A 144,179-nucleotide genomic window follows, 5' to 3' on the forward strand; every position below is an offset into this window, starting at 1 on the left:
ATACGTGTCAGGAAAAAAAGATGGTAAAAAATGATAGTTCCTGATGGATGGTATAATTCGTACACCTGGAAAATCCAAGAGAAAAAACTGAAAATCCACCCCTCCTAGGCTATATTGCCTCTAATGACTTTAATTCACTTCATTTTTTTAATGTTTATTTATTTTGACGGGGTGGGGCAGAGAGAGGGAGAGAGAGAATCCCAAGCAGGCTCCGCAGGGTCAGTGCAAAGCCCAACATGGGGCTCGAACTCAAGAAACTGTGAGATCATAACCTGAGCCGACATCAAGAGTCAGACGCTTAGTCGACTGAGCCACCCAGGATCCCCTCTACTACGTCCTGATGAAGGTGTTCATGATTATGGGAATCTGAAAATCCTTGGTTTTCAGGAAAAATAGATCTCTGAAGCCAGGCACAAAGGATAAACCACAATGCCTTATTCAGGGTCCTATCCTGAGCCTTAAGTCCCTGTTGCCCCCTAGAGGCAACAACCTTTTCCTATGTCTTGTTATTCTTCACGTGATGGTCCGTATTTAGAGGAGTGGGTTCATGCGCACATGCGTAAAAGGTGTCTTCTTGAGTTCCTTTTTTGCAGGCAAAAGAAAATGGTTGGGACTAAAAGAGTCACAATCCAGGAGAAAACGGATGTGACTGAAAGTTCCAGGCGCCAGAAGACGGACACAGAAGACAGCAGCAATGTGAATGAACTAGCTCTGGAGATAGTTAAGCGTGCCATTGCTGCTGCTATTAAGTTTGTGGAAGGTAGTAATCCTGTTTGGCTATTTGGAGGAATGTCTCATTCTACAATGGCACACTACCAGGCAACTGACAGACTCTCCCCTTTATTTCGCAGAAACTAAAAACCCCATCAAGAACATCCAGTGGCTCACCCATGGTGAATTCACAGCAGAGAAAGGCCGTAGACAAATTGAGAAGTTTGTTTTGGTAAGTTAGTTGACCACTCCAGGTTGGCATACGAGGGCAAAGAACAATGAAAAGGAGTGTTTTATGAAAAGTTTGAAATCCAGGACCCCTAGATGATCTCAAAGGTCGCTAAATACATAAACACTGTCCCCATCTGGGTTCCAAAACCAACATGGGATAGTCTTTGAAGGTGAAAGGCACAATCGTATTGCCCTGTTTTTATCGTCCTAACCTTACATTTCCGACCAGGAAAGCCTGATACTCCCAGTTAAGCAATTTTCCCACGCTGGTGCTCTAAATGGGGGCCTAGTGACCTAAGGAGGGAGCTGCTCTTCCAAAACAGGAGTTCTCCGTCACCAACCTTAGAAATCGCCTCGTTAACAAAGGGGCTGCCGATGGAACTTTTAGATTTAGTTTGGGAACATACTGCCCGCACGCTGTGATGTACCTGCCTGTGAATTCCTTTTTCTTTTCCGCCTGTGCCTGGCTCTGAACCGTTCGTGTGGCTTATCCTGGCAGCTTTGGAGAGAAGGCCCTGGGCCGCTTTGCCTAACTGGCAGGGTGGAATAAAAAATGGCTTGAAATCCCTACTCACTGTATTTCCTCAGAAGAGAGACGAGTCGAAATAGATGGAGGCAAGCTCCCCAGCCCTCGGAGAAGACTCCCCACTGTCTCTGTTCCTCTGGCCGGCTCCATCTAAGCCTACAGCCCCAAGGGCAGTTTCCTAGGCCCCAGGAAGGCCTGGTCAGGTGGAAACGAGGTGGCTCCACACCCTCTTATGTCCCAGCAGGCATAACTCACCCTTCCAATGACAAGGGGTATTTAGAGCACAGTGATGATGTGTGGTGCAAAGTACTACTTACTCTTGGACCTTCTTGCTCTGGAGAATGTCTCCATTTGGAGTTGGGCGAAAGCCTCCGCCTACTGCACCCGGGGTTTGTGAATCGGGCTGGAATGGGACACAGAACAGGCAGAGACACTTCCCCCCACAATGCCGCCGGTTATTCTGAGTAAAAGGCAAACACAGTCCTGATAATGGCCTAGAGAGCTTGATGGGATCTGAGTCCCCTTCTCCCTCCCAACTTATTGCTCAGACTCATCACCTATGACCTACTGTCCTTTCACCTTTCTCACTCCAGCCACACCCGTCTCCTTCCCGTTCAACTGCCACGCATGCTCCCACCTCAGGGCCTTTGCACTTGCAGTGCTCTCTGCCCGGAACCCTCTCCCCTGCGACCTATTCTCATGGTTCATGCCTTACCTCTCTTCGCTCACTCTGAGGACGACCTGAGGACTAGTAGAAGAGCTCTTCCGCAGCTAAATATATAAAGAAAAAGCCATATGAAGAAGGGTAGCAGGGACAGAGGCAAAGTCGGGAACTAAACCCACAAATGGGAGGGACAGCACAGGCGTGCAGGTCCTCCCTGGCCTGGGGGGGGTGAGGGGGGGCGGTTCAAGCCCCACATTGGGCACCACTATCCACCCTGGAGATCTGCACCAGGAAGATGAGGCCCCATAACATCCGGCCTTGAAAATCAGCAGGGTTTAATCCCAGGAGCTTTGAAAATCAATGGGGCTGCTTAACTGTGGGAGAGCCAGACTGTTGTAGGAAACCAAGACTCTGCTCTTAAAGGGCCCATACACAATCACCCTAAGACCAAGCACAGAGGTGGTGATTTGAGTGGTGCCTGGGCTAGAGGTGAACCTTTATCGACTAATTCTAGGGTTATGTGCCAGAGGGGTGGGGATCTGTAGGAACCTCCTCCGGGAATGAAAGTATGGGCGGGTACCAGTTCTGCCACTCTCTATCTACCTTGCTAGCACTGCTGACCCCACCCTGGCATTGCCCTGCAGACAGGCCCTGGCAGCCGCCCCTCTAAAGCAGCTCCTGCCCCACCACAAGTGGCAGGCAGCCTCACGCGGGGCCAGCATCCCCCCAAAGCAATTACCACCCTGCCCCACCAGGTGGGGAGCACTGGCCAAGATCGGTGTCCCCTCCAAAGCAACTCGTGCCCCGGGGAGGGGGCGCCTAGCCCCATCCACTAGCACACCCACAATAGTCACCAGGCATTGCAGCCAGCAGGGCCGAGGGCCAGCCCGCTCACCAGCGCCTCCACAGCAGTCACAGCTGAGTCACAATAGGACCGTGCACACAGCCCACACGTGGGACACCCCCCTGGAGTGTCTCTCGTTCTGGTGACGAGGGGCGATTACTGGGCCCCACAGGGCCCTTCTACATAAGGCCACTACTTTCAAGAGCAGGAGACGGAGCTGACGTACCTAATACATAGAGACGAACACACGGAATCAGACAAAATGAGGAGACGGAGGAATATGTTCCAAACAAAAGAACAAGACGAAAGCACAGAAAAAGACCTCAAATAAAACAGAGATAAGCAATTTACCTGATAAAGAGTTCACAGTAATGGTCATAAAGGTGCTCACAAGAGTTGGGAGAAGAACGAATGAACTCCGTGAGAACTTCAACGCAGAGATAGAAAATAGTTTTTTAAAATTGAAGCTTAATGGGGCGCCTGGGTGGCTCAGTCAGTTAAGCGTCCCGCTCTTGATTTCGGCTCAGGTCATGATCTCACGGTTTGTGGGATCAAGCCCCGTGTCCGGTTCTGTGCGGACAGCACGGAGCCTGCTTGGAATTTTCTCTCTCTCTCTGCCCCTCCCCTGCTCATGCTCTCTCTCTCAATATAAACAAACTTAAAAAAAATCAGAGCTGAAGAATACAATAACTGAAATAAAAAATACACAAGACGGGATCAACAGCAGATGAGGAGACGCAGAAAAACAAATCAGTGATCTGGAAGCCAGGGTAGTGGAAATCATCCAAGCTGAACAGCAAAACCAAAAAGGAATTCTTAAGAAATGAGGGTAGGATAAGGTACCACTGGAACAACATCAGGCATCCTAACATTTGCATTATAGGGGTCCCAGAAAAAAAAGGAGAGAAAGGGGCAGAAAACCTATTTGAAGACATAATTGCTAAAAACTTCCCTAGCCTGGGGAAAGAAACAGACATCCAGGTCCAGGGGGCAGAGAGACGGAGACCTCCAGATAAGAGGAACCGAAGGAGGTCTACATCAACACACATAATAATTAAAATGGCAAAAATTAAAGATAAAGACAGAATCTTAAAAGCAGCAAGAGAATACAAATAGTTACGTATAAGAGAACCCCCAGAAGGCGATCGATCGATCGGCTGCTTTTTCAGCAGAGTTTGGAGGCCAGAAGGGAGCGGCACAATACATTCAAAGTGCTGAAAGGAAAAACCTACAACCAAGAATACTCTACCCAGCAAGGTCATCATTCAGAATTGAAGGAGAGATAAAGAGCTCCTAGATAAAAGTTAAAAGAGTTCATCACCACTAAACCAGCCTCACAAAAAATGTTAGAGGGACTTGTTCAAGTAGAAAAGAAAAGGCTATAACTAGAAGTGAGAAAATTAAGAAAGAAAAAATTTCACTGGTAAAAGCAAACATATAGTAAAGGTAGGAGACCAGTCACTTATAAAGCTAGTATGAAGGTTAAAAGACAAAAGTAGTAAGATCAATAATAACTACAATAATTAGTTAAGGTGGTACACAAAAAGATGTAAAATATGATGTCTACATAAAATAGGAGGGAGTAAAAACGTAAGCGCTTTTAGAATGTGTTCAAAATTAAGTGACCGTCAACTTAAAATATGCCGACATATATATATATATATATATATATATATATATATATATCATGTGTCGTATATAAACCTAATGGTAACCACAATCCAAGAACCTATGCTAGACACATGAAAGATCCAGGAATCCAAACCGAACACTAAAGAAAGTCATCAAATCACAAGGGAAGAGAGCAAGAGAAGGAACAGAGAAGAACTACAAGAACAACCAGAAAACAATTAACAAAATAATAAGTACATGCCCAGCAGTACTCTCACAGTAAACAGATTAAATGTTTCAATCGTAAGACACAGGGTGACCGAATGGATAAAAAACCAAAACCCACCTATATGCTGCCTATAAGAGACTCACTTTCAGACCTCAAGACACATACAGGCTGAAAGGGAATGAATGGGAAAAGAGATTCCAAACACATGGGGGAGGGGGAGGAAAACTGGGGTAGCAATACTTATGCCAGATAAAGTAGTCTTTAAAACACAGCCTATAACAAGAGACAAAGAAGGACATTACATAATGATAAAGGGATCGATCGAAAACAAGAAGATATAACACTTGTAAATATCTATGCACCCAACACAGAAACACCTAAATGTGTAAAGAAAATACTCACAAATATAAAGGGAGAAATTGACAGTAAGACACCACAGAAAATACGGAAACAGTGACTTTGAATGACGCATTAGACCAGATGGACTTAACAGAACATTCCATCCAAAAACAGAACACACATTCTTTTCAAATGGACATGGAACATTCTCCAGGACAGATCACATGTTAGGCCAGAAAACAAGTCTCAATAAACTTAAGAAGACTGAAATCATATCAAGCATCTTTTCTTACCACAATGGCATGAAAATAGAAACCAGTTATGAGAAGAAAACTAGAAAAAAACCACAAACACCTGGAGGCTAAACGTGATACTAAACAACCAGTGGGTGAACAAAGAACTCAAAAAGAGGAAATAAAAATATACCTTGAGACAGATAGAAATGGAAACACAACAGCACAAAATTTATGCAATGCAGCAGAAGCAGTTCTAAGAGGGAGGTTTACAGTGATACAGGCCCAACTCGAGAAACAAGAAAATCTCAAATAAACAATTTAATCTTACACCTAAAGGAATGAGAAAAAGAACAAAGCCCCAAATTAGTAGAAGAAAGGAAATAATAACTATCAGAGAGAAAAATGAAACAGAAACTGAAAAGAAAACATTAGAAGAGGTCAATGAAACTAAGAGCTGGTTCTTTGAAAAGATAAAATTGGAAAACTTTTAGCAAGACTCATCAAGAAAAAACGAGAGAGGACTGGAATGAAGAATATGATCAATGAGGGGCGCCTGGGTGGCGCAGTCGGTTAAGCGTCCGACTTCAGCCAGGTCACGATCTCGCGGTCCGGGAGTTCGAGCCCTGCGTCGGGCTCTGGGCTGATGGCTCGGAGCCTGGAGCCTGTTTCCGATTCTGTGTCTCCCTCTCTCTCTGCCCCTCCCCCGTTCATGCTCTGTCTCTCTCTGTCCCAAAAATAAATAAACGTTGAAAAAAAAAAATTAAAAAAAAAAATAATTTAAAAAGAATATGATCAATGAAAGTTACAAATGACACCACAGAAATACAAATGATTATAAGACACTACTGTGAAAAATTATTTCTTGCAAACATTTTAAACAACCTAGAAAAAATGGATAAATTCCTAGAAACAATCTTCCAAGACTGGAATCAGGAAGAAATGGGGGCGCCTGGGTGGCTCAGTCAGTTAAGCAACCAACCTCGGCTCAGGTCATGATCTCACGGCTCATGGATTTGAGCCCTGTGTCAGGCTCCGTGCTGACAGTGTGGGGCCTGCTTGGGATTCTCTCTCTCTCCCTCCCTCTCTGCCCTCCCCGACTCTTGCTTTCTTTCTCTCAAGATAAATAAATAAGTAAACTTAATTTTTTATTTATTTATTTATTTATTTTTTAAATTTTTTTTTTCAACGTTTATTTATTTTTGGGACAGAGAGAGACAGAGCATGAACGGGGGAGGGGCAGAGAGAGAGGGATACACAGAATCGGAAGCAGGTTCCAGGCTCTGAGCCATCAGCCCAGAGCCCGACGCGGGGCTCGAACTCATGGACCGCGAGATCGTGACCTGGCTGAAGTCGGACGCTTAACCGACTGCGCCACCCAGGCGCCCCAACTTAATTTTTTTTAAGGAAGAAGAAATGGAAAATCTGAAAAACAAATTGCTAATGATGAAATCGAATCAGTACTCAAAAAATTCCCAACAAACAAAAGTCTGGGACTAGATGGCTTCACATGTGAATTTCACCAAACATTTCAAAGAGTTGATACCTATCCTCCTCAAACTATTCCAAAACATTAAAGAAGGAAGGCTTCCAAATCACTAAGACCAGCATAACCCTTATACCAAAACCAGACAGACACTACACAAAAGAAAATTCCAGGTCAATATCCCTGATGAACATAGATGAAAACATCCTCAACGATATATTAATAAACTGAATTCAACAATGCCTTAAAAGGATCATATACCATGATCAAGTAGGATTTATTCCAGGGATGCAGGGATAATTTAATATCCACAAATTAATCAATGTTATACACCGTGTTAACAAAATAAAGGATAAAAATCATATGACCACCTCAGTAAATGCAGAAAAAGCATTTGACACAATTCAACATCCAAATATGAGAAAAAAGCTCAACAAAGTGGGCACAGAGGAAACATACCAGCACATAAGAGAGGCCAGATATGACAAACCCAGAGCTAACATCATGCTTAAGAATGAAAGGCTGAAAGCTTTCCCTCTAAGATCAGGAACAAGACTAGAATGTCTACTCTTGCCCCTTAAAAGAAATTTTTTTAATGTTTATTTGTTTTTTGAGAGAGAGTGTGAGTGAGGGAAGTGCAAAGCGAGAGGGACACACAGAATCTGAAGCAGGCTCCAGGCTCTGAGCTGTCAGCACGGAGCCCGACACAGGGCTTGAACTCATGAGCTGTGAGATCATGACCTGAGTCGATGTCAGCCGCTTAACCGACTGAGCCACCCAGGTGCCCCATCACTTTTTTTTTTAAATGCTCATTTTAAAATTTATTTTTGAGAGAAAAAGTGAGAGAGCAGGGGAGAGGCAGAGAGGGGGAGGAGGCGGAGAAAGAGAATCCCAAGCAGGCTCTGCGCTCACAGCACAGATGTGGGGCTCAAACTCATGAACCATGATATCATTACCTGAGCTGAAATCAAGAGTTGGATGCTTAACTGACTGAGCCACCCAGACACCCCTTAAATGCTTACTTTTGAAAGAGAGAGAGTGTAACCAGGTAGGGGCAGAGAGAGAGAGAAGGGGACAGAGGATCCAAAGTGGGCTCTGTGCTGACAGCAGCAAGCCCAATGCGGGGCTCGAACTCGCGAACCACGAGATCGTGACCTAAGCAGAAGTCGGACACTTGACCGACTGAGCCACCCAGGTGCCCCTACTCTCGCCACTTTTATTCAACATATAGTGCAAGGCCTAGCTGCAGCAATGTTACAAGAAAAAGAAATAAAAGGCATCAAAATTAGTAAAGAAGAAGTAAAACTGTCATGATTTACAGGTGACATGATACTATATATAGAAAACCCTAAAAACTCCACCAAAAAGCTACTAGAATTAATAAATGAATTCAGTGAAATTGCAGGATACAAAATATATAGCAATCTGTCTATACACTAAAACAAACTATCAGAAAGAGAAACTGAAAAAGCAATCCCACATATAATTGCATCAAAAAGAATAAAATAAATTTAACCAGGGGGTTGAAAGACATATACTCTGAAAACTAGAAGACAATGATGAAAGAAACTGAAGATGACAACTACATGGAAAAATATACCATGCTCATGGATTGGAAGAATTAATATTGCTAAAATGTCCACCCTACTGGGGTGCCGGGGGTGGCTTAGTCGGTTACGCATCAGACTTCAGCTCAGGTCATGATCTCGTGGTTCATGGGTTCGAGCCTCGCATCGGGCTCTGCGCCGGTGGTGCAGAGCCTGATTGGGGTTCTCTCTCTCTCTCTCTCTCTCTCTCTCCCTCTCTCTCTGCCTCTCCCACACTTACACACACACTCTCTCTAAATAAGTAAACTTAAAAAAAAGTCCATACTACCCAAAGCAATCTATAGAATTCAATACAATCCCAATAAAAATACCAATGGCATTTTTAATATTTTAGAACAAATAATCCTAACATTTACACGGAACAACATAAAACCCCGATTCGTTACAGTAATCTTGGGAAAGAAGACCAAAGCAGGAAGTATTATGCTCCCAGATTTCAAACTATACTACGAAGCTACAGTAGTCAAAACAGTATGGTACTGGCACAAAAACAGACAGATCAGTGGAACAGAACAGAGTCCAGAAATAAACCTACACTTAGATGGTCAATGAATCTACGCCAAAGGAGGCAAGAATGTCCGTCCAATGGGGAAAAGACAGTCTCTTTAATAAAAGGTGTTGGGAAAAGTGGACAGCGACCTGCAAAAGAAGGAAACTGGACCCCTTTCTAACACCAGACATGAAAATAAAGTCAAAATGGATTAAAGACCTAAATGTGAGACCTGAAGCCATAAAACCCCCAGAAGAAAGCACAGGAAATAAACTCTTGGACATCAGCCTCAGCAATATTTTTCCGGGTCTGTCTCCTCAAGCAAGGGGAACAAAACCAAAGATAAACAATTGCAACTACATCAAACTAAAAAACTTTCACGCAGTGAAGGAAGCCAGCAAAATGAAAGGCAACCTACTGAACGCGAGAAGATATTTTACACATGATATGTCTGATAAAGGGTTACTATCCAAAATATATAAAGAACTCCTGTAACTCCATACCAAAACGAGAATCGACTTAAAAAACGGGCAGAGGGCCTGAATGGAAATTTTCCAAAGAAGACATACAGATGGCCAAGAGACACATGAAAAGATGCTCAACATCACTGATCGGGGAAATGCAAATCATAACCACAGTGAGATGCCACCTCACACCAGTCAGCGTGGCTGGTATCACAAAAACAAGAAATAACAAATGTTGGTGAGAATGACGAGAAAGAAGAACCCCCGGGCCCTGTTGGCGGGCATGTAAGTTGGGGCAGCCATTATGGAAAACAGGACGGAGGTTCCTCAAACAATTTAAAATAGAAATACTCCAGTTCTGCTTATGTATCCGAAGAGAACAAAAGCACTAACGTGAAAAGGTACACGCATCCTCTGTTCATGGCAGCATTCTTTACCACAGCCGAGATGTGGAAGCAACTTAAGTGCCCATCAATAGATGAGTGGATAACAAAGATGTGGTATGTATATACAATGGAATATTATTCAGCCATAAATAAAACTGAAATCTTGCCACCTGCGACAACATGGATGGACTGAGAGAGTATTATGCTAGATGAAGTAAGTCAAAGACAAATAACAGATGATTTCAGAGGGGAGAGGGGTATGATTTGGGTGAAACAGGCGAAAGGGATTAAGAGGGACAAGTTTCCAGTTATCAAATAAACTAGTCACGGGGAAGAAAAGCATGGCAGAGAAAACACAGTCATTGATATTGTAGTAGCTTTGGATGGGGACAGACCCACCGTGATCATTTTATAATGTATATAAATGTTCAATTACCATGTTTTATGGCTGAAACTAATATAATACTGAATGGCAACTATAGTTCAATTTAAAAAAGATCCCACCTGCTCACCGAGGCCTTTCCTGGCCATCTCATCGAAAATTACAACCCTTTCTCCTTCTCTGATTTACTTTTCCGCTTAGCATTCAGCTCTACCTAAGACACTAGATTTTACTTATTCACTCTTTGCTTTTCTTCTACCTCTGGATCATATGGTCCATGAAGGAGAGGCTTTTGTCCCTTTCTCTGCCTTCAGCCCCTAGAAAGGTCAGGTACGCAGAGATGTTGCCTACATGAACAGATTTCTTCTCTCCATACCATTATTTGTTCACAGATGAAGAGCTTACCTACTTTGTAGGACTGTTACGAAGATAAGACAATTAGAAAGTAGAAGGTGATGGGGCGCCTGGGTGGCCCCGTCGGTTGAACATCCGACTGGCTCAGGTCACGATCTCATGATTCGTGAGTTGGAGACCTGTGTCTCTGTCTCCCCCTCTCTCTGCCCCTCCCCTACTTGCACTCGCTCTCAAAAATAAATAAACATTAAAAAATGCTTTTTAAATTAAAAAAGGAAAAGTAGAAGGTGACTAAAAAGCTGAAAGCCCTATATAGCGACTGACATAAAATCACCTTGTTCCCAACCCTGCTAATGAAATGAGTCCTACAAGTAGAGTCTCCCGTCTAAGTGTCAGATATTTCTTTTTTGTTAATGTTTATTTATTTTTGAGAGAGAGAGAGAGAGAGAGAGAGAGAGAGAGAGAGAGAGACAGACCACGAGCAGAGAGGGGCCGAGAGACAGGGGTGGGGGACACAAAATCCAAAGCAGGCTCCAGGCTCTGAGCTGTCAGCACAGAACCCGACGTGGGGCTCGAACCCATGAACCGCAAGATCATGACCTCAGCTGAAGTTGGATGCTTAACCGACTGGAGCCACCCAGGCGCCCCTAAGTGTCAGCTATTTCTGATGAAGAGCTTTCTCAAGCTTACTGCACATTTCCCAGAATCCACCAGACACCAGGGGATGGCAAATTAGTAGTTACCGTTTGCTGCGCGTTACCACATGCCAAGCACTGCTAAGCACGTCACATGCACGCTCTCATCTAATCCCCACAACAAACCTGTATGTAGGTACATCAATGTGCCCATTTTGCAGATGAGAAACCCTGAGGCTCAGAGAGGTTGGACAATTTGCCCAAGGTTTTTCTGATTAAGCAGCAAACTAAAGTTCTGGATCACAGGTCTGGTACAGTTTTGCTAACAGATAGTAAGAACAGTTCTTTTTGATGACAGAAATAATGCAGAGTTTTACTATGAGTGAAAAATGCAAATTCAAGGGATTTTAAGGTACTGCAACGTGAATAAGAATGGTTAAACCTGGTATCCGAAGTCTTGTGTGATTTGGGGAGGGAACAGGTATACTCCTACATTGCCAATGAGCACAAGTAGTTTATTCTTTGAAGAAACACAATCTGGAAACAGGAATATTACAAATAAGTTCTTTCTAAGAGAAAAGTTGGAAAAAAATAAAAACCATTAAAAAAAAAAAACAAATAAGAGTTGGAAAATCCCCAATGCCTAACGTACAGTTACAAATTATTGTTATAATAGAAATAAGACGTCATTATAAAAAAGCCCCAGTGAGCAAAAGGACAGAGTAGAAAATGAAGGTTCCCCTTCCGCCCCCACAATACCCAGTTCTACTCCCTCAGAGGTCACTTACCGTTGATAACAGTTTTGTGCATATACTTCCAGGTGCCTGTTGATTTTGAGTGTCCAATAATATGTAATTGGCTAAGCCATCCATGGTAGAGTAGCACAACGACATATTGTTCCCTGGAAGCGAGTATATGAAGCAACATTATGTAAAAATTACAAAATACCAGGACAACACACACTCACTGGAGCTACACAAAATCAGCTGTCTGAACACTGATAAAAATGGGAAGAGATTGGCCTGATGGAGATAGCTGAATTTAATGTGTCTAAGGCTGGGGTGCCTGGGAGGCTCAGTCGGTTGAGCATCCGACTTCGGCTCAGGTCATGACCTCACAGTTTGTGAGTTCGAGCCCCGCGTCGGGCTCTGTGCTGACAGCTTGGAGCCTGGAGCCTGCTTTGGATTCTGTCTATCTGTCTGTCTGTCTGTCTGTCTCTCTCTCTCTCTCTCTCTCTCTCGCTGCCCCTCCCCCGCTCACTCTGTGTCTCTTTCTCTCAAAAAAAAAAATTAAAAAAAAATTTAATGCGTTTAAGGCTGCCTGAGTTCACAAAAGGAAAAAGAAAAGAAAACAAGACCAACCACTGCGACGCCACACGGGGGGGAAGAAAATCTTAGAATTGAGACGTCTGGTCGGGTGGAGAGAGCACTGGGCCGGCCGCTTGGGAGCCCCGGGTCCCAGCCCCAGCTGTTATGGGCCGTCCCTTGCCGTTTCTAGGCCCCAATATGCTCATCTGCAAAGGGGCCTCCTTAAATGAGGTCTAGGGACCTTCCGATGGTCCAAAGTCTTTGTGTGCCAGAGGAAACATTAGGGCTGAAGAAATAGAATAACATAGAATAACATAGAAAGGTTGGAAAGAAAGGCATTGCTCCAGTGGGGCCACAAAGGGTGACCTGTCGGGCCCCTTCATTAAGAGGAACGATAATCTGTGTAAAACACAGTCCCTGACCTCAAGGAATCTGGTGCCTGGTGCTCTTGTGTGGCTGACTGAAACAATCGGTTGGGTGTAAGTCTGAAATAAAGTAAGCCGACCCCCCCAGCCTGCTTTTTTTTTTTTTTAAAGGAGCACCAGAAATCTTTTTGCCATCAGCCTCCTACTGTCCCTCCTCACATCACTGAGACTGTTAAACTATCTCACTCCCTTCCTTCTGTGGACCTTCATCTTAATTCAGGATCTTTTTTTAAATTTTTTTTAATTTTGATTTGGAAGCTTCCTGTGCCCCAATAGCCAAGCCAAGGGGACTCAGTTGAATTGAACTTGTCGAATACCAATAGCATTCGAGGCCCCGTACAGCGAAGCAGGGCTGCGTTATGACTTCTGTGGGCCCGAGGCACTAGGAAGATGCATGCTTGGGGACAGAAACATCTTGGAGGGGGGAGACAGGGATCTGAGGGGTCGGATGATCCTCGTGCCTGACCCGTTCCTCTTCTGAACTCACTTTCTATACCACCGATGGCTGCCGTGAGGCGAGTCTGCTTTTCAGAAACAGCTTGTGAAATCAGCCTCATTACATTTTGTTTTTCTTTTTGAGAGACAGAGAGACTGAGGGCCGGGGAGGGGCCGAGGGAGAGGGAGAGAGAGAATCCTAAGAGACTCCATGCCTAGCGTGGAGCCTGATTCGGGGTTCGATCTCACGACCCTAAGATCACGGCCTGAGCCCAAATCAAGAGTAGGAGGCTTAACCGACTGAGCCACCCAGGCGCCTTGCGGCCTCATTACCCTCTAGTCATACCTTTACGCGGAGTGGGCAGAACACATGTTCGAACCACTTTCTAATTATTCTCCAAGGAGCCAAACTGGCCTCCCAAGCCAGGGTCTGGACGGTCAGTGCGCACGCCGTGTGTGGCAGGCACGTACACCTACGCATCTGAGCATGTGCCTCTCTGTGTTCCAGAGCCCGCTCTTAGGCGATGTTGCGTTATTGACTCATTTCGTGTCCGCTTCCCCTTTTCCCTCCTCCCGTGTGGAGTTGACTCCGGTGTGAATCTTAACAATGTTAAGAACGGATGACAGAAGCGGGGCTGTGACCCCTCCTGTTGTGCGCTGCCTTTGCCTAGAGGACTTGCATAGAAGCGTGCTTTTCGTTCTGAGTGCTCTTTTTCCCGTGAAACAGACTTGGGAGTATCAAGAACGCTGGGTGCACCACACACAGTTCATAGAGAGGAAAGACGTGGTTCACAGCTACTACTACCTCTACTGCGTACGCTGGAGCATCCCGACCGCTATGAGACCCATGCTACAAGTCTCCGCCTCTGCCTACTTCACCGTCAAGATCACCAAAAACAAACCTCCAGTAAGCTCTTCCTTTTCTGCCCTGTTCACGTCGATGAGACTCCAATGAGAACGGAGACCTCTCTTGTCAAGGTCATCGATGACCTCTTTTTTTTTTCTTTTCGGTACACCTTAATGGTTTTACAAACTAGTTCTCAACGGTTCCTTCTGTCCTCATCTTGCTTGGCCAATCTGTAGCACTTGCCCTGGCTGCGCACTCCCTTCTTCAGGAAGTGTTCCATTTGGCTGCTAAAACACCATACTATCCTGGCCTTGCGCCCGCCTCACCGACCATTCCTTCTCAGTCTCTCCTGGCCTCGAGCCTCTCCTCTAGACTCATTTCCTTGGGGATCTTATGGTCTCCGGGCTCCAAATGCCACCTTTAGCTTACGATTCCCAAATTTATATCTCCAGCCCAGACCTCTGCCACTGCTTAATACACATCTCACTTCTTGTATCCCAAACTGAACTTGCCATTTACCCTTCCCAACCTGACCTACCTGCAGACATCTCATCTCGGTTCACGGCCCACATCCTTGGCATCACCTTTGACTTTCGCATCCCTGATGCAACACACTAGGAAGTCCTGTTGGCCCTATCTTCAGAAACAGGTCCTGAATCCAACAATTTCTTACCACTCCACTTTTACCACCTTGGTGCAAGACCCCATCGACTCTTACCAAGAGTATTTCAATGGCCTTCTAACTGGCCTCTCTGCTTCCACCCTTGCCCTCGTCGTGTATCTTTTCAACCCAGCGGCCGCCAGCGTGAGCCTTGTGAGATGAATTTATGTCACTCCTCTGTTTACAATGTGTTTCTCAAACTTCCAAGCACATGCAAATTAATGGGGGATCTTGTCGAAAGAAGGTTCCGATTCAGCAGGTCTGGGGTAGGGCCGGAGATTACTAACAAGATCCTAGGCGGTGCTGATGCCACAGGTCCACAGAGCACAATTTGAGTATTGAGGGCCTACAAGGCCTTGCGTGACCTAGTCCCTTGTTATTTCTGCTTTTTTCCCTCTCCTCCTTCTCCTCCTCCTCCTCCCTCACTCCCCGCTAGCTACTGTGATCTTGCTATTCTTTAACAATCCAGGTATAGTCCCGCCTCTGCGCCTCTGCATTTGCTGTTCCCTCTGACTGGACCGCTCTCCCCTTGGTATGTGCATATCCTGCTCTCACCTCCTAGACCACACTTTGTAACACTTTATTACCTTCTGATAGTCTACGTAATTTATTATCTTGTTACGGCCTGCTCCCCCTACCAGAATGTGAGTTCCACAAAGGCAGGAATGTTTGTCTTGCTGTAAAACGAGGCCTGGCAAACAGTAGGCACTCAGTAAATACTTGAAGGAATGACTGCCTGTAGCCACCATGTAGACGATGAATATGAAATATTGATAGCTAGTGTGAAAGGAGTTAAAATAACACCCATGAATCTAGGGCTCGGGTCATCAGAGGAGCAGGGCTGGTACCAAGCATAATGCCCGGAACACAGCACACATAAAAATGTGATTTCTCCCCTTGTCTTCCATCCTTTCACAGAAATTATCTGAGGCTTCGTCTGACTCTCAAGCTTTATATACGGCTACACAGTGAGCCAACTATGTCTTATGTTTATCCTAGCCTAGTACAAACTTACCTATTTGAACCTGCAGTAATGTAAAAAGGTAAAGTAGGTGGAGCTCTCCCTTCCCCTGGTCATATATCCTGCCATCAGCTGTCTTGCTAAGTGGCAAGGTTGGAGATTGGAAAGGAAGGCTGGTGGAGGTAAGTAAGACCATGATCAGTGCCCATGCACTGAGTGCTTAGGAGAAGGGCTCTTGATTAGAATTCCAAGTATAATTTTGGAAGGGAGAATGGGTGGGGGCCACTGAGACAATTTTACACCCTACATTTTTATGTGGCTTTAAAAACGTTTTCAAACTTGTTTACCTATATTACTTCGTTCTTACTCTATTCCTAAGAGGGAAATACGGCCAACTGAGTAAAGTGGAGCATGTAGAGAAGGTAAATGACTATTCATGAAGAACACAAGCCTGTCCTGACTTGTTTTCAATTTTTATGGAGATTCTTTAGGTTATTTGTTGCCAAAAAGATCTTTTGGGGAACAGAGATTTGAAGTGACAAAGAACTGATAGACATCCCGATAAGGAGGGTAAATTCTAGAAACTTAAGAGTATACATATATGGACAAGGGTAGGGATGGAAGGAATTATGAGTTGGTATGATTGGTCTAGGCTAACAGTTGCCCTTTTCTCTCTTAGGATATGCCCATTGAGGTCTCTTACGTCTTTGAGGGCCATTCGTTAGTTCACAGGTAACGAACAGTTGGAGGCTTTTTTTTTTTTCTCATAATCTCTACCCCCAACGAGGCTAGAACTCAACATCTCGAGATCAAGAGTCGCATGCTCTACTGACTGAGCCACCTAGGCGCCCCTAGAGACTTACTTTTAAAAAGGTGGTGGGAAAAGGTCATCACACCCCAGGAACTTAGCAGGCTCATAGCCACAGATAATTCACGTAATGGTTACTTTTCTTCTTTGAACCACCTACCCCATTACGATGGGCTAAAAGTAGGATTCTGCCCTTGTTCTAGAAAAACTTTTTTAATGGCTTGGTTTTCAGCAATTAGAAACTGGAGGACTAGTTGCTGAAGTAGGGTGGGAACAAAGTGGGTCATGTCTGTTGTTTCTATGGGAAACTTCACAATCACATGGAAGTAAGTCCTATATAATAATCTTTTATTTGTACAGGACCTCTTTTAAAGAATCTTTCCATATCAACTCAATGCTTTTATTGATTGGGTCTATGGAATAGAGACAACCTTCATTCCCCACCCCCAAAAGACTTTTTGCTTACTAGGAATGTAACAGAATAAACAGGGAATCCCTGTCTCAATGTTTTGTTTTATTTTAAAAGGTTTTAGTATGTTTGTTTTTCTTCCTCTGCAGACCAGGAATGACTCGCTTTCGAGAAAAATGGCTGAGGGACATTACTGAGGCCAAAAGTATTTTAATGGAGTCAATTGCCTTCTAATTCAATGGTGTCTAATTCCTATAGAATGTTTTAGGATTGGATTTCTAATCACAATGTATTAAAAATACAATACTGCACATCAAACCACAGAATGTTTATTGAATAATAAACTTTTGGCAAACAATCCAACTGTATTTTTTTTTTTGCATTCATTCATTTTCCATTTGGCAACTTCCATCACATTAGCAGAGTAACCAGTAAGTTGTTTTCCATTTTCTAAATGGTTTTTCCCATCACTACCTGTATCACTTAGTCTTAACAGGTATAGAAGCCAAGTTTAGAGATTTGTAAAATTCACCTGTCAGACTAAACGGAGATGGACACTTGGCTGCTTGTTCCCCCATATGAGCCCAATTCTCTAGTGCACACATACCTCTTTATGGGCATAACTGGGGAAAAGAAAAGTGGTGGTAGTTCTACAGCTCATAATATTTCCCTACTCACAGACCCCTTCCTTCACTTAAGTGAGTAAGTTAAATAATACATTCGGAAACTCTGAAACCGGGCATGCCGCCTACCGCAATACAGCATCACAACTGTGACGGTAACAGGGTGGCCTGAGGACAGGAGGCAATAAAACAGGGAATGTTCGATAGCCACCCTTACTTTGTCTTCTTCCCAGCCTAACACCAGATCATCACTTGTTCTTACCATCCCTATGAGGCTGTCTTACCTGGCTGTAAAGTTTTAAAACACCAAAGACAAGATAGCATTACAGGTGATTACTTACAAGTACGTCAGAATACGTATTTACGTAGATAAGCACTGGAAGGGAACACAGAATACTAAAGGCAATTGATGTGGTAAGACTGTGGGTAATATTTTTCTTCTTTTTTTAACTCTTACATTTGTGCAACAGATACAAAAGGAGGGAAGATCTGATCAGAACAACAGGCAAGGAGGTGGAAAACTAGATAAGTCTCCCTGAAGAATAAAACATAAATTTCAAACACAACACCCCTCCTATTTGATTTATGGCTCAGATGACTAAGCACAGTTTGAAGCAGTAACTCTCATGAGCTCAAAATAAAATACTTTTAGCCCTTTTCTTCTCCCCTCCTTTTCCCCAAAGAATACGCTACTGAAGCTGTTCTTTGGTAGATCTTTCCTGAACAAACCCCTGGTGAAAGAAATGAAAAGTTCTGAAATACATAAATATATTTTTTTCATTTAGTCAACAAGCATTTGTTGACTATCTAGTCTGTGGAGGAGACAGGAGAATCCAATAAAAATCTACAATAATCCTAGATCAGAGCTGTTGCATTTAAGCTACCTTGCCTACTGAAAATAAGAGTGACAACTCATTCAGTCTCTAGGAACCAGTAATAAAAAATAATGTTCTTAGAGAACAAAATTCTTGAGTTGGGATTATAAATTTCGGTTTTATTACACAGGAAGTAAATGGATTAACAACTCATAAATTTGGAAACTTAGTTTCCTTTTGTCTTTTGGAAGTAAGAGATTTACTAGGTTAGGCAGCGGCAACAACGATAAACAGAAATCACTTCAGATTCAGGGGTCATAAATGTTGCTACACGCCAAATGGTTCAGCTGTGGGTTAAAGGTAGACACTTTCCTAGAATATATGTTAGATAGTAAAACTTTTCATCTATACTTTGAAATACGACTGCCTTATTTTAAAACTTTGGAAAAAAACACTTTCAACTATTACAAGGAGAAAGGGCATTTTATAAGCTCAGAGTTAGAACTTCCCCATCCCCCAGGTAATTTAGATTTATCCTAGACACATAACAACACAGCTCAAAACAAACTTAACAAAAACAGCCAAAACTTCCCTTGTCCCCTTTCCCCTTCACTCTTGTGACCTAACAACTCAAACTGAACAAAATAACGGAAGAAAAAGATCGTGAACTAGTCCCAGAATTTTCCATTTCTCCCAAACTTAAAAGTCAACAGTAGCCATAAAAAGTGATAAAGTGAGGAGTTCTATACAAAGTTAAACTGAATGACAGATGTAAAAAATAAACTGAAAGGTTTAACAATGTTTAAAATAAAATATGCTTATTACACAAAGGACAGACTTAAAATACGTTTACTATCATTTTAGCTTCATCCTTACGAAACAACGATGTTAAAAACAATACTTCATTAAATTTTTTCCTATGAAACTCCTAACTGCAGTGGACTCCCATTCATTTCCAGTATTCAAATAATGACCTAAGCACAACTTAGATGGAAATAATGTACTCACACTGGCACAACAGTAGACTTCCTAACATTTTATACTCGGAAGAACCATTTTTAAGTAAACCTTTAAGAATTTAAAACACTAATGTTCACGTCTTCAACTCAGTACGTCTGTGGGTTAGTTTGCTTTTTGGCTTGTTTGTTGGATTTGGGGATAGAGAGGTAGGGACTGAAAACAAAATACATTATTTCCAGGGCGGACTATGTATTATACAGGTCAATTTTCAAATTCCAGGTTTCCTCTTTTCAGCAATGCCTTCATCTTATTAACACAAGTGGCCTCCCGTATGTTTCTATCAAGACCATTTATAACACATTCAACAGAGAGAAGTGATTAATTTCCCACAAGTTCAGCTGCAGTGGGGGTAGGGGTAAGGGTGGAGGGTGGGCACGATGTAGAGCTAAGAGTAGCACTGGCCCATGGTGTGAGAGTTAAGTTTCTTGTCTTATTGACACTTCCTCTCAATGCCACCTCCCCGAATACAGTATGATCTCATTCGTAATTTGGATTTTTAAACCAGAAAGTTATTACGGTCAATCCAAAAATAACCTAAAGATCTTGCTAAAATTATATCAATAAGCAGCTTTTTATTGAAGGACTAAAAGAATTAAATAGAAGGCACAGTAGCACTGTAAAGCTTTTTCATTTTTCAGATCATAATAATCTTTTTGTATGTATATGTGGAACCCAGACTTTTTTTTGTTGTTAAAAATGTCTGCTGAACAATCAGAAAATCCTTATTTGTCATCTTTCCCTTTAGTTTTTCGGTATACCATCTCTCGAAAACTGGCCAGAATCTTGTTTTCTCTCTTTCGCCTCTCTTCTTGGTTAAAGGACGCCAGGGCTCTCTTCTCATCAGCACTATAGATCTGGTTCTCTTTCCGCAGTCGCACGGCCTCCATTCGGCGATGCCTGGAGATAATTTTATTTTTGGCTTAATTTCTCAGTAATTATTCTTATAGTACTTCCCCACTAATCCTGTCTTAATACAGAGAGGCCTAGTTAAAAAACTGACCGACAGAAATTGTTTTGGTCATGGGTCGGATTTTCAAAAGATCATTCATTTTATCTGCCGATGTGTCCTTTGATTCATTTGTAGTATTCAAATAATGATCTGATGCTCTGTCAACATCACGAAGGTTATCAACTTCAAATACTAAGGGCGTAAAAACAACCAAAACTAGCAAACTATTAAACTTCCTATGTGATATGTGGAATTTACCTTTGGGGAACTGACAGTAAGACAGAAGAAAGATTTAACTTGTCATCGATCAGGTGGAACTTCCTCAGGGTTCTAATTTATCACACAATCAAAAGAACCAGGTCTAATACTACAATAGAATTTGAGGAATTTCGTGAGTGGATTTAATAACTTCCTTAGAATCCAGCAGCAGCTCAAAGAAAAGAAGGGATTTAGCACAAGGGCCAAATAAGGAACATGGGGGGCCGGGGCTGAGGGAAACTATTGTATCATTTTCAAAAGGTCTCCTTGCTTAGAGAGAAAACTTCAAGAAACTCTTTTATGTATATGTAAACCAACCCTACACAATCGGTTTGGGATCAGGCTTGAGCTATGTCTAGAAAAATAGAGAAAACTGAGTAAGGAAAAGGGGAGAACCATTTCAGGTTAGTGTGAAGGTGGGGGAGCAGCAGGATGGAAAGACAAGGAGATGACAATGTATTCAAGGTCGCTCAGGGTACAATGAGTTTATTTGGAACACAAAGTGCTATGTGAACAATGCTATAAAACATCTATGTACCCGTCTCCTAGTACATGGGAAAGATGTTCTCTTGGGTATCTAGGAATAGAGTTGTTAGGTCATAAAATATATGAATGTTCAACTTCCCAAGATGATAGGAGACTTTTCCAAAGTGGTGGTACCAATTTATATTACCACTAGCAATATTTAAGAGATCCTGTAGATCCACATCTTCTCCAATGCTTGGTATTGTTAGAACTTTGAACTTTTGTCTATCAAATAGATGTAAAATGGTATTTCGGTATGTTCTTGATGTCTGTTTCCAATGATAATGAACATCTTTTTATGTATGTGTAAGCCATATATTTTTCTTCTTCTAACAAATGCTTGTTTGTGTCATTTTCCCATTTTTCTTTTGGGTTGTTTATAGGTATTTAAATATTCTCAATACTATCAGTTGTAAGATCTTGTCCCAGCTTGAAACTTGTCTTTTTCCTTAAGTGGTGTCTTTTGATGAACAAAAGTTGTTACTTTTAACCTAGGCAAATTTATCACTATTTTATTTTATGTTTAAGAAACACTTTCCCACCCCAAGATCTATTAGATATCTACTCATATTTTATACTAAGAGTGTTAAAAGTTGTTTTGACATTTAAGTCCTTTAGCTGCACTTTTTAAAAAGTTTATTTATTTATTTTTGAGAGAGAGAGAGAGAGAGAGAGAGAGAGAGGGAGAGAGAAAGAGAGAGAGACAGACATAGGGAGGGAGGGTAAGAGAGAACCCAAGCATGCTCCATGCTGTCAGCACAAAGCTGACACGGGGCTACATCCTGCAAACTGTGAGATCATGACCTGAGCTGAAAGCAAGAGTCGGACGCTCAGCAAACTGAGCCACCCAGGTGCCCCTGCACTGATTTTTAAATATGGTGATGCAGGGTTCTACTTTCATCTTTTTCCAAACGGATAACCATTTTTCTCCTGCTCCATTTACTGACAGTTCTTTCTTTCCCCAATGATTTGACATACCATCTCTTTCATATAACTTAAGTTCCACACATGTATGGCTCTGCCTCTGGGCTCTGTATTTTATTCCACTGAACAATTCATTTGTTCCCCTGTGCTTTCTAAAGTTCTGTAAATTTCTTAAGTCCTCATATCTGGGATGGCACATCTTATCTTCCTGTTCTGCTTCTTCAAAGGTGACTGGGCTATTCTCAGCCCTCTAGTCTAACTTATAAAACATTAAGTTTCACATAAAACTCTGTTGTGATTTTGACTAGAACTGTACTGAATCTACAGATCAGTTTGGGAAGAACTGACAACTTTATATAATACCTTCCTCTTTAATGTCTCTTAATAATGTTTTATAGTTTTCTCTATAGATGTCTTAGACATCTTTTGTTAACATTTATTCCTAAATCCTTAATATTCTCTGATACTATTATAATGTTGGTTTCTTTTTATTTAATTACATTCTCTAATTGTTTCCTGGTACATAGAAATGCAATTCATTTTTATGTATTAACCTTACATTGAACCATTTATTAAACCCTCCTATTATTTAGAACCATCTGGATTCTTAAGGATTTTCTATGGAAAAAAAAGTCATATCATTCACAAAAAATGACAGTTATATCCTCCTTTCCAATGCTTATGACTCATTTCTTTCTGTCATACTGTGCTAGTCCTCAGAATTCCAAGATTCTGGAGTAGCTTCAGGTGTTCTGCAAATATTTGCCTCCAACTTTATTTTAAAATATTTAACTATTTTTAAAAGTTTATAAAGTTTTTAAAAATCCAAAATTCAGGTTGATCTTGGTACTGATGCCCTGTTAGTTCACTCTAATCATTCTTCTTCGTACTTTGCTTTTTCTTCCATAATTTTATTTTCATTTCCCTATGCTGAACCTGATGTCTGTCATAATCGTTTTCTGCTCTTCATTCTCAGAGTCCACAGAGAATTAGAGACTCCACATCCTCTGACTCTACAGAGAACTAGAGGCAAACTCAGAAAACAGGAAACACTGTCTCACGAAAATGATTTCCTCCTACCAGAATGCCACATTCTTCATGGAGCAGTGTTAAGTGACTGAATTAATTATATCCTCTAGAAAACAAAACTATCTGTACCAAAATACAAACTAGGAAAGGACACTGGAAAGACTGATTCTTTGAAGTTGGAGAGAGAGCTGATTTTGAGGCTGAGTTGCACACATAGTTGCAACTTTAGACAACCATGTTTATACCAATAAACCAGTAAAACCAGTACTATATAAACCAAATAAAACCAGTATTAAACCAAAACGGTTTATGTAAACCAAATAAAACCAGTATTAAACCAAAATGTATACTCTACTTTTCATTAGGAATGATCACTTAATGAAAATCAATTACCAAAATACAATTATGATAGTGAGAAAGGAAAAGATCTAACCATGGAAACTGACCTCGATGCCAATAACTTACCTGCTACCACTCATTACATAACCCGAGCATTCGAATGATGCAATTTCTTCACTTGTCAAGCCAATTTCACCTCTTCTTGGGATACGTTTCCCAGCTTTTACGTATTCAGCCATAGCTGCACCCTCACCAGGCAACAGTGCATGGCCATAGCTACAAAGTAATTCAGAATTCAGAAAAGTTCATTATAAAAAACTCATCATCTAAAGAGAGCACAAAAACATCTCTCAGAAAACAGCACAAAAATAACAGTTGCTGGGCAGCAGCAGGCTGGGAAGCCCAATGTGAATTACTTTAATTAGTGAACATTGCACTCTGATCTACATAACTAACCCAGAAATAAAGACATGCTTTGGAAGAACAAAAGAACTGAAATGAGTGAGTACAGATTCATGGTTTACAATTATGGATCAATTTATGTCTATAAGCACTGCCTTTACAGCTCCTGCCCCCAGCTAATTCCTTTTCCCTTCTTTCCCTTTGAAGAAAAAAAAAAGAAATATCTCAAATTAACATACTTTTTAGGCTTATAGCCAGTAATAATGCTATCCAGTAACTATTATCTATTAACTTTTATTTGAGGGGACTTTAAAAACTACCATCCCGGAGAGAGCCAAAGCATAAGAGACTCTTAAAAACTGAGAACAAACTGAGGGTTGATGGGGGGTGGGAGGGAGGGGAGGGTGGGTGATGGGTATTGAGGAGGGCACCTGTTGGGATGAGCACTGGGTGTTGTATGCAAACCAGTTTGACAATAAATTTGATATATTAAAAAAATAATAAAATAAAATAAAAACTACCATCCCTTCATTCAATTCATTGACTGCATCTTAAATACACAATTAAACTCAAAGCTTAGAATACAAAAATAATTTCTGTTCTTGTGGAATTTACATCCCAACAAGGACATAACTGCAATACAAGGTAGAACACATGAAACAACACACAAAAGAAACAGAAAATACTTTGAGGACGAAAGGGTTAAAGAAGGGTAGGAATCACATCTACTTGTGGAGGGAAGGTACTGGGAATCAGCACATGATCCCTCCTTTTGAAAGGGGTTTTAAAAGATGGTAAGGATTTTGACAGGAAGAAATTGGAAGTAGTAAAGAAACTAGGGCTGGGAAAAAAAGGGAAGGCATGTTGGGGGAAGCACAAGGTAAACAAGGCATGACGTGGGAAAGTGCACAGTAAATGAAGGAAGTTTTAGTTCCGCTCACTTGGAACCTGGGGTGTAAATAAAGGAGTAGAGGGTGATAGGGTTGGAAAGGTAAGTTAGGGCCATACTTTGATGAAGGGACTTTAGTTATTTTAAGTACACAGTTACTTACTTCAAAGGTTTATCATCCTGAGAGGCAAGTGTTTTCGGAGCCTCTGGGCCAATTAAGTCTGAGGGTTCTTCAGGCTCTGCAGGAAAAGATGTTCAGAAACAGATTCACATTTTGACTAATCAGTTAATTTAATGTTTTTTTTGTTTTTTGTTTTTTTTTTTTTTTGGAGAGAGAGAGAACGCATGCGTGCATGAGCAGGGAAGGGGTAGAAAGACAGGGAGAGAATCTTAATCATGTTGGGCATGGAGCAGCCCAACACAGGGCTCGATCTCACGACTGACTGACATGGGATTCGATCTCACAAATGTGAGATCACGACTGAGCCATCCAGGCACCCCATGTTAATTTAATGTTTTTTATCTGTTCTGAGTCAAAGTCTACCAGAAGAACCTACTTGATCGATCCTTCCAGGGATTCTCCAGAAACTCTTCTTGGGAATCTTTAGAGCTTGAATCACTGGAATCTTTTCTATTCTTCTTAGACTTCTTTTTCTTATATTTCTTCCTGTAATGATTATAATTTTATACAAATACAATTAATAGCCCCACATTAAAGGGAATCTCATTTTTTAAGGCAATGAAAGACTGATAAAAATATTTAAATTTTCAGCTCATTAAAATTTTTAGAGAATTTTAATTAAAAAATCTTAACTTATTTAACCAAATCATGTTTCACTATAAAAAAGATCCCTCAAGGGAACAATGAAATACAGTTCTCATGTTGTAGAAAGATAACAAAGCGGTTTAAAAACCAGCTCTTACCAATTTGAGCATCAATAATTTGAAGTGTAATGGATTAAAATACGTCAGATATGTCTGAATCCTTGGGTTCATAATGATACTAAAAAAGTCCAAATCATTAATTTGAAAATTCATAAAACAAAAAAAGTTTTTTAAAAAAGTAATTATCTTGCCTTTACTATACAAACTGTACTTCAGGGCAACCAAATAGTTGATGAGGGTTGATTTCTCTTATAAAATTATTCTACCTAAGAAAGCCAGAATTATACTATCACCACTTTGCAATCCCTAATGAAATAAGGGATCTAGGCAATGACCATCCATGGCTATTAGGACAAAAATAGACAATCAGACATTATCTGCCTCCTGATGAAGTATGCACCACCTATGAAGTATGTGTGCCAAAGACTCAAATCTGAACCTTATCAAGTCTCTAGACCTTACTATCAAAATATATGAAATACAGAGGACAGAGAACATGTTACAAAGCACACAATTAAAAATATAATCAGGGGTGTCTGGCTGGCTCAGTCAATGGAGCATGTGACTCTTGATCTCAGGGTCATGAGTTTGAGCCCCACACTGGCTATAGAAATTACTTAAAAATAAAGTCTTTAAAAATAAGAAGAATTTTAAAAAACAGAATCAGGGGCACCTGGGTGGCTCAGTTGGTCAAGTGTCCAACTCTTGATCTCGGCTCAAGTCATGATCTCATGGTTTGTGAGATCAAGCCCCATGTCAGGCTCCATCCAAACTGAGCTTGGAGCCTGCTTGGGATTCTCTTGCTCCCTCCCAGGCTTGTGTTTGTGCTCTCTCTCTCAAAATAAATACTTAAAAGTACAATCAGCAAAACCCATACTATAGGAAACTCTACAGGTAAATGATTTGGTTTTTTAAAAAGTAAACGGCAAGAACAAAAATGGAAGGGGAATCAATTGATTTAAAGAGATATAAGAGACATATCAATAATCACAATTTATGGGCATCATGCATTTATTTATTTATCTTCTATTTTTTCTATTTTATATTTGAGAGAAAGAGAGAGAGAGTGAGAGTGAGTGCATGAGCGGGGGAGCAGCAGAGAGACAGAGACAGAATCTGAAGCAGGTTCCAGGCTCTGAGCTGTCAACACAGAGCCTGACGCGGGGCTTAACCCACCAGCTATGAGATCATGACCTGAGCCGAAGGTGGATGCTTAACCAACTGAGCCACCCAGGTGCCCCTATGGGCATTATTTAGACCCGGATTTGAATACACTGTAATAAAAATCTGCTGAGAATTGAGGAATTATTGCTAAATTTCTTAGGCATGATAACAGCTCTGTAGTTATGATTTTCTCTATCTTTTAGAGAAACATGCTAGATTATGGACAAAATGACACCTGGGATTGGTTCTGAAATAATGGGGGGTGGGCAGTGGAGACTGCCAAAGAGTTGAAATTGTTCAGCTAGGTGATGATTATACAGGGTATCATTATACTATTTTATTTATCATTATTTACTTATAACTTTATGTAATTTTATATATATTTTAACTTCTCCATGATAAAAATTGAAGAGAAAAACTGACGATCTGTGTTTCTTCTTCTTTTCCTTTTTCTTGGCTTTCTTTCCTCTTCTTTTTGTATCTTCATCTGCAAATTAAAGCATATTTTAATTAAAAACAAAAACTTAACTCTAAAACCCTAGTAATTTTGATTAAATATCCTATTGCTGCCCTATTTGCTGTTACAGAGAAATTTATCAATTCAAAAATTTATTGCTACTGATCAAAATATGTGCTAGGCACCAGGGATACAGGAATTAAAGTCATACTAAGCCTTCAGTGATAGAGGTGTTATTATTAACTTCACTGTGTGAGATAACAGTAGGGTGATAAGTAGGAAAATGTCATTTTTTAGAGATGTACACAGAAATCTTTAGGGTGGCAGTATGATATTTCTACTTTACTTTGAATATCTCAACAAAAAAGATGATATTTAAAGCAAATGTCAAAATACTAATCCCACGAACCGTGAGGTCATGACTTGAGCCGAAGTCAGAAGCTTAACCGACTGAGCCACCCGGGTGTCCCATCAGTTTTTTTTTTTTAACATTTATTTATTTTTTGAGAGAGAAAAAGTGCAAGCAGAGGAGGGGCAGAGAGAGGAGGACAGAAGATCCAAAGCAGGCTCCGTACTGACAGCAGAGAGCCCAATGTGGGGCCCAAACTCACAAACCGCGAGATCATGACCTGAGCCAAAGTTGGACACTCAACCGACTGAGCCTCCCAGATGCCCCAAGCTAGTTCTTTTTAAAGTCAGTTTTATTACAAAAGCACTGCATGCCCGCTGTTGAAGTGAGGAAGGCACGCCGCATGCAGGGAGAGACTGGCATCACAGGCAGATGGACTTCTGTACCAAGTAACAGAAGCGAGAGAAAGAACACGGACTACTGAGGAGACGGAAAGCACGTCTCAGGCTACAGAGGACGCTGCAAGAGTGACAGGGCACGTGTGATTAGACAGGGAGCCAGCAGGGTCCAAACTTTACCCTGAAGGCCACAGAGAGCCACTGAAGGATTGTAAGCAGGGGACAGACACGCTCACACTTGTGCTCTAAGAAAGTTCGCTCTTCCAGCAGCAAGGAAGAACAGTGACAACGGGGGCCAGGAAACCCAGGTGACATCAGAGGAAAAGACACCTTCATGTCATGTGTCCCCAGAGGTGGCACCCTCTGCCAATCATCAGCCAGGAGAGGACACAAAAAGGTGGCTTTTTGAGAGGCACCACCCCACAGGGGGTGTCTTCCATAAACCAGCTGCTGGCCCGAAAGGGTCCTTTATGATGTGCCTTTTTATTTATTTATTTATTTTTAATTTTTTTAATGTTTATTTATTTTTGAGAGACAGAGAGAGAGAGAGATGGAGTGTGAGCGGAGGAGGGGCAGAGAGAGAAGGAGACACGGAATCTGAAGCAGGCTCCGGGCTCCGAGCTATTAGCGCAGAGCCGGACGCGGGGCTCGAACTCACGAACTGCGAGATCATGACCTGGGCCGAAGTCAGACACTTAACCGACTGAGCCCCCCAGGCGCCCCTATGATGTGCCTTTTTGAAAATGGCACCGAGGTGCCCACCGAGTGTGAGGATGACACACAAGGGCCGCTCCTCGGGGCCGATGCGGCCCTATGGCTTGCTCGCTGCCACACGTCTCCCAGCCCAACCTCGCCCCGGTTCGCTGCCACACGCCTTGTGCAGCCACACACAGCCAGTTGGGAGCCATGCTGCTCAGGCTTGAATCCCAGCTGTGCGACCCTGAGTGCAGTGCTTACCAGCTGCTCTGGGCCCCGCGTCCCCGGCTCTAGGACACATTCTACAGTTACCCCGCGGGGCAAGCAGCGACAACGAACACCGAGCGCTAGGCAGGGTGCCTGGCACGGAGGCAGCGAGTGTTCCACAACTCTTGGCTGCCGTTATTGCGTTTAAGAACCTTCTTCGGAAATAAATTCTAAGTAGAATGAGTCGTGAAGCCAGGCTTGCAGAGCGATGCCGGCCTTCTTACCACTGGAGTCCGTTTCAGAGTCAGAGTCACTGTCGCTGTCAGAATACTTCTTGTGTTTTCTTTTAGATGATTTTTTCTTTCTCTTTTTCTTGGACCTTTCTTTTGAATGACTAGACTTCCTCTTCTTCTTCTTCTTCTTTTCTTCTATATAAAACACGGACATAAAATTAACTTCTAAATATTATGATTATCAATTTTATTGTATTTGAAATACTGATAAAGAACAAATGATAGGCCATTTGAGTAAAAGCGAAGTATATTCAGCTATTTATAAACACTTTTTTCAACTTCTCAATTAAAAAGCTCTGTATTTTAAAAATACCTTCTGAAGTAGAAGCTGAAGTAGTGCTTTTCTTTGGCTCATCATCCTCTACTGGTGTGTGTTCATCAGAGCTGAATTTAAAGAAGATGGTTATAAGAATCAGAAAAGTGATAAAATGAGGAATATAAAAATATGGAATTAAAAATTTTGGGGGCGCCTGGGTGGCTCAGTCCATTAAGCGTCTGACTGTTGGTTTCGGTTCAGGTCATGATCTCACAGTTCATGAGTTTGAGTCTGCATCGGGCTCTGTGCTAACAACAGGGAGCCTGTTTGAGATTCTCTCTCTCTCCCTCTCTGCCCCTATCCTGCTCACTCTCTATCTCTCTCTCTGTCAAAATAAGAAATAAAAAAAATTTTTCAGTAATGACACTGATTGTCCAAGAACCATTAAAAGCAAACACTGAAATAACTTGGTAAGGGTATAGTTTGAGGGTCTATCACATTCAAAATAATATAATAATCACTTACATTTGCATAATGCTTTAGAGTTTACAAAACACTATTCAAACTGAAAGCAATATGTACGATTTATATTTTCAGAAGAAATCACAGGGCAAATGTATGGAACCATAAGGAAAGATGGAAAAAACTAGAGACAGGAAGGCTAAAGGAAGACTTCATGATTTTAATCTCAGTGTATAAAGGACATATGGTAGAACAGCAACCGTTCTGTCTCCCCAGAGCAATTAGAACCTAACACACTACAAGACACAGAGATTTAATTCTATTGTAGATAATTCTGAAAATGAATATATTAAAATTCTATAATAGTTTAGAAGAGAAGTTTTCATACCATATAATCTTTTTAAAAAAGTTTTATTTGGGGCGCCTGGGTGGCTCAGTCAGTTAAGCGTCCGAGTTCAGCTCAGGTCATGATCTCACACTCCGTGAGTTTGAGGCCCACATCGGGCTCTGTGCTGACAGCTCAGAGCCTGGAGCCTGCTTGGGATTCTGTGTCTCCCTCTCTCTCTGCCCCTCCCTTGCTCATGCTCTGTCTCTCTCTGCCTCAAAAATAAATAAAAAACATTAAAAAAAATTTTTTTTAAAGTTTATTTATTTTGAGAGAGTGACAGACATATAAAGAGAGAGCATGAGAGCATGGGAGGGGCAGAGAGAGAGAGAGAGAGAGAGAGAGAGAGAGAGAGAGAGGATCCCAAGCAGGCTCCACACTGTCAGTGCAGAGCCTGACTTGGGGCTCAATCCCACGAACTGTGAGATCATGACCTGAGCCAAACTCAAGAGTCATATGCTTAACCAAATGAGCTACCCAGGTGCCCTTATCATATAATCTTTTAATCTGAAGATCACATCTGGAATAATTTAGGTATTGCCTGGAAATTATTTTTAGGGTTCTTTCCAACTCATTCTTTCAGTTCAGATTCTTTGACCATTTTCCAAGGTATCTATAAGAACAAGTTTCAGATAATAATGCTATCACTGTCACAGAATACAAGTTTACCTGTCAAGCACATTGTTTCAACTCAAAGTAGACACAGATAGAGGAGAGGGAAGAAGAACCTCATGAACAGCACCAAAGGGGAAAAAAATAAGGAAAAAAATAATTAGGCCTTCAGATATTGTATTTTTTAATTTTATTTTTATTTTTGAGAGAGAGAGAGAGAGAGAGAGAGAGCGAGCACACATGCAAGCAGGGAAGGGGCAGAGAGAGGGGAACAGAGGATATGAAGTGGGCTCTGTGCTGACAGCAGCGAGCCCAACAAGGGGGTTGAACTCACGAACTGTGAGAGCATGATCTGAGCCAAAGTCAGACACTCAACCAACTGAGCCACCTAGGTGCTCCCAGGTACTATTTAATACAAGAAAACTAACTAGGGGCACCTGGCTGGCTCAGCTGGTTGAGCATGAGAGTTGTGATCTCGCCATTGTAAGTTTGAGCCCCATGCTGGGTGTAAACATTTTTTTTTAAATTTTTTTAAACACTTATTCATTTTTGAGAGACACAGAGACAAAGCATGAGTGGGGGAGGGGCAGAGTGAGAGGGAGAAACAGAATCTGAAACAGGCTCCAGGCTCTGAGCTGTCAGCACAGAGCCTGACGTGGGGCTTGAACTCATGAACCACGAGATCATGACCGGAGCCGAAGTCAGATGCTTAACCGACTGAGCCACCCAGGTGCCCCTGGGTGTAAACATTTCTTAAAAATAAAATATTGGGGGGAGCCTAGGTGGCTTAGTCAGTTAAGCGTCTGAATTTGGCTTGGGTCATGACCACACGGTTCACGAGTTCAAGCCCTACATCAGGCTGTCTGCTGTCAGCATAGGGCCTGCTTTGTTGGATCCTCTGTCCCCTCTCTCTCTGTCCCTCTTCCTCCTCAAAAATAAACATTAAACAAAAACCTTGGGGGGCGCTTGGGTAGCTTAGTCAGTTGGGTGTCTGATTCTTGATCTCGGCTCAGGTCACAATCTCACGATTTATGGGTCTGAGCCCTACATCAGGTTCCTTGCTGGTAGCGTGGAGTCTGCTTGGGTTTCTGTCTCTCCCTCTCTGCCCCTCTCCTGCTCTTTCTCACTCTATCAAAATAAATAAACTTCATTTTTTTAAAGTTTATTCACTTGTTTGAGAGAGATAGACACAGCATAAGCGGGGAGGGGCAGAAGGGGGAAAGAGAGAATCTCAAGCAGACTCTGCTGTCAGTGCAGAGCCTGATGCGGGGCTCGAACTCATGAACCATGAGATCATGACTTGAGCTGAAACCCAGAGTCTGACACTTCACCGACTGAGCTACCCAGGTGCCCCACGCCTATTGATAGCAGCTCAGGTCCTGATTTCACAGTTGTGAGATCAAGCCCCCTGTCAGGCTCTGCGCTGGCAGCACGGAGCCTGCTTGGGATTCTTTCTCTCTCTCTGCCACCCCTCAAAATAAATTAAAAAACATTAAAAAAAAAAAAGAGGGATGCCTGGGTGGCTCAGTTGGTTAAGTGTCCAACTCTTGATTTTGGCTCAGGCCATGATCTCATGGTTTGTGGGTTCAAGCCCTGCATCAGGCTCTGTGCTGAGGGCATGGAGTCTGCCTGGGATTTTCTCTCTCTGCCCCTCTGCCCCCCTCTCTCTCAAAATAAATAAACATTAAAAAATGTTAATACATTAAAAAAAAGAAAAGATGAATCCAAAGAGACTTACACCAAGACACGTTATAGTCAGTGTCAACAGTTCGAGATAAAGAGAGAATCTTAAAAGTAGCAAAAGGAAAACAACCAGTTATATACCAAAGAACCATAAGAACCGGAAGCCCATAAGGTGGTTTCAGTAGAAACTTTATAGATCAGAAGAGAATGGCATGATATATTCAAAGTGCTGAAAGGAAAAAACTTACAGCCAAGATTACTCTACTCAGCAAGGTTCTTGCTTAGAAGTGAAGGAAAAATAAGGAGTTTCCCAGACAAGCAAAAGCTAAAGGAGCTCATCAATACCAAACCAGCCTTACAAGAAATGTTAATGGGACTTCTTTAAGTAGAACAGAAAATCATAACTAGAAGTAAGAAAATTATGAAAGGAAAAATCTCATTGGTAAAGGTAAACATATATTAAAGGTAGAGGATCAACCACCTACATAGCTAGTATGAAGGTTAAAAGACAAAAGTAGTAAAATCAGCTAGACCTACAATAATTAGTCAATGGAAACAAAATAATGAGATGTAAAATATGATATCAAAACAAAAATTTGCGGGGGGATGTAGTTCTTTTAGAATGCATTTGAACTTAAGTGGGCATCAACTTAAAATAGATTACTATATACCTAAGACATTATATATGAACCTCATGGTAACCACCGACCAAATACCTAAAACAGATACACAACCAATGAAAGAATACAAACATAACACTAAGGAAAGTCACCAAATCTCAAGGGAAGAGATCATGAGAAAAAGAAAGGAAGAGAGCAAGAGAAGAAAGGAACAGAGAAGAGCTACAAAAATAATCAGGAAAAAGTCAACAAAATGGCAATAAGTCCATACCTATCAATAATTACATTAAATGTAAATTTATTAAATGCTCCAATTAAAACACATAGGGTGGCTGAATAGATTTAAAAAAACAGGAGATGCTGCCTACAAGAGACTCACTTCAGAGACATACAGACTGAAAGTGAAGGGATGGAAAAAGATATTCCACACAAATGACAACAACAACAAGCTGGGGTAGCAATAGTTATATCAGACAAAATAGACTGGAAAACAAATTCTATAAAAAGAGACAAAGAAGGACATTACATAATGATAAAGGGATCGATCCAACAAGAAGACATAAAACTTGTAAATATCCATGCACCCAACATAGAAGCACCTAAATACATAAACCAAGTATTAATGGACGTGAAGGGAGAAACTGACAGTAATAGAATAATAGTAGGGGACCTTGACACCCCGCTTACATCACTGGATAAATCATTCAGACAGAAAATCAATAAGGAAACAGTGGCCTTGAATAACACATTAGACTACATGGACTTAACATATATATACAGAAACATATATATCCAAAAACAGCAGAAAACAGATTCTTTTCAAGTACACATGGAACAGTCTCCAGGATTGATCCCATGTTAGGCCACAAGACAAATCTTGATAATTTTAAAAAGACTGAAATCATATCAAGCATCTTTTTGGAACACAACAGTATGAAATTAGAAATCAATTATAAGAAGAAAGCTGGAGGGGTACCAGGGTGGTTCCGTCGGTTAAATGTCCGACTTCAGCTTAGATCATGATCTTGCAGTTCATGAGTTTGAGCCCCACATCGGGCAATCTGTTGTCAGCGCAGAGCCTGTTTCAGATCCTCTGTTCCCCTCCGTCTGCCCCTCCTCTTGCTTGCGCACTCTCTCTCTCTCTCTCTCAAAAATAAATACACTTAAAAAAAAAGGCTGGAAATACACAAACACATAAAGGCAAAACAACTTGGAATTAAACAACCAATGGATCAATGAAGAAATCAAAGAGGAAATTAAAAATGGAAACTCAACAGTACAAAATCTATGGGATGCAGCAAAAGGAGTTCTAAGAGAGAAGGTTATAGTGATACAGGCCCAACTCAAGAACCAAGAAAAATATCAAATAAACAATGTAATCTTACACCTAAAGGAACTAGAAAAAGAACAAAGCCCAAGGTTAGTAGAAGGAAGGAAATAATAAAGGTCAGTCGGTTAAGCATCTGACTCTTGATTTTGGCTCAGGTCATGATCTCATGATTTAGGATATTGAGCCCTGTCACAGTGCCTGCTTGGGATTCTCTCTCTCTGCCTCTCCTCCAAGTGAAAGCACACACGTGTGTGCGCATGCTCTCTCTCTCTCTCTCTCTCTCAAAATAAATAAATAAGCATTTTTTAAAAAAAGATCAGAGTAAAAATAAATGAAACACAGACACCCCCCCAAAAAACAATAGAAAATACCACTGAAACTAAAAGTTGGTTCTTTGAAAAGATAAAATTGATAAAACCTTTAGCCAGACTCAGGATGAAGAAAAGGGAGTGCCCATATAAATAAAATAAGAAATGAAAGAGGATAAGTTACAACCAATACTACAGAAATACAAAAATAATCATGACACTACTAAGAACAATTACATGCCGACAAATGGAACAAACTAGAAGAAACAGATAAATTTCTAGAAATATAACAATTGTCCAAATGAGGAAGATTACAATACAGACTGATTACTACTAATGAAATTGAATCATTAATAAAAAAACTTTCAACAAAAGAAACTCCAGGACCAAATGGCTTCACAGGTAAATTCTACCAGTTATTTAATGAGATAATACCTATCTTTCTTAATTCTAAAAAACTGAAGAACAAACTCACTCACTCACCGACTTACTACAAGGCCAGCATTACCTGATACCAAAGCCAAAGACACCACAAACAAAAAAAATTAGAAGCCAATATCACTGATGCACGTATATATAGATGCAAAAGTCTGCAACAAAATATTAGGAAACCAAATTTTATACTACATTAAAAAGATCATACACCACACTCAAGTAGGAATTATTCCAGAATTGCAAGGATAATTCAATATCCAGAAATCAATGTGGATATACCACATTAACAAAATAAAGGATAAAAATCATATGATCATTTCAATAGATGCTGAAACACCATCTGACAAAATTCAACATCCAAATAAGATACAAACTCTCAGCAAAGTGGATATAGAGAAAAAATACCTCAAATTAAGAAAGGCCAGATACGACAAACCCACAGCTAACCTCATACTCGACAGTGAAAAAGCTGAAAGCTTCACCCTAAGATCAAGAGCAAGACAAGGATGCCTACTCCCACCACTTTTATTCAACATAATACTGGAAGTCCTGGCCAGAAGACAAGAAAAAGAAATAAAAGGCATCCAAACTGGTAAAGAAGAAGTAAAACTGTCACTATTTGCAAAAGACATATTACATACAGAAAACTCTAAAGACTCCACCATCCATGTTGTTTGTCAATTGTACCTCAAAAAAAATTTCTTTGTGGGCACTTGGGTGGCTCAGTGGGTTAAGCATCCAATTCTTGATTTTGGCTCAGGTCCTGAACTCACAGTTAAAGGAGTTTGAGCCCCATGGTGGGCTCTGCACTGACAGCACAGAGTCTGCTTGGGATTCTCTCTCTCTCTCTCTCTCTCTCTCTCTCTGCCCCCCCCCCCCAATAAATAAACATTAAAAAAAATCCCTCTTAGGGCACCTGGGTGACTCAGTAAGTTTAGTGTACAACTCTTGATTTCGGCTCAGGTCATGAGCTCCTGGTTGGTGAGTTCGAGCCCCACATCAGGCTCTGCATATCCAGTGCAGAGCCTGCTTGGGGTTCTTTCTCTCCCTCTCTCTGCCCATCCGCTGCTCACTCTCTCTTTAAAAAAATAAATAAATACACTGAGGGAGAAGCAGGGGGACCAGGATTTTCTTCATCCTTCAAACACAGCTGTATTGAGGTCAGATCACTTGGAACACCCAGGAAATCAATCTGTGGAGTGGCAGAAGGCTCTCCACGGGTGGAGAGAGACAGCTTGGCAGGATCAAGGTGCGTGTATGTGAATTGGGGGAGACAAAATGGCACAGGCATGGAGGGGAGGGAACCCCTTCTGTGGAGAGACAAAAGGGAGAGAAAGAGAGAGGGGCTGTGAAACCTCTCCGGACCATGGACTCGGGAATGAGAAATACGGCGAGTGCCAGTTTCTATTCTGCAAACAGGCTTAGGAGCTGAAACTCAGAGGTTTCAAAAGTGCCCGACTTTTTCCGGAGTGAAGCCGGAGCCGTGTGCACGCACCTGGAGGGGAAGGAGCCGGCCCCGAAGTGCTGTAGTCATCCCAGGGGCGCACCGGGAGAGAACAGTCCCCTTCCTCGAGTACCGTGAGAAGAGGGTTTATTGCCTCCCTAAGAGCAAAAGACCCGGCAGGCGCCAGCCAAAGGCGTTTTACTGGCAGGGCTGAATGGCACTACACCGGAACAGGGACCGTGTGGCGCGGGATTCTTCAAGACATCGGGTTTTGAACCGCAGCCGAGCGCCTAGGAGGAGCGGGAGACTGTGGAGCAGGACAAGCTGACCGCCCGCGCTGCTCTGTGAGGGCTGCCTGAACAGCGTGGTCCAAGACACCGGGTCTAGGGAGGAGAGACTGGGGTGTCACCATTTTTCTCCCCGACACCAACACGGTGGGGCTTCAGGGAGCAGCACAACGGCCCCCAGGGGAGGCGAGACCCGCTTACACCAAACCCCACCCCTCTGTGTCTGGTGACTGCTTATCTACTGGAGGAACACTGACACTGGGTGAACCAGAGGGCCTCTCTTCCAGGCCATCATAGCCACTGGTCCCAGGCACCAACAAAACGACTGTTTTTTTGTCTGTTTTTGTCTGTTTGTTCTTTTCTTCTCTTTTTTTCCTTCTACCCTCTCCTTTTTTTCTTTTGGAATCAGGCTCATAGTTTCTGATTTGTTTTTGGTCAATTCTTATTTTATACACACACACACACACACACACACACACACACACACACACACTTTTTTGTTTTGTTTGTTTAATCCGGCATTTTCACTCTATTCTTTCTACACCTTTTCTATCTCTTCTTTAATTTCCTTTCTCTTTCTCAGGATTTAGCCTTATAGTTTTTTTCCTTTGCTTGGTTTTTTTCCCTTTTCATTCTTCTCTTTGAATGGGATCAGGCTTCCCCCCCTTTCCTTTTTTTTCAGGGTTACTTCAATGAACAAATGAAAACACACCTGGTGGAAGGTCCAAACATTCCACCACTACAAGCAAGGAGGAGCTTTGCAGAGGACTGACCAGTGGGACAGAGCAGCGAAATACACAACAGAGTGCACACAACACACTCCATAACACTTCGTGAAATGCCAGGCCCTGGACAGTGTATGACCCCCTTTTTAATATAGTAGTTCTTCCACATAACGAGCTATTAAAAACATGCAAAAGACAGAAACTTAGCCAAAATGGCAAAACAGAAGAATCCTCCTCAAAAAAAAAAAAAAATTCAGGAAGAAATCACAGCCAGAGAATTGCCCAAAACATATATAAAAAAATACATGTGAACAAGAATTTAGAATCACAGTCTTAAGACTAATAGCTGGGCTTGAAAAAACATAGAAGACAGCAGAGAATCTCTTGCTGCAGAGATCAAAGACCTAACAAATAGTTATAATGAATTATGAAATGCTATACATGAGATGCAAAAGAAGCCAGATACAGTGACATGGAGGATGGAAGGAGTAGAGGAGAATATAGGTGAAAAAGAAGATAAAATTACAGAAAATGATGAAGCTAAAAAAAGAGGGAAAGGAAATTACTAGATCATGAAGGGGAGAATTAGAGAGCTAAATGATTCCATAAAACAAAACAGTATCCTTATCATAGGAGTTCCAGAAGAAAAAGAGTGAGAGAAAGGGGCAGAAGGTTTATTGAACAAATTACAACTGAGAACTTCCCTAATCTGGGGAAGGGAACAGGCATCCAAGTCCAAGAGGCACAGAGAACTCCCTTCAAAATCAACAAAAACAGGTCAACACCATGACGTATCATAGACAATCTGACAAAATACAAAGTTAGAGAATTCTGAAAGCAGTTAGGGACAAACAGGCCTTAACCTACAAGGGTAGACACATAAGGGTAGTAGCCGACCTGTCCATGGAGATTTGGCAGGTCGTGAGGGAGTTGCAGGAAATATTCAATGTGATGAACAGGAAAAATATGTGCCAAGAATCCTTCATCCAGCAAGGCTGTCATTCAGAAGAGAAGGACAGATAAACAACAAAGCAGAAAAGAGTATCCAACTGGAAAAAGACAGTCTCTTCAGCAAATGGTGCCAGGAGAACTGGACAGCAACATGCAGAAGAATGAAACTGGACCACTTTTCTTACACCATACACCAAAATAAATTCAAAACGGATGAAGGACCTAAATGTGAGACAGGAAACCATCAAAATCCTACAGGAGAAAACAGGCAGCACCTCTTTGACCTCAGCCACAGCAACTTCTTACTTGACATGTCACAGAAGGCAAGGGAAATAAAAGCAAAAATGAAATACTGGGACCACATCAAGATAAAAAACTTCTGCTCGGCAAAGGACAATCAACTAAACTAAAAGGCAATCTGATGGAATAGGAGAAGATATTTGCAAATGACATATTGGATAAAGGGTAGTATCTAAAATCTATAAAAGAACTTATCAAACTCAACACCCGAAAAATAAATAATCCAGTGAAGAAACGGGCAGAAGACATGAACAGACATTTTTCCAAAGAAGACATCCAGATGGCAAACAGACAAATGAAAAGATGCTCAAAATCACTCATCATCAGGGAAATACAAATCAAAACCACAGGGAGATATCACCTCACAGCTGTCAGAATGGCTAAAGGTAACAACTCAGGAAACAACAGATGCCGGTGAGGATGTGATGAAAGGGGAACCCTCTTGCACTGCTGGTGGGAATGCAGACTGGTGTGCAGCCACTTTCAAAAACAGTGTGGAGGTTCTTTAAAAAATTACAAATAGAGGGGGGCCTGCGTGGCTCAGCGGGTTAAGCGTCCGACTTCAGCTCAGGTCATGATCTCATGATTCGTGGGTTCAAGCCCCACGTCGGGCTCTGTGCTGACACCTCAGAGCCTGGAGCCTGCTTCAGATTCTGTGTCTCCCTCTCTCTCTGTGCCCCCCCCCCCCACTCACACTCTGTCTCTCAAAAATAAACGTTCAAAAGATTTTTTTAATTATAAATAGAACTACCCTACAACCCAGCAATAGCACTATTAGGAATTTATCTAATGGACACAGGAGTGCTGAATCGAAGGGGCACTTGCACCCCAACATTTATAGCAGCACTTTCAACAATAGCCAAATTATGGAAAGAGCCCAAATGTCCCATCAACTGATGAATGGATTAAGATGTGGTATTTATATAATGGACTACTACTTAGCCATGGAAAAGAATGAAATCTTGCCATTTGCAACAACATGGATGGAACTAGAGGGTATTATGTTACACGAAATAAGTCAGTTAGAAAGACAGATATCACATGATTTCACTCATAAGTGGAATTTGAGAAGCTTGACAGATAATCATAGAGGAAGGGAAAGAAAAGTAAGATAAAAACAGAGAGGGAGGAAAATCATAAGAGGCTCTTAAATGAAGAGAATAAACTGAGGGTTGATGGGGGTGGGGTAAATGGGTGATGGGCATTGAGGAGGGCACTTGTTGGGATGAGCACTGGGTGTCATATGCAAGTGATGAATCACCGGGTTCTACTCCTGAAACCAAGACTACACAGTATGCTAACTAACTTGAAAATAAATAAATAAATACACAAATAGATAAAAAAAAAATTTTTTTTTAAAGCCCTTTGTAAGGCTAACATGTGACATGCAATCTGCTGTTAGGCTGAGAAAAAATAATTCAAGATAATATAAACACATTTGTTTTAATACTGAGCCCTTCTGTGAATAGGAAATTAGCACCCCCGTGAATTACAATTTAAAAAGAACAATTAATAAGTTAAGATCCACTAACAACATATTTTAATCATTAGGTAGGTTCAATGTTTTTAAATGTTAAGGGGTAGAATAGCATAAATCACAAGATGAAAAATGTGAGCTATACTTAAAGTTCTTCACTTAACAAAAATTTTTACAATAGTCTCTGGATTTAAACAAATGTTACAGTTTAAAAGTATATTTTCAAGTCACTTACTCTGGTTCTGGATTCTTTGGAGAAAGTCCCCATACTTCAGGAGCTCCCAATTCTCCAATCCTCTCTCTCTCACTTAATCTCCTAGAAGATACAGGCATACAAATTATTAACTCCATGGCCAAACTGTCTCCTAAATCGATAATCAATTCAAAGGGGTCCAGTTAAGTTCTATTTTCCCTTTACGTTTTAAAATTTAAATTAATAAATTAAGTGTAAACTCAACATTTATGATCTCATGTTCTCAACAGTACTATTAAATGGTAAAGACTATAGAGAGCCTGAGAGTCCAGGCCAGACAGCCTAAAAGACTGTCAAGTGCATCTGTTCTACCTCATGTATGACACAGCTCCTAACTGCTCATTTCATCTTCTGCAATAGTGGCACAGCTTTCTATTTGGAAATAACTTCTTTGTTTATACACATTTATGAGAGTAAAGAGCAGTCTCTACTTTTGATTTAATCAAACCCATGTTCAGAAACTCAGGAATTAATAAAGAAAATAAAAATGAAGCATTAGAAGTAGAAAATAAAGAGAGCTCTGAAAGTGAAAGAAAAGTTTTATTTTGACTAAAACTGTCCTCAATGCGATACGGGGTTTGTTTTCTCTATTTTCCCTTTAGGTCCTTTTTGGAAAAGGGATATATCCTCCATCTACTCTTGGAGGACATGAAAAAAAAATTTTTTTTTTTTTTAAATTTTTTTTTTCAACGTTTATTTTTGGGACAGAGAGAGACAGAGCATGAACGGGGGAGGGGCAGAGAGAGAGGGAGACACAGAATCGGAAACAGGCTCCAGGCTCTGAGCCATCAGCCCAGAGCCCGACGCGGGGCTCGAACTCACGGACCGCGAGATCGTGACCTGGCTGAAGACGGACGCTTAACCGACTGCGCCACCCAGGCGCCCCTGAAAAAAATTTTTATGCTGTGGTTCCTTTTAGTTTTGCTCATAAACAAACAAACCCAAAAAACTAAGGCTCAATTCCTCAAAGTTTAGCTGCTTGTGACTCCATTTGTTAAAAAAGACAAAAAACAAACTTTTACAAAATAAATTGATTTGATTGCTTGAATATACTAGTTTTTACATCTTTATTCAGGGGAAAAGGTATTATAATCATGCAGAATTAGACTCAGGTTTCCCTTTTGAAGAAACAGCCTAAAAGGGTCATACTTAGGGGCGCATGGGTGGCTCAGTCGGTTGGGCATCCAACTTCAGCTCAGTCATGATCTCACGGTCAGTGAGTTTGAACCCCGCACCGGGCTCTGTGCTGACAGCTCAGAGCCTGGGGCCTGCTTCGGATTCTGTGTCTCCCTCTCTCTCTGCTCCTCCTCTGCTCACTCTGTCTCTCAGAAATGAATAAACGTTAAAAAAAAAATTAAAAGGGTCATATATAACCCAAGTTGGAATATATGCATACAGGGGGAAGAATGACACGCTGTACGAACAGTCAAGTTCTCATCCCCACTGCCACCAGCTTCATCTGTACCCTTAAGATAAATTATTCATCTCCTAAGTGTACAAATGCAAATTTCATCCAAGAAGTTCTGACATCTTTTGGTGAGGGTTGTCCGGTAAGAAGCTGGTTGCTTTCTGACTAACACAGCCAGGAGATAACTTGCTGACAAATTTAATTTGGAGAGGTAGGTCTCCAACCTAAGTCAGTACTGTTTGTATCGTTTCTGCTTCCATGCAGGAAACTCTAAGACCTAACACTCAACGACTATTTATTAGGTTCCAGGCACTAAATCATTACAACAACTCTAAAAGCCTTGGCACTAATTTTATCCTTTTTTAAATGGTTAAGAAATAAAGCTCAGGGAAGTTAAGAAACGTGCTCAAGGTCACACAACTATTAAGCAGCAAAACGGGGCTTCAATAATAATTTAAAAAAACCCCAAAATGTGTGTGGATAAAAGGGAACACTGCTTATAAAGATAATCAAAGTTAATAATAATAATAATAATAATAATAATAATAATAAAGCAGAGCTTCAAACTCAGGCAGTCTGATCCTGGAGCCTGTCCTCTTCATCAATGCTTTATTACTTCCCATTCTTGGAAGAAAAAGATCTATGGAGACCTCTCCCCGCGGTCGGAACCTTAACCTCCTCCTCAATGCCTGTGAAACTTTTCAATTTCTTTTCCAACACAGTACAGGTAAAGCACTTAATATAGTGCCTGGCATAACTTAACAGTCAATAAGCATCAGCTATGAAGGCTTACACAGCAATAATTATAACCTTTTTTCCTTTCTCTTTCTCAAACGATTCACTTTCCCTCTCCAATACTCACTCTCCTGAGAGGACACTTGATTTCGCCCTGACCCCGTTTTTCATGGCCAAACTAGAAACCGTTTAACAAGACCCTTTTCACTGTAGCCTAATCAACAGTTCCGCCGATCACTTTCCCTACATGCAATCGTCTCAGTCTCAGAGGTTTTTCTCCTCTCCGAGATAAACTCTTTGACCTCAAAGCTTTCCCACCTCTCCGCCAAACGTTTCCGCTTCCACATCCCGTTATCACCTCCAACCCGTCCCATCATTCAACGAGCAATGGTTCTGCGCCTACAAAGTGCTAGGCACTCTGCTAACTTTGTGATCAACAAAACGGGGCCGTTCTATTCCATGAGCTCAACCCAGTGCCAAATGAAAGCCCGCTCCACGGGGGCACCTGGATGGCTCAGTCCGTTAAGGCTTCGGCTCCGCTCGCGAGTTCGAGCCCCACGCAGCCCGCCGCCTGCCGTCAGCCCGCACGGAGCCCCGTTCAGGTCCTCTTTCTCCCAGTCTCTGCCCCTCCCTCCACTCGCGCCCGCGCGCGCTCCCTCTCTCTCTCTCTCTCCGGCTCAGAAGTAAACATTTACAAAAGAAAAAAAAAAAAAAGCATGCTTTACACGTAATAATGACAAAACCAAGTAAATACTGTAATCCCGTTAGGTCTGAGGCTCTGCACAGCAGCGCTGCACGCCAGGAGCCAGAGGTAGGAGACACCAGGGCGCTGAATGAAGGGGCCGCGGGGAGGGGTGAAAACCGAAGGGAAGAAAAGGGCGAAAAAAGGCGTCGTGGTGGGTGGACAGAAGGGACGGAAACGGGCGCCAGGCAGGCAGAGAGCGAACCGCGGACAGTCAGAAGGGGGCGCGGGGGGGGGGGGGGGCGAACCGAAAGTCCGACTCCGGAGGCAGGTGGGCTCCCGCAAGAGAAGGCGTGCCCGTGTCACTCACTTTTGCCGCAGGCTCTCCTCCCTCTCCTTGTCCAGAAGGCTAGGCCACGGCTTGTCGCTCCCGTAGGGGCGTGAGTAGCCGCCATAATACGCGGTCGATGAGGCCGAAGTGAAGAGGCTGCCCCGCGGCGCCGAGGGCCGCTCTCGGGAGCGTGACCGCGAGCGGGATCGGTAAGACTGGTTTCGGGACCCTTGGCTGAAGCCACCTAGCTGATGGCTGACACCATTCCGGTCCCCAGACCGAGAGCAAGAGTGCGAGCGAGAGCTCGAGCGGGAGCGGCGGCCCCGCGGGGAGCGGGCGGATTTGCTGGGCTTAGGGCTCTTGGACAAACTGCGACGCTTCCCCCCAAAGCCCGAGGCCTCCCCCTCCGGGCTGCGCGAACGCGACACCGGAGCCATCGCCGCCGCCGGGTTCCCCGAGCCGCCGGGTCCCCCGAGCCGCCGGGTCCCCTCAGCCGCTAGAGAAGGGAGCGCTCTCGCGAGCTAAGGGAGATCTCGGTTGCTTCGGATCCCAGAGCCCGCCGTCGCGCCACCACCGAATGTGAGGAAACCTTGGAAACAGTTCCGGGTACGTCGGCAAATCCCTTCCCCCGACCTAGGTGGTTCTGCCGTCGGGACAGGATGTGTGTATATGTATAATGAAGCCGGTGGGGCAACCGGATCCACCTATCCTTCCGGTCCCGGGTGAAGCGGCTCAAATCTAAACCGGACTGGAGACCTTGTCCTTTCTTCAGCCTCGAATCGAAATACTTAAAGGGAAGGGCGAGAGGCCCCAGGAGACAGTCCACTGAGCAGCCGTATGAATAACAAACCCAGTATGACTGTATATGTATATGTGTGTGTTTATGTACATGCATGTAGGAGTATACTCACCCCCACACGCGTTTTTTTTCTTTCTAATCTCACACAAAGTAAGGAGTGTTTATCAAAATTGGTGGTAAGCTATGATGTCAGCCCCATTTTGCCCAGTTAGCTTAGAGGGCACAAATTCTGTGTTAATAACTTGAGCATGGGGGTGCCCGGGTCGTTCAGTGGGTTGAGCCACCTACTCGTGATTTCGGTTCGGGTCCTGAGTTGGGATTCTCTCTCTCTCTCTCTCTCCCTCTGCCCCTCCCACACCCATTCTCTCTCTCTGTCTAAATAGATAAACAAACAAACAAACAAACAAACATTTTTTAAAAAAATTACTTGAGCCTGATACACTATAGTTAAGTTTGTAGCCTGGAGAAAACTGCATATTTCATCCCCAGAAATTCATCTCCTCTAATGTGCTCCAGCAAAAGGAATTTGTAACCCATTTCTTGTCAGGCCCCATAAACTAGTCCCATCATATGCTAGCTCAGCAATACATGGTTAATGGTCATTTTTTCGATTCATTTTATACTGTTTTTTTTAAATGCTTATTTATTTATTTTGAGAGAGAGAGGGAGAGGGGAAGGGCAGAGAGAGGGAGACAGAATCCCAAGCAGCCTCTGTGCTATCAGTGCAGACCCCAACTCAGGACTCGCTCGCACAATCTTGAGATCATGCCCTGAGCTGAAATCAAGAGTCGAATGCTTAATGGACTGAGCCTTCCAGGCGCCCCTTTTATACTGTTTTTAAATGAAAGTCCACTAGGTTGTGGAAATGGGCATTAAGGTAGTGGGAGTCAGGGGGACTCTTTTATACCAATAATTGTTAAAGAAGGTGCACTATGAGGTGTCCGGCTGGCTCAGTCGGAAGAACGTATGACCCTTGATCTCGGGGTCGTGAGTTCTAGTCCCACGTTGGGTGTAGATATTACTTAAACTTACGTAAGCTTAAAAAGAAAAAAAAGTTGCAAGACTGAAAGTTTTGGGTTTTTAAAAATTTCTTAATGTTTATTTTTGAGAGAGAGAGAGTGCGCGAGCGAGCATGGGGGAGGGGCAGAGAGAGGGAGACAGAGGATCTGAAGCAGGCTCCAGGCAGAGAGCCTGGTGTGGCCCGAACTCGTGAGCCAGGGGATCATGACCTGAGCTGAAGTCAGATGATTAACCGACTGAGCCATCCAGACGCCCCCAAAACAAAGTTTTTAATCTCTGATCTGTTTTTGAAAGGAGTTATGAGCTCAAAACCTGAACTAAATAATTGTTTTGTTTGTTGTATAGATTTATTTTCAAAGGACAGAACAGATAATTTAAATACAAGTCTATAGGCACATGGGTGGCTCAGTTTGTTAAGCATCTGACTTCGGCTCAGGTCATGATCTCACAGTCCGTGAGTTCAAGCCTCTCGTTGGGCTCTGTGTTGACAGCTGGGAGCCTGGAGCCTGCTTCAGATTCTGTGTCTCCCTCTCTCTCTGCCCCTCCCCCGCTCAAGCTCTGTCTGTCTGTCTCTCTCTCAAAAATAAAATAAACATTAAAAAAATTAAAAATAAGGGGCACCTAGGTGGCTCGGTCAGTTAAGTGTGGGACTTCAGCTCACGTCATGATCTTAGAGTTCATGAGTTTGAGCCCCACATCGGGCTCTCTGCTGTCAGCACAGAGAGCGCTTCGGATCCTCTGTCTCCCTCTCTCTCTTCCCCTCCCTCACTCACAAAAGTAAACATTTCTCTCTCAAAAGTAAACATTAAAAAAAAAAAAGAATTACTCTGTCAAAGGCAGCGATCATGCCAAAACATGTTCTCACTTACAGACACTCGCCAGCATCTTTTGAGTCTTTGAGAGCTCTCAGTGAAAAAAAAGGGGTCTAATATTTTATTCATATACATCCTTCTTCTCTGCGATGTAATCTACAGTTTCTTGTGGACACATTAACTTCTCCACATCTGTATCAGGAATTTCAAACCCAGATTCATCCTCCCTGACCATGATAATCTCCACTTGTCCAAACTGTCTAAGCCCAAGTCTTTCATAAAGTGGGAATTTACCAAGAGCTTTTCTGGGTCAATCTTGCTATAGAGTTTCAAGACGTAAAGAACACGGTCCTTGATTTCCTCCCACGTCAAAGTGCATCACTGTGCAGGTGGCACACTTGTGTAACTGGGACCTGCGGGAGCACTGAGGTGGGCTGCAGAGCCCCAGGCCTCCTCCAGGTCCCTGCGCCGCACAGGGTGATGCTGAGGGACAAGGCCACTGCCAGCGTGAGAGCCCCCAGGCAGCGGTGTCAAGGCTGAGGACAGTTGGCAGACACAAGTGGAGAGGACGTGAGCCACCATGGTTACGTCAACCCCAGATTTGAACTAAATACTTTCACAAAATAATTTTCTTCCCAAATACTTCTTGTTCCTGGTTCAGACTTGTGATCTCTAGTGCTGGCTTTGACAGTCCCTCAAACTCGTGGCTCACTAGGATTTCTCCTTTGATGATGAACTGGTGCTCCATTTATGGGAAGGGGTTTGATGATATTAGGCCTCTAGACGTATGGAAAATTTCTCCAACTCTTGGATCAGCCCATAGGAATTTCACATTGGAAAGACTGAGCCCCTAATGGACAATTATTTCTAATTTAACCTCACTGAGAGGAGCTGTGTCTGCCAACAGGTAGAAATGTGGCCAGAGCTTGTGGGAGTGTTCTGATGACTGAAAATAACACAGGATGAAACGGAATGATATGACCATTCCGGCGTATATTTGAGGTGAAGATTCTGCTGGGGTGTGTGTGCGCGCGCCCACACGGGCCCAAGACAGGGAGAAGGAAGAGCGAATGATGCCCTGCCCAGTGTGTGACTTGGATGGAGAATTTGAGTGCTTTGCTGCCCATTAGGTCCCTATGGGACTAGGATGTTGGCCAACTATGCCAGTGGCTAATGCTGAGTGTAATGAAGCTCGCGGTCAATATCTGAGAGGGGTGGAAAATAAGGAAGTTCCAGAACTTGACAAATAACCCAGATCCCGAAGCGCAGCCAGTGCCCGTGGTTCCAAAGAAAATCGAACAGCTGTCTATTCACACCTATGTATGAAAGAGGAGGAAAGGGAAAGAAGGTTTAATACAGAGATAAAGATAATACAGCCCTCTGTTCCTGCGTTGCTTTCCTCCAGTTCACTGACTTTCTTTATTTGTGGCATTTAGGGTACAAAACTTCTGTTGTGATGACATTAAGAGAGAAACGTGCTGCACATGTGCTATTTCTTTAAGAGAAAATGTTAAGTGTGGAACTGTGGCATTTGATTTCCTCAGGCTGCCACCTTTTTCTTCTCTTCCTCTTCATTCTCTTTCTCCAGTTCCCCAGGTCTTCCTTCCTCCTTCCTTTGCTTTAGAAATGAAAAAACAAGGGCGCCTGGGTGGCTCAGTCAGTTAAGTGTCCAACTTCGGCTCAGGTCATGATCTCACTGTTCGTGGGTTCAAGCCCCGCGTCGGGCTCTGTGCTGACAGCTCAGAGCCTAGAGCCTGCCTGGGGTTCTGTGTCTCCCTCTCTCTTTCTCTGCCCCTTCCCTGCTAACGCTCTGTCTCTCTTTTTCTCAAAAATAAATAAACACCGAATTAAAAAAAAAAAACAAAGAACAGGAGTGCCTGAGAACACAGTTTTGCACAATTTAACCAACACTACATGAAGTACTTCTTTATTATCAGATAAACCAGACCAATAAACCAAAAACCTAGAATAGGCATATCTTGAAAACATTGGCTTCATATGAATGGAGATGTTAGCAGCATTCATGTTTTGATCTTGTCTTGCTTTTTTTTTTTAAAAAATTAATAGGCTTTATTTTTTAGGGCAGTTTTAGGTTTACAAAAAAACTGAGCAGAAAGTACAGAGAGTTCCTGTTATATTTTGCATTGGGTGTGGTACCTTTGCTACAATTGATAAACCAGTATCGGTACATTTTAATTAAAGTCTATTGTTTACATTAGGGTTCACTCTTTGTGTAGTGTTTTCTATCAATTTTGTCAAGTGCTTAATGTCCTGTATCTACCACTACTGTATATACAGAATAGTTTCATTTCCCTAAAAATCCCCTGTGCTCCACCTACTCATCCTTCCTTTCCTGCTCTCTTCCCCTCCTCCTAAAAAAAAAAAGGTTTCCCCTTCCTGGGAAACTACTGATCTTTCCACTTTGCTACCGCTGTACCTTTTCCAGAATGTCACATAGTTGGAATCAGACTGGCTTCTTCCGCTTAGCAATATGTACTTAAGTTTCCTTTGTGTCTTTTCCTCGGTTGACAGCTCATTTCTTTTTATTGCTGAATAATATTCTGTTGTACCAATGTATCACACTTTACCTATTCACCTGTTGAAGGATATCTTGGTTGCTTCTAGGTGTCGGTGATTATGAATAAAGCTACTATAAACATTCACATGCAAGTTTTGTGTAGATATATACTGTCAAGCTACTTGGGTGAATGCCTAGGGATGGGATTATTGGATCATATGATAAGAGTATGTTTAGTTTCATAAGAAACTGCCAAATTGTCTTCCAATGTGGCTGAACCATTTTTGCATTCCCACCAGCATGGAATGAGGGTTCCTGGTGCTCCACATCCTTGTCAGCATTTGCTGTTGTCAGTGTTTTGGATTTTAGCCATTCTAATAGGTGTGTAGTGTATCTTGTTGTTGTAGCTTTTAGTTTATTTAATTTGAGAGAGAGCGTGAGCAGGAGAGGGGCAGAGAGAGGGAGAGAGAATCGCAAGCAGGCTCCGTGCTGTCAGTGCAGAGCCCACAGTGGGGCTTAATCTCACTAACTGTGGGATCATGACTGGAGCCGAAATCAAGAGTCAGACATTTAACTGACTGAGCCACCCAGGCACCCCAGTATCTTGTTGTTTCCAAATTACACATAACGTTAGGCATCTTTGCATATGCTTATTTAGCAACTTTACATCTTCTTTGGTGAAGTTTCTGTTCAAACCTTTTGCCTACTTTTTAACTGTATTGTTTGTTTTCTTATTGTTGAGTTTTAAGAGCTCTTTCTATATTGTGGACACAAGTCTTTTATCAGATAAGTGTTTTGCACACATTTTCTTCCCAGTCTGTGGTTTGTCTTTTCATTCTTTAACAGTGTCTTTTGCGGGGCACACATTTTTTTTCCCCATCAACATAAGTAAATATTTTTTAAATTAAAGTACAGTTGACATACAAGATTATATATATTTTTAATGTTTATTTATTTTTTCAGAGAGAGAACAAGCAGGGGAGGGGCAGAGAGAGAGGGAGACACAGAATCTGAAGCAGGCTCCAGGCTCTGAGCTGTCAGCACAGAGCCTGACATGGGGCTCCAGCTCACAGACCATGAGATCATGACCTGAGCCGAAGCGGGACGCTTAACCAACTGAGCCACCCAGGCTCCCCAACATGCAATATTATATTAGTTTCAGGTGTACCACATAGTAATTACACATTTATATACATTACAAAATTAACATCATGAGAAGTCTAATTACTGGGGTGCGTGGGTGGCTAAGTTGATTAAGCCTCTGGCTAGGGTCATGATCTCACAGTTCCGTGAGTTCGAGCCCCACATAGGGCTCTCTGCTGTCAATGTGAAGCCTGCTTCTGAACTTCTGTCTCCTTCTCTCTGCCCTTCCCCCTGCTCATGCGTGGGCTCTCTCTCTCTCGAAAATAAATAAACATTAAAAAAAATTTGGGGTGCCTGGGTGGTTCAGTTGGTTGAGTGTCTGACTTCGGCTCAGGTCATGATCTCACAGTTTGTGAGTTTGAGCCCCACGTCAGGCTCTGTGCTAACATCTTGGAAGTTGGAGCCTGCTTCAGATTCTTTGTCTCCCTCTCTCTGCACCTTCCCCACTCTCACTCTGTCTCTCAAAAATAAATAAACATTAAAAAATTAAAAAAAAAATTAAAGGGGTGCCTGGGTGACTCAGTTGGTTAAGCATCTGACTTCATTCAGCTCAGGCCATGATTTTGCAGTTCGTGAGCTGCAGCTCTGCATCAGGCTCTGTACTGACGGCTCAGAGCCCGGAGCCTGCTTCGAATTCTGTGTCTCCCTTTCTCTCTCTCTCTCTCTCTCTCTCTCTCTCTCCCCCCTGCTCGCACCCTGTCGGTCTGTCTCTCTGTCTCTCTCTCTCAAAAATAAACATTAAAAGAATAAGAAAAAATTTAAAAAGAAGTCTAGTTACCGCCTGTCACCATACAAAGTTATTACAATATTATTGACTGTATTCCCTATGTTGTACTTTTCATCCTGTGACTTGTTTATTTTATAACTGGAAGTTTGTACGTCTTAATCCCCTTCATCTATTTTACCCATTCTCCCATTCCCCTCCCCTCTGGAAACTACCAGTTTGTCCTCTGTATTTATATCTATTTCTATTTTGTTTTGTTTCTTCATTTGTTGGGGTTTTTAAAAGAGTCTACATATAAGTGAAATCATATGCTATTTGTCTTTCTTTTTAAAAAATGTTTATTTATTTATTTTTGAGAGAGAGAGAGAGAGAGAGAAAGAGAGAGAGAGAGAGAGAGCACACGAGCACAGCAGGAGGGGCAGAGAGAGAGGGAGACACAGAATCTGAAGCAGGCTCCAGGCTCTGAGCTGTCAGCATAGAGTCCGACGCAGGGCTTGAACTCACCAACTGGGAGATCATGACCTGAGCCAAAGTCATATGCTTAACCAACTGAACCATCCAGGTGCCCCTAATATTTGTCTTTCTATGGATAACTTATTTAACTTATAATGATACTCTCTAGTTCCATCCATTTTGTCGGGAATGAATGGTAAGATACCATTCTTTTTTGTCGATGATATATCACATATTTTTTCTAAGATTTTATTATTATTTTTTTACATTTATTTATTTTTGAGAGACAGAGAGAGACAGAGCACAAGTGGGGGAGGGGCAGAGAGAGGAGACACAGAATCCGAAGCAGGCTTCAGGCTCCGAGCTGCCAGCACAGAGCCCGACGCGGGTCTCGAACCCACAAACCATGAGATCACGACCTGAGCTGAAGTCGGACGCTCAACCGACTGAGCCACCCAGGTGCCCCCTCTAAGATTTTATTTTTAAGTATTCTTTACACCCAACCTGGGGCTCACACTTACAACCATGAGATCAAGGGTCACATGCTCTACCGACTGGGCCAGCCAAGCCCCCTACCACATTTTCTTTCTCCATTCATCTATCAATGGACACTTGAGTTGTTTCCATATCTTAGCTATTGTAAATACTGCTACAGTAAACATGGGGTGCATATTTCTTTTCAAATTAGTATTTTTGTTTTCTTTGGGTAAACACCCAGGAGTGCAATTGCCGGATTGTGTGGTATTTCTATTTTAAACATTTTGAGGAACCTCCATACTGTTTCCCATAGTGGCTGCACCAATTTACAGTCACACCAACAGTGCACCAGGGTTCCCTTTTCTCGATATCCTTCCCAATATTTGTTATTATCTTTTTGATTCTAGCCATTCTGACAGGTATAAAGTGACATCTCACTGTGGTTTTGATTTGCATTTCCCTGATAACTAGTGATGTTGAGTATCTTTTCATGTGTCTGTTGGCCATCTCTGTATCTTCTTTGGGAAAATGTCTATTCCACTACTCTGCCCATTTTTAAATCATTATGTGTGGGGGTTTTTTTGGTGTTGAGTTATATGGGTTCCTTAGATATTCTGGGTATTTACCCCCTTATCAGATATATCATTTGCAATCGTCTTCTCCATTAAGTACATTTCCTTTTCATTTTGTTGATGGCTTTGCTGTGCAAAAGCTTTGTAGTTTGATGTAGTCCTATTCATTTATTTTTGCTTTTTTTGCCCTTGCCTGAGAAAACAAGTCCAAAAAACATTGCTAAGACTGATGTTCAAGAGTTTATTGCCTAAGTTTTCTTTTTTTAATGTTTATTTATTTTGAGAGAGAGAGAGAGACAGACAGACAGACAGACAGAGAGTGCACGTGCACAAGTGGGGGAGGGGCAGAGAGACAGAGGGAAACAGAGAATCCCAAGCAGGCTACATGCTGTCAGCGCAAGGCCTGACGTGAGGCTTGATCTCATGAACCATGAGCTCATGACCTGAGCTGAAATCAAAAGTTGGACACCTAACTGACTGAGTCACCCAGGCACCCCACTGCCTATGTTTTCCTTTAAGAGTTTTGTGGTTTCAGGTTTTACATTTAGGTTTTTAATCCATTTTGAGTTTATTTTTGTGTATGGTGTAAAACAGTGGTCCAGTTTCATTCTTTTGCATGTAGCTGTCCAGTGTTCCCCATACCATTTATTTAGGAGACTGTCTCTTTTCCATTGTATAGTCTCACCTCCTTTGGCATAGATTAATTGGCCATATAACTGTGGGTTTATTTCTGGGCTCTCTATTCTCTTCTACTGATCTATGTGTCTATTTTTATGTCAGTACCACACTGTTTTGATTATTACAGCTTTGTAGTATAGTTTGAAATCTGAGAATATAATACTTTCTGCTTTGTTCTTTTTTCTAAAGATTGCTTTGGCTGCTCAGGGTCTCATGTTATTTCATACAAGTTTTAGGATTATTTGTTCCAGTTCTGTGAAAAATGCCATTGGTATTTTGATTGGGATTGCATTGAATCTGCAGATTACTTTGGGTAGTATGGACATTTTAAGAATATTAATTTTTCTAATCCATGAGCATAGGATATTTTTCTACATATTTGCATCATCTTCAATTTCTTTCATCAATGTCTTATACTTTTCAGAGTACAGGTCTTTCACCTCCTTAAATTTATTCCTAAGTATTTTATTCTTTTTGATGCAATTGTGTATGGGATTGTTTTCTTAATTTCCTTTTCTGACTGTTATTAGTGTAGAAAAATGCAACAGAGAGGCGCCTGGGTGGCTCAGTCGGTTAAGTGTCTGACTCTTGGTTTCGGCTCAGGTCATGAGGTCAAGCCCTGTGTCGGGCTCTGTGCTGACAGTGTGGAGCCTATTTCGGATTCTCTCTCTCCCTCTGTCTTTGCCCCTCCCCTGCGCGCACTCTCTCTATCTCTCTCTCAAAACAAATAAAATAAGCTTAAAAAAAAGAAAAATGCAACATATTTCTATTAATTTTGTATCCTTCAACTTACTGAATTCATTTATTAGTTCAAATAGTTTTTTGGTGGAGTCTAGGGTGTTCTATATATTGTATATCATGTCACCTGCAAATAGTGACAGTTTTTCTTCTTCCTTGCCAATTTGGATGCCTTTTATTTTTTTTTATTTTTATTTTTTTGTTAATCACCACAGCTAGAACTTCCAGTATTATGCTGAATAAAATTGGCAAGAACGGGAATGGGCATCCTTGTCTTGTTCCTGATCTTAGGGTTGAGTATGGTGCTAGCTATGAGTATGTCACATGTGGCCTTTATTACGTTAAGGTGCGTTCCCTCTATACTCACTTTGTTGAGAGTTTTTGTCGTAACTGAATTTTGAATTCTGTCAAATGCTTTTTCTTAATTTATTAAGATGATCATGGGTGCCTGGGTGGCTCAGTCGGTTGAGCGTCAGACTTTGGCTCAGGACTTTGTCTCAGGCCATGATCTCAGTTTGTGAGTTCGAGTCTCGCATTGGGCTCTCTGCTGTCAGCGTGGAGCCACTTTGGATCCTCTGTCCCTCTCTCTCTGCACCTCCCCTGCTCGCTCCCTTTCTCTCAAAAATAAACATTTAAAAATTAAGGAAGATGACCGTATCATTTTTATCCTTCATTTTGTTAATGTGGTGTATCTCATTGATTGAGATAAGGATGTTAAACCATCCTTTCATCCCTGGAATAAATCCCACTTGATCATGGTGTATGATCCATTTAATGTATCGTTGAATTTAACTCGCTAATATATTGTTGAGGATTGTTGCATCTATGTTTATCAGGGATATTAACCTGTAATTTTCCTTTTTGTAGTATCTCTGGTTTTGGTATTAGGGTAATTTTGGCCTCATGGAATGAATTTGAAAGCATTTTTTCCTCTTCAAGTTTTTGAAATAGTTTGAGAAGGATAGGTGTTGACTCTCTTTAAGTGTCTAATATAATTTACCTGTGAAGCCATCTGGTCCTGGACTTTTGTTTGTTGAGAGTTTTTGACTATTGCTTCAATTTTATTACTAGTAAGTGGCCTGTTCAGATTTTCTGTTTATTCACGATTCAATCTTGGAGGTTTGTATGTTTCTAGGAATTTATTATTCTTCCAGGTTGTGCAATTTGTTGGCATTTGGCATATATATATATATATATATATATATATATATATATATATATATATTTTTGTAGTACTCCCTTAAGATGCTTTGTGATTCTGTGGTGTCACTTGTAACTTCTCTTTCATTTCTGATTTTACTCACTTGAGTCCCCTCTCTTTTTTCTTGATGAGTCTGGCTAAAGATTTATCAATTTTGTTTATCTTTTCAAAGAACTAGCTCTTAATTTCACTACCTTTCGTATTGCTTTTTTAGTCTCTATTTCATTTATTTCTGCTCTGATATTTATTCCTTATTATTATTATATATTTATTACTTTGGACTTTGTTGTTTTTCTAGTTCCTTTAGGTGTAAGGTTAGATTATTTATTTCAGATTTTTCTTATTTCTTGATGTAGGCTTGTATTGTTATAAACTTGCTTCCTAGAGCTGCTTTTGCTGTGTCCCAAAGATTTTGGAATGTTATTATTTTCAACTTCGTTTGTCTTATTTTTTAATTTTCTCTTACAGTGCTTTTGTCCTAAGGAAAGTTCCTACAGATTCCTGCCCCTCAGCACACCCCCTGAAATTAGTCAATAAATCTCCTTCATGTAAGGGCCAGGTGCCTTTCAAACTGTTGCCTCTGTGCTGGGTCTGAGTTCACGCACAGACCCTTTAGTAATGGAGCCTGTTTTCTATAGCCCTCTGGCTCCCCTAGGAGATTCCCCTAGCAATTTCTACCTAGACAATCATGTCATCTGTGAACAAAGACAGTTTTATTTCTACCTTCCCCATCTACATACCTTTTATTTTACTTTGTCTTATTGCATTAGTTAGGCCTACCAGTATGATGTTCAATAATAGTAGTTAGAGGGGACATCCCTGCTTTCTTCCTGATTTTAAGGTGAAAGCATCTAATTTCTCACCACTAAGTATGTTAACTGTAGACATTTTTATAGATGTCCTTTATCATGTTGAGGAACTTCCTTTTTGTTCCTAGTTTGCTGAGCGTATTTAACATGAATTGGTGCTGGACCTTGTCAAGTGCTTTTTTTCTGCATCTGATGATAGGATCATGTCATTTTTTCTTCTTTAGCCTGTTGATGTGATGGATTACATTAATTGACTTTTGAGTGTGAACCAGCCTTGCGTACCTGAGATGAATCCCAGTTGGTCAGAGTATATAATTATTTTCATAACTTGTTGTATCTGATCTGCCAATATTTGGTTGATGGTTTTTGCATCTATATTAAGAGATATGGGTCTTTGGTTTTCCTTTTTGTAATGTATTGTCTGGTTTTAGTATTAGGATGATGCTGATCTCATAGAATGAGTTAGAAAGCATTCCCCCTGCTTCTATTTTCTAGAACAGATTGTAGAGAATTTGTATCATTTATTATGTTTGGTAGAATTCCCCAGTAAACTCATTTGTGCCTGTTGCTTTCTGTTTTGGAAGGTTACTAATTATTGGCTCAGTTTTAAAATAGGTATAGACCTATTCATATAGTCTATTTCTCTTTTTATGAGTATTGTTAGATTATGTATTTCAAAGAATTGGTCCATTGCTTCTAAGTTATCAAATTTGTGACCATAGAGTTGTTCATAATATTCTTTTATTATCCTTTTTTTTTTTTATTTTTTTTTTTTTATTTAAAAAAAAAATTTTTTTTTTTCAACGTTTATTTATTTTTGGGACAGAGAGAGACAGAGCATGAACGGGGGAGGGGCAGAGAGAGAGGGAGACACAGAATCGGAAACAGGCTCCAGGCTCTGAGCCATCAGCCCAGAGCCCGACGCGGGGCTCGAACTCACGGACCGCAAGATCGTGACCTGGCTGAAGTCGGACGCTTAACCGACTGCGCCACCCAGGCGCCCCTTATTATCCTTTTAATGTCAGTGGAATCAGAAGTGATGGCCCCCTTTCTTTTTTTTGTTTAAAATTTTTTTTTTAATGTTTATTAAGTTTTTGAGAGAGAAAGAATTCTCAAAAGCAGGCTTCAGGCTCTGAGCTGTCAGCACAGAGCCCAACATGGGGCTTGAACTCACAAACTGTGAGATCATGACCTGAGCCGAAGTTGGATGCTTAACTGACTGAGCCACCCAGGTGCCCCATGATGGCCCCCTTTCATTTCTGATAGTAGCAATTTGTGTCTTCTCTTTTTTTCTTGGTTAGCCTGGACAGATACTTATCACTTTTGTCAATATTTTCAAAATAACCACCTTTTGGTTTCATTGATTTTCTCTATTGTTTTCTTGCTTTCAATTTCTTTGATTTTTGCTCTGATTTTTTAATATCTTTTTTTCTGCTTACTTGCATTTAATTTCCTCTTCTTTCTCTAGGTTCCTAAGGTAGAAACTTAGATTATTAATTTTAGATTTTTCTTCTTTTCTAACATAGGCATTCAGTGTGACAAATATCCCTCTATGCATTGATATCATTGCATCTCCAAATTTTGATAAGTTGTATTTCCATTTCCATTTAGTTAAAAATATTTTTTCAAATTCTCTTGAGATTTATTCTTTGATCCATGTGTTATTTAGAAGTGTGTTTTATGGCCCAGAATATAGTCTTAGTGAATGTTTCATGTGAGCCTGAAAACAATGTGCATTCTGCTGTTGTTGAAGTATTCTACAAAGGTCAATTAGATCTGGTTTATTGATGATGCTCTTAGTTCAATTATATTTGATTATACTGATTTTCTACCTGCTGTATTTGTCAATTAGTAATAGAGGGGATGTTAAAGTTCTCAAGTACAACAGTAGATTTGTCTATTTCTCCTTGTAGTTCTGTCAATTTTGACTCATGTGTTTTGACACTGGGCTGACACATTAAGGTTTGCTGTCTTCTGGAAAATTGAATCTTTTTGTTATGTAATGGCCCTCTTTATCCCTGATAATTGTCCTTGTTCTGAAGCGTGCTTTGTCTGAAGTATTCCAGCTTTCTTTTGCTTAATGTTAGCATGGTATATCTTTCTCCATACCTTCAATGCCTCCATACCTTCAATTTATCTCTCTTTACATGTAAAGTAGGTTTCCTGGGGCGCCTGGGTGGCTCAGTCCGTTAAGCGTCTGACTTCGGCTCAGGTCATGATCTCACGGTTTGTGAGTTTGAGCCCGGTGTCGGGCTCTGTGCTGACAGTTCAGAGCCTGGAGCCTGCTTCGGATTCTGTGTCTCCCTCTCTCTGTGTCCCTCCCATGCTCACACTCTGTCTCTCTCTTTCAAAAATAAATAAACATTAAAAAAACAAAGTAGGTTTCTTGTTGGCAACATATAGTTGGCTCTTGTGGTTTTTAAATCCAATCTTACAGTCTCTATCTTTTAATTGCCATAGACTATTCACATTTAAAATTGTTATTGATATATTCAGATTAGTATCTACCGTTTTTGTAATTGCTTTGTATTCATTGTCATTGTTCTTGGTTTCTATTTTATCTTCCACTCTTTTTCTGCCTTCTCTGGTTTTAATTGAGATTTTTATTATGATTCAATTTTCTCTATTCTCTTAACATACCATTAACACTTAGAAAAAAAATTTTTAGTGGTTGCCCTAGAATTTGCAATATGCATTTACAAGGAGTCTAAGTCCACTTCCAAATAACACTATATCATTTTACTGGTAGTACAAATACCTTATGCACATGCACAGTGTTCCCAATTCCTCTCTCCTGTCTTTTATAACATTGCTGTCATTCATTTCACTTATCCATATGCTATAATCACTGAAGACATTTTTACTGTTATTATTTTGGACAAACTGTTATCTGCTAGATCACATAAAAATATAAATAAAATGTTTCATCTTACCTTCATTTATTATTTCTCTAACACCTTTTCTTTCTTTATGCAAATCTGAATTTCTTTTTTTTAAAACTTTTATTTATTTAAGTAATCTCTGCCCCCCAATGTGGGACTTGAACTCACGACCCCAAGGTCCAGAGTCGCATGCTTCTCCAAACTGAGCCAGCCAGGTACCCCACAAGTCTGAGTTTGTGACCTATATCATTTTCCTCCTCTCTAAGTGCTCCTGTTAACATTTCTTGCAAAGGAGGTATACTGGTGACAAATTTTCTTAATTTTTATTTGTCTGAGAAAGTCTTTATTTCTCCACACTTTTGAAGGATAACTTTGATGGATACAGAATTCTAGGTTAATGGATTTTTTTCCTCCAACACTTTAAATATTTCACTTCACTTAGGGCACCTGGGTAGCTCAGTCAATGGAGCATCTGACTCTTGATTTCAGCTCAGGTCATGATCCCAGGGTCATGGGATCGTGCCCCGTATCAGGCTCCATGCTGAGCGTGGAGCCTGCTTAAGATTCGCTCTCTCCCTCCCTGTGCACCTCTTCCTCGCTTGTACTCTCTCTCTCTCTCAAAAACCTTTTTTTTTCCCACTTCACCATCTTCTTGCTTGCATGTTTTCTAAAGAGAAGTCTGATGTGATTCTTATCCTTGCTCCTGTATAGGTATTTTTTTTTGATCTGGCTTCTTTCAAGATTTTCTCTTTGCCTTTGATTTTCTACAGTTTGAATATGATATGCCCCAGTATAGATTTTTTTGGTGTTTATCCTGCTTGATGTTCTGTGAACTTCCTGGATCTGTTGTTTGGTGTCTGCCATTAATTTGGAACAAATCTCTGCCAGTATAACTTTTTTTTTTTGAAGGTTTAAAAGAGTTTTTGAGTATAGTTGACACACAATGTTGTATTAGTTTCAGGTGTACAGCATAGTGATTTAATGCAATCCCTACCAAAATACCAACAGCATTTTTCACAAAACTAAAACAATACTAAAATTTGTATGGTACCACAGAAGACCCCCAATAGCCAAAGCAATATTAAGAAAGAAAAACAAAGCCGGAGGTATCACGATTCCAGATTTCAAGATATACTACAAAGCTGGAGTCATCAGAGAAGTATGGTACTGGCATCAAAATAGACACACAGATCAATGCAACAGAACAGAGAGCCCAGAAAGAAATCCACACTTATATGGTCAATGAACTTATGCCAAAGGAGGCAAGAACATACATTAGGGAAAAGACAGTCTCATCAATAAACGGTGTTGGGAAAACTGGACAGCTACACGCAAAAGAATGAATTTGAACTACTTTCTAACACCACACACAAAAATAAACTCAAAATGGATTGAAGACTTAAATTGGAGATCTGCCAATTTTACTTTAAACATTTCCTCCACTCTTTTTTCTTTCTCCTCCTTCTGGCATCCCCGTCACACGTTACACCTCTTGCAGTTGTCTACAGCTCTTAGGTGGTCTGTTTTGTTTTGTTTCCTTCATTCTTTTTTCTCTTTGTTTTTCATTTTCAGAAGTTTCTATTGTCATATTGGGGAGCTTCTGTCATATTGGGAAGTTGCTGTTGTCATATCTTCCAACTCATTGATCCTTACTTGGCTTGTACAGTCTATCGATAAGCCCATCAAAGGCACTCTTCAGGGGCACCTGGCTGGCTCAGTTGGTGGAATGTGCGACTCTTGGTTTCAGGGTTGTGAGTTTGAGTCCCATGTTGGGTATAGACATTACTTAAAATCTTAAAAAAAAAAAGGCCTTCTCCAGTTCTGTCACAGTGTTTTTGTTTTCTAGTATTTCCTTTTGATTCTTTCTTAGAGTTTTTATTTCTTGGCTTTACATTATTCATATGTTCTTGCATATTGTCCACTTTTTTCATGAGAGACTTTAGCATATTAATCATAGTTATTTTATTTTATTTTTTTGATACATTTTATTATTTTTAGAAGTTTATCTAGTTTGAGAGAGAGAGAGAGAGGTAGTGGGGGAGGGGCAGAGAGAGAGGAAGAGAGAATCCCGAGCAGGCTCTGTGCTGTCACTGCAGAGCCTGATGCAAGGCTCCATTTCATGAACTGTGAGATCGTGACCTGAGCTGAAATCAAGAGTCAGATGCCTAATGGACCGAGCCACCCAGATGCCCCAAATCATAGTAATTTTAAATTCCACATCAAATAATTCCAAAATTTCTGCCATATTTGAGTCTACTTCTGATGCTATGTCTCTTCAGAATATGTGGGTTTTTTTGTTTTTGTTTTTTGTTTTTGTTTTTTTTTTAGCATGCCTTATACCTTTTATTGAAAGCCAGACATGATGTACTGGGTAAAAGAACTGGAGTAGATAGTGCTTTAGTGCAAGGTTTTCTGTTTATCTGGCTAGGAATTAGGATGTGTTTACTGTTTGCTGTGTCAGAGGCTAAAATTCCCTTTAGTGTCCTTGTTTTTGTCTCGGCTGTCATCTTTGAGTTTCCCTAGAGGCTTCTTCTTAAATAGGGTCTGAGGCTTGCAGTTCTTTCAGGTGTAGTCCACTATTAAACAGGAGCACTATTCATTTGGTGGTAAGTCTGTGGGGAGGAAAAACGTTCTATAGTCCTATGATTAGATCTCAGTCCTTTAGGGAGTCCGTCTCCCTGGGCTGTGACCTTTACAAGGGCTTTTCAGCTTCCCCACCCTTTCCTTTAACTAAGTGAGACAGGAAGACTGGAAGGGGCCAGAGTTGGGTGTACCCACCCCTTCCACCGTCACCCAGGCTTTGGTAAAATCCAAGTCCCTTAGGCTGTGGTTAGTTTCCCTTCAGGGTAGGCCTTGGTTGAGAAAATCAGAGAGCTCTGGATATGTTTCAAAATAGTTTTCCCCTCTCCCTGCTTTAAGCAAGTGGAGTTTTCTCCAATTTTTACAGTGATCGCTCCTCGGAACCCTTCCCTGGCCAGAGTATTAACTCTTAAGGCAATCCATACTAAGCTTCTAAAATTTGTCAATTACAGGGCGCCTGGTGGCTCGGTCAGTTAAGTGTCCAACTCTTGATCTCAGCTCAGGTCTTGATATCAGGGTCATCAGTTCAAGCCCTGCGTTGGGCTCCATGCTGGGTATGCAGCCTACTTAAAAAATAATAAATAAAATAATAAAATAAAACTCATCAATTATAGTTTACTGTGTTCCAACTCATATTGGCTCTAACTGTGGGTTTCTGCTTAGGCTTCTGCTTCTGGCAAACTGTGTTTATCGGTCTTCTCCCTACTTTCCAGGGCAGCAGTTTGCCCTATGACCTCAGTGCTCTAACAGATCTAAGAAGAATTGTTTTCAGTTTATTCCATTCTTTCTTGTTATGAAGATGAGAATTCCTTCCTTATTCTTTACATTTTGGACTGGAAACTGGAAGTCCTTGTCTTTCTTTTTAAAGTGTGAGAGTTTGGGGTGCCTGGTGGCTCAGTTGGTTGAGCGTCTGACTCTTGATTTTGGCTCTGGTCATGATCTCACAGTTTTTGGGATCGAGCCCTACATCGGGCTCTGCACTAACATGCGGAGCCTGCTTGAGATTCCCTCCCTCTCTCTCTGCCCCTCCAATGAGTGCTCTCTCTCAAAGTAAATAAATATTTAAAAATAAAGTGTGAGAATTCTATATTTCCATTAATATTGTGTGTTCACACACTGCTCACCATTCAGACAGGGAAAGGGACTTTGCATTTTCTCTGAAAAATCACAGCTTAATCCACTTTTTTAAAATAACTACTTTTCGGGGCACCTGGATGGCTCAGTCGGTTGAGCGTCCAACTTCCACTCAGGTCATGATCTCCCGGTCTGTGAGTTTGAGCCCCGCGTCGGGCTCTGTGCTGACAGCTCAGCGCCTCGAGCCTGCTTCCCATTCTGTGTCTCCCTCTCTCTGTGCCCCTTCCCCACTCATGCTCTCTCTCTCTCTCTCTCTCTGTCAAAAGTAAATAAACATTAAAAAAAATTAAAAAATAACCACTTTTCACTTTATTTACTTATTGTATTATATACATCATTAACGTTATATGTTGCCTTAAGTCCTAAGACAGAATAAATGGATGAACGAATGAATAACAAATAAGGTAGTTTAAACCATAGAAAAGAGAATCCATTTAATTGGTGCAAGAACAAGAAGAAATGAGAAATACTTAGTTCATACCTAATGCTTTAATCTGCTTTTTAATAGAGAAATATTGCATAAAGGTATATTAATGTGAATCTGTCATTCAGCAGGATGTCTAACATATGGGGTTATTTTGGTTAATGAAATGTTCTGGTGACCCAGTGGCCCGGGTGGCTCAGTCAGTTGAGTGTCCGACTCTCGATTTTGACTCAGGTCCTGATCCTAGGGTCACGGGATCAAGCCCCGCATCGGGCTCCGAGCTGAGCATAGAGCCTACTTGGGATTCTCTCTCTCTCTCTCTCTCTCTCTCTTCCTCTGCCTCTCTTTCCCACTCACATTCTCTGTTTCTAAGATAAAAAAAGAAAGAAAAGAAATGTGAAAACATGCACTACATTTTTCTCTCAAATTCAAAGAATTTATTAACATGAATTGTATATTTGTTTCAGTGAATTTCATTGGAGCCACTGTCAGTTGTGTGATCTTAGGCATGTTATTTGGCCTCTCTCTGTGCTAGTTTCCTCATCTGCATAAGAGGTTAGTGGTAATTCATGCAGGTTGCTTAGCACAGTACTTGGTACACAGTAAGCCCGCAGAAAACTGTAGCTATTATTGTCATTATTCATTGCTGTTACATGTAAACCACCACCTCGCCGTATTGGGGGAAACAAAAAATGCAGAAGACTCAATCTCGTGCAAGAATTATTCAAAAATATCACTTGTCTATTGCCCAGGGGTTAAGGTCTTCTCTTGGTTGTCAGGGGAAGGAACGGTGACAAGGAGCAGGCTGAGGCTAATGGACCTCAATTCTCTGGCCTTGAATTTGAATTTGGTTGCTCTTCTTAGTCACCTCATGATGGTGAGCTCTCTTTCCTCATCTTTCACACCCCCATCTCAACCAGGATGGTGGTCAGCTTTCTTGTTTCTGGAATAAACGGACTGAACACTCTTTTAAGCTAAAGGTTAAGTGGCGTTTTGAAACTATAGAATGTATTCATCTAATGGAAGGACAGGTTTGGCCGTGGAGACCCCTGAAGTCTAAGTCTCTAAAAATAGAGCTACCCTATGACCCAGCAATAGCACTACCAGGATTTACCCAAGGGATACAGGAGTGCTGATGCATAGGGGCACATGTGCCCCAATATTTATAGCAGCACTTTCAACAATAGCCAAATTATGGAAAGAGTCTAAATGTCCAGCAACTGATGAATGGATAAAGAAGATGTGGTTTATATATACGATGGAATACTACTTGGCAATGAGAAAGAATGAAATCTGGCCATTTGCAGCAACGTGGATGGAACTGGAAGGTATTATGCTAAGTGAAATAAGTCAGTCAGAGAAGGACAGATATCATATGTTTTCACTCACATGTGGATCCTGAGAAACTTCACAGAAGACCATGGGGGAGGGGAAGGGGGAAAAATAGTTACAAACAGAGAGGGAGGGAGGCAAACCATAAGAGACCGTTAAATACAGAGAACAAACTGAGGGTGGATGGGGGGGGAGAGGGGAACATGGGTGATGGGCATTGAGGAGGGCACTTGTTAGGATGAGCACTGGGTGTTGTATGGAAGCGATGAGCCATGGGAGTCTACCCCCAAAACAAGAGCACGCTGTACACGCTGTATGTTAGCTAATTTGACAATAAATTATATTTAAAAAAAACCCTGAAAAACATAAATAGCAGAAGAACCAATTTAACACCTTGAAATATTTTTGCCTGAATCTCTGTTGGAATTGAGGTTTTGATGTGGTGGGTGGGCCTACAGAATTCATTGGAATTTCTTTTGCTTAAAATGAAGAAATAAGACCCTTCTGGATGTTTCTTGGGCTGTTGTGGTTATGCGCCTGGGCCAGGGTTGAGTTAAAAGGAGGGTAGGCAAGTGAGAAAAAGAGAAAAGAAAAGACAGCTCTGTTGCTTGACCTTGTGATGGGGGCTATGGAAGGAGATGTAAGGAACTCATCTGCATATGAGCCTGAGTTCTGTTTTTTCCTTTCCCTTCTATGCCCAGCTGGCCAGAACCATCTCCTCGTGCCCCACTGGCTACCTCCCAGAGGAAGTGCTGAGCTGCCAGCCTCCCTCACTCTCCCGCTCCCTAAACCTCATCAATAGCTCTGGGCCCAGCTGTTGACGTGGATTTCTTCCTCCCCTAGGTCTCCACAGTCTCTTTTTCCACTTCCTGTTTAAAAACATCATTTGTGGGGCGCCTGGGTGGCGTAGTCGGTTAAGCGTCCGACTTCAGCCAGGTCACGATCTCGCGGTCTGTGAGTTCGAGCCCTGCGTCAGGCTCTGGGCTGATGGCTCAGAGCCTGGAGCCTGTTTCCGATTCTGTGTCTCCCTCTCTCTCTGCCCCTCCCCTGCTCATGCTCTGTCTCTCTCTGTCCCAAAAATAAATAAACGTTGAAAAAAAAATTAAAAAAAAAAAACAACATCATTTGTTTCATCCTTTGTCTCTCTTCTTCAAGGGAGAAGTGGACAGAGGCTTTTCCTTGGTCTTTATCTTGCCTCCATTTTTCCCCCCTAAACCAAGATTCTTGGGCCTGGAATATGAGAATGTTGAGCTCCGAATCTGCAATTCTCATAGCAGCTCTAATTTTGTCTGGTACTGTGCTTAGGATGGGTTGAGGCATCTCAATTATGCACCCAGGCCTGAATGCCACCCCTTAAATCTCTTGTGTCCCTTGATTTTATATTTTTTTTCTTAAAGTAGGCTCCATGCCCAACGTGGGGCTTGAACTCACGACCCTGAGATCAAGAGTCACAGGCTCTACTGACTGAGCCAGCCTGGCGCCCCGTGTCCTTTGATTTTAAAAGCAAGAGTGCGTGCAGGCTGCACCTTTTGTATTTTTAGAATCCAAAATATTGGCCTGTAAATGTTGGGAATTAAGACATTCACCGTGAGACCTACCCTTTGTGTGGAAGGGATGGAGGGGGACTACAGCTCAATGCATTTGAAAATTGTATTTCTAGGGGCACCTGGATGGCTCAGTTGGTTACGCGTCCGACCTCAGCCCAGGTCATGATCTCACGGTTCACTAGTTCCAGCCCCGCATCGGGCTCTGTGCTGACAGCGTAGAGGCTGCTTGGGATTCTCTCTTTCCCTCTCTGCCCTTCCCCTCCCTCCCTCAAAAATAAACAAATAAACATTTTTTAAAGTTAATTCACCACACATTCAGAGCTGGCATTTGCTCACAGGTTGCGCCACAGGTTGGCAAACTTGGTTTTGAAAGGAGACTGGGAGAAATGAGGGCGGTTATGATGGAAGCACACCCGGCCTTTTGTGGAAAGGGTACAAATCGCATCACTCTCTCAAGGCCCGAAATTGTAAGCACCAGGAGGCTGAATGTCTGTAGGGGAGGTTGGTAACTCTTCCTATTTTCCTAGAAGTAAAATGACTCGGCGAGGAGTTGGGAACTTTGAGTCTCCAGCCCTTTGGAGAAAAGAGTTCTAGGCAGGATGCAGGTGGCGAGCGATGAGACACTGAGCCTGAGCTGGCGTGTGCTGCCCGGAGCTGGATGATCTAGGTCTCGGGGGAGGGCACAGCCACCCAGGGGCTGAGGAACTCTGCGCGCTTTCTTGAGCTGCCTGCTCCACTGCTCTGGGCCTATGTCCCAAATCTGTGAAATGAAGGGAGTGGACTGGATGACCTTGAAAGCCCCTTGCGGTGCAGAGACTACTGAGGTTTCTTCCCCTAAGCCGGGTACAGAAGAGAAAGGTACTTGGCTTGGAAGAGCCACGTGGCACAATGGGACTGGTTCTCCGTGGATGCCCGTCTTTTACCGCAGGGCCAATGAGCGTTTGTCTCACTTGCCGAATTAAAAAAACCTCATGTGAGAGTTCCACAAAGGAAAATGAGAATATGGTTCCTAAGATGATCTGGCCGAGGCAAGGACGGGCTCTCGCTGGGACACCTTACCGCCTGGGCTCAATGGGGGTGAGCAGAAGTCTCACTGAACCCCGATGAAGGTAATGGCACGCAGCATTCCTAGGATGAGGGCTATGTTACCATAGCAACTGACTCCCGAGGTGTCCGCTCCAGGCGTTGAGAAGCCCAGGCCACATGTGGGCTACAGCAGGTCAAATGAGGCCAAGTTTAGCTTACCTAGCAGGAAATGCAGTGGAGGATTCTATTTTAGCTCTCTTATTTCACCTCCGGGACGCCAGCGTTTCCCAGAGGTATCGTATCAGCACCAAACGACTGCATGGCAGGTCAGCACATCCACGCGTGTGCTCCGAGGACGCCCAATGATAAGCACGACACCCCATCACCTCAATTCTGGCAAACGTATTTCTGTTCTTTTTATTATTTACTTATTTATTTAAAGCAGGCCCCATGCGGGGCTTAAACTCACGACCCTAGATCAAGACCTGATCTGAGATCGAGTCAGACGCTTAGCCAACTGAGCCACCCAGGCACCCCAAAACATTTTTTCCTGTCCTTTTTAAAACAACTCAGAACGGGGTGCCTGGGTGGCTCAGTTGGCTAAGCATCTGACTCTTGATTTCAGCCCAGGTCATGATCTCACAGTTCGTTGAGTTCAAGCCCTACATTGGGCTCTGTGCTGACAGATCTCTCCCTCTCTCTCTGCCCCCTGCCCTGCTCGTGCTCTAATTAAATACATAAACTTAAAAAGACTAAAACGACTCAGAACAAACTCCATTTCCCCTACTTTGTATGTAATCGCAGTGACTCTTTGTTTAAAAACTTACTTTTCACACTTACCTAGGAAAATTTACATTGTTTGATGTGAAAAAGCTTTAGAAACTTCAGAAAGATCCAGAATGTTTAATTACTGTAAAATGCTGAAACTACCTTATACTCCCCTCCCCGAGACTGTGTTTATAACTTTTCAGCCCAAACTAACATCTACAGAGAACAGAAAAGGGACTTGTTATTCTCGCAGGCAGTCTGAGCATGAAAAAAGAAATGTTAGTGTGTCAGACTAGATATGAATGTTAACTGCAGGATTTGGGCTGAGTGCCGTCTCGCTTTCAGTCTCAGCATGGCAAAGCCACGTGTTCGACTAAAAATTTTGTTTTGGGGCACCTGGGTGGCTCAGTCGGTTAAGCACCCGACTCTCAGTTTGGGCTCAGGTCGTGATCTCATGGATGTGAGATCGAGCCCCGTGTCTGGCTCTGCACCGGGCTCGGAGCCTGCTTGGGATTCTCTCTCCCTCCCTCTCTCTCCCTGTCTCCCTCTCTCTCTGCCCTTCCCTTGCTTACGCGCACATGCTCTCTCTCTCAAAATAATAAAAATAAAAATATTGTTTTCAAAATCATCTGGTGAGGGTGGCAGTGGGCATGCACAGGTGCATTCCTGAATGTTCCTCTCTCTCAACAGGGGCCCCAGCAGGTTGGACTTTTAAACAGGTTTCCCTCAAAGATACCTAACGGGTTATTCATCCTCTGAAACCTCTTGAGAGTTAAAAGGATGATCTGATGAGGAAGGCCTGGTTTGGAGGGCCCAGGGGGACTGTGGCTTCTTACTGGGATGTAAGAGCTGCTGACACCCTGAATTACTGCCATGATATTTTCGTCTATAGAATTAAGGAAAATTTAGACAAACTGGGTCCAAATTCACTAAAACTCCATACCACCAGATCTACACCCCATCTGCATGACTGCACTCACATACATACCATGGAACAAAAATAACAAACTCATCCCGGATTTTGTTTTTCACAAATAATCTCTTAATACAACATGACCTGCTACCGTCTCAAATGGTTATCTTTTGACGCACGAATTAGACATCACTGCCCGAACAAATGAAAGAGTATTTCAAATTAACACAGGTAAGAATCTGGCATAAATTGAAACCCTCCCCCTACCCAGCACCAAATTCCATAAAACCCATGCTTCAAAATAGTACCACCAAAAAAAAAAAAAAAAATCCTTAGATGTTAGAAAGTCCTCGAGAATATTCACTCATAGAGCTCAATCTGTGCCGTATCTTCAAGGTATATGTTTGTATGCAATTCTTCTCTAAGCTTTTCACCCTTCTTAGCTCAGTGAAACTGTATTAAAAATTGTTCTTGGGGCGCCTGGGTGGTTCAATCGGTTAAGCGTCCGACGTCAGTTCAGTTCAGATCTCATGGTTTGTGAGTTTGAGCCCCGCGTCGGGTTCTCTGCTGTCAGTGAAGAGCCTGCTTCGGATCCTCTGTCTCCCTCTCTCTGGACCTCCCTCGCCTGTGTTCTGTTGCTGTCAAAAATAAATAAATATTTAAAAAAATTGTTCTTAGGGTTGGGGTGCCTGGGTGGCTCAGTCAGTCTGACATCGGGTCAGGTCATGATCTCATGGCTCGTGAGTTCGAGTCCCACATGGGGCTCTGTGCTGACAGCTCAGAGCCTGAAGCCTCCTTCCGATTCTGTGTCTCCCTCTCTCTCTGCCCTCCCTCTCTCATATTCTGTCTCTCTCCCTCTCTCAAAAATAAATAACGTTAAAAAAGAAAGAAAAAAAATTGTTCTTAGGGCACCCTGGTGGCTTTTGAGATCTCTCTCTCTCTCCCCCTCTGCTCCTCTCCCCGACGTGCACTCTTCCTCTCTCAAATTAAAAAAAAAATGGTTATTTCCCAGGTTTTGGCACCAAAAAAAATTGTTTGCTTCAAATTTTTCAAAATGTTTATTTATTTTTGAGAGAGACAGAGACAGAGCATGAGCAGGGGAGGGGCAGACAGTGAGGGAGACACAGAATCCAAAGCAGGCTCCAAGCTCTGAGTGGTCAGCATAGGGCCCAACAAGGGGCTCGGACCCATGAGATCATGACCTGAGCCGAAGTCGGACGCTTGACTGAGCCATCCAGGTGCCTCTGTTTGCTTCAATTTCTAAACAAATCTCCAGTTTCCTCCAACCCTCCACTATAATGTTTTCAGGCTGACACATGAGAGTTTCAGAACATTAAAGGTAGGGCCGCCACTTTCTACAATGCTTTACTACAGACTAAAACAGCAGGAGAACCAGGCACTTGAACTTTAAAGCCGTCTCCCTGCATTCGTCTTGGTGTAACTAAACAGACCTTAGTTACTCATATCGTGTGTTCTCTGTACGTGAATAATTCCCTTACCCCAAGGCCTGAATGTACTTTTGTGTGTGTGTGTATTTAGCTAAGAACTTATGCCTGGTTTTAAATATTTAAAGTAACAATACAGTCGAACCCTCTCATGACCTAGGTCCTTTGTGTGTTAATGTGCATAGTTCCCAGATTTAACTGAGCCCAACATGACTCCACACAGAAATGCTCCCTAAAAGACGTGTTAGAAGGAGTTGAGCTTGGGGCACCTGGTTGGCTCAGTTGGTTAAGTGTCCAATTTCAGCTCAGGTCATGATGTCGGGCTCTGTGCTGATGGTGTGGAGCCTGCTTGGGATTCTCTCTTCCCACCCCATCCCCCACCTCTCAAAATAAATAAACTTCTACAAAAAAGGAGTTGAACTTTATCTACCCTTGATTTTGTACAGGGAATTCGAAGAAGTGGTTTGGTTCTCTTTTACTGTTTTCCTTTAAGAAATCAAGATCCTTCTGGTAATGGGCAATTTTCACAAACCGGGGTGTACTTATCCCAACTTCCATTCACCAAAGACCTAAAGTTCAAAACTTATTTCCCAAACATGGAAAAGGTAACCGAAGCAACAACTTGAGAATGTCTAGAACAAAAGTGTCCAAGACCCAAAGCAGATTTTAAAACGGCTGCCCAGCCACATTGCTTTTTTCAAGTTTACTGACCTGTGCCTCGGTTTGAGTCACATCCATACATATGGTAATCTCCTTTCTGAGGGAAGAAAATCGCCAATATTTAGTATCTGGAGTTGTGGATGAAATGAGATATACGATGTACAGTTCATGCTTGTTTTTAGATTTCTATTTTCCCCAATTCCCCAGCACACATTTCTGTAATACCCAAGTCTGGGCTTGCTTCAGGGACAACTTTCCTTTGTGAGCAAAATTTCAGGGTACGTTGAAAAACTCAGAGTTCAAGATCAATATAACTTGAATCAAACGGATGCACAAAAAATTCCGGGACGACCAAATTATCAGCATTTAAAATAAAGACCAGATCCAACCCTGCACTTGCATGAGGGTGCCTGACTCCTCATCCTGATCTCAATCCTGAGCCAAGAGAATGAGATTTAGGAAAACAGGAGCGCGGCCCAAGTTTCTTGACGATTCATTTACAAACTGCAGGAAAATATTTACCTCGATGCCCAGCCCTGTAGGCATCACTCCCACCTTGGACGGAGCGCAAGGGCTGGCAGATTTCGGTGGCTTCCAGCCCATAGGTAGCTTTGGCTCTGGAAGGGAGGGAGAGAGACCCGGGAGAGAGCCAAAGGCGTCCCACGCCGCCGAGCCCCTAGCGTCCTAGAGAACTGGGCGCCTCCAGAGCGAGCCACTCACCGCGCGAACACGTCGGGGTACTGGGTGCGTTGGAAAACTCTCTCCAGCTCCTTCAGTTCCAACCGCATGAACAGGTGGTGGAGGCGTGGCTGCCTGTCCTGGGGCTGCGGATCCTCGGTGGCCGCGTGAGCCTCCTGCTGCTGCTGCGGGGGCTCCTCTCCGCCGCCGCCGCCCTTCTGGATCTCGTCTACGGGGCCGGGAGCTCCCGCGCCGCCGTGGCTTTCTTCCCCTTCTGCTGCTGCTCCCCGCTCAGGTTCGGACAGTAGATCCTTCCCGATGTCTCCTCCAGTTACTGAGATCACGGTAGGCTTCGCGTCTGGAAAAGAAAAGAGAGATCACTGCGTTGGAGCCCAGGGTGCGTGGGGCAGCGACCCGAGAGCAGCGACGCTGGCCGCGCGTCCCGTCCCCTCGCCTCTCCCAGGGAAAGGGCGTTTCCCACGGTTCGCCAAACGGATGTCCCGGTTCAGGCCCCGACCCTGCCGTTCTCGGAACTCATCGTCTCCCAGGCTTTGGGAAGCGGTGTCTTCTAGGGGGCTCCCGGGCGGAGGTTCCATGTCCCGAGCGCTGTGGACGCAGCCGTGCGCCTTTACAGACTCCGCGCTGCGGTCCGCGGCAACCCCCCGGGTCGGGTCGTCTTTCTGGCACGGGGTCCGGGTTACCGCGCGCCTACCCCTGGATCAACGGTCGCTCGCTTAGAACGCCCACTACCCCGGCACCTGCGTGCGTGGTGGGCGGGACCTGCCGGGGAGCACACGAGGCTGGGGCGTGGCCACGAGGTAGGCGGAGCGCTTGCCGGAAGCGTGCTGCGGGAGAGAGCGTGCCCGAGGGCTCTAGCCGCTTACCCGGGGCATTACCCTGGGGCAGGGGCCTTGCTGGGCGGTGCCAGCCAGCCGGGGGCGGGGCGGGGGCGGGGCACGAAACCTCCCACCAGCCCCCAGAGCCCTGAGAGAAGTGTGGCGAGAACGTCTCACCGCCTGGCTGTCGCTGCACCGAAGTCGGTGCAGGGCTGTCGCCCTAAGCTCCTCCAGGGCGAGGGACTCAGAGGGAGGGCTGGAGAAAGCGCGGGGCCCCTGGCAGCCCCAGCACGGAAGCGACGGTGGTCCCCCTCGCCGTGTGGGCTCTGAGCGCGCCTCTCCCCGCCGAGAAGTCGGTAGTTAATGGACGGGACTCTCTGGTTCGGCTCCCTTCGCACCCAGAGCCCACGAGCCGGGCTGGCGATTCAGACGAAACGATTAGCTGGGGGGGGGGGGGGGCTGCTTGCTCTGGGGTTTTGCAATAACGCGCTGAAAGCGGAGCCCACCAAGCTTCTCTGGGCGATCAGGAGCGGGAGCTTGAGGCTAGGTTTGCAGAGCACCGTGGGTGCTCAGATCCACGCTGTAAAAAACCCAACCCGTCTCTTGCGAAAGCAACGAATATTCTAGATTGGTAGTAAGGAATTCAGGTTGGTAGTACAAGTGTAGAACCCTGCCCCCAGTTTTGTGCATCCAAGAATGCTTGCACTGCCCGCGGCCCTTCCTTTGGCCCTGGACTGTGGGGCTTGCCAACCTCTGCATGTCAAGCTCCGCTGTCCCCTCTCTAGCTGTAGGTCCTCTGCAAAAGCGCACGTGTTTCTGCGCTGGGCGGGTGCTGGGGACTTGGGTTAGTTTCCAGGTTTTTACTCTCCTCCTTCTCCTCCTGTTCCTCTTGGTCCTCTTCGTCTTTCTCCATCTCCCTTTGTCTAGAACCACCTTTTTGAGTTCTTGCTCTGCGCTGATAAACGTCTAATAAAAAAGAAGGCAGATTGAGGGCTCTGTTTCTCCCTTCCAAAAATGTTTTGCATAGTGTCGAATACCGCTTAATGACAGTCTGCGCGCCCCTGCCACTTCCTCTGGCTATAGTCAAAAAATATGTATGTATATATACCCAGTGCCCAATAACTCGCTGGGCCTGGTGCGAATGAAAGCTAACTTACATCCTGATGCGGAATCAGCAATCACGTAATGATCCGGTATCAGAAAGACGTCAGCATCTTAGTCCCTCAAGGAACATATGAACTATTCAGTGCTGTCCTCTTGGATAAGATCCAGGGTCATCGATTTTTCACAAACACCTTCTCATAAACACCATTCATACAATCCAGTTTTTAAGAGGTCCAAATATTTTGATGGTTTTCAATTTTACCCATGTCTCAAGGATGGATGAAGAATTCATAGAATTTCGAGGATGGTGAAAGTCAAGTTTTTCTTTATTTTTTTGATGTTTATTTATTTTTGAGAGAGAGACAGACAGACAGAACGCGAGCGGGGGAGGGGCAGAGAAAGAGGGAGACCCAGAATCCAAAGCAGGTTCCAGGCTCCAGGCTCTGAGCTGTCAGCACAGAGATGTGGGGCTCAAACCCATGAATCAGGAGATCATGACCTGAGCTGAAGTCAGATGCTTAACTGACTGAGCCACCCAGGCGCCCCAAAAGTCATGATTTTAATTATGTCCTTAAGATTTCTCTTTACTTTTCATCACCAGTAACCTGAGCTCTGGTCACTGGAATTAAGCACCATCAAGCTCTCGTATTAGTAAATTTAATTTAGATCCCGCCTCAAAAAAAAAAATGTTTTTCAGGTGGGAATGTGTTAGTACCCTGAGTACTGAGAATAGCCTCTAATAATGGGTCCCATGCTCAACAATGTACATGATTTATCCTGCTTTTACTTTCACAACCACCACTGTCGTCAGACCCATTTAATAAAAGAAATGAAACCATTTTCATAGGCCCCTAAAATTATGGGGGCCCCTGTCCACCTCACATTATTCCAATTCATAACAATTATCACCTACTGTGCGCGCCAAGTAAACATACTCTCTCAATGCCTCTTGTTCCCGAAGGGTGAGTAGAAAAACAGTTACAGGATGGTGGTGGAATTCACTTTGAAAAAGCTGTCAAACCATTTCATTTCCACAGCCTCTCCCTAACTACTCAAGCCTCCTCAGGCCGCTCATGCTGGCTTCCGCAGGCCTCCCCCTCTCTCGGCTAGATACTCTACGATCGGTTTGGGCTTGGGATCAGTTATAACACGAGAGACCTACAGTGGTTAGGATCATGGTGTGCGTTAGCCTGGCTAGAACCCCCATTACAGTTTGCGTGGTGTGGTCTCTCATATTTGAGATTTCCACAGTTTATTCCAGTGCTTTCTTTTTTAATGTTTATTTATTTTGGGGAGAGAGAGAGAGAGAGAGCGAGCACGAGCGAGGGAGGGCCAGTTAGAGAGGGAGACACAATCTGAATCAGGCTCTGGGCTCTGAGCTGTCAGCGCAGAGCCCGACGCGGGGCTCGAACTCACAAACCACGAGATCATGACCTGAGCCGAAGTCGGACGCTCAACTGGCTGAGCCACCCAGGTGCCCCTATTCCAGCACTTTCTAAACTCCAGCCATTTATGTGCTCCTTGGGTGAGTGTCGCCTCTCTAAGCATCAGGCAGGTTAGTATTTACTTAAAACTTTTAGTTAATTCGCTTCTTGAAAGCCTCACATGCCTAATTGAGCCTCGTCTACGTAAAAACAGGCATAGAAGAGAATCGTGGGTTTGCTGTACCAAATTCATGAGGGCAGAGAGCCTTGGAGTCAGACTGCTGGCATCTGTATTCCGGCTTTCCTCTTCTTTTGCTAGCTGGCTAAGCTGGTGAGTTGCTTTTTCTCCCTGTGCCTCCGTTTCCTCATCGGTAAAATTGAGTAATAATAGTACCTACCTCATGGGGTTGTTGTGAGTATTAACTGAGATAATAAGAGTAGCTCACACATAAGCTGTGTTCCAGACGATGGTCTAAGTGATTTATTTATATTAACAGATTTAATTCTCTTAACAACGCTGTGGACTTAGAGCTGCTATTATCTTCATTTTATAGGTGATGTCATTGGGTCACAGAGATATTAAATAACCTGCTTAAAGTCACTCACTTGGGAAATGTACCAGTGAACTGTTTAAATGATTTGAACCTATCCTCCGAGAACCATCCCTCGCACAGAGGACGTGCTCAGTAACTTTTGCTATTATGCTATATGCTATTATTATACTTTTGTAGTTAGTTAAGGAGAGATAACCAGACATAAGAGCATCTTTCAGCTCAAAACTTTCTTTATTAACTAATAAATTAGTACCATAGAAATCTGGTGGTAACTCAGTCATCAGTAATCCAGGGACAAGTGGTGATATCTAGAATACCAAGTTGAAATCAGGATGCTGAAGAAAAGTAGTTGAATATTCAAGAAGTTGAGGGGGCTCCTGGGTGGCTCAGTCAGTTAGGCATCACGATCTCTTCAGTGCAGGTCATGATCTCACAATCGGTGGGTTCGAGCCTCGCGTCCGGGCTCTGTGCTGACAGCTCAGAGCCTGGAGCCCATTTCAGATTCTGTGTCTCCCTCTCTCTCTGCCCCTCCCCTGTTCATACTCTGTCTCTGTCTCAAAAATAAATAAACGTTAAAAATTTTTTTTAAATAAGTAAACAAAAATCTTTAAAAAAATAATAAAATCTTTAAAAAAATCATTCTTTGGGGCACCTGCCTGGCTCAGTTGGTCGAGCATGCGACTCTTGATCTCAGGGTTGTGAGTTCGAGCCTCACACAGGACGCCGAGTTTACTTAATAAAAAAAAGCATCATTCTTCACTGCTCCAACTTATTTCTGCTCTTTTTTTAAAGAAGTTTAGTTATTTTGAAAGAGAAAGAGAGAGAGCCAGGGAGAGGCAGAGAGAATCGCAAGCAGGCTCTGTGCTACCAGCACAGAGCCCTACGTGGGGCTTGAACCCACGATCCAGGAGATCACCATCTGAGCCAAATGCCTAACTGACTGAGCCACCCAGGCGCCTTTCCTTCTAATAATGAGTTAGTAGCATATATCTCTAGTGACACCTGTTTCATTGGTTCACTGGAAGAAACACGAGGTAATCAGAACAAGTATTTGAAACCTGCAAGCTAAAAACCAGTCTTACAATACCGGGTTTTTATTTCTTGTTGGAATTTTGCCTTAAAACTGTAGATGAGTGATGACACCTAAAAAACAAACAAACAAACAAACAAACACGAGATAATCTAGAGAGAACTTAGAACTTAGTATATTGACTAGCATAAGCCAGGAAGCCAAAACTCATACTTCTGAACTCTGAAATCATATTTCTCGATGGCATAGGGGGTGGATATTCTAGAATTTAGGATCCCTAAAGAATGAGTAAACTCGAGATGACCATAGTAAGTAATTAGTTGAATCCAGAAAGCTGAAAACCGTATTTTTCTCAACTGTGCCTTCTTATTTCTTGTTGAAACAAACAGGTAATACTAGAGTTAACTAAGTGTCCTTGGGGCACTAGATACCTAGAAATAAGTAGAGATACGCAGAAAAACTTGCAGACATCCGGAACCTGGAAAATATTTTTTTTCCAAACCTAAATTCAAATTACTTGTGGAAAAATTAGGGAACAGGATGGTCATTTAGTGGTACGTAGGTAATGAGTTCATTGAAAGTGACTCGCAATGGCCAGAGTACATCCTTGAGACAAGGCCGTTGAGAACAACATGATTCTCGGATGTAGCTTTTATTTCTTGAGATCATAATGAGTTAGTATTGGGGTGCCCGGCTGGCTCAGCCAGTAGAACATGTGACTCTTGATCTCAGGGTTGTGACTTCGAGCCCCTTGTTGGGGGTAGAGTTTACTTGAAAAAAATAACGAGAGGGGGCTCCTGGGGGGCTCAGTCCGTTAAGCGTCCCACTCTTGATTTCGGCTCAGGTCACGATCTCACGGTTCGTGGGGTCAAGCCCCGTGTCGGGCAATGCGCTGATAGCGCGGAGCCTGCTTAGGATTCTCTCTCTTCTTCTCTCTACCCCTTCCCTGCTCTTGCTCTGTCTCTCTCTTTCGCTCAAAATAAATAAATAAACGTGAAAAAGTTAAACATGAAAAAATAGAGTTAATCCTACAAAAGCAGAATAAATATTTGAAGCCAGAAGTCTAAAAGCACATTTTTCTTACACATTAGTCTTAACAGAAGGAATGAGCTATAATTTCGCACCCAGCAGGTTGGCTGTTAACAGCAGTGTGGAGGAATTGGAACCCTGTGCACCACTGGTGGGGATGTACATGGTGTCGTCACTGTGGAAAATGGTAGAGTGGCTCCTCAGAAATCTTGTCAGATTTACCACGTGACCCAGCAATTCTACTTCCGGGCACACACCCCAAAGAACCGAGAGCAAGGACACAAACAGATATTTGCATACACAAGTTCGGAACAGCATTATTCCCAAGAGCCAAAAGATGGAAACCACCCAAGTATCCGTTGATGGGTGAATGGGTAAAGACATTGTGGTATACACACACAATAAAATTTGATTCAGCCTTAAAAAGGAGTGAAATTCTGACACATGCTACAACATGTAGCATATGGGGATGAACCTTGAAGGCATTAAGCTTCAGAAAGACAAATATTGTATGATTCCGTTTATCGGTGATACCTGGAGTAGTTAAATTTCTAGAAATAGAAAGTAGAATGGTAGGGGCGCCTGGGTGGCTCAGTCAGCTGAGTGTCATCAGACTCTTGATTTCGGCTCAGCTCGTGATCCTGGGGTTGTGGGATCGAGTCCTGCATAGGGCTCCATGCTGAACCTGGAGCCTGCTTAGGATTCTCTCTCTCCCTCTGCCCCTCTCCCCTGCTTGAGCACTCTTTAAAGTAAATTTTTTAAAAAGAACTAGGGATGTCTGGGTGGCTCAGTCAGTTAAGCATCCGACTCTTGGTTTCAGCTCAGGTCATGATCTCACGGTTTGTGAGTTCAAGCCCCACATCGGGCTCTGTGCTGACAGTGCAGGGACTTCTTGAGATTCTCTCCTCTCTCTTTCTCTCTGCCCCTCCTGTTCTCTGTCCCTCTCTCAAAATAAATAAATAAACTTAAAAAAAAAGAACTCATAAGTCTGAGATGAATAGCGGTTCACAGGTATCTAGTTTATAGGAGATACCTAGAAATAGCTAGTAATACTTGATATCAGGAAGCTAAAAAAGATATTCCTCTCAAATCCGAATTCTTATTTTCTTTTGGAACAATGAGTTAGTACCATAGATATGCAGGGGGACCCAGATGATTAGTTAACATAGATAATTAATGATAACGAGAATAACTGGTCCAAACCAGGAAGCTGAAAACCACAATCATTTCATGTCTAAATTCTTATTCCTTGTCCCAAAAACGAGTTCATTGGGGGCGCCTGGCTGGCTGAGTCAGAAGAGCAAGGGACTCTTGATTTCACAGTGGTGAGTTCGAGCCCCACGTTAGGTGTAGAGATTACTAAAAAAAAAAATAATTAAACTTAAAAAAATAAAAATGAGTTCATTGTAGATCATCCAGTGGGATCTAGGTAAACCAGAAAAATATGAGTTGTAAATGTTCAAGAGATTTCTAGGCCGACTAAGGAAAACTGTATGACCACAAGGTGGCAGTAAGATACACAAGACTTATTTGGGTGAGGCTTTGCCAGTTTTGTCGGTGGGCAAGGCTTGTGTCCCCAGGATAAGGCTTGTGGGTGCCACCATTTGGAAGGGGGGGTAGGTAAGTTAACTCCTGGGGGAGAAGGGGATCAACGAGAGAGGCTTACAAGTTTAGGTGATGTCATTTAGCAGCACGTTGGAGAGTATCTGTGTCAAAAAGAACCGAAGGGCAGGGTGCCTGGGTGGCTCAGTTCAAAGAGCAGGAGACCCTTGATCTTGGGGTCATGAGTTCGAACTCCACATCGGGGGTAGAGATTACTAAGAAAATAAAAAAACTTTGGGGCGCCTGGGTGGCTCAGTTGGTGGGTCAGGATCCTGTGGTCTTGAGCTTGAGCCCCAGCATCGGCGTGGAGCCCGCTTAAGATGTTGTCTCTCCCTTTGCCCCTCATGCGTGCTGGCTTTAAAAAAAAAAAAGGCACCAAAGAAGGGGCTTGCAGTCTTTACGGCCCGGGGCCTATTTTATCTATGGCTAGCATATGTTGGGAACAATTTCATGGAGTATGTAAAGCAGCTGGGCTATACATGGCTAAAAATAAGGCTACGGGGAGTGCCTGGCTGGCTCAGTCAGTAGAACATGTGACTCTTGGTCTCAGGGTCATGAGTTTGAGCCCCGTGTTGGGTGTAGAGTTTGCTTTTTTTTTTTTTTAATTTTTTTTCAACGTTTATTTATTTTTGGGACAGAGAGAGACAGAGCATGAACGGGGGAGGGGCAGAGAGAGAGGGAGACACAGAATCGGAAACAGGCTCCAGGCTCTGAGCCATCAGCCCAGAGCCCGACGCGGGGCTCGAACTCACGGACCACGAGATCGTGACCTGGCTGAAGTCGGACGCTTAACCGACTGCGCCACCCAGGCGCCCCTGCTTTTTTTTTTTTTAATTTTTTTTTAACGTTTATTCATTTTTTGAGAGAGAGACAGAGCATGAACGGGGGAGGGTCAGAGAGAGGGAGACACAGAATCTGAAACAGGCTCCAGGCTCTGAGCTGTCAGCACGGAGCCCGACGCGGGGCTCGAACTCACGGACCGCGAGATCATGGCCTGAGCTGAAGTCAGACGCTTAACCGACTGAGCCACCCAGGCGCCCCTAGAGTTTGCTTTTTAAAAAAATGTGATTATAATTATTTCGGATAGGTTCTAAAGCATTTGGATGTGTGAAAATTTGAGTTTGGCTCCAGCAGGCTTTTGAGGTAATGGGTCTCAGCCTGGAGTGAAGAAACAAAGCAACCTGGAGGCCAATAGACTGAGGCCAGTTTTGGCTCCTTTATAGAAACTGAAGTCACCAAGTGGAAAAAACCATCTTCAGAACCCAAATTCATATTTCATGTTGGAATAAATTATTAATACAGGAGATAACTGGTATACTTTAAGCAACTACTTTACTAGAGTTAACTAGAGGCGACTAAGAAAATTGATGAAACCAGGAAATTGTAAAATCACTCTTTTCAACATTAGCTTCTTATCTCATTTGAATAATGAATTCATACAAGAAATAGTTAATGGTAACAAGTTAAGCAGAAATATAAGGTGATCACATGGGATCAGGAAATGGGAAACAACTTATCCTCCCATCTAAATTCGTCTGTGTTGTTGGATTAGTGTATTAGTGCAATAGGAAATTAATCATACCTACACATCTATTTTCTCAGAGGTATCTAGATGTAACAAGATGCACTGGCATATTGATGCTGTTGAAAAAACCATTCTTCCTTCTCACATATAAATTCTCATATCTTTGGGCGCCTGGGTGGCTCGGTCGGTTAAGTGTCTGACTCTTGGTTTTGGCTCGGGTCATGACCTCACGGTTTGTGAGTTTGAGCCCCTCATCGGGCTGCACCCTGTCAATGCGGAGCCTGTTTGGGATTCTCTCTCCCTCTATGCCCCTCCCCCACTCACCTTCTCTGTCTCTCAACATAACTAAATAAACTTTTAAAAAATTTTAAACTAAAAAAATAAAAATAATTTTTTAAAAATCTTTTTAGAATGTGGAAGTGGTACTATAATGTTTATTTATTTTTGAGAGAGAGACAGAGCATGAGCAGGGGAGGGACAGAGAGAGGGGGAGACACAGGATCCGAAGAGGCTCCAGGTTCTGAGCTGTCAGCACAGAGCCCGATGCGGGGCTCGAGCTCACGGGCTGTGAGATCGTGAACCTGAGCCGAAGTCGGACGCTCAACCGACTGAGCCACGCAGGGGCCCCTGGAAGTGGTACTATAAATAACTAGATTTATCATGTTCGGTTTATATAGAGGCAATTGTATATTATCTGAATATACAATTCAGGGGAAGGCAGGAAGCTGAAAAACAAGTGTTTCCCTTTTTCTCTTTTCTCATTGAAATGTGTTAGTAATATAATTAAAATTAGTGGTAATCGGGTAACTTTACCCAAAGACAACTACAGAAAACTAGAAAAGTAATTGAAATCAGGATGCTAAAAAGCAGATTCTTTTGAAGTGCAACTTATTTCTCCTTGAATAAGATATTGGAAAGGTAGGTAACTAGTAAGTAAGCAAGTAAGGCATGGAATGGGACACAAAATTTAACTAGAAGTAACTAGATATAACTGGAAAACTACTTGAAGCCCAAATGCTGAAAAACACATACATCTCATCTCTAAAATCTTTTTTTAAAAGGAAGAACGAATTATTACTAGAAATAATTAGCAGTATATAGTAAACTATGGCTATCGAGAGCTAAGAACAACTAGTTAAGTCTGTGGATGTGAAAAACATAACCTGCCCAACTACGGATTCTCATTTCTTGTTGGAAAAATGAATGACTGCTGCAGATTTTCATTGTGCTTTTGTAAGTACTTACCTAGAGACAACCGGAGATAATGAGAATAACTAGTTGAAGGCAGGGAGCTAAAACTCAAGTTCTCTGCAGCTCTAAATTCTCTTTACGTGTTAGTGCCATATATATCTAGTGATACCTTAACCTTGTGTAACCTAGGGATAAATGATGATATTCAGAATCATGAGTCAAAACCAGGATACTGAAGAAAAGTGGTTGAATCCAAGAATTTGATAATAATTCTTCTCAATGCTACATCCTTATCTGGAGTGTGAATAATGAGTTAGTACTACAGATAACTACTTGTACCCAGGAAACTAGTTAATTGGAGATAACTAGAGAGATACGTAGATGAAGATAATGAGTGAAAACACATTCTTTTTATACTCTTGCTACCATAATCAGTTAGTTCCATATAACTAGTTGTACCTAGGTAACTACTGAACTGGAGACAACTAAAGATAACTGAAAAATTGAGAGAAGCCCAGAAGCTGGAAAGCACATCCTTCCCAATTCTGAATCCCTACTTTAAAAAAATGAATGTGTACTATAGATCAAATATCTTTAGTGGTACCTAGGTGGGTGACAAAATTAAGCTCATGGGAAATTGCCACAGGAAATCTTTAAAACCAGAAACTGGGGGCACCTAGTTGGCTCTATCGGTACAGCACGCAATTCTTGATCTGGGGGTTGTGAGTTCAAGCCCCCCACTGGGGGTAGGGTTTACTTTTAAAACTTGTATTAAAATAAATAAATAAAACCAGAAATTGGGAATTCATGACTCACCACTCTAAGTTCTTATCCTTTGGTATAATAATGAGTTAGTACAATAGACAGCTGGTGTACTTATTTCATCAGTTAACTAGAGGTAACTGGATATAATTAGAATGGGTATTTGAAGCCTGAAAGCTGAAAAACATAGCCTTCTAATACTCTGTTGTAATTCTTTGCTGGAACATTGCCTTAGAACAATAGAGCCTAGAATTGAGACGACAGAACTAGGGGCTCCTGCGTGGCTCAGTCAAGCATCCGACTCTTTTTTTTTTTTTAACGTTTATTTATTTTTGAGACAGAGAGAGACAGAGCATGAACAGGGGAGAGGCAGAGAGAGAGGGAGACACAGAATCTGAAACAGGCTCCAGGCCCTGAGCTGTCAGCACAGAGCCCGACGCGGGGCTCGAACCCACAGACCGTGAGATCATGACCTGAGCCGAAGTCGGACGCCCAACCGACCAAGCCACCCAGGCGCCCCAAGCATCCGACTCTTGATTTCAGCTCAGGTCATGATCTCACGGTTCGTGGATTCGAGCCCTGCGTTGGGCTCTGCGCTGATGGTGCGGAGCCTGCTTGGGATTCTCTCTCCCCGTCTCTCTGCCGCTCCCCTGCTCTCCCTCTCTTTCTCTCTCAAATAAATAAACTTTTAAAAATTAAAAAAAAAAAAGAACTAGCACCTAAAAAACTAGATATTGAGGGATTACTGGAGAGAACTAGAATGAGTGGAGTAAGGCAGGAAGACGAAAAGCATTCTTCTCAGCCCTAATGAATCCCACTTCCTATTGGCTAATTCATGACACCTAGGGAATGAGTAAACTACAGTTTGTGATAATTAAGATAGTTAGTTGAATCCAGCAAATTGAAAACATAGTCTACTCAACCCTTTCTTCTTCTTTCTCTTTGGGATGATGAATTACTACTACAGTTAACCAGGTTATCAAGCGAACTAGTTAACTAGAAATAAGTAGAGATAAATAGAAAAACTGGTAGAAGCCAATAACCCAGAAAACATTTTCTTCAAATTTAAGCCCTTATTTCTAGGAATAATGAGTGAGTGGTATGGTTATCTAGTGTTACCCCAGGTAATTAGGGACATAGAGATGAGTAAAAGTAGCCAGAACAAATATTTGAGACCAGGAAGTTAATCAAGACATTATTCTCAAATCCAACGTTTATTTCTTTTGATAATATTGAGTTAGTATTATTGATAACAGTAAAAACTATTTAATAAGAGGTAGCTAGACGTACTAAGAATAACTGAAACAGGAAGTTGAAAAGCTGTTCTTATCACTACTAGACATTAATTCTTACTATTTTATTTATATTTATCCATCCATCCATTCATTATTGCTGTTATTTATTTATCTATTTTTGTTTTTATTTTAGAGAGAGTGCACAAGCTGGGGTGAGGAGCAGAGGGAGGGAGAGAGAGAAAGAATCTCAAGCAGTCTTCCACGCTCAGCACGGAGCCCGACGTGGGGCTGGATCCTATGACCCTGGGATCATGACCTGAGCTGAAATCAAGAGTCAGATGCTTAACCGACTGAGCCACCCAGGCGCCCCTCGAAATCCTAATTCTTATCTCTGTGGTCATAAAGGTTTACTACTGTAGCTTACTTGGTACTTGTAGTAACTACAGATAAATAGCTGAAGCTAGAATATAGAAACCACATTATACTCAACCAAAAATTCTTATTTGCCAGTGAAATAATACATCAGTTCCTCAACGTTCAGAAACTGGGTAGGGAAAAGGTCACCAGGTAGCTGAATTCCTCAGCCCTCTATTGCAAAAAAAAAAAAAAAAAATTTTTTTTCTTTTGCTATCAAGCTATTCAGCAAGCCACGAGGTTAAAAAGAAAGAAAAACCAAGAAGCAAGGATCTATCAAGCCAAAGTAATTCCAGTATGGCCAAAGGGCAAGAAGTATAATTCCTGTGAAGCATTACAAAATGCCTTAAGAAGCACATAAAGTTAGGCTTGGAACTAAACGCAAATATGTATTGTGCTACGTCCGAGTATGTACTAACGCAGAAAAGAGAGGCGGAATGAGTTACAAAGGGCAGTTTATTAAAAAAAAAAATTCTGCTTCAGCACCAGGCATTAGGCGTTCTTCCATTTAGCCAGAATTCCTCCAGCAACTTAGGTTGCTGGAGTGGACATTAAAATTGTTCTTCCTCAGGGCGCGTGGGTGGCTCAGTCAGTTGAGCATCTGACTTCGGCTCAGGTCATGATCTCACGGTTGGTGAGTTCAAGCCCCGCGTCGGGCTGTCTGCTGTCAATACAGAGCCCACTTTGGATCCTCTGTCCCCCTCTCTCTCTGTCCTTCCCCCATTTGTTCTCTCTCTCTCTCTCTCTCTCTCTCTCAAAAATAAGCATCTAAATAAATAAATAAAATTGTCCTTACTCAATGAAAGTAGGACTAGATAAAGGACTAGCTGGGTGACAGGGCAGTGGCAAAGACAAGTCACCTTGAAATGTAAACTGTATTGGGGCGCCTGGGTGGCTCAGTCGGTTGAACGACCGACTTCGGCTCAGGTCATGATCTCACGGTCTGTGAGTTCAAGCCCCGAGCTGGGCTCTGTGCTGACAGCTCAGAGCCTGGAGCCTGCTTCAGATTCTGTGTCTCCCTCTCTCTCTGCCCCTCCCCCATTCATGCTCTGTCTCTCTCTGTCTCAGAAATAAATAAACATTAAAAAAAAGGGGGTGCCTGGGTGGCTCAGTCGGTTAAGCATCCGACTTTGGCTCAGGTCATGATCTCACAGTTCATGAGTTCGAGCCCCGTGTCAGGCTCTGTGCTGACAGCTCAGAGCCTGGAGCCTGCTTCACATTCTGTGTCTCCCTCTCTCTCTCTGCCCCTTCCCTGCTCATGCTCTGTCTCTGTCTTAAAAATGAATAAACATTAAAAAAAATTAAAAAAAAAAGAAATGTAAACTGTATTACTCAGGAAGGTGACAAGGGCTTCTGTGACATTCTCCTGAGCCTATACATCCACCTAGATGCTATATACAGCTCAAAGTCAATGGACTCCATTATTGATACGTACCAGGTGACCCACAAAGCATTCATGGTATTAAAGTTAGCAATATAGAAGTGAACCTGAGAAAACAAATTAGCAATATATAAGCGAATCTGAGAAAACAAAGTACATGCAAAACAGAAGCTGGTCCTGGTCCTTCTGATCAGCTAGAGGAAAACCATGTCTCCAGGAGAATTAGGCAGAAATTGAAAATGGAAGGGATGTATTAATATGGAGGCAACACAATCTGGTCTTGAAAAAGAATAAAACCATGTGCAATTTAAATAAAGTTTCTGCTTTCCCATGCCAGTTACAAAGAGTACTCCCAGAGGATTCCAACAGAGATAGTGCTGATCTGATATCTTGAAACATGATGTTGCTCGAAGAGAGAAGGGACTGCAAGTTTCACCCTAGACGCCCCTGCTTAAGTAAGACTTGGAAGGAAAAAATAAACATTCAGTATTCGACCGTCAGAGTCTGGAGTAGGTTACAATAATTAACGTTCTATAGTGTTCAATCTCTAAATTTTGTAATTTGTCCAACAGAATATGTGCAAAAATGTCTTAAGCAGTAGGAATGAGTGAAAACAGAAGCCACATTCTAGCACCTTCTTTATGGAAAGAGTGCGAAAATAGTGCTTTAAACTTTCAGCAAGTTTACACTTTGTGTACTCAGCAAAAGGTGAGGGAAAACCATTTTATCTCACTATCTTGAGCAGCCAGGGTTAACTCGATTTTAACAGAATCTTCCCAAATGCTTCCAAGAACATAGGTGCCTTAGAACAACCAGGAAGATCGTACAACATGGTACATTTTTTTTACACCTGGACAAAGTAGAATATTTTAACTTCTTTCTCTAAAGTCCTACCTTCCCTCTTTCCTGATGAATCCTCCGCGTAGCTTTGTTTCTTCACCGCTCTTACCGCATAGATGTGAATCCAGCTTTGCTGTAAGCCGGCCTGGAAGTTATTAACAACAGCCCTTCTCAGGGGCGCCTGGGTGGCTCAGTCAGTTAAGCGTCTGACTCTGGACTTCGGCTCAGGTCATGCTCTCACAGTTTGTGACACTGAGCCCCATGTCGGGCCCTGTGCTGACGGCATGGACCCTGCTTGGGATTCTCTCTCTCCCTCTCTGTCTGCCCCTCCCCTCACCCATGCTCGTGCTCTCTCTCTCTCTCTCTCAGAAATAAATAAATAAAAATTAAAAAAAATATATATATAAAAGAACAGCCCTTCTCAGATCCAGGCAACTTTTCTGGCCCAGGGAAGAAAGATGACAACGAACGCAACATCACACGAATGACACCCGCTGTACACAGTCTGTGCAGTGACAGCTTGGGTATATTAGTCAACCTAGGAGAGGATAAATTCACCATAACCCTAGTAAGTGCCATCTATTCTTTGTACTGTGTCCTTCAGTTCTGGAACTCTCCTTTTGTAGAACATTTCTTTGAAGTTGCCCAAACGCCGTCTTCCTAGGTTATTGCCTAAAACGCACGCTATCCCCCACGCTGGACTTCCAGCGCTCCACGTGTGGGGCGTGCTGGCTCAAACTCTCCTGTATTGCCCCCGGCCCCCGAGAGGCAAGAATGCAGAGGCTACATGTGCACACTTGTTGATTTATCCCGTGTCACCACAGCATGACAGTTTCGAGCAGGGGCCTGATGTCAGACAGACAGGAGGCGAAGACTCAGCTCTGCCACCTGCAGCACAGGGATCTTGGGCAAATCACCTAACCTCTCGGTTTTGTCATCCGTAGGCTGGGAATAATTATAGTCATAGAGCTAAGACATAAAGAACAAGAGACGATGTCCTGGCAGAGTAACACCCAGCTGCTGCGAACACACATGGCTGCAGAACTCACTTCTCTCTCCCAAGAATGAGATGTAACGTGGGTCAAATCATATTCCTACCTGAATAAGCTACATACAGAAAGCTTATAAAACCATCTTAAGCTATTTTCTCCAGATATCAGCCTTAAACTAGGAGCGGAGTATAATTAAAAAAAAACAGGATTAATGATATCTAGTACCATGTGTGGCCACATGCCACACAGATTAGGTATTTTATTGATTTCAACTACTCTAAAGCATGGATTTAGAACACGTGACCAAGGAAGCCAAAAGCTAGAGTAAGTGAAGAATAATTATGTTACAACTGGAGTCCTGTAGGGGGCGCTGTGCGATTTGGTTTCAAAATGTATACCTTTAAACTAGGAGTGCTGGGGCACCTGCCTGGCTCCTCGCCTGCAACTCTTGATCTCACGGTTGTGAGTTTGAGCCCCACGTTGGGTGTAGAGATTACTAAAAAAAAATAATAAAATAAGAGTACTGGCATGTTCTAAAATCATTTATTTCTGCCAAGACCATGGTTTCAAGATACTATTTCCTGCTAAAAGAATCAGAGTTCCTTGGTGAAATGGCTCATCTGAGATCTAGGGCAGGAAAAGTAAAAGAGTTGCTTAGGAAATTTTTGTTCTAGAAAACAACAAGTACACGCTCAAAGACCAATAAGCCCATGCCAGAAGGGATCAAAAGTACTTTTAAAGGAGTTCCTATTAGCAAATGTGGCAACTTGACCATCAAAGAGAATAATCAAAATAAAGAATAAAAAATAATGAAAATACAATCCACTGGCTTATGAAACACACGAGTCTATAATGAGAGAAAGAAGGAGAGAGAGTGGGAAAGAAGAGACAGAGGGTCAGAGGAAAGGAGGAAGAGAGGTGAGAGGGCCAGGGATAAAAAGAAAGATTTCTTTTTTTTTTAAAGAAAGATTTCTTTTTAAAAGAATACCAACTCAGATGGTAACTGCATTTACGGTGGTGAGCATTGCATAACGTATAGAATTGTGGAATCACTATGTTGTACACCCAAAACTAATATAGCATTGTGTGTCAACGATAGTTAAATTGAATAAAAATGGGTATCCTGGGGGGGGGGAAATTGCATTATTGATAATACATTCTAAGTAGGTATTGTTGACTGTCACGGTCTCTAGTCTTCAAAAAACAAAAAATATAAAAATATAAAAAATAAAGTACTATCAGCTTATAAAGGAGGAAACAACATCAACATTTATGAAGTATTCTTGTCAAAATATTTAACCTGAACTGATTCAATTATATTGATAGATCTACCCCTCAGTTGATTGGAAATACAGGAAATATGGGACCAAATTAAATGACACCATAATAAAACAGGATAATTCAGAAGGTGGGACAATCTAGAAGACATTTATTATTATTATTATTACTATTATTTTAATTTAAATCAAAGTTAGTTAACATATAGTGTAATAAAGATTTCAGGAATAGAATTTAGTAATTCATCTCCTATGTATAACACCCAGAGCTCATCCCAACAAGTGCCCTCCTTAATGCCCATCATCCATCTAGCCCATCCCCCCACCCAACACCCCACCAGCAACCCCCAGTTTGTTCTCTGTATTTAAGAGTCTTTTTATGGTTTGTCTCCCTCTCTATCTTATTTTTGCTTCCCTTCCCTTATGTCCATCTGTTTTGTGTCTTAAATTCCACATATGAGTGAAATCGTATGATATTTGTCTTTCTCTGACTGACTTATTTTGCTTAGCATAATACACTCTAGTTCCATCCAAGTAGTTACAGATGGTAAGATTTCATTCTTTTTGATCACCAAGTAATATTCCATTGTGTGTGTGTATATATATACCACATCTTCTTTATGAATTCATCCATCGATGGACATTTGGGCTCTTTCCATACTTTGGCTATTGTTGATAGTGCTGCTATAAACATTGGGGTGCATATGCCCATTCGAATCAGCACACCTCTATCCTTTGGATAAATACCTAGTAGTGTACTTGCTGGGTCGTAGGGTAGTTCTGTTTTTAATTTTTTGAGGAACCTCCATACTGTTTTCCAGAGTGGCTGCACCAGTTTGCATTCCCACCAGCAACGCAAAAGTTTCCTCTTTCTCTGCATCCTCGCCAACATCTGTTGTTGCCGGAGTTGTGAATGTTAGCCATTCTGACAGGTGTGAGGTGATATCTCATTGTGGTTTTGATTTGTATTTCCCTGATGATGAGTGACGTGGAGCATTTTTTTCAAGTGTCGGTTGGCCATCTGGATGTCTTCTTTGGAGAAGTGTCTATTCATGTCTTTTGCCCATCTCTTCACTGGATTATTTGTTTTTTGGGTGTTGAGTTTTATAAGTTGTTTATAGATTTTGGATACTAACCTTTTATCTGATATGTCATTTGCAAATAAATTCTCCCATTCCATCGGTTGCCTTTTGGATTTGCTGATTGTTTCCTTCGCTGTGGGGAAGCTTTTTATTTTGATGAGGTCCCAATAGTTCATTTTTGCTTTTGTTTCCCTTGCCTCTGGAGACATGTCAAGTAAGAAGTTGCTGTGGCCGAGGTCAAAGAGGTTTTTGCCTGTTTTTCCTCCAGGATTTTGATGGATTCCTGTCTAGATCTTTCATCCATTTTGATTTTACTTTTGTGTGTGGGATAAGAAAGTGGTCCAGGTTCATTCTTCTGCATGTCGCTGTCCAGTTTTCCCAACACCATTTGCTGAAGAGACTGCCTTTTTTCTGTTGGATATTCTTTCCTGCTTTGTCAAAGATTAGTTGGCCATACGTCTGTGGGTCCATTTCTGGATTCTCTATTCTGTTCCACTGATCTATGTGTCTGTTTTTGTGCCAGTACCATACCCGTCTTCATGATTACAGCTTTGTAATACAACTTCAAGTCCAGAATTGTGATGCCTCCCACTTTGGTTTTCTTTTTCAGGGTTGCTTTGGCTATTTGGGGTGTTTTTTGGTTCCATACAAACTTTAGGATTGTTTGTGCTAGCTCTGTGAATAATGCTGGTGTTATTTTGATAGGGATTGCATTGAATACATAGATTGCTTTGGGTAATATTGACATTTTAACAATATTATTTAAAAATGGATTGTTCTTCCAATCCATGAGCATGGAATGTTTTCTTGTTTTTTTGTGTCTTCAGTTTTCATAAGCTTTCTATAGTTTTCAGTGTATAGATTTTTGGCCTCTTTGGTTAGGTTTATTCCTAGGTATTTTATAGGTTTTGGTGCAATTGTAAATGGGATCGATTCCTTGATTTCTCTTTCTGTTGCTACATTATTCGTGTATACAAATGCAACCGATTTCTGTACATTGATTTTATATCCTGCGACTTTGCTGAATTCATGGATCAGGTCTAGCAGTTTTTTGGTGGAATTTTTTGAGTTTTCCATATATCATGTCATCTGGGAAGAGTGAAAGTCTGACCTCCTCCTGGCCGATCTGGATGCCTTTTATTCTTTTGTGTTGTCTGATTGCTGAGGCTAAGACTTCCAATACCGTGTTGAGTAACAGTGGTGAGAGTGGACATCCCTGCCTTGTTCCTGACCTTAGGGGGAAAGCTCTCAGTTTTTCCCCATTGAGGATGATATTAGCGTTGGGTCTTTCATATATGGCTTTTATGATCTTGAGGTATGATCCTTCTATCCCTACTTTCTTGAGGGTTTTTTATCAAAAAAGGATGCTGTATTTTGTCAAATGCTTTGTCTGCATCTGTTGAGAGGATCATGTGGTTCTTGTTCTTTCTTTTATTGATGCGATGAATCACATTGATTTTTTTACGGATATTGAACCAGCCCTGCATCCCAGGTATAAATCCCACTTGGTCGTGGTGAATAAATCTTTTAATGTTGGATCCGGTTGGCTAGTATCTTGTTGAGGATTTTTGCATCCATATTCATCAGGGAAATGGGTCTGTAGTTCTCCTTTTTAGTGGGGTCTTTGTCTGGTTTTGGAATCAAGGTAATGCTGGCTTCATAGGATGAGTTTGGAAGTTTTCCTTCCATTTCTATTTTTAGAACAGCTTTAAGAGAATAGGTGTTAATTCTTCTTTAAGTGTTTTGTAGAATTCCCCTGGAAAGCCATCTGACCCTGGACTCTTGTGTTTTGTGAGATTTTTAATTACTGATTCGATTTCTTTACTGATTATGGGTCTACTCAAATTTTCTATTTCTTCCTGTTTCAGTTTTGGTACTTTATAAGTTTCTAGGAATTTGTCCATTTCGTCCAGATTGCCCATTTTGTTAGCATATAGTTGCTCATAATATTCCCTTATTATTGTTTGTATTTCTGCTGTGTTGGTTGTGATCTCTCCTCTTTTCATTCTTTTTTTTTTATTTTTAATGCTTATTTTTGAGAGAGAGAGAGACAGACAGACAGAGCATGAGCAAGCAAGGGGCAGAGAGAGAGGAAGACACAGAATCCAAAGCAGGCTCCAGGCTCTGAGGTGTCAGCACAGAGCCTGATGCGGGGCTCGAATTCACAAACGGCGAGATCATGACCTGAGCCGAAGTCAGACACACAACCAACTGGACCACCCAGGTGCCTCTTTCCTCTTTCATTTTTGATTTTATTTATTTGGGTCCTTTCCTTTTTCTTTTTGATCAGTCTGGCCAAGGGTTATCAATTTTGTTAATTCAAAGAACCAGCTTCTGGTTTCATTGATCTATTCTACTGCTTTTTTTCTTTTTGTTTTGTTTTGTTTTCGATAGCATTGATTTCTGCCCTGATCTTTATTATTTCCTGTCTTCTGATGGCTTGGGGCTTTATTTCCTGTTCTTTTTCCAGCTCCTTAAGGTGTAAGGTTAGGTTATGTATCTGAGACACAACCCTCTTCCTTCTTTCTTCTTTAGGAAGGCCTGGATTGCTACATGCTTCCCCCTTATGACTGCCTTTGCTCCATCCCAGAGGTTTTGGGCTGTGGTGTTATCATTTATGTACTTTTTAATTTCCTCTTTAACTCCTTGGTTAGCCCATTCATTCTTTAGTAGGATATTCTTTAGTCTCCAAGTATTTGTCATCTTTCCAAATTTTTTCTTGTGGTTGATTTTGAGTTTCATAGCATTGTGATCTGAAAATATGCATGGTACGATCTCAATCTTTGTACTTGTTAAGGGCTGATTTGTGTTCCAGCATGTGATCTATTCTGGAGAATGTTCCATATGCACTGGAGAAGAATATGTATTCCACTGCTTTAGGATGAAATGTTCTGAACATATCTGTGAAGTCCATCTGGTCCAGTGTGTCATTCCAAGCCATTGTGTCCTTGTTGATTTTCTGTTTAGATGATCTGTCCATTGCTGTAGGTGGGTGTTCAAGTCCCCTACTATTGTGATATTATTATCAATGAGTTTCTTTCTGTTTGTGACTAATTGATTTATATATTTGGGTACTCCCACATTTGGAGCATAAATGTTTACAATCGTTAGATCTTCTTGACGGATAGACCCCTTCATTATGATATAATGCTCTTCTGCATCTCTTGTTACAGTCTTTAAGATCTACATTGTGTGATATAAGTATGGCTACTCTGGCTTTCTTTTGGCGACCATTAGCATGATAGATAGTTCTCCACCCTCCTACTTTCAATCTGAAGGTGTCTTTAGGTCTAAAGTGGGTCTCTTGTAAACAGCATATAGATGGATCTTGTTTTCTTATCCATTCTGTTACCCTATGTCTTTTGATTGGAGCGTTTAGTCCATTGACATTTAGAGTGAGTAGTGAAATATATGAATTTATTGCCATTATGTTGCCTGTAGAGTTGGTGTTTCCAGTGGTGTTCTCTGGTCCTTTCTAGTCTTTGTTGCTTTTGGTCTCTTTTTTTTTTTCATCTTTTCTCCCCTCAGAGTCCCCCTTAAATTTTTTTGCAGGGCTGGTTTAGTGGTCACGAACTCCTTTAATTTTTATTTGTCTGGGAAACTTTTTACCTCTCCTTCTATTTTGAATGACAGCCTTGCTGGATAAAACGTTCTTGGCTGCATATTTTTCCGATATAGCACATTGAATACATCCTGGGGGGCATAATTATTTACAATTGTTAGATCTTCTTGGTAGATAGACCCCTTAATTATGATACAATGCCCTTTGTCATCTCTTGTTATAGCTTTTATTTTAAAATCTAGTTTGTCTGATGTAAGTATGGCTACTCCAGCTTTCTTTTGATGACTGTAGCATGATATATGGTTCTCTATCCCCTGACTTTAAATCTGCAGGTGTCTTTAGGTCTAAAATGGATCTCTTGTAAGCAGCATATAGATGGGTCTTGTTTTCTTATCCATTCTGGTACCCTGTGTCTTTTGATTGGAGCATTTAGTCCATTGACATTTAGAGTAAGTACTGAAAGATATGAATTTAGTGCCGTTGTGTTGCCAGTAGAATTGGTGCTTCTGGTGATGTTCTCTGGTCCTTTCTAGTCTTTGTTGCTTTTGGTCTTTTTAGTTTTGCTTTGTTTTGTCTTTTCTCCACTCAAAGAATCCGCCTTAAAATTTCTTGCAGGGCTGGTTTAGTGGTCATAAACTCCTTTAGTTTAGTTTTGTTTGTCTGAGAAACTCTTTATCTCTCTCTCCTTCTATTTTGATTGACAGTCTTGTTGGATAAAGAATTCTTGGCTGCAGATTTTTCTGGTTCAGTACGTTGAATATATCCTGCCACTCCTTTCCAGCCTGCCAAGTTTCTGTGGATAGGTCTGCTGTGAACCTGATCTGTCTTCCTTTATAGGTTAAGAACTTTTTTCCCCTTGCTGCTTTCATAATTCTTTCCTTACAAGACAACTTTTCAAAAAGCCAATGTCATAAGGAAGGTGGTAAATACAGTAAAACCTTGGATTGCAAGTAACTTGTTCTGGGAGTGTTCTTCAAGATGAGTGGAATAAATTTTAATTTAAAATAAATTTTAACTTGATAAATGAGTGATGTCTTGCAATACAAGTAGTACATGATGCTGAATGTCACATGATCATAACTGAGCCAATGGTTCTTGAAATTCACTTTGATATACAAGTGCTTTGGATTATAAGCATGTTTCCAGAACAAATTATGCTCACAAACCAAGGTTTTACCATAGATGTGTTATAGATTAAAAGAATCTGAAGAGACGTAATATCTAAACACAAGTGCAATGCATGAACTAGATACTTATTCTCAAAATAGCTATAAAAGACATTTGGGTAATTGGGGAAATTTGAATATGGACTAGGTATATGATGATATTATTACATTATTGTTAATTGTTTTTAGATGTGGCAATAGCATTGTGGTTATGAAGGAACACTTCTTTTTTGAAGAAGTTTAATGGATATATCTAGAATGACAAGTGTCATGACAACTGTAACTTATTTTCACAAGGTTCAGGAGACAGACACAGAGAAAACAAATATGACAGCATTTACATTAAAAAAGTATATAGGTGAGGGGCACCTGGGTGGCTCAGTCAGTTGAGCATCTGACTTCAGCTCAGGTCATGATCTCACAGCTTGTGAGTTCGAGCCCCGCGTCGGGCTCTGTGCTGACAGCTCGAAGCCTGGAGCCTGCTTCAGGTTCTGTGTCTCCCCCTCTCTCTGCCCCTAACCCACTTGCATTCCTGTCTCTCTCAAAAATAAATAAACATTAAAAAAAATTTTTTTAAGTATATAGGTAAAAGATGTGCCAGGTTCATTATCCTAGTATTCCTTCAATTTTCCTGAGCATTTGTGATAATTTGACAATAAAAATAAATTGGGCAAGGAAAGGATATAAAAATAAGTATTTCCAGACATGATATATGTCGCCATCATAAAACTCATTTTCAAGAAAATTATATAAAATGTCACTAATACTTGTAATACATTTAAGGGGATTTCTAAATGAATTTGAGTACTTAGTTAAGCACCAGATTTACATTCTGCAAATTATACGCCCCAACAAAGTTACTCTTGTGCCTGGGGAAGTTTGTATACAAAACTGGTTAAAACAGTCAGAGGCAGGATCACTAAAATGCTTCTAAGGGTTTTGTTCTTGACGGAGAATGCAACCAAATCCAGCAGAAATACTACATATAGCTAGTACGTGACATCTTATACCCACCACATTTCCAGAGGGAGGGGTGGTTAGGTGGCTCAGTTGGTTAAGTGTTCGACTCTTGATTTTGGCTCAGGTCATGATCTCACATTTCATGGGTTCAAGCCCTGAGTCGGACTCTGCATTGACAGTGTGGAGCCTGCTTGGTGTCGTAGACTCTAAGTCTAAAGTTCTCTTTCGGCCTGAAAAAGAGCGGATGCAGGATTAAAGTGAGAGATGGCTAATGTCTGGGAAAAGACAAGAGCCCCGAATAAGGGTCCTTGCCCCATTTTTATTAGGATCAGAAGGCTTACAAACATGGCAATGGACATGCACAAAGGGACAATGCATCTGTGAACATTAACTTGTGGACATGAGGGAAAGGGAGTCTTGAAGATATTCGTGGTTAGGGGTTTGGGTTAATACAAAACAAAATCCGGGCCCAGGCAGTCGGGAGGAGGGTTGTTTACAGCAGACTTGAGGCAGCATCTCTGTTTACCTTAGCCAGCCTAGGGGATGAGACAGGTAGGGGGAGTAACCTCAAGGTTGACAAGGCACCTTTTGTTTTGTTAACCATCTCCATTCTGGACTGCTTTGCCTGCAGGGCAGTGGGTCCATAGTCCAATTCACCAATTTACCTAACCTGGCCCTATTCTCCTGTGAAAGCAGCTTTGTGCTATAGTACTAAATTTGGGGTGCTTTCAGCCTGGATATATAATCTTGTTATTCCTATGTATTGGGCACCTTTGTGCCGTTTCTATTTCAGGCCTTTGCCTCTCTCTATTTTGGGGGGCTCTGCACCCTCTCACCCAAAATAGGGGTGCTTTTGCACCTCCCTAATCCTGGCACCTTTGTGCCTCCCTACTCTCGGGGTGTCTTTGCACCCCCCTATTCTTGGAGTGCCAATCTGGTTTCCCCAAACTCGGCTGTGAGCATTTTATGACTTTGTATTTCTTTATGCCTTGTCAACCCATTGGTGTAAGCCCGGGGGATTCCTAAGATTATCTCCCACAGCTTGGGATTCTCTCTCTCCCTCTCTCTCTGCCCCTACCCATTTCTCTCTCAAAATAAACAAACTCGAAAAAAAATTTCTGGAGATAAAGATAGAAACGAAAACCATCAGGACTATAAAACCAAAGAGAAACTCACTTCTTCCAGGAGATCCAGTACAACCATTCCCTAATTTTCCCTTTTCCCATGCAGAGTTGAGATAGACAGGAACCATGACAAATACCTTTTATTTCATGCTTAATATTTAGTGTGGCTAGTAAAACAAAATACTTAGCAAGTGTTCCTTAGCTAAATAATGAGCAAACCTTCTGATAAGCAATAGGTACAAACCAAACATGGATGCTCGAAGGGGAGTATGATAATTACATGTTCATGCTAGAATTGAAAATTGCTTATATTTCAAGTATGCATTTTTAAATGGCTAAGTGATTTTTTTAAAAATCTCAATCAGCACCTGGTGCCAACCCCTCCACTCTGTCGCAAGGTCTGAGGCATGTCATGAAATAATTAAATATAATGAGAACTTCCTCAGTTAGGTAATAGGGACTTATCACTAAATTCAATTTAGTCACAAACACAAGGAACAATAAAATCTAAAGCAAACATCATATACTCAGGTTAATAGAAAAATGTCTACATTTCCAGAGCCCCACGCCAGGGGTGCTATATCCCAAGATAAGCAGGTCTGAGAACAAACTTAAATGTGTGTGTGTGCGTGTGTGTGCTCACATACATGTGCAGTTTGGCTTTGTAAGCCATTTGACTTCAAAGGGTGTGATATTCAGAACAATCAATGTGAAATGAAGAGTTATGGAAGCACTTTGGTTTTTGTTTTTAAGTTTTTTATTTTTCTTTATTTACATAATCTCTACACCCAACATGGGGCTTGAATTCATGACTCCAAGATCAAGAGCTGTATGGTCTTCTGATTGAACCTGCCAGGCACTCTGAAACTACTTTGAAAAGTGAAGCCCTCATTCACTTTGGGTAAGAAAATTTTATGTAGTGGCAATTTTCATTTTCCGAGTAGGAAGTCTTAACAAAAATACAGAGTTTTCTAAGTAAGTCATCAAATTGGCTGTCATGGATAGACCCTGTGGTGGCCCCTATGTTCATACCCTGTATCATCTCCACCTTGAATGTGAGTGGGATTTGTGATTTGCTTCTCACTGACAGAATATGGCAAGAGTGATGGGATGTCACTGCTGTATGTTACCTTATACAAGACTATGTGTGGGGTGTCTGGGTGGTTCAGTTGGTTAAGCGTCTGACTCTGGATTTCAGCTCAGGTCATGATCTCACAGTTTGTGAGATTGAGCCCCATGTCAGGCTCTGTGCTGATAGTGTAGCACCTGCTTGGGATTCTCTCTCTCTCTGTCTCTCTCTGTCTCTGTCTCTCTCTGTCTCTCTCTCTCTGCCTCTATCTCTCCATCAAAATAAATAAAATGAACTTTAAAAAAAGAGTCAAACTTAAAGACTATGTGTTAACAGACTAGAGAGAGACACAGAGAGAGAGGGACTCCCCTTGCTGGCTCTGAAAAAGTAACCTACAATGATGTGAGATTGTCTATGGTGAGGGCCCCATGGCCAAGAATTTCAGGCAGCTTCTAGAAGCTGAGAGTGCCCTTTGGCAGAGAGGCAGCTAACAAATAGGGACCGTGGCCCCAAAACCACGAGGAAATGGATTCTGCCAACAACCTGAATGAGCTTCGGAGTAGATGCTTCCCTAGTCAAGGCTCCAGATAAGAACATGGTCTGACTGACACCTTGATTACAGGTCGTGAGAGCGTGAATGGAGGATCCCGTTAAGCTATGCTCAGACTCCTCTGACACAAAGAAATGATATAATAAATTTGTGTTGGTTTAAGTGGCTAAGTTCGGGGCAACATGTCACACAACAATAGAAAACTAACACACAGGGGTGCCTGGGCAGCTCAGTCGGTTGAGCGTCCAACTTTGGCTCAGGTCATGATCTCACGGTCGGTGAGTTTGAGCTCCGAGTCAGGCTCTGTGCTGACAGCTCAGAGCCTGGAGAGCCTGCTTTGGATTCTGTGTCTCCCTCTCTTTCTGCCCCTCCCCTGACTGCGCTCTGTCTCTTTCTCTCAAAAATCAATAAACACTAAAAAAAAAAAAAAAAAAAAAAAAAAAAAAAAAAAGAAAAAGAAAACAACACCCAGGTTGCAATGGGCTGAACCAAAGTCTAGATGTGTGGATGCAAAAGGCCTACAATTCCCTATCATGATCTAGATCAGGGATGGCAAACAAGTTTCATCTCCTCTTCCTATGCCAACTAGTGATAGCTCTCTGGATTGTCATGTGGTAGATGGAATAGTTCACCAGAGGTGTCCATGCACAAATCCCTGTATCCCCTGACTCTATTACGTTACGTACCAAAAAGGACACTTGGCAGATACAGTTAAGGTTATGGACCTTAACAGAGGGACACTATCCTGGGTTAGCTGCGTGGGGCCGGTCTGATCACAGAAGCTTTTAAAAGCAGAGAACTTGGGGCACCTGGGTGGCGCAGTCGGTTAAGCATCCGACTTCAGCCAGGTCACGATCTCGCGGTCCGGGAGTTCGAGCCCCGCGTCAGGCTCTGGGCTGATGGCTCAGAGCCTGGAGCCTGTTTCCGATTCTGTGTCTCCCTCTCTCTCTGCCCCTCCCCCGTTCATGCTCTGTCTCTCTCTGTCCCAAAAATAAATAAACGTTGAAAAAAAAAAAAAAAAAAAAAAAAAGCAGAGAACTTCACCTGGCCAGAGGCAACAGACATGTGGGAAAAGGAGCAGGTGGAGAGATGCAGATTGTGGGCGGGGCTCCACCAGCTGTTGCTGAAGGAAAGCCATGTGAAAAGCGTGAGAAGGAATGAGAGCAGTTTCTAGAAGCAAAAACTGCCTCTCGGCTGACAGACGACAAGGAAATGAGGTCCTTAGTCCCCAAACTATAAGGAACTAAATTTAGCTAAAAACCTACATGAGCTGGGTGGTGAATTCATCCCCAAAACCTCCTGAAAGAAATGCAGGCCTGTTGACGGCTTGATTTCAGCCCTGTGACATTTTTTTTTAATGTGTTTTCACTTTTGAGAGAAGAGTATGAGTGGGGGAGGAGGAGAGAGAGAGGGAGACACAGAATCCAAAGCAGGCTTCAGGCTCCGAGCTGTCAGCACAGAGCCCGATGCGGGGCTCGAACTCACGAACTGTGAGATCATGACCTGAGCCGAAGTCAGACTAACCGACTAACCGGTTAAGTCAGATGGCTTAACCGACTAAGCCATCCAGGCACCCTGTCAGCCCTGTGACATTGTAAACAACGGATCCACGGAGCGACAGATTACCTAGACTGCTGACCTACAGAACCGGGAGATAAGAAATTCGTGTTGAGTGACTGAGTTTGTGGCAGTTTGTTATGGCAGCAACGGCAAGTTAATACAAGCTGTGTTCGAGAGGATTCCAAGGCCATATCTGGGTACTGTGGGAAAGCGCTCATCGACTCATCAAAGATACGTGCCATGGAAGCAACATACGGGTGGCTTACATGGTTCTTCATTTGTCCCCCATGATCTACATGCTGTGCTCAGGGGTAGAAATTACGTAGCTATCGTTTCTGTTTGGAGAGCCCTGCCCCAAGGTATCTGTAAAGGCTTGTCCTCTCACTTTCTTCTCGCCTCTACTCCAAACCAATTCACCAGGAGGTCTTTACTGCACATTCTAACTAAAATTTCGTCTCTTCCCCCTCTCCTGGAAACATTTTACACCATGTCCCTGCTCCATGTTTCCCCTTTAGCTCTTACCACCTCGTAATATCCTTATTTGCTTGGCTCATTGCCTGTGTCCCCACCGGTAGAAAGTAAGCTCCGTGTCGACAGAGGTGTTTGTGTCTTTGGTTCGACGCTGTATTCCCAGAACCTACAACAGGTTATGCCAAGAGCATAAATGATGAAATAAAGAAATAAAAGAAATAAAGAAATAAAATCACCATTAAAATGAAGAGGCTTTTTTTCCCTAGTTTGTCAAGTTCACACATCCCAACATCCTACGGTCATCTCCTGTGGAGGGGCTCTAAGGGGGGGTCGGTTGGCACAGAATACAGAAGGCATAACTGTGGCGGGCACACATGCCCATGGTGGAGCCATCACAGCTGGCAGCATGAATGGGAGCCAAGGTCAGCACACCCCCATCAGGTCCCGGGAGGACTGGAGGAGAACGTGGTCATAATACGCAAATGATTCCTCTGGCACTAGTCCTTTCCCCTGGAAGGAAGCAGAACGTGTGACAAAGTTGGACGTCTTCCTGGCCAGTTCGGTCCCTGGTGCTACAACACAGGGAAACCCTTAGGATTCTGGGCCAGTTCAGCTGCTTAGCCATGTAGAGCCTTCTTCTCACTCCAGGCTCCAACCAACTGTGGCTGTACTTTGCTTAAATGCTATAAATAACCAGATTAACCCATCTAGGAGATGTGGGCCACAGACACTAAGCTCGTGAAAAGAAAGGCTAGAACGTTCCCCAGGATGATGGGATTTATAGCAGGTTTACAAAGCAAATGGCCAGCGCTACAAAATAACACTTGTGGGAGAGCCTGGGTGGCTCAGTCGGTTAAGCGTCCGACTCTTGGTTTCGGCTCAGGTCATGATCTGTTTTGTGAGTTCGAGCCCCAGGTCATGCTCCACGCTGACCACGTGGAGCCTGCTTGGGATTCTCTGTCTCCCTCTCTCTCTCTGCCCCTTCCCCACCCGTGTTGTCTCTGTCTCTCTCAAAATAAATGAATAAACTTAAAAAAAAAAGCACTTGCCCTGTGGAGGACTGCTGATTTCAGGGTCAGCAGAGGTGGATTTAGATTTGTGTACCCCTAAAGTGAGATACAAGCATCATTCTTGCTGGATACAGAAAACAGATTAAGGCCTGGCTGCAGGCCTGGGAATGTCCTGGTGAGCCTCTTCAATGAAGTTCTTGAGAAGCAGGTTCCCATAGGGGAGTGAGCTTCCAGATGAGTAAGCACTTACCTGACTACAGGTGGCCACAAAGGGCACTTTGGTTTGGGGCAGTTGAGGCAGTGAACTTGGTCGTCCATGATCTGGCTTCCAAAGTAGTCTCTCAAGGGGTGCCCAGGTGGCTCAGTCGGTTGAGGGTCCGACTCATGATTTTGGCTCAGGTCGTGATCCCAGAGACATGGGATTGATCCCCACGTTGAGCTCTGCGCTGAGTGTGGAGCCTGCTTACGTTTCTCTGTCTCTCCCCATTGTCTGCGTGCTCTCTCTTTCTAAAATAAAATTTAAAAAAATATTCCAAAGTAGTCTTTCAAACAGGCTCTGCCGTGTACATGCATTCACTGGCCAGCTTGAGCCAGAAACTGATATTATCTGGGTACATTTTCTGTTAAAGCACTTTTTTTTTTTTCTGATTTTGATCAAAGTCCAAGACTACTTGGAACAGAATCAATAATCACACCACATCTGGCACAGCTCTGTCATGTGCATCTTCTTCTGGACTTTTCCATTGCTCCTCCAATGCCTAGTTCCCTTTTGGGAGGGGCTGGGACTGTCCTTTTCTACACGTTCCCCTGAGCACCCATCTTGAGCTCAAAGGGAGAGATCATGTTCAGATATGTGAGGGTCCCTTCCTTAAGAAATTGCACCCATGCAGACAGGACTGCTCTCACATTCTTTCTGCAGATTTTCTAAGTGCTGGAAGAAAGCAATTAGCTGCAAGAAATAAGGACACTGGGGGCGCCTGGGTGGCTCAGTCGGTTGAGCGGCCGACTTCGGCTCAGGTCATGATCTCATGGTCCGTGGGTTCGAGCCCCGAGTCGGGCTCTGTGCTGACAGCTCGGAGCCTGGAGCCTGTTTCGGATTCTGTGTCTCCCTCTCTCTGACCCTCCGCTGTTCATGCTCTGTCTCTCCCTGTCTCAAAAATAAATAAAACATTAAAAAAAATTAAAAAAAAAAAGAAATAAGGACACTGGTAAATTTGGAAAAGAAAGAATATGTTGCTTTCAACTCCTGACTCATAACTTAAAAAAAAATTGTTATTCCTGAAACTCTCTGAAAATTGATTCTGTCACTTCTGTGACATCCTGTGCTGCAGAAGGAACTACTCATCTTATACCTCTGCTTAGAAATGTTTGCCTGGCCTGGTTGGCTCAGTCGGTGGAGCATGTGACTCTTGATCTCAGGGTCGTGATTTCGAGCCACACGTTGAGCATGGAGACTACTAAAAAAAAGAAAAAGAAATGAGAAATGTCTGCCTCAGTAAAGTCATATGATACGAGAAAGAAACATGATAAAAACAAGACATGATTCAAAGACTCTACATGCATTGCGGACATTAAAAAATTTTTTAATGTTTATTCATTTTTGACAGAGACAGAGCATTAGCAGGGAAGGCACAGAGAGAGAGGGAGACACAGAATGTGAAGCAGGCTCCAGGCTCTGAGCTCTCAGCACAGAGCCCGATGTGAGGCTCGAACCCATAAACCGCGAGATCATGACCCAAGCCAAAGTTGGACCCTCAGCCAACTGAGCCACCCAGGTGCCCCTAGAACAGTTTAGATAAGAACTATAGCAATGAGGGATTTTTCTTCATTTCTTTGCCTTATTTTGAAAGGTATCGTAGGGAGGCAAAAGAGAACTGGGTTGGTAGTAGAGTGTTTCTGATTCACTACAAGCCTGTCCTTTAGATACTCTGGAATAATTATTAGAAATAGAAAGATAAAAAATACTGCTATCATGCTTACACCCATTACAGGTGCCCAAAAGGGTCTGACTCATAGGGGAAGGTCACATTTCTCAAGTTTAAGCAATCAAAGTAAAAAGCCTTTGACTGTTTCTTCCTTAAAAGTGGTCTGATCAATTTAAATTTGGAGGGCACCTGTGTGGCTCAATCGGTTGAGCTTCTGACCCTTGATTTCTGCTCAGGTCATGATCTCATCATTCATGAGTCTCTGGGCTGACAGCATGGAGCCTGCTTGGGATTCTCTCTCTCTCTCCCTCTCTCTCTCTGTCCCTTCCCCACTGGCTTGCTCACCTTCTCTCTCTCTCTCTCCCTCAAAATAAATAAATAAACTTGAAAAAACCTTTAATTTGGAAAGGGAATATGGAGGATTTTAAACTGAGAGATTTACAGTATTTTTCAGCAGAACAACTGTGATTAGAAAGGTTTTTTTTAGGGGCGCCTGGGTGGCGCAGTCGGTTAAGCGTCCGACTTCAGCCAGGTCATGATCTCGCGGTCCGTGAGTTCGAGCCCCGCGTCAGGCTCTGGGCTGATGGCTCAGAGCCTGGAGCCTGTTTCCAATTCTGTGTCTCACTCTCTCTCTGCCCCTCCCCCGTTCATGCTCTGTCTCTCTCTGTCCCAAACAATAAAATAAATAAACGTTGAAAAAAAAAAAAGAAAGGTTTTTTTTTAAGGCAAATGTATAAAAATATACCTTCTGCAGGACAACGTTCTTTAAAAAACTGATGATATAAAATTAACAAGGAGTGGGGCACCTTTGTGGCTCAGTCAGTTGAGCATCCAACTCTAGCTTGGGTCATGATTTCATGGTTCATGAGTTCTGATGAGGGAGCGTGGGGCAAGCTGAGGGCAAAGTACAGGGTAACAGCACCGCCCCTTCCCCCCCACCCCGCCAGGAGTATGTGTGCTATTCCTCGGACACTCCTGGCTGCCCAAGGACAGGGGAAAGGAAAGAAAGCAGATAGTTGGCCGATAGAGATGACAGTCATGCAGGACAGGAGTCTCCTTCAGTTCACGGATAACTTAGAAAACTGCAAGAAAAAGGCAATCTTCTCCATAGCCTAATCTCCAGAAACCTATAGACTCCGTTTCCTAGAGCCCTAATACCACCCTCACCAAGATGGAAGGGGGTTTAAGTGCCAGCCATGATGATGTGGGAAACTAAGGCAAGTGAGAAATTAAATTCCCTTACTGCCTACAGCCCACTGACAAGTCCTTGAGGCCAGCAGAGTGACCTCCCTCTAGGAGCTCAGCTGCCTCGATGATGACACTTTGCTAGGGGCAAAAGGGAATCGTGGGTTAACATTATCCTGACGCCCCAGGATCCTGTAAGTCTACTGTACCATATAAAAATTCCTTTGGAAACTTCCTTTATCTCAACTCCCCGGAGATATATGCTGGCAATCATACTCCAGGCTTCTGGCCCCTGATATACATCTGAGGGGTCTCATGACTGAAGTTTTACAAAATGGTAATACATTGCATTTTCCTACCAGCAGCTGGCCCCTCAAGATCCTGGAAACCTTGCTTCCAAAATTCCTTAGAAACTTATGCTGTTCCTGACCCCCCTCCTAACCTGAGGGTATCTAATCAGTTACTCGTCACAACCCCAGTGCAGCTCTTTTGCCCACGGGTCCTGTCCCCGTGGTTTCATAAAATGACCTTTTGCACCGAAGATGTCTTCAAGAATTCTTTCTTGGCCATCAGCTGTGAATCCCAACATCACCCCAAGACCTCACCAAAACCATCAGACACGCTGGGCTTTGTCCCCCACTGCTTCTCCCCAGGCAGACATCTGGTGAAGACACTGCCTGGAAAGAAGGTAGAGGCTTCAGCCTCTGGGGGAGACGGAGCCTCAGAGAGGCTCACCTGAGGAAGAGGACGGGTGTGCTCCCGGGGGAGGCGGCACAACACCTCCCTGATGGTGATGAGAAGTGACCCTTTGCTTTGCTGTAACCACCCACAGTAATAAAGACAGAAAAGGTAAAGTGGGAGGGCCGAGGAACCAGCTGCCCTACACACACACACACACACACACACACACACCTTGGCCCAGTCTTTCCCTAAGGGCCTAATCCAGGAACCGAGCGAGAAGGGGACTGCCGGCTACATGGAATGTATCTGCTGGGGCGTCAGCTCCACTTAACGGGGGCTGGAAGGAAACAACTGGCTGCCGGAGCACAGGAGACAAAAATCCCCAGTAGTGTGGGAGGTGGGGATTCCTCCCGGAGGAGGCTTCACCCTGGGTCACATACACCTGGGTGAGGTGGCGTTTCTGGTGTGGGGGGCTGCCCAACCGAAGGTGGGCCTCGTGCCGACCCAGGCCGACTCAACGGAAAACGTTAGCTGAGGCCTCCTCTCCCTGTCCCGTGTCAGTACGTGGTCCTTCGGCCGCATGGGTATGTGGTCTAAAAAAGCCAGCGCTTGGAGCCCAGTTTGGGGGGACCCAAGTTTACCGGAGGTCAAATCTGCATGAACATAAGCCAAAGCACAAAGCGGGCCAACTGAAGAATCGGCTGGTACTGATGAGGGAGCGTGGGGTGGGCTGAGGACAGAATGCAAGCTAGCATCCCCCCCCCAGGTGGGGTATGTGTGACATTCCTCAGGTACTCCTGGCTGCCCAAGGACAAAGGAAAGGAGAGAAAACAAATGGTTAAGTGATAGAGGTCACAGTCATACAGGGCATGAGTCCCCATCAGTTTGCAAATATCTTAGTAAATTACAAGAAAAAGGCAATCTTGTCAATAGCCTAATGTCCAGAAACCTATAGACTCAGTTTCCTGGAGCCCCAACATCACCCCTCCATAATGATGTGGGGAACAAGGGCAGGAAGGCAATGGCAGGTAAAATTAAATTTCCTTATGACCTGCAGCCCATTGACAAATACTTGAGGCAAATACAGAGTATAACATTTCTCCAGGAAACCCTGCTGCCCTAATGCCAATGCTTTACTAGAGGGAAAAACAACCTTAGCTTGACAACAGCAAGGCCTCAGGTATCTTAGGAATCCTCTTTAGCACATCAAAGTCCCTCTGGAGGCCTCCCTTTTGTCTTGACCTCCCCAACTCCAGAGTATATAACCAGCCACTCTTCACAACCCCAGTGCAGCTCTTCCTGCCCACGGGTCTTGGTCCCGGGCTTTAATACAATCACCTTTTTGCATCAAAGACGTCTTCAAGAATTGTTTCTTGTACGTCGCCTCCAGAACCCCCACCATCATCCCAAAACTTCATCATATGGTGCCCAGCTTGGGGCTACAAGTCCTTCCATCTGGACTCTGAGCTGGTGTAAACCCCAAAAGAGAAAGAGTACTTTCTCTTTTCTCCCTTTACTCTCATTCCAGGGGCTTTTCGAGGAGGATGGTCTTACCGGAACACTTTCATGTCAATTGCTCAGGCCGCAATCCTCTAGCCCATGGCTACTCTATGGGGAGGAGAAAGCCTGCCTTTTGGCTGGTAGTACCCTCCCAGGAATGGTAATAAGACCCGGAAACTTGATGCCCTCTCTTTATTCCTGTCCTTATAAAAAGTTGTCTGTCTTGGGCACGGGACAGCCACCTAAGTCACCAGGATGGCTGCCAATCTTAAGACTCCCGGGTGCGGTTTCCTCCTCATTGGTCTAACGTGATCCCCTCCGAATCTCTGGTCTAGCTGCTTCTGGCCGAGAGACCTCCACTGGGAGCCGGCCGAAACCAGTACCCCATTGAATGGAAACCATAGGGGGGACTGAAGTTGGCTATAAAGACTAGGTGTTGGAATGTCGCTTAGATTATGATGGATTTCCATCTTTACTGTTTTCCGTCAGTGTCCTCTACTAACTACTTAAATTATAAAATTGTGTTATCCCTCCTTGTAAAACTTTTCTAGTGTTTTCCATGGTTAAAGATGGAGGTTTCTTCTCTGCCTTCTCAGCAAGGCTAACTCAGGTCCATACACCAGGCACCCATCTGTAGCCTAGGATGCAATGGGGAAGCGGCGGGACGCTAGTATCCCTCCTCAGGGGCTCTTAGTGGCTGGTCAGCAGTCATAACGATTTCATTCGAGGGATGCCTCAGGTTGCTTTGACACCTCAGGAACCTCTGACATATCCTGTACGTGGGACGCCACCAGGGAGTTGGGGGATTCTCATGGTAATGGACCTTCACTACTTCTCTCTCTCTCTCTACTTTTCTCTCTAGGAGGAGCATGGGAGCATCTCTTCGGTCCCCAAGGGTTCTCCTTTGAGATGCCTTTTAACCACTGGAAACAATTTGGATTGCAAAATGTAGACAAGGACTGATCTCCTGTAACACTGCATGGCCTTAAACAGGGCAAAGGAACACAGGTACCCTAGGTCTAGCCTTCACGGCTCTAAATCAGGACCCAGACCAAAAGGCCTCTTGCAGAGAGGCTCTGGACCTCCCACCATCACTCCAAAACCCCATCAGTACTAGTGTTGTATATTTCTAAGGCTGGTTGCATAAAACAACTCTTACTGTATTTGCAAGATAGAGAGGGGGGCGTCCACTAACATTTTCTTCAGACAAACACGTTATTGTCTCAATTATATGTGGAATCTAAAACAAAAACAAAAACACCCCAAACTGCTACAAAAAGAGATCAGACTTGTGGTTAGCAGGGGAGGTAGGGAGGGGGAGCTGGACAAAGGTGTTCAAGAGGCACAAGCTCGCGCTGTAAGGAAAGGAAGTACCGGGTGCAATGCACAAGGGCCGTCTATAGGCAGCCCTGCAGGAGGGAGGATATGGAAGCTGGTAAGAGGCTCAGTCCTAGCAGCTGTCATCACAAACATCGTTTTCTTTGTTTGCATCTATAGGAGATGCTGGATGGTGACTAACTTATCGTGGTAATCACCTCACGACGTATGTAAGTCACGTTATTATGCTGAACCCCTTAAACTTATACAGGGCTGCGTATCAACTGTATCTTAATAAAAAGGGGGAAATTTTTCTTCAAGAATTCATGCGTCGAGTTTGGAGACGGAGGAGAACACGATGTCTTTTTTTCTGATTTGTTTCCTGTGGCTCCTTTTCCCTTCAGAACTCCATTGAGAGAGCACTAGGCGAGCCCAAGGGGCGGAAATCAACTCGGCCAAATTCACCAAACTGAAGGGTTTCTTTTCCTGAGCTTCGCTTTGCCGGCCTGACAAAGCAGAGAGGCCCGGGCCTCCCAAGCCCTGGCCAGACCTGCCTGGGAGCCCCGTGCCTGGTCTCCGGGGCCCGCTTTGTCCGGCTGCCTGTCTGGCCTCCCCAGGTCCACCTGTGCTCGACCTTTCCGTCTCAAACCTACTCACATTCTCTGCAGCAAGGCTAATAAACCCACTCTGAGTTTTCCTTTTCTGCTTTATTTTCTCCTTATTCTATTTTTTTTCTCCAAATTATCCTTTGATACAATTTAGGGTTTTCTATGGTCACAAACAATCCTCCCTTGATCCATTGACCCACAAATCAGCCATCACTCACTAAGCCAATGAAAAAGTATTTGGAATTAATACATGGAAGAATCCAGCCTGAGGTAATAGCCAGCCCCCATCAGTGACAAGTTCCAGACAAGGTCTTCAGCATAGGTCACAAAAAGGAAGATAAAAATTTGAGGTGTTAGAAATTTCTCAGAACTTTGACTCTTGCGTTTGGTAGTTACAGAATTTTGAATGTGACCGATATCCCTAAGGCATAATTCTCCCCTAACATTTCTACCTTTGTTAGGTGGGTGGAACTTTGCTTGAAATTGTTGTTTTTTTAAATTTTTTTTAACGTTTATTTATTTTTGAGACAGAGAGAGACAGAGCATGAATGGGGGAGGGTCAGAGAGAGAGGGAGACACAGAATCGGAAACAGGCTCCAGGCTCTGAGCCATCAGCACAGAGCCTGACGCAGGGCTTGAACTCACGAACCACGAGATCATGACCTGAGCCGAAGTCGGACGCTTAACCGACTGAGACACCCAGGCGCCCCTGCTTCAAATTGTTTTTTATAGTCTGTTTCCTCTAACCTTCAAGGTACTCCTCGCTGTTTTAAGAATTAAAATCGACAGGAAAAAAAGAATTAAAATTGACAGGAGACAGACTAACAGGAGAATCAAAATTACATATATGGGGAGAAGCCACCATAAACATGAGAGATTTCAGACAGATAAAATGAGGTATAAATGTCCTTCTGGACTAAACAGGAGGAGTGAGGAGTCTGGGCTTCAGAGGGAAGGAGGACAATTCACAGGAAGAATGGAAAGATGTTTGGTAAACAAATCTTTATGGGTCATAGAGACAATGGGACTTAGAGAAGAATTTTAACAAACAGATTTTACTAACTTCCTGCCTACCACCCCTAGTTCATATTATAATGTAGTTGTCCTTGGTGACTGCTCCTTTCCTGGAGCGGGTGCTCTATCTAAATTCTTTTTTTTTTTTTAATTTTTAAAAATGTTTATTCATTTTTGAGAGACAGAGAAAGACAGAGCAGGAGCAGGGCCAGGGCAGAGAGAGAGGGAAACACAGAATGTGAGGCAGGCTCCAGGCTCTGAGCTGTCAGCACAGAGCCCGATGCAGGGCTCAAACCCCACAAACTGTGAGATCATGACCTGAGCTGAAGTCGGATGCTTAACCGACTGAGCCACCCAGGCGCCCCTCTAAATTCTTTAAGCAGTTAGTGGGAAGGTCTTGCCCCCACCCCAGCCCTAAATCCCAAATATTCTCTTCTATGTTTTTTTTCTAAAGTTTTTAAATTTTACTTTTAAGCCCATGATGCATTTTGAGTTGACTGTTGCATAAGAAGTGAGCTCTGATTCAAGGTCAGCTTTTTACCTACGGATGTCCGACTGCTTCCGCATCACTTGTTTAAAAGTCTACCTTTTGGGGCGCCTGGGTGGCGCAGTCGGTTAAGCGTCCGACTTCAGCCAGGTCACGATCTCGCGGTCCGTGAGTTCGAGCCCCGCGTCGGGCCCTGGGCTGATGGCTCGGAGCCTGGAGCCTGTTTCCGATTCTGTGTCTCCCTCTCTCTCTGCCCCTCCCCCGTTCATGCTCTGTCTCTCTCTGTCCCCAAAAAAATAAATAAACGTTGAAAAAAAAATTAAAAAAAAAATAATAAAAGTCTACCTTTTTTCCATGAAATTGTTTTTGCAGCTTTTGCAAAAATAATTTGAGCATATATGTGTGAGTCTGTGTTTGGGCTATCTGGTTCTACTGATTTATGTTTCTTTCCTTCTGCCAATACCACACTTTCTAAATTTCATTAAGTATATAATAAAACTTCACATCTGGTAGAATAATTCCTCCTCCTCTCATTTTTTTTTTTTTTTATTCTTTTAGCTCTGGGGATGCCTGGCTGTTTGAGGAGTCCTGACTTCAAGCCCCATGTTGGGCGAGGAGCCTACTGAAAAAAAAAATTCTTTTAGCTCTTCTGGGTCAATTGTCTTCCCATATAAATTTTAGAACGTCCTAGCCTATGTCTGCAACAAACATTGCTGGAATTTTTATAGGAATTGCATTAAATATACAGATCAATTTAGGGAAATTTGAGGGTTACTGTTTCACTTTCATGAGTTATTCACTCATTCATTCCCTGACCACTGGGGAAACGATGTGTTTGATAGTCTGGATTTTCTATTATTTTCCCCTAAACCACATTATGGTTTCTTCTAGTTACATTACTGACAGATTGTGTCCTTTTGGAGCACACGTCTGTCAGTTTTCCCTTTCTTTCCAGGGAGAATCTCCTGGTCCAGGTGTATGCTCTTTCATCCTAAAATGTGGCTTATGTTTTCTGTGGGAATCCTGGTGTCTTGTCCAGTGCCCCTAACTTGGGTTGAATAAACTCCTGCATGTGTCTCCATGGCGGTGGGCACAGCGGGACTCTGAGCTCATGTCTTTTCACCGTCCAGCTGTTGCCTTGCACCTGCACTCTTTGGATTTTAACTCCACACATGTACAATTTAGGAGTCTCTCAAGAATTTGAGAGAAGTTTGGGGCATCTGGGCGGCTCAGTCGGTTAAGCATCCGACTCTTGATCTCAGCTGAGGTCTCCATCTCAGGGTCCTGAGTTGAAGCCCCATGTTGAGTGTGGAGCCTACTTAAAAAAAAAAAAAAAAAGAACTTGAGAGAAGCTTCTATGCAGATTTGAGAGCTTCCCTTCCTCCGCTCCCCATAGAACCTCCCTTTCCTAGTTTATCCCCAACATTCACAGCCATCCTAGCACCCCCTGAACGCTGTTCTCTGCCTGCAAAGACCATGGAGACTCCAGCTTTGCTCAGTTTCTATGGCCACATGCCACACAGCATGGGGGTTATTTTGGGGCAACAAACCTTGCAGATGGGGATGTGAACTACTCCCTTCTTCCCATGGCCTGATCCCTTTCAATTTCTACCTCCTTTAGGTCACTCTCTAATGCCTGCAAGCAGTTTTTCACTTTTGCCAGAATTTATACTTGTTATTGGCAAATGGGTTAGTTGGACATAAGCCAGTCCACCATCATCCTCTTTGTTTTTTTTTCTCCTTGTGAATTTTATATTTTTAATCTTTTTGTTTAATGTTTTATTTTTATTATTTGAGACAGGGTGAGTTGGGGATGGGCAAAGAGAGAGGGTGACAGGATCTGAAGGGGGCTCTACGTGGACAGCAGACAGCCCAATGTGGGGCTCGAATGTGATGGGGTTTTGGGGGTGATGGTGGGGTGGTCTGGAGCTGATGGCCAGGTAAGAATTCTTGATGTTTTGGTGCAGAAAGCTGATTTCATTAAAGCATGGGGACAGGACCCGGGGCAGGGTAGAAAGGGCTGCACTGGGGTTGTGATGAGTACCTGATTAGATACCCTCAGGTTGGGGGGGGTTAAGTTTCTAAGGAATTTTGGAAGCAAGGTTTCCAGGATCTTGGGGGGCCAGCTGCTGGTAGGAAAATGCAATGTATTACCATTTAGTAAAGCCTCAGTCATGAGACCCCTCAGATGTATATCAGGGGCCAGAAGCCTGGAGTATGATTGCCAGCATTTATCTCCGGGGAGTTGAGATAAAGGAAGTTTCCAAAGGAATTTTTATATGGTACAGTAGACTTACAGGATCCTGGGGCGTCAGGATAATGTTAACCCACGATTCCCTTTTGCCCCTAGCAAAGTGTCATCATCGAGGCAGCTGAGCTCCTAGAGGGAGGTCACTCTGCTGGCCTCAAGGACTTGTCAGTGGGCTGTAGGCAGTAAGGGAATTTAATTTCTCACTTGCCTTAGTTTCCCACATCATCATGGCTGGCACTTAAACCCCCTTCCATCTTGGTGAGGGTGGTATTAGGGCTCTAGGAAACGGAGTCTATAGGTTTCTGGAGATTAGGCTATGGAGAAGATTGCCTTTTTCTTGCAGTTTTCTAAGTTATCCATGAACTGAAGGAGACTCCTGTCCTGCATGACTGTCATCTCTATCGGCCAACTATCTGCTTTCTTTCCTTTCCCCTGTCCTTGGGCAGCCAGGAGTGTCCGAGGAATAGCACACATATCCCACCTGATGGGAGGGTGGTGGGGGGGCAGTGCTGTTACCCTGTACTTTGCTGTCAGCTTGCCCCACGCTCCCTCATCGTATCCCCCCTGAACAATTTTGACCCTTAAACCTTTATGGTTGCTGAAGGTGGAAGGTCTCATATTCTGTAGCTCCTTTCTGCTGAGTAAGGGCGTAGAGATGTCCCTACCTTTATGGGTCAACATTGGTCAGGGAACATACAGGGGAGTTAAGGTGGAGGCAGCAGAATCCAAGGCGGACAACGTGGATGAACCTTCTTGAGTAGAAAGGATCGTCTGTTGGCTTGAAGTTCCTGCAGTGATGGAGTCTTCGCACCAGGCAGAGACAGAGACATGGGAGAAAACAGCCAAAGATAATGAGAATAACTAGAAAGATTAGCCCAAATAAAAGTCCTTTGGTAGTTGACAAAAATCCTCTAGTCTAGGGAGTTTAACCAATCACGAAAGGGAAGAGAGGGATTGTTTGAAGTGCCAATTCGAGTATTCATGGCAGTTAGAAATCCAAAAATATTTTTGTGGTCATCTGGAATGTATACGCCGCATTTCGTTTTTATGACAGCTCAAGTTCCACCTTGTACAGCAGCTAAAACATCTAATGCCATTCTATTTTGTAGAATGGCTGTATGCATATGAGGTATTTTAGCATTTAATAATATAATGTTACTTTGAGAGCCACTTAAGTCCTTCACTGTGTAGCAGGTGGTGTTTAGCCACCATATAGACTCTATTTAGTAGGCAATTAGGTAATTAATAAGAGGTCCTTTTACAGAAATAAGAAAAATATAGGTTAGTGGTTAGAGCAAATTAGAAACCCAGTGTCTACCAGTGAGATTTTTAGATGTGAGGCTTGAAGCATCCTCAGATGGGAGTGGGAACAGGCAGCTGGAATCAAATTGGTCGTTCTGGTTTGTAACTCAAATGTCTGGGGTGATCCTTTTGAACGACCCATTATGAGAAGGAATTGTGAATAGAAATTGGGAAAGGGGAATGAAAAAGAAAGGTACAACCATTATTTCCACTTGAAGAGAAGTTTGAGGTCTTCTACAGGTTTACGGGAATAGGAAGGCACATTAGTTTGCTCATTGATTTCCTATAAAGGGGGTACAGGTTTTATTTAGATACGGGAGCCCATGAAGACTGCTCCTCTAACTTGACTGCAGTGGGAGTACATAATATGACCCAATATAGACCCTTCCATTTTAGAGTTAAATCCCCTGTTGTATTGGGCTTTCAATCCTTTAAATAAACCAGGTCTTTTGGGTTTATGGGGGGTGGGTTTCTAGTAACTGTCAGATCAGGTTTAGGGAGGATATGGTTTGCATACTGAGAGATTTATGAATTAACCTCAAGTGAATAATTTAATAAAGCACCATAGTCTTTATCTATTTATCTATTACCGTGAGAAAAGTCTTTTTATGTACAATTGTTGGAGGAATCCATCCCATTTCCAGTTGTTTAAATAGTATGCCCATGGGCTTATTATTCCCACAGAATAACAAGCAAGGCAATTGTCCATACCTGTACTTATTGGGACAATTTTTCTGAAGTTGTCTAGTTTAGGCAAACAACAAACATTTAAAGACAACCAGAACTAGAATTTAACATCCATATGGTACATTATTGAAACAGTTTTTCTCTCTTAAAAATCCTCATTTCCAGAGACAGCCAAATCAAGACTAATTCTTTTGTAAAACAAATCCAGTTTAACAAACTTGGCCTAATTATTTACATATGCTCAGCAAGAATAGCGATTGATCATAAGGGTCTTTTAAAGTTTGCTTTGCCAACCTGGGTGGCTCATTCAGTTGAACATTCGACTTCAGCTCAGGTCGTGATCTCATGGTCCATGAGTTCGAACCCCGTGTCAGGCTCTGTGCTGACAGCTCAGAGACTGGAGCCTGTTTCAGATTCTGTCTCCCTCTCTCTCTGCCCCTCCCCCACTCACGCTCTGTCTCTCTCTGTCTCTCTCTCTGTCTCTCTCAAAAATAAATAAACATTAAAAAAAAATTTTAAGTTTGCTTTGCCAGAACCTGCCTCTCCAGGCCAGAAGCCAACGCAAGTACTTGCCCTCAGACATGCCTGCAACACCTGTAGAATTGGGTGAATTCCTCTTCACAAGGTCCCCAAGATATCCTGAGGTTCCTGCCCCTGCCAGGAAGTGACATTCTGTACTCACCTGGTAAGCCTGGTAGGAATTCTGTAAGCAAGGTATCAGCCCAACATTTCTTTTTTTTTTTTTATATATGAAATTTATTGACAAATTGGTTTCCATACAACACCCAGTGCTCATCCCAAAAGGTGCCCTCTTCAATACCCATCACCCACCCTCCCCTCCCTCCCACCCCCCATCAACCCTCAGTTTGTTCTCAGTTTTTAACAGTCTCTTATGAGCCCAACATTTCCAAGGGGCTTTATGGCTCCAGGTTTCATAAAGTCAACCTTAACTCCTTAGAGCTGTAGGGTCATATCTGAGTCTATGCATGTCTCACAAGTATGACATATCAGTCAAAGCCTTGGTAAAGCAACCAGTATTTCCAATGGTGTCCTGTTACAAGGAGAAGATTCTTATTGAAATTATGCAAAAAGTATGATTGCTGGAAGAATACTCACTGAGACTTTTTGAATTTTAGAGGGTTCAGGTAGAGAGAAAATATAAATGCTTCAGTTTACAATTGAATACTTTATGAAATTTCTGTATATTATATATATCGAAAGAGAACATTTCCTCAATCTGGAAGAGCAAACATTAGACAACCAGCAATATTTCCAACAAGAGTCACAAAACTATAATCTTCCTCAGTTCATTTAGTCCCATGTTCCTAATTCTTGTTCCGTTTGAATGCAACTTTTTAGTTCTGGAAATTCTTACCCATTTTAGTTTTAGGATTTTAAAGATGTCAAATACCTGTATTTGTCTTAAAAGTCCTTTTTATGAATCTCCTTGAAGATGAAATTCATTTTGTGAGAGAATAAGAACAATTATAAATGACAAAATCTCAGAAATGGACATTGTGCCAGATCTGAGGAGAGTTCATTATGATGCAATTGACAAGGAAACTGTTCTTTCTGTGACATATAACACTTCAATAATCAGAATATCAAGCGAGGACCTTATACCAAAACATTAAAATTTTAGGAACGGCAATACATACTTGAGCAGTTATAGCACTTACTCATGAAATACAACCTAAGGTTTACCATTATTTGAGAGTGCTTTTCCAAGTAACTTAACATACCAAATAAAAAGACTTCATTTACAATTTAAACCCTGGGAAGTTTGTTAAAATCTTAGAAAGTTTATAAAGCACATCCTACATGGGATTACAGATCATTACAAATCTTTATTTATTTACCCAAGATGCCAATAAGAGGCAAATATGTAGGGTTCTGTACTTGTTAGCGAAGCTACGCTCCTTTAACACTGAGAAGTTTTAACTAAGTAATCAAAGACCTGAAAAAGTCAAAACATAAGCTTTGGTTTTCCCTGCAGACAAAAGAGAAAAACGCCTTTGTTTACATTTTCTTATCAAGAGCCGATCAACAGTCCAAGAAAACATTGTCTTTTGAGCAGAAAGAATGGCAGAATTTTAATCTGGTACCAGGATACTTTTAAAATCCATTCATCTCAACCTTAGTCCATCCTGACCACACATATAGTTCCTTTCCAAAGATACCCCTTCACGAACCTTCTTCAACTTTCCTTTGCCTTCAGATTTTCTCCCAAGCCAGTTCTCTCCAAATAACAGTCTCATTTAGGACAAAATTACTTTCTTTTACCTTCAACAAAAAATGTATTTCCATTCCTTGTATCTTTCTTACATATCACCTACTTTTCTACATACAGAGTTTTTTCCTCATTTCCAACAGTCTTAAGTACACTTAGCAGAATTTTAACTCTTAGAAACCTTCATCTCCCATGAAAACGTAGTAACCAATTGTAAACTGTTACACCACAGTTCTTTAGATGGCAAATTTGCAAATCAATTAAGCACAAAAGCCTGCTTACCAATAGACCCAAACAGCCTTAGTTTCTCTGCAGTAAGTCAAAAGCACAAACCTACATCCAGTAATCAATGCTTTAGCTTCTTATCTCATTAGATATCCAATGAATTTAATCCCATGTATCATGCAATCAAAACTTTAAAGTTTTAGGTTACCAAAGGCTTTGAAGGCTATCTTAACAATTACCCATAAAAACTTTGAGACAGACAAAATTAACCATTAAGTCGTCTCTTTGCTAACAAATTGCAACAGAGATAACATGAGTTTACTTGACCTTCAGTGAACCTTGGTAGAATAAGTTTCATATAAATTTTTTTTTAATGTTTATTTCTTTTTGAGAGAGAGAGAGAGAGAGAGAGAGAGAGACAGAGTGTGAGCAGGGGAGGGGCAGAGAGAGAGGGAGAGGCAGAATCCAAAGCTGACAGCGCAAAGCCAGACGCAGGGCAAGAACTCACAAACCTCGAGATCATGACCTGAGCCAACGTTGGATGTTTAACCAACTGAGCCACCCAGGTGCCCCTAAAAGTTTTATATTTAATGCTGGTAACTCTAAAGACAGATCTATCTTAATTAAACCAGCAAACTTAAATTAGCTTAAGCACCGAATATGTTTCATCTGCATCCATTTAAAAGTCAATCAATTTTTCCCCATTGTCAGTTTTTACCTGGGACACCAGTGCGGGAACCTGAGGTGGGCGGTCCAAGTGGATGCTCTCCACTCCTTGACATTGAGGGTGGGAGGAGGAGCCAGTGGTGCTGGCTGAGGATGGTATAGGAACCAGTAATGTAGGCCACGCCCAAGGTGGTGCAGAAACAGGAAGAGGGGGAGGGGAAGGCAGGAGAGATGAGATGCCCCCGGAAGGCAGACAGAATTCCCGGTTCTAAACCTTGTCCACTCGGACCGAGGAGCAGACGCCATGTTTTTTCCACCAACGTGGAAATACAGAGTCCATGTTTGGCCGGAGTAGACAGGGAATTTCCCGGAAACAAATGGAGTTTTGGCAGCTGCTTGGGAATAGTCCTTAAAGTCCCCGTCCTGAGGTAGACTAACCAGAGTTGGCTCCAATTATCATAGCCATTAACCTGGGAAATGAATGAGGGAGAAGCCCTCACATCTATTAGGAGGAGGAACAGGCAGAAAGAGTCAGCGTCTCCTTTGTCAGGGATGGCCGGTGCTTCCTCCAGCGACTGAGTTCTATTAGGAGGACGCCTATTTAGATCATTATCATCCGGTATATCACAAGGGAGTTTACTGGCCTGGTTACTGACTAAACATGTTCTGCAAGAGGCCCTTGGGTCCAGGTCCTGATTTAGAGCGGTGAAGGCCTGGACCTAGGGTACCTCCGTCCATTTGCCCTGTTTACTAAGGCCATGCAATGTTACAGGAGATCAGTCCTTTCCTACATTTTGCAATGTTTTCATTGATTTGTTTCCAGTGGTTAAAAAGGCATCCCAGGGGAGAGTCCCTGGGGACTGAAGAGAAGCTCCCATGCTTCTCCAGAGCAGAGACAGAGAAGTAGTGAAGGTCCATTACCACGAGAATCCCCCTGACACGTGGCATCCCACGTGCAGGATATGTCAGAGGTTCCTGAGGTGTTAAAGCGACCTGAAGCATCCCTCAAATGAAGTCGCTATGATCATGGACCAGTCGCTATGGTCCCCGAGGAAAGATGCTAGTGTCTCCCCACCTCCTCATTGCATCCTAGGCTACAGGTGGGTGCCAGCGTATGGACCTGAGTTTGTCTTGCTAAGAAGGCAGAGAAGAAACCGCTGTTTTTAACCCATGGAGAATACTGGAAAAGTTTTACAGGGGGAATCACCCAATTTTGTAATTTAAGTAGTAGTTAGCAGAGAACATTGACTAAAAACAGTAAAGACAAATCCATCATGAGCTAAGAACATTCCAATACATGTAGTCTTTACAGCTAACTTCCCTAGAAAACGGTCCCCAGTTGGGTTTTCATTCAATGGGGTACTGGTTTCGGCCGGCTCCCAGTGGAGGTCTCTCAGCCAGAAGCGGCTAGATCAGAGATGTGGAGGGGATCATGTTAGACCAATGAGGAGGAAACCTCAAACAGGAGTCTTAAGACTGACAGCCATCCTGGTGACTTAGTGGCTGTCCCATGCCCAAGGCAGACAACTTTGTATAAGGACAGGAATAAAGAGAGGGCATCAAGTTTCCGGGTCTTACTACCATTCTGGCCAGGGTACTAACTTCCAGCCGAAAGGCCGGCTTTCTCCTCCCCGTAGAGTAGCCACGGGCTAGAGGATTGCGACCTGAGCAATTGACATGCAAGTGTTCCGGTAAGACCATCCTCCTCGAAAAGCCCCTGAAATGGGAGTAAAGGGAGAAAAGAGAAAGTACTCACCGGGTTTGCACCAGCTCAGAGCCCAGATGAAAAGACTCGAAGCCCATGTTAAAGTCACAAAATGATGGGGTTGTTGGGTGATGGTGGGGTGGTCCGGAGCCAACGGCCAGGAAAGAATTCTTGAAGACATCTTTGGGGCAAAAAGGTGATTTTATTTTATCTTTATTTCAAAAAAATTTTTTAATGTTTATTTTTTTTGAGAGAGACAGAGTGTGAGCAAGGGAGGGGCAGAGAGAGAGAGGAGACACAGAATCCGAAGCAGGTTCCAGGCTCTGAGCTGCCAGCACAGAGCCGGATGTGGGGCTCAAAGTCATGAACTGCGAGATCATGACCTGAGCTGAAGTTGGATGCTTAACCGACTGAGCCACCCAGATGCCCCAAAAAAGTGATTTATTTTATTAAAGTGTGGGGATAGGACCCGTGGGCAGAAAGAGCTGCACTGGGGTTGTGACGAGTAACTGATTAGATACCCTCAGGTTGGGAGGGGGTCAGGGACAGCATAAGTTTCTAAGGAACTTTTTAAGCAAGCTTTCCAGGATCTTGAAGGGCCAGCTGCTGTTAGGAAAAGGCCATTTTTACCATTTAGTAAAGCCTCATTCACGAGACCCTTCAGATGTATATCAGGGGCCATAAGCTTGAAGTATGATTGTCAGCATATATCTTGGGGGAGTTGAGATAAAGGAAGTTTCCAAAGGAATTTTTACATGTTACAGTAGACTTACAGGATCATGGCGGTGGGGGGGGCGTCAGGATAATGTTAAGCCAAGATTCCCTTTTGCCAATAGCAAAGTGTCATCATCAAGGCAGCTGAGCTCCTAGAGGGAGGACACTCTCCTGGTCTCAAGGACTTGTCAGTGGGCTGTAGGCAGTAAGGGAGTTTAATTTCTCACTTGCCTTAGTTTCCCACATCACCATGGCAAACACTTAAACCCCTTTCCTTTGTTCTTGGGTAGTCAAGAGTGTCCAAGGAATATCACCCATATTCCACCTGCGGAGGAGGCGGGCTCCTGTCAGCCTACTTTGCCCTCAGCTTGCCCCACGCTCCGTCATCAGTTTGAAGCACCTGTTCCAGAGGACGGCAGCCTCCGTCCTGGGAGGGACAGGAGTAGCAACCTCTCTGCCTTTTAGTCACTTCCGGGAGCACTAGCGAGCTCAGCCCGAGGATGGGGGGCCTCCATACCCCTGTGGGGACAGAGGCTAGAGTGATGTCGTCTTCAACAGCAGAGGCAAGTGTGAAGCAGCAGAGACAAGCTTGCCGTTTACTAAGGTGACTGCTCCCAGTGTCCTCAGCATTCAGCCTCAGCCTGCCGTCTCCGCCCCGTGGGCTCCTTTACCTGCCACGGTGGTCCCCAGGGAGAAGGACATCCTCTTGTCTCAGCGCTGAAGCGGAGGAAAAATAAGTTTCCCTTTACCCTTCTATGTCTGGCTGTGTAGGGCAGCACAATTCGGACCCCCTCACCATACACATACCTGTCTCATTGGAGTGTGGATTATTTTAGGTAGTTATATATATTTTTTAATTTAAATCCAAATTAGTTAACATATAGTGTAATAATGATTTCAGGAATAGAATTTAGTGATTCATCACTTACATATAACACTCAGTCCTCATCCCAACAAGTGTTCTCCTTAAAGCCCCTCACCCATTGAGCCCACCCCCCCACCCAACACCCCTCCAGCAACCCTCAGTTTGTTCTCTGTATTTAAGAGTCTCTTACAGTTTGTCTTCCTCTCTGTTTTTATATTATTTTTGCTTCCCTTCCCTTATGTTCATCTGTTTTGTGTCTTAAATTCCACATATAGGGGCGCCTGGGTGGCGCATTCGGTTAAGCGTCCGACTTCAGCCAGGTCACGATCTCGCGGTCCGTGAGTTCGAGCCCCGCGTCAGGCTCTGGGCTGATGGCTCGGAGCCTGGAGCCTGTTTCCGATTCTGTGTCTCCCTCTCTCTCTGCCCCTCCCCCGTTCATGCTCTGTCTCTCCCTGTCCCAAAAATAAATAAACGTTGAAAAAAAATTAAAAAAAAATTCCACATATGAATGAAATCATGATATTTGTCTTTCTGTGACTTTTTTCGCTTAGCATAATATACTCTAGTTCCATCCACGTTGTTGCAAATGGCAAGATTTCATTCTTTCTGATCGCCAAATAATATTCCACTATATATATATACACACATATATATATATGTATGTATGTATATATATATATACATATACACACACCATATCTTCTTTTTTTTATATATATATATGAAATTTATTGACAAATTGGTTTCCATACCACACCCAGTGCTCATCCCAAAAGGTGCCCTCCTCAATACCCATCACCCACCCTCCCCTCCCTCCCACCCCCCATCAACCCTCAGTTTGTTCTCAGTTTTTAACAGTCTCTTATGCTTTGGCTCTCTCCCACTCTAACCTCTTTTTTTTTTTTTCCTTCCCCTCCCCCATGGGTTCCTGTTAAGTTTCTCAGGATCCACATAAGAGTGAAACCATATGGTATCTGTCTTTCTCTGTATGGCTTATTTCACTTAGCATTACACTCTCCAGTTCCATCCACGTTGCTACAAAAGGCCATATTTCATTCTTTCTCATTGCCACGTAGTATTCCATTGTGTATATAAACCACAATTTCTTTATCCATTCATCAGTTGATGGACATTTAGGCTCTTTCCATAATTTGGCTATTGTTGAGAGTGCTGCTATGAACATTGGGGTACAAGTGCCCCTATGCATCAGTACTCCTGTATCCCTTGGATAAATTCCTAGCAGTGCTATTGCTGGGTCATAGGGTACGTCTATTTTTAATTTTCTGAGGAACCTCCACACTGCTTTCCAGAGCGGCTGCACCAATTTGCATTCCCACCAACAGTGCAAGAGGGTTCCCGTTTCTCCACATCCTCTCCAGCATCTATAGTCTCCTGATTTGTTCATTTTGGCCACTCTGACTGGTGTGAGGTGATACCTGAGTGTGGTTTTGATTTGTATTTCCCTGATAAGGAGCGACGCTGAACATCTTTTCATGTGCCTGTTGGCCATCTGGACACCATATCTTCTTTATCCATTCATCAGTTGATAGACATTTGGGCTCTTCCCATACTTTGGCTATTGTCAATAGCACTGCTATAAACATTGGGGTACATGTGCCCCTTCGAATCAGCATACCTGTATCCTTTGGATAAACACCTAGTAGTGCAATTGCTGGGTCATAGGGTAGTTCTAGTTTTAATTTTTTGTAGAACTTCCATGCTGTTTTCCAGAGTGGCTGCATCAGTTTGCAGTGCAAAAGGTTCCTCTTTCTTCGCATCCTTGCCAACATCTGTTACTGCCTGAGTTGTTAATTTTATTTTTAAAAAAATTTTTAATGTTTATTTATTTTTGAAGGAGAGAGAGACAGAGTGTGAGTGGGGGAGGGGCAGAGAGAGAGGGAGACAGAATCTGAAGCGGGCTCCAGGCTCCGAGCTGTCAGCACAGAGCCCATCGCGAGGCTCAAACTCACGAACCGCGAGATCATGACCTGAGCCGAAGTCGAACGCTCAATGGACTGAGCCACCCAGGCGCCCCGTGAGTTGTTAATTTTACCCATTCTGACAGTTGTGAAGTGATATCTCATTGTGGTTTTGATTTGTATTTCCCTGATGATGAGTGACGTGGAGCATTTTTCATGGGTCGGTTGGCCATCTGGATGTCTTCTTTGGAGAAATGTCTATTTATGTCTTTTGCCCATTTCTTCACTGGATTATTTGTTTTTTGGGTGTTGAGTTTGATAAGTTCTTTATAGATTTTGGATACTAACCCTTTATCTGATATGTCATTTGCAAATATCTTCTCCCATTCTGTTGGTTGACAGTTTTCTGTAGTTTTGCTGATTGTTTCCTTTGCTGTGCAGAAGCTTTTTAATTGATGAAGTCCCAATAATTCATTTTTTGTTTTTGTTTCCTTTGCCTGCAGAGACATGTAGAGTAAGAAGTTGCTGTCGCCGAGGTCAAAAAGGTTGTTGTCTGTTTTCTCCTCTAGGATTTTGATGGCTTCTTGTCTTATGTTTAGGTCTTTCATTCATTTTGAATTTATTTTTGTGTATGGTGTAAGAAAGTGGTCCAGGTTCATTCTTCTGCATGTCGCTGTCCAGTTTTCCCGGCACCATTTGCTGAAGAGACTGTTTTTGTTCCATTGGGTATTCTTCCCTGCTTTGTCAAAGATTAGTTGGCCATATGTTTGTGGGTTCATTTCTGGGTTTTCTATTCTGTTCCACTGATCTATGTGTCTGTTTTTCTGCCAGTACCATACTGTCTTCATGATTACAGCTTTGTAATACAGCTTGAAGTCTAGAAGTGTAATGCCTCCAGCTTTGGTTTTCTTTTTCAGGATTGCTTTGGCTATTTGGGGTCTTTTCTGGTTCCATACAAACTTTACAATTGTTTGTTCTAGCTCTGTGAAGAATGCTGGTGTTATTTTCATAGGGATTGCATTGAATATGTAGGTTGCTTTGAGTAGTATTGACATTTTAACAATATTTGTTCTTCCAATCCATGAGCATGGGATGTTTTTCTGTGTTTTTGTGTCTTTTTCAATTTTTTTCATAAGCCTTCTATAGTTTTCAGTGTATAGATTTTTCACCTCTTTGGTTAGGTTTATTCCTAGGTATTTTGTGGATTTTGGTGTAATTGTAAATGGGATCGATTCCTTGATTTCTCTTTCTGCTGCTTCATTACTGGTGTATAGAAATGCAACTGTTTTCTGTACATTGAGTTTATATCCTGCAACTTTGCTGAATTAATGGATCAGTTCTACCAGTTTTTTGGTGGAGTCTTTTGGGTTTTCCATGAGTATCATGTCGTCTGTGAAGAGTAAAAGTTTGATTTCCTCTTTGCTGATTTGAATATTAGGTGGTTATTTTTATTTCATTTTATTTTTTTTTTTTAAATTTTTTTTTTCAACGTTTATTTATTTTTGGGACAGAGAGAGACAGAGCATGAATGGGGGAGGGGCAGAGAGAGAGGGAGACACAGAGTCGGAAACAGGCTCCAGGCTCTGAGCCATCAGCCCAGAGCCCGACGCGGGGCTCGAACTCACGGACCGCGAGATCGTGACCTGGCTGAAGTCGGACGCTTAACCGACTGCGCCACCCAGGCGCCCCTCATTTTATTTTTTTAATGTTTATTTTTGAGAGAGAGAGAGAGAGAGAGAGCAGGAGAAGGGCAGATAGAGAGGGAGACATAGAATCCAAAGCAGGCCCCAGGCTCTGAGCTGTCAGCATAGAGCCCAATGTGGGGTTCGAACCCACTAACTGTGAGATCGTGACCTGAGCCGAAGTCAGACGCTCAATTGACTGAGCCACCCACACACCCCTAGGGAGTTATTTTTAAGAAACAGAAGACTTTAAGAAGTTTTTCTTTTTTGCCTTCCTGCTAACTGCCTAAAAGAATTTAGATAGAGGACCTGTTCCAGGAAGGGAGCTATCACCATACATAACTATATATGATATGAACTAGGTATGGTAGACAAGGAGAAATCTAGCATGGTATGTTTCATTGTTTCTTGATTTCCCAGAAAACCTTTTGTTTAACAAACATTTACTCTTCCCTTTCTTCCTGTGACTTGCCTTCCTTCCCTTGAAAACTCCAGATCCCTACCCACTTTCTACTTAGTCCAGCATGACTTACATACCTCATTTTGCCTGTCTATGGAATTGTTCCTGTTTATATGGCTTCCCTGTATTTACATAATTAAATTTGATATTCTCATGTTAATCTGTGTGATGTCAATTAAATATTTAGGCCAGTCAGAAGGACCTTCCAGGATAGAGAAAAAATTTTCCTTCCTAACACAGCATATGATATATGTGCAGGTGTGTTACGTATTACTAAATTCTTTAACAATTAAAATGAGGGGTGGGGCACCTGGGTGGCTCAGTCAGTTAAACGTCCGACTTCAGCTCGGGTCATGATCTTGCGGTTTGTGAGTTCGAGCCCCTCATCGGGCTCTGTGCTGACAGCTCAGAGCCTGGAGCCTGCTTCAGATTCTGTGGCTTCCTCTCTCTCTGTCCCTTCCCCACTCTCACTCTCTCTCTCTCTCTCTCTCTCAAAAATAAATAAACATTAAAAAATTAAATTAAAATGAGGGGTGCCTGGCTGCCTTAGTCAGTAGAGCATGGGGTTCTTGACCTCAGGGTTTTGAGTTCAAGCCTCACACTGGGCATGGTATCTGTATGGTATCTACTTTTAAAAAATTAAGATGCAAAAGAAAATTTTACTTATTTTAATAGTATTACACGACCAAAAAAATATAACTAATGCATCTTTATCACTTAAAAAAAACTAGGACACAACTGAAGTTTGTAAAATTATAGAGATAATGTATCTCAAGCACCTATCACTGTGCCCAGTGCCTAATACTTCATAAAAGGTAGATCATTGAGCAATATAGGAAAAGCAAAAAGTATTGTTTCTTTCTAGTCCCTTTTCTGTGTGCAACCCAGAATGTTTAAATTTTCAGTTAGGGGGCGCCCGGGTGGCTCAGTCCGTTGAGCATCTGACTCTTGGTTTCTGCTCAGGTCATGATCTCACGGTTCGTGGGTTCGAGCCCCGCATCGGGCTCTCTGCTGACAGTGTGGAGCCTGGTCAGGATTCTTTCCCTCTCTCTGCCCCTTCCCCATTTGAGTGCCTGCACTCTCTCTCTCTCTCTCTCAAAATAAATAAATAAACTTAAAAAATTTTCGGTTAGGATTCTCTTAAAACTGAGATTTAACCTCCAGCTTTCATGCATTCTGTATGGTATCCAACGCATAATACTTGTGTAAACATTGATATTGATGTCGGTATAGAACAGGAACAACAACAACCACAAAATAACCACAGGCACAACCAGAAACAGTTTTTGAAATGTCTATTACAAGGAGATTGTAGTGGTCAACTCAAATAAAGTGTCGCATGTCCACCCTTAAATGAAACCAAATAACATCTGTAAGAGCATGACTGCTCCTTATGTACACATCAGTGTCACAGCTGACATCAGTATCTGCAAGTGAGAAAACAAAATCGTGTATCATGATCTTTTGTGCCATCTAACTTTAAGTTTATTTATTTTGAGAGAGAGAGAGAGAGAGAGAGAGCATGCATGGGAGGGGCAGAGAGAGAGAGGGAGAGGGAGAGAATCCTAAGCAGCCTCCACACTGTCAGTGTAGAGCCCCACATGGGGCTCGAACCCACGAACCATGAGATCGTGACCTGAACCAAAATCAAGAGTCAGACACTTAACCGACCGAGCCTCCCAGGTGCCCCTATGCAATCTAACTTTTTTTTTTAATTTTTTTAACGTTTATTTATTTTTGAGACAGAGAGAGACAAAGCATGAACGGGGGAGGGGCAGAGAGAGGGAGACACAGAATCTGAAACAGGCTCCAGGCTCTAAGCTGGCAGCACAGAGCCCGATGCGGGGCTCGAACTCACGGACCGCGAGATCATGACCTGAGCCGAAGTCAGCCGCTCAACCGACTGAGCCACCCAGGCGCCCCTATGCAATCTAACTTTTGATCTCATGATGACCTTAAAAACATCTGCCCTGTGTGACTGCATTCACTTCATCATATAGGGCAGAGTTTACAGAAGGAAGCAGGTAGCCTTCCAGCCTAGAGGAATACTTTATATTGCGCCATCCCGATGATAAGGCAATGACCTTTAACTGTTAAGGGAAAGGTGTATAAACTTCATGTACTGCAATCTCTAGTGTTGATTAAGTGCTTCACAGGCCTAATTTAGTTGACTGTTAAGGGAACTGTCTCTGTAAAGGAAGACAAATTAGGTGCCATGGAGATGATATTACTAAGTCTACTTCTGAATCTATTGATGCCTGTCTATTTCTCTCAACTTTTCTTATAGCAGCTCTGACTGATGTGGTCCAGTCAATACGTGATATGCTCTTTTTTATGTTTTCTAAGGTTCATCCAAATTGTAGCATATATCAGTAATTTCTTTGTTTGTTTATTTGTTAGTTTAACTCAGCTCTACACCCGGTGTTGGGCTTAAACCCATGACTTGGAGATCAAGACTCACATGCTCTACTGAGTGAGCCAGCCAGACACCCCGATATGTCATCTGCTCTTAAAGCCTGTTGAAATGCTACTTGGAAACCATGCCATTCATTTGGTTTCATTTACTATCTTTAACATAATGGTATAGCTAAAAAATCCAAAATATAATATATTCAGTGAAAAGAATCACTGAAATCCCCTGCCCCACATGTACCCAATTACTACCCAGTGTATTATTTATGCAAGCATAAATATAAAAACACAAGGCGCCTGCATGGCTCAGTTGATTAAGCGTCCAACTTCGGCTCAGATCATGATCTCATGGTTCATGAGTTCAAGCCCCACATCAGGCTCTCTGCTGTTGGCGCACAGCCCACTTTGGGTCCTCTGTTTCCCTCTCTGCCCCGACCCTGTGTGCATACGCTGCACGCTCTCTCAAAAATAAATAAAATAAACATTAAAAAAATACAAAAACACATTCTTGTGTCTTCCCTTTCTTACACAAAGGTAGAATTTTACAATGTTCTTCACCTTTATGTCATTTGGTTAGAAAAATGGTTTGTATAACAACAAAGAGTTTCTTTTTAACGTTTATTTATTTTTGAGACCGAGAGAGACAGAGCATGAACGGGGGAGGGGCAGAGAGAGAGGGAGACACAGAATCCAAAAAGGGCTCCAGGCTCCGAGCTGTCAGCACAGAGCCTGACGTGGGGCTCGAACTCACGACCGCAAGATCAGGACCTGAGCCAAAGTCAGACGCTTAAACGACTGAGCCACTTGGGCGCCCCAAGAGTTTCTTTGTTTTGTTTTTTTTTAAGTTTATTTATTTTGAGAGGAAGAGAGAGTGCAAGAGGGGAAGAGGCAGAGAGAGGGAGAGAGAGAATTCCCCAGATGTGGGGCTCGAACCAATGAACTGTGAGGTCATGACCTGAGCCAAAATCAAGACGGTTAACCGACTGAGCCACCTAGGCACCCCACAAGGAGTTTCTTTGTATGGATAGAAGAGTCCTATATCCTAATTTTGGTGATGGTTACACGCATTTACACATGTGATAAAATTTCATAGAGCTGTACAGCACAAATGAAAAACAAGAACCAACCAAACGAAACCCCCCAAACAATTAAAAAGTATATGTGAAAACAGGCTAAATCCAAATATGTTCAGAATTGGAGTTACTACAGTGGGTATCAGTCTGAAATGACTTTTCACCTGGGTCGCATTAGTGAATGTCTGGAGATATTTTTGTTTATCACAACTGAGGGAGGGTATGAAAACTACTCCTTGAAGAAAGTTTTTCTGAGACGTGAAGGAGAGATGTTGGGAAGTTGCCAGAAGGAGAATGCAAAGTCCAGAGGAATTTTTTTTTAGTATTAAAGAATTTTTTTAAGTTTATTTATTTGGGGGGGGAGGGGCAGAGAGAGAGGGAGGGAATCCCAAGCAGGCCCCGCACTCTCAGCGCGCAGAGCCCGACGTGGGGCTCAAACTCGAGAACTGTGGGATCAGGACCTTAGCTGAAATCACCAGAGCCACCCGGGCCCCCCTAGTGTTAAATCTGAATATGACTAATGTGGAGAAGGGAACTCCAGGGCTCCATCCCACCCCCCAGAGCAACTACTGAGCTGGCGAAAGCTGTCAGAATCCATTTCCGGTGAATGTTGGAATTCAGCTAAAAACTCACAACAACCTCATAAGGTTTGGTGTAAAAAGAATCCACTGCTTTGTGGTGTGGGGGCTCAAGGTGGGCCACCCCAAGATATGCCACAGTGAATAAACAGCCAGTGCAGGAACAATACTCTGATCCCCCTTTGTCTCCAGAAAGTGGGGAATAAATCTCCCATGCGAAAGGTACCCTCTCTGCACCAGGAGGTAGAGAAACATCTTTAACATCAGAGACAGGGAAGTCAGGGCCCAAGAAGTCTATGTAAACAAACCTTGTGACTTTGACTAATTTACTACCCCAGCCCAAATTTTGTTTGGAATTCCTTACTAACTGAAGTTCCCAAACAGAAGTTTTCTTTGTCCTGTTGATCCCTCACAAATGTATCGTTTCTTTGTGTGAACAGTATAAATGCTACCTGCCTTGATCATTTCTTTTAAGTTTGTTTATTTTTGAGAGAGAGAGAGAGTGCGAGGGAGGGGCAGAGAGGGGGGAGACACAGAATCTGAAGCAGGCTCCAAGCTCTGAGCTGTCAGCACAGAGCCCGACGCGGGGCTTGAACCCACGAACCGTGAGATCATGACCTGAGCCGAAGTCCAATGCTCAACCGACTGAGCCGCCCAGGTGCCCCTGCCTTGATCATTTCTTAGGTCCTGCATCTTTGAGGCCTCCATACGTATGAATTAAACTTGATTTTCTCTTGTTAATCTGTTTCATGTCAATTTAATTCTTAAGACTGCCCAGAAGAATTTGGAAGTCTAGAGGCAAATTTTTCCTCCCCGACAGTGGTAAGAGAACACTTTGGTGTTTCAAACTGTCTGCCTACCATCCCTCACACCCCAGACTTGCAGTGGCCTTGAGGATGGGAGGCCCGCACTCCTGGTACTAGAGGGAGCAGTATGGACCTTATTCTCAAAGGATTGTGGTTCCGGGTCTTCTCCACTCTGCCGGCTCCCTCAAGGACTGGCATGGTGTTTTGCCTTTGTTTTGTCTGACTAGGAGCGAACCCTGGGCCGAGGCTGCTTGCTCAAAGCGTTTAAAGGCACAAGCACTGGCCACAGCATCCTGGGGCAAGAGACAACAGTCAGGACAAGCAACAGACAACTGAAAAGAGTGGGAAACACAAGCTTGAGAAAAGGTAGATGGAAGAACAAAGGCTTTGAAAAGATCTCAGGTATACAGAGGAATCAAGAAGGTCATGTGCTCGCCACATGCTCAGAAACAGCTGAGAGGACCACAAGCTTTCACTTCCGGATGGCTCTCAGGCTCTGTACAAGCAGGAAGTAAGAGAGAAGGCAGACTTGTGAATAGTCTGGCTAAGCACTGAAGAAAAGCATAGCACAGACGCGATCCCCAAACACTGGGAGAGTATTACGTCTCCTTTTTCTTTTTTCGTCTTGCTTTTTTGAAGTAGAGTTGGCATATGGTATTATATTAGCTTCAGGAGTACAACACAGTGATTCAACTTTATATACATTACGAAATGCTCATGACTGTGAGTGTAGTTAACAGCTGTCACCGCATAAAATTATCACATGATTATTGCCTGTATCCCCTGTGATGTACTTCTCCTCACCCTGAATTACTTGCTTAATCACTGGAAACACGTACCTTTTATTTATTTTTTTTTTAAATGCTTATTTTGGAGAGAGAGAGACAGGCAGAGAGAGAGGGAGACAGAGGATCAAAGCAGGCTTTACACTGTCAGCGCAGAGCCTGATGCAGAACTCAAACTCACAAACTGAGATCATGACCTGAGCTGAAGTTAGACACTTAACTGACTGAGCCACCCAGGCCCCCCAGAAACCTGTACCTTTTAATCCCCTTCTCCCATTTTGTCTATCTCCCCATCTTCCTCCCCTCTGGCAACCACCAGTTTGTTCTGTTTCTGGGTTTTTTTGTGTGTGTGTTGTCTGTTTTGTTTAAGATTCCACATATAAGTGAAATCATACAGTTATTTGTCTTTGGGTGTCTCACTTACTTAATTTAGCATAATATCCTCTAGGTCCATCCATGTTGTCACAAATGGCAAGATTTTATTCTTTATCTTTTAGATTTTTTTTTAACGTTTATTTACTCTTGAGAGACAGAGAGAGACAGAGCATGAGCAGGGGAGGGGCAGAGAGAGAGGGAGACAGAGAATCCGAAGCAGGCTCCAGGCTCTGAGCTGTCAGCACAGAGTCCGTCGTGGGGCTTGAACTGATAAACTGCAAGATCATGACCTGAGCTGAAGTCAGACACTTAACCAACTGAGCCACCAGGCACCCCTATTTTTTTTTTTTTTAGAAGCGAGGCAAGATTTTATTCACGGCTGGGCCAAACCTGATCTCCTGATCTTAAGGAGAAACGTGCAGAGAATGGCCCCCTATTTTTTTAAGTTCATTTTATTTATTTATTTTGAAAGAGAGTGAGAGCATGAGTGGGTAAGGGGCAGAGAGAGAGAGGGAGAGAGAGAGAGAGAGAGAGAGAGAGAATTCCAGGCAGGCTCCATACCTGTCAGTGCAGAGCCTGACATGGAGCTCAAACCCATGAACCATGAGATCATGACCTGAGCATAAGATGGACGCTTTTAACCAACTGAGCCACTCAGGTGACCCAGCAAGATTTTATTCTTTATATGGCTGAGGAATATTCCAGTGTGTGTGTGTGTGTGTGTGTGTGTGTGTGTGTGTACGTGCGTGTGTGCATGTGTGTGTATCACATCTTCTTTATCTATTCATCTATTGATGGGCACTTAGGTTATTTCCATATCTTGGCTATTAAAAATAATGTAGTCAAATGCTCTACCCCTGAGCTATACCCCCAAATGCTACAATAAATATAGGAGTGCATATATCTTTTCAAATTAGTGTTTTTGTTTTCTTCAGCTAAATATCCAGGAGTGGAATTACTGGCTTGTAGGGTATTCTATTTTTAATTTTTAAAATTTTATTCATTCATTCACTCCATTCATTCACTCATTCATTCATTCATTTATTTATTTTGAGAGAGAGAGAGACAGAGTGCGAGCTGGGGAGGGGTAGAGAGAGAGGGAGACACAGAATCCGAAGCAGGCTCCAGGCTCTGAGCTGTCAGCACAGAGTCCGATGCGGGGCTTGAACTCATGAACCATAAGATCATGACCTGAGCTGAAGTTGGGCACTCAACCAACTGAGCCACCCAGGAGCCCCTCTATTTTTAATTTTTAGAGGAAACTGCACACTGTTTCCCATAGTGACTGTCCCAATTTACATTCCCACCAACAATGCTCAAGGGTTCCCTTTTCTCCACATCCTCACTAACACTTCTTATCTCTTGTCTTTTTGATATTAGCCATTCTGACTGGTGTGAGGTGATTTAGATTTGCATTTCCCTGATGATTAGTGATGTTTCATGTGTCTGTTGGCCATCTGTACGTCTTCTTTGGAAAAACGTCTAATTAGGTCCCCTGCTCATTTAATATTTTGATTGTGTCGTTTTTTGGGTTTTTTTTTTTTTTTTTTTTTGGTATTGAGTAGTAGGAGTTACTTATAAATTTTGGATATTAATCCCTTATCAAAGATATCATTTGCAAGTATTTTTCTCCTATTCTTTTTTTCAATATTTAATTTTGAGAGAGAGAGAGAGAGAGAAAGAAAGTGAGCAGGGGAGGGGCAGAGAGGGAGACAGAGGATACGAAGCAGGCTCTCCACAGACAGCAGAGAGTCTGATGTGGGGCTTGAACTCACAAACTGAGATCATGACCTGAGCCAAAGTTGGATGCTCTCCTATTCACTAGGTTGCCTTTTTGTTTTGTTGATCTTTGTTCATTTCTGAATCCAGGAATTGATGGTAAGTATTTCAAAACACTTGCTGGCCACTTAAGCTAATGGAATGTAGATTTGAGTGGCTCTACGTGACAAAGAATGCAGATGTTATGGAAAACAGTATGGAGGTTCCTCAAAAAATTAAAAATAGAAATATCATATGATTTAGTAAGTCCACTACTGGGTATTTACCAAATGAAAACAAAATACTAATTTGAAAAGATATATGTATTCCTATGTTTGCTGCAGCATTATTTACAATATCCAAGATACAGAAGCAATGTAAGTGTCCATCAATAGATGAATGGGTAAAGATGCCATACACACACACACACACACACACACACACACACACAGCATGGAATATTATTCAAACCATAAAAAAGAATGAAATCCTGCCATTTGCAACAACATAGATGGACCCAGAACATATTATGTTAAGTGAAATACATCAGACAGAGGAAAGACAAATACCATGTGATTTTACTTATATATGGAATTCAAAAAACAACAAATCAGAAACAGAGTCATAAACACAGAGAACGAACTGGTGGTTGCCAGAAGGCTGGGGGTGGGGTGGCAGGGGGACATGTGCAAAATAGGTGAATGGGGATTAAGAAGCACAAATTTCCAGTTATAAAATAAATGAGTTGGGGCACCTTGCTGGCTCAGTTGGTAAAGAATGTGACTTTTGAACTTGAGGTCATGGGTTTGAGCCCCACATCTGGGGTCGAGTTTACTTAAAAATAAATAAATAAAATAAATGAGTCATGGAGACGAAAAGTACTGCATAGGGAATATAGTCCATCATATTATAATAATTTTGTATGATGGCAGATGATATCTACACTTATTGTGGTGAGCATTTCATGTTGTGTATAATTGTCAAATCACTAAGTTGTATAACTGAAACTAATATAATATTGCATGTCAAATATAGTGAAATTTTACTTATTTTCTTTGTATTTATTTTTATTTTTTAATACTGAAATTAAAAAAACTAACACAGATATTGCAAAAAATAGCTTAGGAAGTCACTAAATAAGCCAATCACAGCAGCCCAAACAATTAGGAACAACAAACCTAGAAGAGGGGAGAAACTGTGTCTTCCAAAGTTGTCACATTCTAATATTCAGAGTTTCTGGTTTTTTGTTTTTTTAAAAAAAATTTTTTTTAACGCTTATTTATTTTTGAGACAGAGAGAGACAGAGCATGAACGGGGGAGGGGCAGAGAGAGAGGGAGACACAGAACTGGAAGCAGGCTCCAGGCTCTGAGCCGTCAGCCCAGAGCCCGACGCGGGGCTCGAACTCACGGAGTGTGAGATCGTGACCTGAGCTGAAGTCGGACGCTTAACCGACTGAGCCACCCAGGCGCCCCCAGAGTTTCTGGTTTTTAACAAGAAATGCAAGGAACAAGAATTCTACAATCATATGGAATTATAAGGGAATATAATAAGCCAAAATAATCTTTAAAAAGAAAAGAAAAGTTGTAGGACCCTGACGTCTAAATTTCAAAACTTACTACAAAACTACACTAATCAAAACAGCATTGTACTGGCATAAGGATAGTCATACAGATCAATGGAATAGACTCGAGGAACCAGAAACCATAAATAAACCCATACACCAATGGTCAATCGATTCTGGATAGAGGTGCCAAGATAATTCAACTGGGAAATGATTGTTCAGGAAATGATGGACAACTAGATAGCTACATGCAAAAGAATTAAGTTGGAAATATACCTCATATCATATACCAAAACTAACTGAAAATGGACAAAATACCTAAATGTGAGTTAAAATTTAAAAACTCTCATATGTATAGTTATATAAAACTCTCTCTCTCTCTCTCTCTATATATATATATATATATATATATCCCACTATATATATAGAGACAGAGAGACAGAGTGTATATATACATATATATATATGTGTGTGTGTATATATATATATATATATATATATATAGTGAGATATATATGGGGGGGAGGGAGAGAGAGAGGGAGAGAGAGAGGAAGAAGGAGTCATAAAACTATAAAACTCCTTTTCTTCAGGAGAAAACAGGGAAAAACTCATGATCTTGGATTTGGCAATGGATTCTTTTTTTTTTTAATGTTTATTTATTTTTGAGAGAGAGAGAGCATGAGCATGGGAGGGCAGAAAAAGTGGGAGACACAGAACCCAAAGTAGGCTCCAGGTTCTGAGCTGTCAGCACAGAGCCCAAAGCATGGCTCAAACCCACGAACCATAAGATCATGACCTGAGCTGAAGTCAGATGTTTAGCTGGCTGAGCCACTCAGGTGCCCCAGCAATGGATTCTTCAATATGACACCAAAGCATAATAGCAACAAAGGAAAAATTACATAAATCAGATTTCATCAAAATTAAGAACTTCGTGCATCCAATGACACTATTAAGATAGTGAAAAGACAACCAACACAACGAGATAAAATATTTGTAAGTCATATATCTGATAAGAGTATAGTTTCCAGGGGCGCCTGGGTGGCTCAGTCCGTTAAGTGTCCAACTCTTGATTTCAGCTCAGGTCACGATCTCGCGGTTTGTGAGATCCGGCCCCTCGTCTCTGCACTGACAGTACGGAGCCTGCTTGGGATTCTCTCTCTCCCTCTCTGTCTCTGTCCCTCCCCTTCTCTCTCTCAAATCAATAAACTTAAGAAAAAAACCCTTAAAAATGAGTAGTTTCCAGGATACATAAAGAATCCTTACAACTCAGCAGTGAAAAAATAAACCACCAAATTAAATGATCAGATGTTTTTTTCCCAAGAATATGTACAAATGGCCAACAAGCATGACAAGATGCTCAATATCATTAGTCGTTAGGGAAATGTAAATCAAAGCCACAACGAGATAACATCTCACATCCACTAGGATGTCTATAATTTAAAAAATGGGATATAATAAGTGTTGGTGAGGATGTGAAGAAACAGGAACCCCCGCACATGGCAAGTGGGAATGTAAAATGGTACAGTTGTTATATGTGACAGTTCCTCGAAAATTCAAACATAAAATTGCCTTGTGACCCAGCAATTCCAATTCTACGTATATACGTTAAAGAATCGAAAATGGGTACTCAAACAAATAATTGTACATGAATGTAGATAGAAGCACTATTTACAACAGCCAAAAGGTGGAAATAACCCAAATTTCCATCCACTGAGGAATGGATAAACAAAATGTGGCATATTCACATAATGGACTATTATTCAACTCAAAACAGGAATGAAGTACTAATACTTGCTACAAACTGGATGAACCTCAAAAACATTACGCTAAGTGAAAGAAGTCAGACACAGAAGGTCACATATTTTATGATTCCATAAATATTAAATATCCAGAAGAGGCAAATTCATAGAGACAGGAAGCAGACTAGAAGTTGCCAGGGGCTGGAGGAGGGAGGAATTGGGGGAATGATGGCCAAATGAATAAGGGGTTTCATTTTGGGGTGATGAATAAGCTTGGAAACTAGATGGTGGTCATGGTGGCAGAATATTGTGAATTGGGGCGCCTGAGTGGCTCAGTCGGTTGAGTGTCCGACCGGGCTCAGGTCATGATTTCCCGGTTCGAGTTCGAACCCCACTGTCAATGCAGAGCCCGCTTTACATCTCTGTCCTCCTCTCTCTGTCTCTACCTCTCCCCTGCTCATGTGCTCTCTCTCTCTCTCTCTCAAAAATAAATAAACATTGAAAAAAAAGGGAACATTGTGCATGCACTAAATGCCACTGAATCGTACACTTTAAAGTGGGTACTTCTGTTATTTGAATTTTACCACGACTTTTAAAAAAGATACAAGGGAAAAATAATCATTATGGAAAGACTGTGATAAAGGGCACAAGAGGCCAAAGATGTGGGACAAGGCATCAGTTTGAAGCTCACAGGCCTCTTGTATGTACTACGCTCCCCCAATTCAATCCCACTCTCCTGAAAATCTAATTGTTGTCTGGGCACATACTGATGAAACGGGCAATAATAGAATGAACATTGAGAAAGAAAGCCTGAAGGTATACAGGGTCAAAATCTAAAAGTAGGTCATTAATCCCTTTGTATTTTTTGTTCTTCCTGAAATTGGTTTCAAATTTTGAATTGTGGGAGGCTTGATGGTATTTTTTCCCCCTGTGGATAAATAAGGTCTAATATCCAGATTTCAAGATCAGGTAGAGCTTAAAACCATATGCTACTTTTGGCCTTAAGTTTTTTACACTGAAATGAATGCAGATACTGCCAAGTAAGACTTTGAATGAGCACTGAAAACGTGACCTGTGTCAAGGCGCCATTCCATCTAAGGTCTCATGGTAGTTAAATCCCTCAGGATAGTGATGAGGACCCATGAAGCCAGATATTACAATTACAAACAGCCAGTTTGATTATCGAATCACTACATTGTGCACCAGAGACGAATACAAGATTGTACATCAACTAAACTTTAAGAGTAATACTTTTTTTAAGGAAATTAAATTAAATTAAAAATACCCAGTTTTCCTCTGGCATCTGACACTATTAAAATACGCAAAAAAGAATAACAAAAAGAATACATTGATCTCCATCAAGGAACATACCTGGAAGTAGATTCAAAAATTGCTATTGAGACTGCAGATCTAGACAGTAGCCCAGTGAGTCTGGAATCCTCCCACCTGAGAAGATGGCTAATCCTTCTTGACAGGAATGCAGGGATTATGCAGTAACCTTAGCAAGGCGGGCTGAAGAGGTGGTTATTCAAGCTCTAAAAAGTGAAATGAATGTTATGGTTAAAAGTTTCCCATTGACTTGCTATCTGAAACTAAACAAAAAACTGGGGGGGGGGGAAGCTTATCTGTTTTCCCTCAAACCCGCTTTTTAATTTCATAGCCACTGGATTCTATTCAGGTTCTACATAGTCCTTGATGGTCCTTGGCTTATCAAATTCAAAAAGAAAACTGTCCTGGCATAAGATATTTTAACACTTTAATTTACTGTTTAGCCTTGACCCTTGGCACGTGAACAGACTGTTAAGTGTTATACAGTCTCACGTGAGCCTTGCGTTTGATAACACGTAAAGTGAACCGACAAAATTTTCATGGAAGAGGTGATTTTATTGTTGTGTACATTTAATATATATGATACAAAGATCTGACTATTGTAATTACTGATTTGGACCACAGATCATGTGTAGTAAAAACGTTTCATACTGTTAAAGAAAAAAATTGCTATTTACACGCAAGGATCCTGGGGTCAGAAACGACGATGGTGCCCAGACTGCTCCTGCAAACACACCTGCCCGGGGAGATGTAGGATGGGCTTGCGGAGCCTGGGTGGAGGGCCCACGGCTACAGACCCAGGCCGTCCAGGTCCCGGCAGGGAAGAAGAAGGTGAGTCACGGCGGCGGCTACGCAGACAGCCTGCGGCTTCGCAGCGCTGGGGGAGGGGCGGGGGGCGGAGGACCGGCCTCGATGGGAGCCTACGCTTCCGCCAACCCGAGGCCACGGCCTGGAACCATCGCCACCGCGGGGGGGGGGGGGTGGTGGGTGGTGGCCCCCGATATCAGATCCGGGAGATCTGCGACGCCCCGGCTCACAGACCCCGCTGCGGCGCCACAACCCAAACCTGGGGGACGGGGGGAGACATTTTGGGTGCACCGGCAAAACTCGTCCCCGGGGCCGGGGTCGTCCTGGCAACGAGAAGGGCTGTGTGTGCCAGTGTAAACAACCCGATCGGGCACCAGGTACACGGTCTCGGTTCCGCAGGAGCCCCTCCGCCACCCCAAGTCCGAGGGGACAAAGACCCAGGTCCTTTCTCAGCTGCGGACTTGAAATGACCGCACGCGAGGACGGCGGGCCATAGGAAGGATTTCGCGGAAAGGTGCCCGGCAGCTGCGAGCTGGGGGCCGAGCGATGCCGGGCCCTGCACCCCTGGGGAGTGGGGGACAGGGGAGAGCGAGCGAGCCCAGCGCCGGCCTGGAAGGGGGTCTCGCCTCGCGGTGCCTCCGCAGGCGCCGGACCCTCCCGCTGGAAGGCCGCGCGGCCCGGTCTGGTCCGCCCGCGGGGCAGGCGCCGGACGCAACTTGGAGAGCACCAGATGCACACCCGGCTGCCGCTTCTCCGGGAGCTGTGAGTAGCCCCTTCCGAGTTTCCCTGCCAGTGCTCGGTTGTGCCCCAGCTCCTCGGGGCGACTGGGGCCCAGCCCCGCCCGGAAGCCCGCCGGTCCCTCCTTAGGGGCTGACGCCACCCGGTCCTGCACCTCTGCGGGGTCGGGCTTGCGCGCGGGGCGGGAGGACGGGGTGGCCGAGGAGAGGGTGGGTCTCTGTAACCCTGCCCCGGGCACGTGGGCACCTTCGGGGATGTGCCTGGCCTGCCGATGGTGGCTCAGGGACAGTACTGCGTGAGAGCAGGTGTCCTCGCCTTTCCCTATGAATGGCATTGCCCATGCAACTGACTGACCCCACACCACACGCAAAAACAATTGTAGAGAATTCACAACTTTATTGAAACTGTAAAAAGTGCCCTAAAATAGGGGGTCAGTGAATTTGACTTCTCTTTAATACATTCAGCACACATTGAATGAACTATTTTTTATGGCAACAGATACAGAAACTTGAATCTGGCTCAAAAACACCTCGGAAAAAAACTGTCACAGATCCAATTCTTTGGGAAAAGGATTAAAGAAGAGCTATGGGTGGTACCGCACCAGGATGGGCCATAGGAGGACAGCCATAGGGAGGGAAAGGTAGAGGGCAGCCAAAGGGAAGGAAAAGTGGAGGGCAGCCATAGGGAGGGAAAGGTGGAAAGTAGCCATAGGGAAGGAAGGGTGGAGGGCAGCCATAGGGAGGGAAACCTAGACAGGACCAAGGTTGAGGAAGCAGGAACATAGGAGGAAAGGGTGGCATGGGCGGGCGAGGTGGCCCCGGCATCACTGGCTCCTGAAAAATCCACACAAAATTCAGCTGCTGAACGAAGATGCCACGGTAGGGTTGACCCGTGTTAATGATGGGAGGGGGGACCGTGGCCATGGGGGTCATGTTTCTGAGCCTCAGTGCCCTCCGCTGTCTTCTCAACTTGGCCCTCCTATTCTTAAACCAAACCTTCAATCAGAGAGAAAAAAGGATCATTTTAGTATGTTGAGCATTGAATGTCATACATGAAAAAAAAAAAAAAAACCCAGCAGGCTACTCTCTACACCCTCAGGGTTTTAAACTGCACCAGGGAAGCTACTTCCTTGTTGCTAAATTATCCTAGGAAAGTTAGCACCGAGGGGTCTCCCTTCAGCTCACCCTCAGACGGCACCCACTATGTGCCAGGCTGTGGCTTGGCTTATTGCTTTCACTCTGTCCTCCCACCTTGCGTATTATTTTTCCCCACCCTGACAAACAGGTGTAGCTGAGGAATGGCACTCCGTCCCTGCTGTCACTCTTACACGTGCTGGGCTGTGTCCTGACAGCTGGCCCTCAGCTGTCCAGCTGCCACTGACTCCTAATCACTAGGCTAGCGTCACCCTGCTTGTGGGGAAGCTCAGCATAAAGTCCTGCTGGGGCGACAACCCCCAGTTTGCAAAGCCCGTCTTCAATGTGCAGTAAATAATCCACAGGCACGTGTGGGATTTTGAAACCAAAGGTGTCTTTGAAGGATGACTAAAGGCTCATTCATTTTCTGAAACCTCTTCATAGTTGAAGGATGGTACTGTGAGCGAGGCTTGGGCTTGGAGGGCCCAGGAGCCTGTGGCTTGTCTTGCTGGGACACAAGTTAAGCTGAAGCACCGGACAGCACCTGGATGTTTTACACTTCGGGGGCAACGAAGGTTTAGCCTGACTAGGACCACATTTACTCAAGTTCTCAAAATCTCTGCCCAGCCAACAGTTCGGGGGCAAAGAGGCACGCCACCGTTGTCCACTCTGCACCCTCCACCCTGCCCCACCCTCCAGACTTCCCTGGGCTCAGCACCCGGTCAGCGCCCTCTGCTCTGGCTACAGTTCCAGGACCCTGGACAGGAGCCACTGCTGCCCAGCAGGGCAGGGCCCCCTAAGCCCCTCTCCTCCACCAGGAGAGCCCCATCCCATCCCTTCTTCTCCTTCCTTTTTTGAGTCGAAGCATAGCTGACAATACAATATTATAGTAGTTTCAGGTGGACAGCACAGTGATTCGTCATTCCTCTACCTTACAAAATGCTCACCACGATCAGTGTAATCACCGTCATCACCATACAAAGTCATTGCTGTATTTTGACTATATTCCTTCTGCTGTACTTTTCATCCCCGGGACTGATTTACTACATGACTGGAACTTGGCGCCTCCTAATGCACTTCACTTATCTTGCCCGTCCCTCTCCCCCTACCCCGCAACCTCCAGTCTCCTCTGTATTACAGTCTGCTTCTGTTTTGTCTGTTCGGTAAGATTCCACACATAAGTGAAATCATATGGTATTCTTTTTTTTTTTTTAATTTTTTTTTTCAACGTTTATTTATTTTTGGGACAGAGAGAGACAGAGCATGAACGGGGGAGGGGCAGAGAGAGAGGGAGACACAGAATCGGAAACAGCCTCCAGGCTCTGAGCCATCAGCCCAGAGCCTGACGCGGGGCTCGAACTCCCGGACCGCGAGATCGTGACCTGGCTGAAGTCGGACGCTTAACCGACTGCGCCACCCAGGCGCCCTGAAATCATATGGTATTCTTAAGGCAACAAGGCGAAACTGACACTTTAGGAAGACAGCTAAGCATGTGGGAGAGGAGTCACAAAATGGCTCCTCCCGCCTATCTGCCAGCTATGAACAGTACAAAAAACAAAACAAAACAAAACACCTGTCCTTTGGACTCCACTGTCCTTTCCACATCGTATTAATGGAATTCCTTTGTATTTAATATTTGTAGACATTCCCAGTTGGCAAAGGTTACTTGAGACTAAGGGCCTCTACTCTCTCTGTTGCCTCATTTTCCCTCTCCCAGCTTAGAGGTTACTCGGTCTTTCTGCTGCTTGAATATGAAAAGTCTAAAGAAACCAGTGCCGGGAGCTCCTTTTGGGGATCCAAGTTTACCAGAGGCCAAGTCTACACAAGTGCAAAGCAGCGTAACTGAGGTAGACACTGATACTAGTTCCACATACCTAATACTGGGTTATCAAAACAACTCTTAACTGTACTCGCAAAATGGTCGAGGGGACACCCATTAAAATGTTCTTCACACAAACGCTTTATGTTCTCAGTTATATGTGGAATCTAAAAAAAAGCTCAACAAACTCATGGAGCAACATCGGATCTGTGAGTGCTAGAAGGGTGGGTGGAGGAAGGGCCTAGAGTCGGTCACAAGGTAAAAATTGCCACTTTTGAGATAAATACGTACCAGGAAGATAATGTAACATAAGGACTAGACTTAACACTGCCACGTGGTACGTATGGCAGTTAAGAGATTCAATTTTCTTAATGTTTGTTTATTTTTGAGAGAGAGCGCGAGCAGGCGAGGCCAGAGAGGCAGACAGAGAGGGAGACAGAGGATCCCAAGAGGGCTCCACGCTGACAGCGGCAAGCTGGGAGCCCCCTTCCTGCCCTTGTGCCCCCTGTCTCTCCCTCTCTCAAAATAAATAAGTACACTTAAAAACAGAAAAAGAAGACCAAAATCTCAGGTGTCAGACATTCCTCGAAGGACCATTCGCTAATGCGTTTGGTACTCTCACAAATTGGAACGTGAGTGATATCCCCAAATAATTCTCCCCTTACCCTCCACCTCTTAGACTGGCTTCCCCCTTTGTTGAGTTGATGCAACCTTGTTTGAAATTGTTGTTTGAGTTTATTTTGTCTTGGACAGATTTCAGAGGTTGCGACTCCCCCCCCCCCCCACGTCTACCATAATGCACAATCTACTCTTTAACTATGTTTTCAGGCTGACAGATCAAAGAATTCTGGGAAATTAAAGTGGAGGCCTGCCACTCTCCACACCCCTTTACCAAACACTTAAAAGCAATAGCTCCAAATTGGAATTAATTAAATTTAAAAATGTTGAAATAAAATAATTTTTTCATTAAAAAATAAAACTGCCTTACTCCAAATCCTAGAGTAACAAATCATAGATGTTAAAAAACAAACAAAACACAAAACAAAACAAAAGGAAACCGACAACAGGAGACCCAGGTACTTTAACTAAAAGCAGTAAGCAGTGAAAATAAAAAACATTTTTGAAATTTTTAAATAAAATTTAAAAAATAAATCAAACGAATTTTATAATTAAAAAATAAAATTGCTTTAGTCTGGATCCTAGAGCAAAAGATCACATTCAAAAGGAAAACCACCACTTGGGGGGCCTGGGTGGCTCAGTTGGTTAAGCGTCCAGCTCTTGATTTCTGCTCAGGTCATTATCTCAGGGTTCGGGAAATTAAGTCCCCATGTCAGGCTCTGTGCTAACAGCTCAGCACCTGCTTGGGATTCTCTCTCTGCCCCTCTCCTGCTCGCACAGACTCTCTCTCTCTCTCTCAAAATAAATAAACTTAAAAAAGGAATATACGTGCAATATACTACATATTTTTTATATGTACATTTATATATTAAGTGTATTTCTGCTTTAGATAAATATAAGCATTATTTCATGAATTAAATGTATTGTATATCTTATATAATTTATATTTACTACATTACACACATATTTTTGTATTTATAATATATATAAAATACATATATAGTTATATTAGCACGTAAATATATATTGCACATAAAAATCAGTATACTATACATGTGACATATAATTATAAAAATATGTGTATTATAAGTCTACTTTAGTGACCTATGAAAGTACATACAGTAAGGTGTGGCTTAGACAAAGGTGTATATATGTGTGTATGCAAGGGATACTATCCTATACCAGTTTTTTCATTCCTTTAGGAAATCATGTTCCCTCTGGTAATGGGCAATTTCCAAAACCTGGGCTTTATGTATCCCACCTTCCCCTCCGCAAGACCCAAAAGTTCAACACTTATTTCCCAAATCTAAAAAAGGCAACGAAAACACAGAAACGTGAGAAAGTCTATGACCAAGGTGCCCCAAATCCTGAAACAGGTTTAAAATGGCTCCCAGCAAAATTGTTTTTTTCGGGTTTACTGACCTGCACTCTGGCTACAGGCACATTCATGAATCTCGAAAGTTCCTGGCTGAGGGGAGAAAAATCGCAAGGATCAGTATGTGGAGTTGGCCGTGAGTTAAAATACAGCATTTTTCATTCATCTTTTGAAAAATTGTTTTCGGGGAGATGTCAGTGACATTTTATGAACCAGTTTCTGCACTAGGAAAAGTCACGCCATTTCAGGATTTACAGTGAGGTTCAGTTGACAAAGAATTTAAGGGAAGCCAAGTCTTGGTGGGTAAAGGAGGCACAGTCCCCAAGAACACGTGACATTCTAATTCAGTTTCTTTTAGTGTTATCAACACCAAAATGAAAAAGAATCTGACTGAGGAACTATCTGTGTGGACTTTCAGTCATTGCTCTTACCCAATTTATGGGTTAAATTAGAGCCCTAAGGGGCGCCTGGGTGGCTCAGTTGGTTGAATGCCCGACTTCGGCTCAGGTCATGATCTCTCGGTCGGTGAGTTCCAGCCCCGTGTCCGGCTCTATGCTGACAGCTCAGAGCCCGGAGCCTGTTTCAGATTCTGTGTCTCCCTCTCTCTCTGCCCCTCCCCCGTTCATGCTCTGTCTCTCTCTGTCTCAAAAATAAATAAACGTTAAAAAAATTTTTTTAATAAAAAAATAATGATAAATTAGAGCCCTAAAACAACATGCGTTCTCTCTCTCTCTCTCTCTCTCTCTCTCTGTCTCTCCCCTCCCCTCCCATCCCGTCCCCTCCCCCATCTCTCTTTATCTATCAGTAATGAACCC

General features: G+C 42.9%; 3 protein-coding genes, 1 long non-coding RNA gene and 1 pseudogene across 4 annotated transcripts in view; 1 reads left to right on the top strand and 4 right to left on the bottom strand.

The window, feature by feature from the left end:
• Positions 1–642: 642 nt before the first annotated feature.
• AKAP14 (A-kinase anchoring protein 14) lies at positions 643–17,279 on the top strand (the record flags this gene model as incomplete). Its single annotated transcript, XM_030304840.1, has 5 exons — positions 643–760; positions 852–943; positions 14,087–14,266; positions 16,508–16,560; positions 17,195–17,279. Coding segments are annotated over 5 exons (528 nt in total), but the record flags the coding sequence as incomplete, so codon positions are not given.
• A 79-nt stretch (positions 17,280–17,358) lies between these two features.
• LOC115507371 (NFKB activating protein) lies at positions 17,359–44,554 on the bottom strand. Its single transcript, XM_030305696.1, has 9 exons — positions 43,991–44,554; positions 40,778–40,858; positions 29,581–29,651; positions 29,259–29,402; positions 27,291–27,354; positions 25,376–25,485; positions 24,982–25,057; positions 23,654–23,803; positions 17,359–20,400 (listed from the first exon to the last, which is right to left on the bottom strand). The coding sequence occupies exons 1-9, from the start codon at positions 44,386–44,388 to the stop codon at positions 20,226–20,228; spliced, it is 1,269 nt and encodes a 422-aa protein (XP_030161556.1). The 5' UTR covers positions 44,389–44,554; the 3' UTR covers positions 17,359–20,225.
• A 2,149-nt stretch (positions 44,555–46,703) lies between these two features.
• On the bottom strand, positions 46,704–47,164 carry LOC115507374 (annotated as a pseudogene).
• Positions 47,165–69,113: 21,949 nt separating this feature from the next.
• LOC115507380 lies at positions 69,114–71,486 on the bottom strand. Its single transcript, XR_003966633.1, has 3 exons — positions 71,327–71,486; positions 70,658–70,703; positions 69,114–69,139 (listed from the first exon to the last, which is right to left on the bottom strand). It is a non-coding gene; the product is annotated as an uncharacterized LOC115507380 (long non-coding RNA).
• Positions 71,487–138,991: 67,505 nt separating this feature from the next.
• LOC115507376 (homeobox protein ESX1-like) overlaps positions 138,992–144,179 on the bottom strand; it is a 7,359-nt gene continuing 2,171 nt past the window's right edge. The window contains exons 3-4 of the mRNA XM_030305701.1: positions 143,412–143,457; positions 138,992–139,414 (exon numbers count right to left, since the gene is read on the bottom strand). Coding sequence (XP_030161561.1) covers positions 138,992–139,414; positions 143,412–143,457 — 469 coding nt within the window. The remainder of the gene's footprint in view (positions 139,415–143,411; positions 143,458–144,179) is intronic.

This window comes from Lynx canadensis, chromosome X, assembly GCF_007474595.2.
Source record: "Lynx canadensis isolate LIC74 chromosome X, mLynCan4.pri.v2, whole genome shotgun sequence".
NCBI classification, from domain to species: domain Eukaryota; kingdom Metazoa; phylum Chordata; class Mammalia; order Carnivora; family Felidae; genus Lynx; species Lynx canadensis.

Bases quoted from the DNA above. Each gene is read 5' to 3' on its own strand.
- LOC115507371 (XM_030305696.1), bottom strand. From the start codon at position 44,388: ATGGCTCCGGTGTCGCGTTCGCGCAGCCCGGAGGGGGAGGCCTCGGGC. The intron at 25,486-27,290 runs GTCAGTTTTTCT...TAATCATTACAG, and splicing joins AAGAAGAAGAAACACAGATC to GAAGAAATATAAGAAAAAGA. The intron at 23,804-24,981 runs GTAAGTAACTGT...ATTACTTTGTAG, and splicing joins CAGGATGATAAACCTTTGAA to CTATGGCCATGCACTGTTGC.